The sequence below is a fragment of the Balearica regulorum genome, chromosome 4 (assembly GCF_011004875.1).
Source record: "Balearica regulorum gibbericeps isolate bBalReg1 chromosome 4, bBalReg1.pri, whole genome shotgun sequence".
Taxonomy (NCBI): domain Eukaryota; kingdom Metazoa; phylum Chordata; class Aves; order Gruiformes; family Gruidae; genus Balearica; species Balearica regulorum.
This window is the reverse complement of record NC_046187.1, coordinates 64743816-64870168: the sequence shown is the minus strand read 5'-3', so window position 1 is coordinate 64870168 and position 126353 is coordinate 64743816. Positions and strand designations below refer to the sequence as shown.

General features: G+C 37.2%; 2 protein-coding genes across 2 annotated transcripts; one reads left to right on the top strand and one right to left on the bottom strand.

Moving 5' to 3' along the window:
• Positions 1 to 5229: 5229 nt before the first annotated feature.
• Positions 5230 to 35817, top strand: NCAPG (non-SMC condensin I complex subunit G). Its single transcript, XM_010313509.2, has 21 exons — positions 5230 to 5637; positions 6255 to 6464; positions 7298 to 7526; positions 9099 to 9244; positions 10185 to 10269; positions 13229 to 13421; positions 14625 to 14774; positions 17106 to 17246; positions 18260 to 18383; positions 19686 to 19775; positions 19925 to 20104; positions 20565 to 20675; positions 22845 to 22964; positions 24512 to 24748; positions 25081 to 25262; positions 27911 to 28085; positions 28495 to 28656; positions 29944 to 30085; positions 34136 to 34228; positions 34691 to 34769; positions 35472 to 35817. Exons 1-21 carry the CDS (start codon positions 5527 to 5529, stop codon positions 35596 to 35598), a joined length of 3087 nt encoding a protein of 1028 aa, XP_010311811.1. The 5' UTR covers positions 5230 to 5526; the 3' UTR covers positions 35599 to 35817.
• Positions 35818 to 40524: 4707 nt separating this feature from the next.
• On the bottom strand, positions 40525 to 122428 carry LCORL (ligand dependent nuclear receptor corepressor like). Its single transcript, XM_075752414.1, is given in 9 exon segments — positions 40525 to 40663; positions 56188 to 60271; positions 60274 to 61072; positions 70225 to 70315; positions 79661 to 79915; positions 87952 to 88081; positions 88320 to 88399; positions 95213 to 95278; positions 122198 to 122428. Coding segments are annotated over 9 exon segments (5667 nt in total). The 5' UTR covers positions 122346 to 122428; the 3' UTR covers positions 40525 to 40649.
• Between the last annotated feature and the right edge of the window lie 3925 nt (positions 122429 to 126353).

Here is a 126353-nt window from a genome sequence, read left to right as displayed (position 1 = left end):
TTAACCCTTACATAAGATGTTTTAACAAGAACTAGCGTAAGGAAGGGTCAAGATGACCCTTCATTCTGCTTGCATTTTTGTAACCAATCACAAGATAAGGAGGTAGTAAATCAGAATGGAATGAACACGGAGGATTCTCTGCTAATTAGGAACCGGTCTGAGTAAGTTTTGTGGTGAAGGTGAAAAGTGCACAGTGAGGAAGACATACGGCCTTCATCCCTAAGACCCCGGCCCACGACCACCAAGAGGCACTGCGCGTGAGCAGCTGAGAGGAGTTAAAGGCGGAGACAATGGAAATGAACTCATTGTAATAAGACCGCCTTTCCACGGAAAGATCATGAATATGTATAGGCGCTTTTTGAATATGTAACATTTTGTTGTATAAAATTCAAAGGGAATTGCCGCAAGGTGCGCACGATTTTGGTGGGATGACCCCCCGTGCTGCCCAGCGCTGAATAAACATACCTACTTTACAACTTTCCCAGTTGTGGAGTCCGATTTTCCGCACATCAATTTGTCACTGGTAAAGTATTCTGAGTCCAGACAAGACTTGTTAGTCAATACTGGAAGAGCTTCAATCAGATCTCATGTACCAGAAAATGCAACCACAGAACATAAATTCATAGGTGACTCAAGTTCATTAGTTCCACTACTCAAAACCCGCACTTGATTTCTGTAACGAAATTTCAGTAGATAATACCAGAGTGTTTAAATGAGAATTTGACCTATTTTTTTCTTCTAATTATTCTAAAAATTACAGAATTTTCGTGAAATTGGGGCAGTATATGGCAAAGACAATTTAAAAAAATATTAAAAGTATAAACAGAAAACACACACATACACTCTGCTTGAATTATCTTTGCTATATTAGTTTTAAGTAAATTCTGCCCGTCACTACCGTCTTTATAAGTCTATGAGTAACTGTACACCGGTTTATAGCTTTACCACTCAGATGCATTAACTAATTTCCTTTTTATTATAAAAAACCAAGTCATATATGAGTAAAATACTATAAGCCTTCCATTTTTGGTACCTCCTGCTTGTTGAACATGCAGACTATACAGCTTCTTAAATCTTCAGACTAGGTACTATTAAAAGATCCACACATCCCAAATTCCAAGACATAAAGAAGATATTTCTGCTGCAAATGTTTAATACATAAGTTTGTGCCTTTGTTTAACATATTACAAACAGCTTTTCCAAAACACAATACAGACCCCAATTCTTCCATACTTTGTTTGAATACCAGTACTACTGAAGTCAGTATGATTTATTATTTTTTATTAATACATGGGGACAAAGTTAAACTGATCCCCCACATTACACTCTATTGCTGTTCTGCAGTCCAATAAAATTTGCATTTGAAATTGGTAGAACAATACAGTTAGTCATTAACTATCACATTATGCTTCAAATGACAAAGCTGTATCAATAAGAAAGGATTTAAAACTTCTCAAGTTAGTGTCTCAACAAAGGAAGATGCATCCCTAAGTGAGATTCTAATTTAATTCTTAAGTCAATATCCTCATTATTGATCTCTACTTAAACTCATTTTGGTCCCAGCGTAGCTTTTTGACCCCAGAATACAGAATTCAGGAATTGCTTTTTCCTTCTTACAGGGGTGGGGGGGGAGAAGAAAAGAAATAAGGGTAAAAAAAAAAAGTAGTCAGAAGACTCCTAAGAGCAGCAATCCTGCTCACCTAATTCATTATCCTACTTCCAATGAAGCTTGTTTTGGGATTGAATGCAAGAAAAAGCACAAGTATAAAGTGGTTCTGCCACTGGTACCTCTTGAAGTAATTACATATATATAATATTTTATATATAACTAGTTTATAGTTTTCATTTCTTCCCATCTCATAAAGCAAATAGGATTTGAGAATGTAATTCAAAAACCACCAGAAGTGCTACTGATTTCCTCATTGACTGAAAACACTCAAACTAATAACAAATGTATATACACTTTTATAGCTGACTTACACATACGTAAGTTTTGAAGGAATGTGGTGAACAGAACCTCTGATTACTACTGCATAATGATGGCCTGATTATGGATGAAATATTACCGTGCTTACATTTTTAATACGGAAACTAGAACCAACCAGAAGCATCAGTTATAAAAGCCCTTGAATACCTACTAAATAGGATAGCAATAACTTCCCTTTTTTTACTTGGTTTTAACCCAGTGACCTACATCTAAAATTACCACAAAGTAAGTGGCATGCAGCAGGTTTGGCTTACCCTGTGGCACTGTGTATTTCTCACACAACAGGACTGACAAAGGAAAGAGAAAGGATCTGCAACAGTGGGTCAGAAGTAGAGAGAGACACCAGAAGTAGACCACAGCAGATAAGGTCAAAGTGGCCAGGAAAAAATAGTCTTGAATTATTAGAGCATGCTTCCCTCCAGAACCTGGAGCACCATCCAAGGTTCTGAGTTTCATCATTCCTCTCCTTTTCAGATAGAACTGTGAAACCCACTGGCCATGACCTCTGGGCCTGTGCTGCTGGAGAGGTCCTTGCCCTCCCAGTCAGTCATTGCATCCCTCCCTCGGGAAGCCACTAGCCGTTACTGAGCCCTGAGTTAGCTTAAAAAAGGACTGAAAGCCCAGGGCTGAGCTGCAATGGGGTTCCTGAGCCCATGGGCAAGGGGTGTGGCTGGAGGCCCCCAGTGAGGCTGGTCACGGGCTATTAAAGCTTATTAGTGCAGTCAAGGCCCTGAAACAACCTGTAAAAACTGTGACAGCAAACACCTCTATCAGTTGAACAAAGTCATCTGGTATCCCAGGGAGACCATTATATTCTACACAGAGCAAAGTCTAAACGGCCAACATTTGTGATCCTACTTCAGCATATTATATACCTATACATGAAATACCAATTACAATACTGGAAATCTGTATCCCTGTGGCATATTTACCCTGTATGTCTTACTGGGTTAGACTTCAATTTGTCATAACAGAAGGCTGACTACTATTTCTACCTAGAAATACAAAGCCTACCATAGATATTTAAAGCAACTAGAAGAAATAAATCTCACATCCTGGATGAAATCCATCATAAGGGACTGCAAGGTATTCACCAGGGAAAATCCTCATCTGTAGATCTGAGATGTAGGTAGGCACAAATGGGCTGCCAAACATGTGAATCAAAACTAATTCAGTTTGCATTATTAGTTTCACTTAAAATAAAAGTCCTGGGTTAAAGCCACAAGAATCACAAAGTTTTACCAGCCCTTCTCTTCCTGTTTCCATCTTCTCCTCCACAGACTCCTATAGCAGAAAAAAAGCTAGATGAAGTTAATTGTCCAGTAAAAATATCTTAAATAGAAAGATGGTTACACACTGTATTTGCCCAGAAAATATAACCTTACAAAAAAAACCCAAAACCAACAAACTACAGGATTTGCTGATGATTATAGTGTTTTTGTAGATTGACTATTTCCCCAACATAAAATAAAAACTTTTAGAAAAAAGTTAACATATAAAATTCTATGTTACAACTGTACTTGTGCATACTGAATCCATTTCCTGCTCTCTGGAGCAGAAGGGGATTAGGCCAGATCCATATGTTTTAAAAGTTAATAAAAAATACAAACGACTCACTTTTAAAAAGCAGGTATCTGTTTTAAACATACATAAATGTATGGTAGTACAATACATCAGGAAAAAATGTGTATAAATTATTTTTAATTTTTTAAATCTATAAAATAGAATGCTTTTTCTCCTGCTGCTGCCCTCCATTCTCCACACACATCTCATATACCCCATAATCCTTGACACAATTGTAAAGAGAAAATAATTCCATTATTTTGTTGATAAAAATCTGCTGCTTAAACACTGGGAAGATTCAGATCTGGAACAAGACTGACCCCTAGTGCTTAACTATTTTATTTGTTAGGTGGTGGGTTTGGTTTGGTTTGGTTGGTTGGTTTTTTCCCTCCTTAGCCATAAATGACCCTTCTTCAGGACAGGTTCTGCCTATTTGATGGTGTGTCATCTGTCCTTACTAAATAACTGTCATTACTTCGTAATCAGACACTGTTTTTTAAAGCCCAAATACCTTAAGGTTCTAGTGTCCACAGTTAACTACATCTGTTTACATTTTTGAATGCTGTCTATAACTCTGTAATTAATATATGCCCAGAATGTTTCCCCTCAGCTAATCATCCCTTGCCTTGCTTCTCATTAAATGTCAGTCCCTGTGTCACAATATGTTCTGTAATCTGTCTCTGGAGTTTGAGTTTAGTTGTTTTTCCTGTTTTAAATGAGATACAGAATCTATTACTATTCTCAAGTTAAAGAATTTCTGGGAAAACATTAGGTTCACAACAAATGCTTGAAAATTTAGGTAAAATTTTCCACTAGTAAAAGATACAGTCTGGAAAGAACACAAATAGACATTCCAACAAGTCAGTTATCCATACAGTCCATCTTTTCAACCTCCCTTACAGCTGATAGAAAACAGGAGGATATTTCAGTAAGAAACACAAAATCTGCAAGTTGGATTCAGCTTAGGTAGTTCACCCAGAGAACTAAGTAAACACTTACTTAACCGGTTACCTAGTGCAGTTAATCCCCTTTGTTACTTAGATCTTTAAAATAGGCAAAAGTGAACTTTAAAACAGGCAAACATATCTTGCTCTAGAGTAGCTGAGCATTTTTTTTGTCTCACTGGATGACCATTCTGCAAAAGGCTTTTATTACTTTTAGGCACAGGCTGAGCTTTCTTGGTTTGCCACCCCAATTGCTTCGATGTAAGGCTCCCGCTTACAAAATGCAACTGTACTAATTTCTTCCAGACGATCACGTCCGGAGACGACTTTGGAAGAGTGGCTAAGGGCAGTACCAGAGTCTGTCAAGCTTATTCAACTCTTTTGCGCCAACGTACGTTCTGGAAATCCTCTCGCCCGACGCTTCTCCTCAGCCGCAGCAGGGCTGACACCGAGCCTGCTTTGAAACAGCCGCTCCTGCCGTGAGCGCGCCCCCAGAGGCGGAGGCACAGCGGCCGCAGCCCCAGGCGCTCCCCTCTCCCTCCCAGCCCGCCCCGGAGGAAGATGGCGGCGCGGCGCTTTCCGCGCGCTCCCCAGCTAACGGCCGCTCCGCCCGCCATTGCTCGCCCTGTCAGCAGCGCGACACGGCCCAACCCCCGCCCCGCCTCCAGCGCGCGGGGACGAGCACGCGCACCCCCGCCCCCCCGGGTTTCTCGCGAGACCGGGAGTATTACTCGCGCCGAATTTGAAGCTGGGGGTGCGGGCGCTGCGGCCGTTGCTGGTGTGCGCGCGGCGCCTGGTTTGTGGGCGGCCCCGCGGCTGGAGCAGGAGGCGAGGAGCGGCTTGGCTTGGCTTGGCTGTCGGGCGGGAGCCTCGGTCCGCTTGCGGTGGGCGCTCCTTGCTCTTTGCCACTTGGAAGCGGCCTTGCTGCTGTAGGGCCCGGTGCGGCCGCAACAGCTCTCCGCCTTCCCCCGGCGGCTCTGCGCTACGGGAGTGCGGAGCGGGAGAGTCGCGACGTGACTTTTCTCTGCAGCCATGGGAGCAAAAAAGAAACTTCTGCAAGTCAAAGAAGCCTTTCAGCTGGCCCAGAAGCCTCACCAGAACCAGGCGAAACTTGTAGTGGCTTTGAAGAGCACCTATAATCAGGTATGGAAGAGCATCTATAATCCGGTATGCCCGCCCTCGGGGCGTGCCGGGGCTGGGAGGAGCTGAGGGGAAAATGAGGGCGCTCACGGTCTGCTCTGCCTTTCGTTCAGGGGGCCTCTTCGGCCTTGTTTCCCCTAAAAAAACCTGGTGAGGTCATGACTTAAGAAGAGCCTTGCGACTTTAAATTAAAAAAAAAAAAACGGCAAAAAAGAAAGCTGTACTCTGTTATACGCTGTTTTCTCCGGCGAACGTGGGTGTAATACTGGCCCACGGCAGGTATTAATGATGTTGCTGGGAGGTGTTTGGATACCCGAGAAGTAGGTGTGACACAGGATAATAATGGTGAGGGTGTCGATTGCCCTGTTAGCAGGTAAATGTAAACTCCAGAATGGAGCCCAGCGGTCCAGACAGATGCCTGCTGTGGAGTTAAAATGAAATGTCCAGTGAAGAGTGTGCAACAGCGGGTGTGCCCAAACTGCTGGCTTTAGTGCTTTCAAATTTAAGTGGAAGTTGTCAGTTATAAACCCCTTTGTTTTATTTTTCTATGGTACTGCTTTTGAAAGCTGAACCAGGTAGTTAGCTTCTGTTGTGGTTTGATTTTTACTTTTTTTTTTCAGTTGGAAGATAAGGAAGATTTTCATGAAAAATTTATTCATTTCCTTAAGTATGCTATGATAATCTACAGACGGGAACCAGCAGTGGAACAAGTGATCAATTTTGTGGCTAAATTTGTTACTTCATTTTATCAAATGGAGAAAGAGGATGGTAGCGAGCAGGGAGAAGAAGATAATTTGCTTCTGAATTATGTGTTTAACTTTCTGCTTGAGGTACAGTAACACTTATTATTAAATCTTTAATATAAATGGAAACTTGCATTGGGGAAAACTTGCTGGCACTCAAGATGATACCTACGAACTAGAATTTAAAAAATGAAAGCAAGGCAAAGCTAGTGCTTCACGAGTAACACTGCCGTGCCCCCAACAACTGGATTTCAAAAGTTAGGCCTGTGAGAAAATACGAGTTGTTTTCTTACTTGGCTGTCAGATGTGCTGTTATAGGCTTTATTATAGGTGCGTTTATAAGTGTGAAATTCTGGAAGCGTGGAAATGAATTTATACTGTTTCTTTGATAAGTAAAAATGTTAAAAGATCTTTCATACAAGTATGGTTGGCATATGTATTATTCACTTCTGCTTATTGCAAGTGTTTTATAGAAAGAAGATTGACAGTTCCAATATCATGAAAACACAAGTAGAATTACATTATCTTAAACTAGTGTTTTGACACAGAAAAATTATTGGTCACACCAAGATCACTAGTCATCATTGTTAATATCTTTTTTTTTAACCCTTCTAATGTTTTATGGAGACAAAGGGGTAAGTTAGCTCATGTACCATTGAGTGGTAAGCATGTTTCTTCCTTTGTAAAGACTGCTAATTATGTAAAGTGCTGTAAGTGATGGGCCATAATTGTTTTCTAGTTCTGTGACTATTTAATCTTATTAAAAATAAACTTAAATAGGAAAAGCTTTTGAAATACAGAAGTGCATATTTCATGTACTGTATAGAATATTAACTACTTATATGTGCATATTAATAGCTGTATGTTGAAAATGAGGAATGTGTGATTGTAAGAGTACTTTTGTTTTTTCTTTCCCTAAGTCTCACAATGCAAACAGCCATGCAGTTAGGTTTCGAACATGCCAGCTTGTTAATAAGATTTTGGGAAATATGCCAGAGAATGCCCAGATTGATGATGATTTATTTGATAAAATTAATGAAGCTATGCTGATTAGACTTAAAGATAAATTTTCAAATGTGAGAATTCAAGCTGTCTTGGCCCTGTCAAGACTTCAAGATCCCAAGGATGAAGACTGTCCTGTTGTTAATAGTAAGTAGTACTGGGTTTTTTCTTTTAAGAACAACATATGTTGATTTACATTACTTTAAAACATTTTTAAGCACTGAGTTAACAAATATTAGAGGTTATTCTTGTAATTATTTGTAAACTGTGGAGTTCCTTGCCAGAGGAGGTTGTAGATGCAAGAGTTGTGTATGTTCAAGGGGAAAAAACAACTGAAGGATGATGAGAATAATGGTGTGTTGCGAAGTGGAGATATCATAGGTTTTTTCCAACCAAAACGATTCTTTCAGATCATCAAGTCCAACTGTTAACCTAGCACTGCCAAGTGCACCACTAAACCATGTCCCGAAGCACCACATCTACATGTCTTTTAAACACCTTCAGGGATGGTGACAACCATTTCCCCGGGCAGCCTCTTCCAGTGCTTGACAACCATTTTGGTAAAGAATATATGTGCTTGCTCAGTTCTTACCCTCCAAGGACCCTTTTGTATTATTAATTGAACTTCTACACTAAAAAAAACACTTAGAGGAGTAGAAATTATGATAGAAAAACTTATTTTGCCTCAAATCATGGCTGTCTGCTCCATGAGAGGCAAACTTGTTACTGACATTGTTGACCTATGGGGTTTTTTTTTGTGTGTGTGAATCTCATCTTGTTCATGGATCACCTTCTCTAAGAGATGAGCACCTCAAGAACCCAGGTTTCTCGATGCTGTTTTTGTGTGCTTTGTGGGTTTCTTTGTGTATGGTATGATTCTTGGCCTCAGCCTCTACTTCCATTGCCTCAAGGTAGACGGTCTCTAGGTTTGCACTAGCACAGCTGCTGTTGTGTGAATTGTGCCCTAATTAAACTTTACGTACTGTCTTCTGTGAAGAGAGTAAGTTAGTTGGATTTTCTTTGTTGTTAAGGCACCTTCTTTGAAATTATATTTTCTGAGTGTTTATAAGTTGCTTATTTAGGAGCACGTAAATGTCATAGTCAATCATTGTCTTATAGAGCAAGAAGGTGAACTCAAGTATTCTCTGGTTAAATTATTTTTGTTGTTGCTTTTAAATTTGAGGAAGGGTCAAGAATATAACAACAAGCATTACATGAGAGATTTGCTATTTGATTTTTGGTTGGCTTAATGGAGATTGCAGTTTTTCATTTATAAGAAAATTCGAGGATCTGCCTCAAAGGTAATGAAGATGTATAGCCAGTGAATAGAGGTCTTAAGGGCCCAACATTTGGAAGCATTTTATTTTTTATTTTTATTTTTTTTGTCCAGTAAATGACAACGTGGTTATTTATAGGTGGGTTCTAGAGTAGCAATTTTTAGAGTTATTAACTGAAGATCCTACTTATGATTGCAAATATTATTTTCATAGTTGTATTTCTTTTGGGATCATAGCTCAGCATGTAATTGCCATAAAATCTTGGGTTTGTGACCCTAAGCTGTTCCTTATATTTGTATGAGCTATACAGGGGCAGAGGAAGGGTTTTAATAACAGCTGCTGGTTTTGTTTTTTTGGGGGTTTTTTTGAGCATTGTCTGTCTGTTTTTTCTATAATGTTTCAAACTGTTATGAAAACATTATTATGACTATTTTACTTTCAGTTTACAACACATTGCTTGAAAATGATTCAAATTCAGAAGTGAGGCGTGCAGTGCTGTCATGTATTGCTCCATCAGCAAGGACTTTGCCAAAAATTGTAGGCCGCACTATGGATATAAAGGAAGCTGTCAGGAAGCTAGCATATGAGGTAAATTGGATCAATTAATATTAATTTCAAAGACTGATTTAGGAAAAAGGCTTTAAATCTTTTATTATATTTCATTGGTTAAACACTAAGAATGGTTAAATAATTTATTTTCACTTACCAGAATTTTGAGGGGGAGTGATTTAATACACGTTTTCAAGTTAAAACCCCTGAACTTGCTTGATAAAAATTACTTTTGTGGTAGAACTTGACTTTTCGGGATCAGACAGTGAAAGTATAGATGATGTATAGAGTCTTTTGTTTTCTATCTGTGCATTTTGTGATGTTTGTGAAGCAATTTTTCTTCTCTGTTATTAGATAATACATACAATAAAGTTAAGATCATAGCAATACTAGTGTAAAAAAAAAAAAAAAGGCGTTTTTTGGTATTCCAGTTTTTAGAATTATTAACCATTACTTATGGTTTACATGTAGGGCTAAGGGCAAGAAGGTATGCTAGCACGTATATTTCTTTTGCAAGCATCTTAGGCAAGGTCCTCATAGTACTCAGTTTTTTCACACAGAACCATCTTCTTTCTTAACTTAGATTAAGTTATAGGTTTTTTAACTGAATCTCTGTGTTAGTAGGCTTTAGGAAAAGTACATACTTTAGTCATTTCATTGCAGGTGTTCATTGATCTTGGAGCTTTAAAGAGAGAACAGTTTTTGTATCCAGGTGTTGCATTCAAGTGGAGCTGCCAAACTTTTAAGCTATTTGTTAACTTTATTCTTACTTTATTTTTGGTTTACATTTTCTTCCATGCACAGTAATCTACTTGTTAATGTATTGGTACAATGCTGATGGTATAGGTATTAGAGGCTTTTATTGACTTATGGTTTCTATGGATTGATAAAACTGAGAGTTTAAACCCACAGGTAGTTAATAAATACTGTTGTTATCATTTATATAAATGTATTTTAAAGTCTTAATTTTTTTTTTAAGGTTTTGGCAGAAAAAGTTCACATGAAAGCTCTGTCAATAGCACAAAGAGTGAAATTGTTGCAACAAGGACTTAATGACAGATCTGGTAAGCTATCATATTTCTCAACATCTTAATACAAATGTCTAAGAATACTTTCTGATGTTTTGGGGATGACTTATGTGGAAACTGTGATGACAATAATAATAATGAGCTCAAAGGGAGTCATGAGGTACCAGGAAATGTTTAAGCAGAAGAAATTCTGCTTGCTGCTTTGGTTTTCCAGTCCCCTTATAAGGGACAAACCAGAAAAGGATTGCACTTTCAAGAAACTTGAAAGCGACTGGGCTTTAAAATAGGACCAGATGCTATTAAAATTAAAAACCAACAATGTAATTAAACACAGAAGTAGAAAAATGTAATTAATTCAGTGTATTTTGAAAAATATTTCATTACAGATATTTTTGTAGCTAATAAATATATTAAAGAATTGAAATGCAAACATTAATATTGATTTGATAATTGTTTGAAAATGTTTCCTGTGTGTGTTTGAAAAACTAATCAGCTGAGAAAATTTCTCTCCCTTTAACTAGCTTGAATTTTTTTAATGAATTTTTGATTGACCCTCATTCATTTCATTATGAAGCAGCTTTAATCTTTTTGATGTTTTCTGTACTGCATCATTTTTATATAAAGATCCATTCAGAATGTACCCATAATTGTGTGTGATGTTGTTGCCAAAAGATCAGAAGGTCACATGCATCTGAGTGAGACAATTTTGGCCTGCCTACATAGAATACAGCTTCCCCCCCCCCCCCCCCAACAGCAATTATATACATGAGTTTCATAATAGCTGCCAATTTTATTAGGTGCTATTGTGTTACCCACATACTTTGTCTGGAAAACCTGTACTAAGCCCTGTTGAATTTTAGTCTGAGAATTTTCCTTGCTTAGTGATGCGCTGCTTGTGAACTGTGAGAATATGACCTATGTGGATATTCACTTAGAGAACAAGACAAAAGTACTGTGTTCATTGGTAACTGGAGCTCTTAAAGGTCTGTCATGTATGCATGTCATTTTTTTGGATCTACCTTTCTTTTTGGTTAGTTGGAAATCATGTTAGTATGTTCTTGACAGCAAAGGAAGAGAGGATTAGCTGAGTGCTTTCTTATGCTCTATAGAACTACACTTGTACAGAAGAAGGACTTCTTTTTAATAAATGTTAATTAGCATTTTTCCCCCACCGACCCTGATTTGATCTATAGTAGTCTAATGAAGTTTATCAGACTTTAAGAAAAGTCCAGCACTGAAAAACCTGTGTTCTGAATTACTATTTATTATCAGTTTACTAGTTTGCTGTTTGACCTAACCAGCTGCCTGCCATCCCTACCCTGCCCCAATAATACTTGTTCTTGGCAGATAACCCTCTTGTCTTAGGGTGAATGTGTTTCTGTTTTAGTAATCTTTCAAAATGGAGGGGGAAGCTACCTTCACTGTTTTTTTTTTTCCTGTGATCCTTCATTTGTCAGGAACAAGCATTTGTTGTGTTCCCTTACTGAGAAGGTACAGCCTTTCTACATGGCTTATATTTCAGTGACATTGACAACACAAAGAACTGCCTTCTTTTGTGATCCAGAGCAGATACTTTCTCTGTTGGTGTCTATCTCTTCCTTAGGATGATTCTTCATCCCAGCTATTGAGGACTTGCTCTTTTTCTTGACACCTAGAATCACAAGGGAGAAAGGGAGAATATCTGCCAGGGTATGTAGCCTCACTAATATGATTGATATCATGTGCTCTTTGCTAGGCAAAAGAGGTTTATATTCCAAATTGGCTGTATTTATATATACATCCACCAATATTCCCTCATTTTCATCTGCAAATTCTATAACCTTGAATATCTGTATCTTTATTAAATTTGCTTATCTGAGTAACTCTCAAGCTAACAAGAGAACAACCTGCTCGTTCAAGGTTGCTAGGTTGGAATTTTGGATGTTTTTTCATATCGGCTTCAGAACAAGGTTTTATAATTAAGACCTGGAAGACACAATCCAGATTCTGCTTAGTTCTACTTTTCAGGGTGCATTCAGCTGTCAATTCTCCACTGTCATTCTCTTTCATTCTACTACATTCTACTAGTATGCACTTTTCACCTTTTTGGAGAGGTTTCTCATTCTTAGGACCTTAATTTAGCTCTTTCAAGACATTTTTACAGCTCTTTTTGAACTCTTGACTATATTTAAGTGCAGTTTTTATTATTGTAAGTTACATATGAGAGGAAAGATGAATGTTGTTAGTGTGTGTGGACTTTATTGTTTCCATTATATTGGTTATTGTTTTCTAAAAGGTCCTAAGAGCATTCTTGTATCACTCTCTAGTTAGTATGTTTTTATTTCCACCAAACTATTAGCCTTTCTACTTCCCTGCTTAAATCTATGTGCATGTATTAATGATGTACATAGTCTACATGTTCCCATCAGTACTTTTTTCTTGATTAAATAGTACTCTACTGATCCAGAAACCATTTGTTCATTGCGGCAATGGGGAGCAGGGACTTAAAGTATCTTTATGTAAATTTCATAATCCAGTTGAATAATTGAATTAACAGCCACACAGAATTCTTGTGTTCGGACTAAAGGTCTGTACAGTAGTATTCTGCCTCCAAAAGTGGCCAATTTCTAAATGTCTGAAACAGAGCAAGTATATAACAGTGCTTCCCCAGAATATTTCCTTGCTCCACAAGAGTTCATTGTAGATTTTCTGTGTTGAAGTTCTGTCTTTACATGTAATGGGTTTCGGATGGAGTTGTTTGAAGTTTTTTTTATTCCCTGTAGGGGAGGAAGAAAATATTTTGCCTCAAAAATGTAGTAGTGTTCCATAGGTAATTCTTGTTTAACTGTTGGTTTTTTCTTTCTTTCTTTTTTTTTTTTTTAAGATAATATTATGTTCAACTATATAATAACTTCTTTCCAAAAAGCTTTCTCTAGAAAAATGATTTGTGAAAGTATGTAAAAAACTTGGTATTTTTTGACCTTTAATGTTTTAAACCATTTAAATCCTGTATTAGATGCTGTCAAGGAGGTAATGAAGAAGAAGCTGCTTCAAGCCTGGTTACGATTGACTGAAGGGGATGTTTTAGAATTACTTCATCGACTGGATGTGGAAAACTGCCCAGAAGTGGCCATCCCAGTACTAAATGCTATGTTTTCATTGTCTCCACTTCATGACACTGTTCAGAACTGTAAAAACCTTGACAGCAGGTATGCAAATCAGTTTGCATTTCCAAAAGATGAATATTTTGTATAAGAATATTAAAGTTTATATCTAAATGAGGAGCAGAGTAACTATTACCTGTGATAAGACTGGTATTGTGGTGTAAGCCATGATGTCTCTCTGGTGTTTGTGTACTTAAGTGTTTTGGATATGCTTTTTTTCTTCTTTAAAAGATTTGTGTTTGCCAGCTGAAAACGATTGTGCCAGGTAAGCAAGAGGAAGAAATGAAAAATGTCTTTGACTTCTTGTTTACTGAACACCTCAAAATCAAACTCTTAGAATTTAAGAGAAGGGAGTAAATTAATCAACTAAACAAGCTTTTCTATGAGTAACAACTTAGAGTCTAATTTCCTGTACTGTCAGTACAGCTCACAATAAAATTTACTTTTAAGTAAAGACTTGTCAGATTAGTGGGAAGCCATCAAATGGTCAGTTTTAATCTACATGTTGCTGGGGTTTTTGTTGTTTTCTTTGTGTGTGTGTGACCTAAAAGAAAAACAGAATTGTTATTGATAGTTTGCAAGTAAAATGGGATTCGAGGGAGTGAGAAGTACTACTGACAGTGATACCCTGTCTTTTCTGTTTTGAGACAACTTAAGGTTCTGCTTCTGAAAACAAAGATTATATGCCATACTTAGCGTGGGAAAGACTATAGAAAGGAGTGGGGTCCTATGGCTGGTAATTGGGGATAAGCTTATAGAATGCTGAGAAGCAGTTCTGTTACTTTTTGCATTTGACATACTACAATTGCTACTTGAGTACTGTGTGAAGGTCTTGTATTAAGAACAGAAGAAACAACTCATAAACAGAAGCTGAAAAATAATTTAATGCAGTCATTGCATTTCTGCAGATTAATGGAGTTCAGTTTTCTGGACTTGTACAGTGATAACAATGTTTCATACAGTACTTGGGTGGTTGCTTTATGAGGTCTTGAAGGGTTGAGCAGAATTTTTCTGCAAACTGACTTGAACAGCCTTGATTTAAAATACTGAAAAGTGCAATATAGTGAGAGGCTCTGTGTTCTTGCTTAAGAAAGAGAAAGTTATTTTTGTCAGTCTTTAAGTATTTCTATGGGGAATACCTTTGACAGAATTTTATTTTCATTTTAGGAAATAATCTATTTCTATACATTTGTTGTCTTTGACCTTATTCTACTTATCTCTGTAATTATTGAATTATTTTTTGTTTAGAAAACTGATTCCACTGGAAGACTTAACAGCAGAGAATGTGTTATATTGGAGATGTCTTTGTGAATATCTAAAATCAAAAGGTGAAGAAGGTGAAGATTTACTAGAACAGATGTTGCCAGAACCAGCTATATATGCAGATTATTTATTAAGGTACATTTTATTTAAAAATAAATCTCTTACCACTAAAATAGATTATTTTTTTTAAAGTAGAGAATATTTCTTTTATTCAACTATTCAGGTTTTCTCCAAAGCCAAAGTTATGCTTGATCAGTGAATTTTTTTTTAAAAAAACACTTTTTTAAAAAAGATTTTTAACAGGATTTACTTCTTTAAAAAAAAAAAACAAACTGTAAAAAGCAAATTTATAACTTGAAAACAAATTTTGGAATGTCCTTTATCATGAATTATCAGCAAGATGGACTGCTAGATCAATAGCATATAATTCTTTGCCATTTAAGGTTATAGAATAATTGTTCTGTAATATGCAGCTATCCTTTGTCCATCCGTTACTGTGTAGGTTCCTGTTTGTTTGCAGAGCTTGCAGAAATAGTTTTTTAGAGCTCACACAAGCCAATACTCTTGTTGTAATTTGTGAAAATAAAGTAAAATTGGCTGCTGTCCCTAAGAGAAGTGTTTTTGAAATGGAAAGTTCATTCTCTGTCCTCTGCTCAGGCAGGCATGCTTCCCAAAAAGTTATGTTTGAAGGCAGTGACAGAGCTGCTAAATGAGCCAATTACAGAACATTTAATCGGGTGGGGGAGGGAGGGGGGGAAAGGTTTGTTAAGTCAATCTCTTTTACCAAAGTGAAGAAAGGTAATTTTTTTTGTCTCAGTGGGATACTTTAGTCTTTACATAAAATTTGAACAGAATTTATGTTTGTGAGCACAGAGAATGCTGAGAAATCTTAACTGAGGTATTGTACTTATGGAATGTAGAGTGAAGCTTCCTGAAATTATTATAAATCAGATCTGCTGAAAAATGCATTGTTTTGATAATGTTTCCAATTAAAAATATGCGTATTCTTTTCTCACTTCAGTCGTGTAGTTTAGTAGTGGTACTTACAGAAATCGTTGCTACTTTTCAGTGTGAAATTTGCTAACATGTTTCATAAACTTTTAATAAACGAAGCATCAGTGCTTCCTTAATTTTGAAATGTGGATCCAGACTGGTAGGTGTAAATTTATTCATTCATAATTAATTTAAGAGTCCATAAAACATTTGTTCTTCAAAAAAGGCTTTCTTTTTTCCATCTTATCTTACTCAAAATGCCTTCAATCATCTTCCCCTTCAGGAAGAGGCTGAGTAAGATTAATTAGATTTGCTGGTACTTGTCTGTAGTATCAACTGTTAAACTATTCATTGGTGAGCTGTGTCACCAGTTGTTTCAAGTAAGATTTGCAGTTGTACAATCCAAGCCTTTAGTTGCACTGTGCGAGTATCAGTTAGGAGTAAGAAACTGCAAGTCATTGATACTTAAGAAAAAATGCAGAATTGTAAGCTTCAGTTAGGTATTTCACTACTATGTGGTGCAGGTAATGTTATTGTTGAATGATCAGAAACAGCTGCTTACATTGTTGTAATTTCAGATGTTCTTAAATGGTAGCTACATGCAAAGTTTTTGTCCTAACTTTGAAGACATTTTTAAAATTTGCTAAATTTAATGAGCTGTTGCTGAAAAGTATCTGCAAAGCTGTGGTAGAGATAAGCATCTTTTTCACAGCTCATATCAGTATTTGTATTTTATATATTGCATTATATTCAGTATTGAATTTTGTACATGATATGTTTCACTTCAGATTCTCTGAACATGCATGCTTTCATTGATGGATAAAATTTCTATAAAAGAACAATGATTATAGAAAAAGAAACGGAACAAACTGATTACATTTTCCAAACTATGTGGCTGAGTGTATCTGACAATAGATTGTTGGTTTTCTGTGATGGCATCCTTGATCAGATAAAGAATTTAAAATTCACTGTACACTTTAATGATTTTTCTTGTATTTCGCCTTGTAGGCAATTTATTATTTCTGAACATGTAGAAAAATACATAGTACCTAAATATGCAGAAAAATACTAGGTTTATATATAAAAAATGGTACATGTTTACATTTATTCCGAAGATGCTGCCTTTATGCAGAGATGCAGAACTGAAATCGCATGTATAAGCATAACTTGTCATTTTCTCTTTCTTACTGCTTTGTGTTTCAAACAAGGTTTTTTAATGAAGTGCATTATTTTAAAGCTGTACATTATTAGGCATAAATAACTCGAGCTATTAATCTATGAAAAGAAGAACACACGTTAATTTTTAATGTTTGTAACTAAAGTAACCACTTGTTTACACAGGACAGGAAAGTGGTGGGGTTTTGGGTTTGTGTGCGGGTGCGTTTTTTGTTTGGGTTTTTTTTTGGTTTTGGGGTGTGTGTGTTTTCCAGCAATGATTCTGAATGTAATTATAGCTGTTCTGTTTGGATTCAGTTACCTTCAAAATATGCCAGTTCTTAGTGAAGAACAAAGAGAAGATTTTACTTGTTTTGAAAACCTGATGACAAAAGAATTTATAAGCCAGCAACTGATTCTTATCTTAGGCTGCATGGACACCACGGAAGAGGGAGGAAGGTAAACTTAAATATAAAATCTGTGTTATTAAGCTTATGGCACTTACGCCTCTGGACAAGCATAGAGTCTTTGTTGGAAAAATAACCTCATCAAACAAACAAAATACAGTTCTAATGCTAGCTGGAAAAAAAGACATGGTCTCTCTAATGGAATTGTTCCCACAAGCATGCCAAATACTGCCTGCTTACTTTTATAGAAAAACAAGTTTTAATGCAGATACAACATTGTTTGGGGAGAACAAATTAGTTGTTTTAATAACGTATTCTTGATATTATGAAGTTACAAGACTATTCATTTGGAACTTAGTATATTAAAAAAATCAAAGGAGATAAATGGGTTACTTCTTAGCAAATGACTTGTAGTAAGTAGCCTGTGTGTTTCTTATGTTTTTAAGCCCACTCTGCTAAGGCCTAAAATGTTACAGATGTTTCAGATGCCAAGCTGAATTGGACTGTGTTAACTGAGTGATTCCTATAATTTGAAAAGCCTTTTGATGTGAAGTAATAAGAGTGAATAAATTTGGAAGTTCATACCATCAAAGGCATTTTAGCAAAAATTGCAGTTATGATAGTACAAACACAGCAATAATTTCAAACCCTCAGTTGGAATGCATTATATGTAATACTGGACTTGTAGGACAGTTTAACTTGTAATTTTTTTAATTTTTTTTTTTTTTTTTTTTTTTTTTTAGTTTCTAGCCAGATAGTTTTTATGAAAGCATTCTACAGTATTGATTGACTGTTTTCTGCTAGTATGACCTTTCACTGGACAGCAGTGACACTTAATTAATCATTTTCTAGTCAGGAGAAATGAAGTAAAATCAGGAAAAAACCAACAGAGCTAAGTAAGAAAATGTATTCAGCAGTTAATATAGCTATAGAGAAGTTTCTCTGGGTTATTGTGTTATGAAGACTACAATACATAAAAGTGGGTAAAATATTAACTCTTATGTCTTCCATTTTCTTGAATAAGCAAACAGATTGTTTGATTTTTTTTTTTTCTCTTTAATGCAGAAAGCATCTGTTAGTTACTTTACAAAAGATTCTCATTCTACCTGCAACATCAACAGCCCTTATACCTCTGCTTGCAGAAAAATTACTGAGTATTGTTAAGGATGATGACAGAAGGATTCAAATTGTAAGTAATTCTAAAGGCTCATTGTTTTCTAGACTCTGCTTTCCCTGTATATCAAAGAGCCTTTACAAAGCTTTGTAACAGAAATACCAGGAATTGAAATATTTTTAGTTTGGAAAAACATTTATGTTCCCCCTCTCCTTTTTTTTTTTTTTTTAGCATAGCTACTGTGGTTTTCTAAAGATCTTTAGAATGTTTGGCTGGAGTCGTAAATATAATCCTCCAGTTAGGAAAGTATTACACTTTGACAGCCTGTTTCAAAATCATTTGTCATATTAGATCCAAACAGTTTTGTCTAGAACATTCAAAGTGAAGATAATTTCTCTTCCCTCCTTTTAGCTGAGATGGGTACTAAAAGCTCTTATTAGAAAAGTATTTTATATAATACAGTTGTTATATGCAACGTAATTATGTAAATGTGACTTCTGAAAAATGGACCCTTGGTTTTGCTCAAATATTTTAAATGAACCTGAACTTAAGGACAGACACCACTTTTGGAAAACCTCATTCCAGTGGGTAAAGCTAGGATATAGGTTTGTTACATGATTACAATGGAAGAACTATGGTAATCTTAGCATTATAGTACAATAGTAATAGTAAATGTGTGCATTTCTATTATGCTAGTGAAATACACTGATTCAGTACATTCTGTTGATTTGGGTACAGCTTGAGAGGAAAACTGAGGTGATCTGATACAAGTTAAATCAAATTAAGACTATCCTGTCTCATTCAGTCTTTAGTTTTCCTCATGTTTCATCTCTTTATTTTTTTTTTAATTGGTGTAATGGGTCTGACTTTAAGGAAAAACCCTAACCAACTGAAAAACTCTCATCCTAGTTCTGCTTCTTGTTCTATGCATGTATTTGGCTTGTAATTAAATTACTTACATCCTTCCTATACTACATGTGGTGGTTTAAATGATAGTGTTCTTAGTTGTATTTTGATTGAAGTAGTAACAGATGACCTTACTCTCGTTACCAGTAATTCTTTTTAAAGCATGTGTTCAGCCCTAGAGGAGATGGTGCCTGTGAACTGTTGGCATAGGAACTGCTTAACTTATGGATATACAGTCTTCTATTTTCTTGCTTACCCTAACTAAATGGTAGAAAACACTAGACTTTCATGGTTAGACTATGTATTGTCAAATTGAGGATTTATTTGCAGTGAATTAGCTGTTAAGGAAAACTGCACAGATGTTCAATACTTTTTCGGAAGGATGGTATTATAAATTTTGAAAAGTTAAATGCTTAGTATCTGGCATCTCAGCTGAAATTAATGGCACTAATATACTGTTTGTAACAATAGATTGCAGAAATAATATCAGAAGTTCGTGAGCCAATTGTTACAGTCGACCAGCCTGTTGATGTTGCTGCAATAAGAAAGCAGGAGATTAAGGTAAGCAGATTTTGGTTAACAAGAAAAATATTTTTAAGCATATCTGTCTAATAAGACTTTTATATAGTACTGTATTATTGGCCGGTGTCAGTAGTGTATTGTTGAAGGTTATGGTATTTTATTAATTTTCTTTTTACTTTATATTTCAGTTGGCTGAAATAAAAGTGAAACTTTTTGAAGCAAAAGAAGCTTTGGAAGAATGCATTACTCTGCAGGATTTTAATAAAGCATCAGTATTAAAAGAGAGGATAACTGAGTTGGAACAGGCAAAAAATGATCTCATAAAAAAAGCAGAGCAACCTGAAATTAAAGAAATGCGTGTGGAGAAGGTCTCTCTTCCCTTCCTGTATTCCAAAGTGCTAGTTATGTTTTGAAGTTTATTCGTAGTTTTAAAAGAAAGTGTAGTTTGGCATTGTATCATCTAAATTTTTAAAATTGAAAATGAACATTTATGGTATTAGTGTTCTCCTTCTGCATGTATAGAAGCTGATGATATGCTCTAGCAAAAAATGAATTGCAGTAAAACAACTCTTTTGTCTTTGATTACTGACGAATTCTAAAAAGGTCTTGTTTTTACTGCTTTGACTCTTAATTGAAAACATGAACCTGAATATCTCTTCATCATAGTTTATAGACGGATTTTGATTAATATTCTTGCACAGCACATGTGTAGTGGACAAGAAATGTTTATTTGGGTAGGGGAAAATTATGATTAATGTCCCCATTCTCCTTATCACAGCCAGCATTTGTATTAATAACCTCTTTCTCTTTTCCCTGACCCACTTGAAGAATGATCCTGAAACACTGTTGAAGTGTCTGATGATATGTTACGAGCTTCTGAAGATCATGTCCCTTTCTAAAGGAATTGATCCAACTGTTAATGAAATCATTGAATCTCTGGTATGTAGGAATAAATACTATTTGTATTGTAATAAAAATGGATATATCATAGCTGACCCTCAGGTGCTGGCAGGATGGTTTGTGATTATTTCACAATCACTTTGCTGTATCTGTAGTGCTGTGTCTGGTACTTTTAAGCCTTCCCAGGACCTAGTGTCTTGGAGGGGCAGTCCAGATATGCTGTTCTGAGCTCTGAGCTTTATGCCAGAACTGGTTGTGGCAGACAGATACTAAAATAAAACAGGAATATGGTAAATATTTGACTAGCGTATGACAGTGTTGGACAGTGCTGAGTTATACTGTGCCAAGTGTGGTGCTTAGGCATCTGCTTGCTGCCCCTGCTGGTACTTTAATTACTTGGATTTTCTATCAACCAAAGTTATGAGGTCTCTAATAGAGAACTTTAAGGTTGTTTTTTTTGTTGTTGTTGATTTTTTCTTTTTAAGCTAGTCAAAAGCTTTTCATCTAAGAGAGACTGGAAGTCATATAGACCTTTCTTTCATCCCTTCCATGTACAAGGAAAGATGTTTGGGAGGATTTTTCCCCCCAGCCCCCTCTGTTTTCTTAGCACCTTTGAAGAGCAAAATATTTCTGTATTGAAAAATAAGGCAGTAGTATTGTAGGCTTCTTATTGTCTACAAGATATACTTTCTAGTTTTCATTGTGAAGAGTATAGATTTTAACGTGAATGTTTCTAAACATCTCAGACTTTTAACTGTTACTGAGTTGTGCAAAGAAAATGGAAAAAAGTAATATGCCATTGTGTGAATAAATGGTGCACCCACATCTGAACACTCTGTAATTCTTATCCCATCTATGAAGAAAGTTTATATCTGAATAGGAAGTGGTCAAGAGAAGGCCAACAAGGAAAAGTATGGAATGGGTTCTATATGAAGAATGACTAAATAGGTTACATCTTCGTAATTTGGAGAGAACTTAGGGATCTGAGAGAGGGCAGAAATCATAAGATGTGAGTGTTATGGAGAAAGTAAATTAGGATTGGTTGATCACTCCATAAAGCTACAAACTAGTAAGCTCAAAACAAATTATGTAAAGAATCAACTCATTTGATATGTAATCTGTGGAATTCCTTGTCGCAGGATGGGTGTATGGTGAACACTTGCATAAATTTCAAGGAAGACTGAGCAAGTTTAAGAAAAATAAATATTATGGAATGATTAGGTAGACAGGAACAAGGAACAGCCCACCAACTCTGGTGTCTCTCAGTGGCAAATTGTTGGGACCTGATAAGAATTCTTGGGAAGTATCTGTCTAGTCTGTTTATGTAATACTTCATAGGAATTTGGTTTTGATCATTTTTAATAATGAGACAATGGGCTAGATGACTTGCCTCAGTATGGGCATTCTTAGAATTCAAACTACAAAGAAAATTGCAACACCAATCTAGATTATCTTAAATGTAGTGGAACCACACCTGATTTCTTTGAGATGTATAGAGTATTCTTAGAAATCCTAATTAGTGTTGATGTGTCCCCCAGAAACCTTTTCTTCTTCATTAGGCCTTTCCTTAATTTTCACACTTGTTGATTCCACTTTTCTTTCTGTAAGATCCTGCTTTTGTATTGTTGTTCCTGCTGCATTTTCACATATTACATGATTCAGGATATCTTATTGGTTGTTGTTTAAACTTGAATTCTTTAGTAAATGCAAAAATATAAAATGATCTCATTGTAGCATTCACCTTATATCTAGTCTGGCTTTTCTTTTGTGCGGATTTTTACTATTGTCTTCTCAAAACTATTCGAAGTACGTGAAAGTGGCTTCTGTATTTTGCAACTTGGAACTGGGTGGTGTTTCTCTGCAAGAATGTCTTTTATGAAGAAATGTGTAGTGTTGTTGTTGTTGGGTTTGGTTTCTTTTATTTTTTTCAATTTCACAATGAGGGGTCAACTCAATTTTGTTTGAAAACAAATATTTATTAAAAACAAACATAAAGCAAAACACTCATAATTTTTGCCACTTTTATTGCTGATTTCAAACAACATTCTTAATCTGCTTCTCTTTAAACACAGTATATAGTAGTTACCAATTTCCCATCCTGTATGAACCTAAGTTATTTTTAGTTTTAGGGTAAGCACATTTTAGTAGTCAGGTTTTTATTTTCAATTTATGTATTTCAACTATAAAGTCTAATATTATTGTTTCCAGATACTTCCTGGTGTAACTAATGTCCATCCAGCTGTGAGAAATATGGCAGTTCTGTGTTTGGGTTGCTGTGCCCTTCAGAACAAAGAATTTGCCCGAAAACAGCTTGCATTGCTATTACAGGTAAAACATTTGATGGGAAATGCAACGATGGTCTATGTGACTAAGTAAATAAAACTATTCTTGTATCTATAACAAGCTATTCTACATAATTACATTATCTGAGCAACAGTGTTTCCTGATTTCCTAAAGCTCTAGATCTGAAGAGCGCGGTTTTATTTAGATTTTTCTGATGTCTAATAATATTCAAGCTTATATTGTATCTTGGTAGTAGCATGCCTTTCTTTTGTAAGATCACCTGTTGTCTTGAAAGTCTGTGGGAATCCTTTATCCGTAAGGTCTCACTTTCTTTTCCGGATCTGGATGAAATTGGTCATGTACTCATGTTATTAATGTAGAAAAGAGAAACTGTAGGATTCTCTAAGCCTGCTTTCCTTGGGAAACCAAACTAAAAATGTAACTATTTTTACATTTCTGTTACATATTTACCAGTGATCTTGGGTGTCCAATTTAATTTCTGAATTATTAATTTTGTATGGATTAAGTAAGAGTTCTTAATTAGAGGGTAAAGCAATATTCAAACAAACAAATGATAGCATGGCCAAACATCTATGAATAAGGAACATGTTGGGTGCCATAATACCCACATCTCCCACCTTTCTGGTAAATGTTCTGATGTTGAGCTAATTATATAAAAGATAAAACTGTTGTTAACTTTTTCAGACCCGACTTTGCAAGAAGTGTAAGTGGCCATTGTGCTTTATTATGAGTGCGTTCATGTACACACTCAAGAGAACTGTCAGCGGGCATTGACGTGATACGGTCGGTGCAGACATGATGACAGAGCTGTCAGTCATCACAGCAGGAGAACTTCGGGTTTCTAAAAAGTTAGCAAACCGTATTGTTTTTAATCTGCCTTTGAGTGTGTCTCATTATAAGTCAGTCAGTTTGTTTAGGGAGGATTTCAGTTGTTTTAGCAGCTTAGAGTTTTGACTTAAGTAATTAATTTCTGTAGGTACTAAACCCCATATTCTTTGTGTAGGCCCTGTAAGCAGGGCATCAGGCTAAACACATCTAGGATTTCTAGGCTAGCCCACTTTCTATGGTTTTGTTTGAATGTTAATTTGAACTATAATACATATAGTAACCTATGCAACTTTGACTTTTATTATTATCTTGCTCCCTGCTATCTGTTTTATTTAAGCTATACAGTATTTCAGAGCAGGGATTGTCTTAAGTATTTTTTTCTGTAGCGCCTAGCACTATGGAGCCACTATAGTCAAATACACTTTCTGTTCGTCCAATGTCTGTTCAGAAGTTGAACAATAAGATTACATCTCACACATGCATGCTAGCTCTGTGAGTGAAATTCAGTTGGTTTTATGTGATGGAAATTGCACAGATGACTTGATAAATCCTTTCCCAGACTGTATTATAAATTCAGGTTTAAATTCGTATCACACCTTCCTAAAGTCTGAAGTTTGTCCCAAGTATTATAAAAAGTTTCCCAAATTAAACAATCTTATTAAAGCAAAAAATCTTATTATGCTTAATGTTAACAATGATGGTCTACAGTTAGATGATGTATGTATTTTCCTTATTAAACCTAGGTTTTACAAATAGATAATTTAAAGGTAAAGCTCAGTGCTTTAAAGGCAATCTTTGATCAACTAATGCTGTTTGGGATTGAGCCATTTAAAGCCAGAAGAGGCAATGACTCTCAAAGTGAAGATGCATATACTAGAACTGAAAATTGTGAGGAAGAAAGTGAAACAGTAGAGGAGGAAGAAGAGACTGCTACAGTTCACAGCCTCCTGCAGCTTCTTTCTAGTTTCTTAGACAGTGAGGTAAGAAATACTATAAAATCTGCCTTAATTTTGTTTTAAAATTATTTTTGTAGAAGGTTTACCGTCCCATTAGGCTGCATGTGAGCATTACATGATGTGTAATTGAAATTAATGATTTAATGTTAAAATAGTTGTCCCAGAAAATGACCACAACTGTGTCACTGGTAGAGACTAACACTATGCTTGAGTGAGCTTTGAATTCTATGCAGGTGCAAGCAAATATGTGAATGCAGAGAACTGATTGTCAAAATAGGACGTAGACTATTATTAGAAAGTATTAGTGACAAACGCTGTGGTTGGTGTGTTGTGTATATGATCGTTTCTTTCTTCAGTTTTCAGAACTTAGGACAGAAGCTGCAGAAGGCATAGCCAAACTGATGTTCTCTGGGAGGCTGATTAGTGCCAAGCTTCTTTCTCGTCTTGTTTTGTTGTGGTATAATCCTGTGACTGAAGAGGATACTCGGCTAAGACACTGTCTGGGAGTTTTCTTCCCTTTATTTGCTTATGCAAATAGGTATGGCCTTTGTAAATTATTATGCGAAAATCTATGTCGGTGTAGCAGCTTTAGGAACCTTTTTTGATCTTGCACAAATAGGTATGGCACAAATGCAAATTAGACCTAAAAGGTGTAGTTCAGCCTCCTATGCATATTACTTTGAGACGTACCTAATCTCAACCTGTGACTATTCTGAAGACTTGCTATTAATTCCCTCTTACCCCTGTGGCCTGCCATTTCTTTTTTCTTTCCTAAGCCTATAATTGAAACTGTTCTTCAAGATACTGAATAAAAGATTAATTTAAAAAGATGTGCTTTACTTATTGTGCTGTTGAGCGAGCACTACAGGTAGACTTTGAAGTGTCACTAAAAAGTAGCTTGCAGGAGTGCTTCAAAAGAAAATAAATGGTGCCCAGCCAATATCAAAGCAGCAGGCTGGTTGATTGTGGTTTGGATTTTGTTTTTGTTTTGTTTTTTAACCAAAGAATAATTGAATCTAAATTCACAGCAGATTCAAAATCTCCTGTTTATTTTGGTAGTGGACAAAGGAGGTAGAGAGCTTATGTAAGGGGATAGGAGCTTAAATAGTAATTCTCATCTCCTTTCACTTGCTCAAACTAAAAAAAGTAAGTTTAACTGACTTCTCAGTTGTTCTTAGTGGTTTTACCAGTCTGAACTAGCTGAATTTTTATCTGCCTTTTTTTTATGGTTAAGATTTAATTTAGGCATATTATGTATTCCCTTACCTATTTTTTCAAAACAAATAGAATTAATTTTTTTGTGGCCTACAAATTAGCACATTAAGAGGAGTAGTTCAAAGGGGAATTCATTTGGAGAGGATAAAACCCCAAACAAATGTATTTTTGCTGTTGTCAAGGGGAAAAAAACCCACCACCCAGTCTCTAGAATGGGGTTTTCCCTACTTAAATTATTTTGAAAATAAGTAACAGGAAAACTAATTTCATATGCTTCTAGTATCTCTGATATTGAGTAATGAATTTAAGCTTTTAACACTGATAATCTTTTACCTGTGAATATCATCTTCTGCCCCTCTGAATCTTTTTTTTTTAATTATTATTATGACTCCTAATGGTTGCCCACCTGAGTAATTCTGTGTATTTCAAAGTCACTTGCAAATGAGGCAACTCCTTCTGGCATCCCATAGATGATCTTTTTCATGAAAAGAAAAATGTGGTGTAAGCTTTAAGCAAAAATCAGAAAAATCAGTGGAGAAAATTCTAAATCTTAGTCTGGCTTATTGATTTGGAATCTCTGTTTAGTTAGGAAACCTCATTAATTTTCTGTCTCAAAACATCTGCATTCTGCAGCACAAACCATTCATTTTAAGATGAATCACGGAATGTCTTCAGTTACCAATCCTGTATTTTCAGAAAAGAATTATTAATTAGCATGTGTAATTCAGAACTGTCTGCAGAGTTTGGCTGAGGTTCATACCTAATTTTGGTACTGATCTCTCACTGAATTTTAAAACTCCATTTGTTTTCTGGGTGTTGCTCTGTTAACCTTTCCATCTGGTCACAGATATAATCAAGAGACTTTTTAGAATTAAATATTTGAACTCTGTGTGAGCAAAATTGTTGATATTGACTTCTATAAATATTCTGTTATGTCGATAGAGTGACATGGCACGCTAATAACAGGGACAGGATCCTGTAATGTTTTCTAAAGAGTAATAAACACTGGCAGCCTAAGAGGAGAAAGTTCTGCTTTGTGCCTATATGGTGCTAGACTTTTTATTGATTTGATTTTATGGGAAGTGATGTGAATGATACTTCAGTTATGCTTGAAGCCAATCTAAAGCCTTAAAGCTGCTGAAGGGGAGAGTTCTTCCTTCCATTCTTTCTTGCCCCAGTTTTAGTGCTCAAAGGGTCTTTTGGTCAGCTGATTTGGCTCAATAATCCAGCAGCAAACAATCTGCTTTTTTAAAACTATTTACTTTCTTGGTTTTCTCCTGTAGTTATTTGGGTTCAAGTAGGAGGTTAGCAAGTATCACAAACAAAAAAGGCTTCACTTTACCAACTAGTACCTTGTACTTTTTCACACCTTACCTTTTTAAATTGTTTTGACCTGTCTTGTGGAACTACGCTTTTGGACAACTTGCTGCAGAACGAAGTGCAACATGATTTTGAGGCTTGCTTGAGCAGGAGTTATTAACTCTTCTGAGAAAAGAAAGCACAAGTAATTCTTCCAAAAATCTTGTTAACCATTGCATTTTTTTGCCAGGCTTCCTTGTGTTCTTACACAATGGGAAATATCCCCAGAGAAAAATGATAGCAGGAAGCAGGAATGAGCAGAAAACAGATTAATCTAAATAAGATTTAGAGAAATCTATTTCTGTCTCTTAAGAGAAAATATGTCTGTACCTATCAGTCAGGTTTTCAGTAGTAAGGATGAACTTTCAAACTACTCAGAGGCAGGAAGTGTTACTTAAAACTTACTTGAAATACTGTGTGCTAAAACTTAAAAGAAATAGGTTCTTTGAAGCAGAAGCTGGCTGTCTCTACCAAGGTGGCTGCTTCCACTTTGCTTTGACTGATGTATTGTAATTGGTCTATGAACTTTCATCACAGAAGAGAAAATTTAGGGGTGAATGAAGGTTTAATTTTGTCTCGTTATGCTACTAATGCTTGACTCAATTGAAACAGGTCTAACCAGGAATGCTTTGAAGAAGCTTATCTTCCAACTCTGCAAACACTGTTAAATGCTCCTGCAACTTCACCTTTGGCTGAAATAGATATTGGTAATGTTTCTGAACTGTTAGTGGACCTGACCAGACCAAGCGGACTGAAAGCTCAGTCTAAAAAGTCTCAGGACTATCAGGTATAGTGTGTTAAACTGGAGGAAAGCAGTATTTGCATCTAGAGTTTACAAACTGACCCCCTTCACTTACTGCTAGCTGTCTGGGCCTTTCTGAGATTCCTAGTGTCAGAAGCTGGATTTAATGTGTGACTGTTCAGGTAATTAAATATTTTAGCTTGACCTCCACCCCACCCCACCCACTCTGGACAATTAAAAAATGCTGGTAGGAACTTGCACTATGCCTGACTGTCTATATTGGGACAACTAAGTATAAAAATCACTTGATGTATGTATTCAAAATACTGTATTTTAGGAAAATGTTTACTATGTAAAACTAGTCATTAGCTGCTTAAATCAGAATGATCTCATTGCTGTCTCTTGTAAATAAATCAGAGCGAAATTTTTGATAGCTGATTTCTTTCCTTTACAGGACTTAACAGTGCATGACAGTTTAGCAATGAAAATTTGCAATGAAATCTTGATGGACCCAACTGCACCAGATGTTCGTATTTATGCAAAAGCTTTAAATTCACTAGAACTCAGTAGTTCTTCCACAGAGAATCTTCTGGTCCTGCTCAATGAGATTCTAGAGGTAGTACATAAATAACATGGTTCTTACTTTTTTTTTCAATTGTTAGCAATCTAATATTGATGTGGTTTAGCCCCAGCCGGTAGCTAAGTGCCACGCGCCGCTCGCTCACCCCTCCTGCGGTGGGATGGGGAGGAGAACGGAAAAACAGCAGCAAAGCCTCGAGGGTTGGGATAAGGGCAGTTTACTGGGACAGCAAGGGAGAGGGAAAACAATCAACAACAGTGCTGATAACAGATAGTAACAATGGGTGATAACAGAGAACGATTTACCAGATGCTCTGCCCATCCAGGAGCCACGCCGAGCCCACCCCTGCCCGACTGGCCCCCTTTTATGGTGAGCATGACGTCACATGGTATGGAATAGCCCGTCACATGGTATGGAATAGCCCCGGCCAGCCCAGCTCACCTGTCCTGGCTCCTTGGGAAATTAACTCTATCCTTGCCAGAACCAGGACAAATATTCTGATATGCTTAAAAATGAAGTGCCTTTTGTTTACTATGACAATGTGATTGGAATTTCTTTTTTAACTAGTCTTTGAAAATTAATTTTTGATGAGTCATTCATAAAAATCTGAGCTGGTATCACTGTATAATTTACATATTTTGGCTATCAGAGAGAGTAAAACCAGTGTGAAACACTGTGCTCAGCTTGATACACTTCAGTACAGTACGTTCTTTTGATAACTGTGGTGTCATTTTGTTTGGGTGGGGTTTATTTTACATTAAAGTAAAATGCAATATTAAGTCTCTTACAGTTTGGATGGCTTACCTTTAATTATTAACAGCTGAAATTTTATGCCTAAACTTATAATGTAACTGTGAGATCATTAGGCAAAATGAAAAGGGTGCTTGATTTAAGATGAAATGGGAAGGGATTACAAGAGTGATATGAAAGTTTTTACATTGATGCTTTTATTAAAATGGAAAAAATAAAGTAAAATTTGGGAGTGTGACAGAGGAAGACAGTGGTATATAGAAATGTTAAAAAGAATGCTGATCCACTGTGGGCATATCATCCAGAGGACTCAGCTGGAAAGCTCCAGTTGCTTTTTAATATGTTTCAGGTTTCCTTCAAAAAAAAAAAAAAAAAAAAAAAAATTGGGGGGTTTCAGTGCCTGGTGTTGATGGAGAAAGTGTTTCTCCTTTCAACTTGACTAATCATCTTCACGTCACACATTGTATCCTTCGTACAGTAAATTTAACTAATCCTATTAGTGGGTAAATTTAATGGATAAAAGAAATAGTTGTAAAATTAAGTAGCATTTAACATTAAATGTCTCTTCCCCAGAAAGTGAAAGATAAACTTTGTCAAAGAGCTATTGAGAAGATGAAGATGAACTTGACCAAAGATTCTAATGTGGGCAAAGACCATTCTGAAAGGACACAGGAAACTGACATCACATCTGAAAATACTATTCAAAATGAAGAAGGTAATTCAGCACAGGTGTGGTTTAGTAGTAGGTATACAACTGACTTGTTTAGATGCGTATGAAAATAAGTTTTCTTTTTCATCCATTAAATTAAACTATTTTTTGGAAAATATGGGAAAAGTTAACAGCTAGTAAATATGCTTACAGTTTAAAATATTTGTACTGAAGTATTTTCCATTTTTATTGCTTTTTTGATCAAATTCTGTGTTCTCTAATTCTCCAGATTACTCTAGTATAACCAGTGCTGTATTTCGAGACCTAAGCTCTGCCCTGCAGCTCTCTTTTTAACAAAGACAGTATTAAAATGGGCTTTTTTTTTAGCTGCTTGGCACACTCATGTACCTGTTAAATCCTAGTGCCAACTAACTCCTCTTTAGAATGTGACTTGCTAACTTAGAGGAAGAAACAAGTACTCTGGAGTTTTTGGACTTTGGAGTTATCACACCTGTGCTTCTTCCAGACTGTATTACAGCAGTATATAGCTGATATCTTTGGTGTTGACACCACTCCGTCCTTGTTACAAGCTCATATGTCACAGCCAGATTTGGTTTTTATTGCTGTTTAAGAGGTTGCAGTGTTAGTAGCTGGAAGACTTTCCATGGCCTGCACAGCTTATGCAGCTGCCTGTGTGTTAGCAGCATACATTGTGCTGGTGGCACAGAAAGTCTAGCATTTTTCAGCAGAAAAGCTTGTTTAGGTTTGCATGCAAAGATATTGACATGCAACTGTTTTAAGCAGATCATATTTTCTTTTAACATTTCTTTTAATTATTTGTTTATATTTATTTTTAGTGGATTATTTCAGGGCTTTAATCTGTTGTTTCTGTAAGTGTCAAATACTTTGATTTTTTTTTTATAATCTTCTATGTTTATCTCTTCAAATATTTATTGGATGGGAAGTTGGAAGTACGTTTTTAAGAAAATAGTTGTACTGTTTTCTGCTAATCTGATAATACTTTTTGGTACAAATTTCTCATGAAAGAGGATTTTTGAGCACTTTTAAAAGCAGGCTGTAGGAGAAAAACATTGTTCCCTTCCCCTCTCCCACCCCTCCCCAAATACATTTGGGATCATTAAAAATAAAGCACCGCTTACTACTTCAAACTTATAAATGATGGCTGTGAGCAAAAAGGGCAACAGACACTGTTTTCGTCCTTCAGTTGCCGCACGGGAGATTGAGATTTGACATTAGGAAAAAAGCTTCCTAGCAATAACAGATTGCTGAAGAAAGATTTCCTACAATTCGTAGAAATTTTAAGACTAGAATAGAATATTTCAGTTGGGAAGGTTCTACAATGATCATCTAGTCCAACTGCCTGACCAATTCAGGGCTGACCAAAAGTTAAAGCACATAATTAAGGGCATTGTTCCAATGCCTCTTAAACACTGACAGGCTTGGGGCATGGACCACCTCTCTAGGAAGCCTGTTTCACTGTTTGACCACCCTCTCAGTAAAGAAATGCTTCCCAAAGTCCCGTCTAAACCTCCCCTGGTGCAGCTTTGAATGATTCCCACGTGTCCTGTCACTGGATCCCAGGAAGAAGAAATCAGCACCTCCTTCTCCACTTCCCCTCCTCAGGAAGCTGTAGAGAGCCATGAGGTCGCCCCACAGCCTCTTTTTCTCCAAACTAGTCAAACCCAGAGTCCTCAGCAACTCCTCACGGGACATTCCTTACAGACCTTTCACCAGCTTTGTTGCCCTGCTCTGGATTCATTCAAGTACCTGAACATCCTCCTTAAATTGTGGGGCCCAGAACTGCATGCAGTACTCAAGGTGAGGGCACACCAATGCTGACTACAGCAGAACAATCACCTCTTTTGATCAGCTGGTCAAATGCATCCCAGCATGAGGGTTGTCCTCTTGGATGCCAGGGCCCACTGCTGACTCATATTGAGCCTGCTGTCAACCAGCACTCCCACATCCCTTTCTGCAGGGCTGCTCTCCAGACACTCCTCTCCCAATTTATACTTGTGCTCAGAGTTACTGCATCCCAGGTGTGGAATCTGGCACTTGGACTTGGTAAATTTCATCCCATTGATGATTACCCAATGCTCCAATCTATCTAGATCCCTCTGCAAGGCATCTTGTCCCTCAAGAGGGTCAACAGCACCTCCTGGTTTGGTATCATCAGCAGAGTTGCTAATGATGCATTCAACTCCTGCATCCAGATCACTGACAGATGTATTGACCAGAACTGGCCCTAGAATTGAACCCTGTGAGGAACACTGCTGGTAACCGGTCACCAGCCAGATGTAGCCCCATTCACTACAACCCTTTGAACTCTGCCCTTCAGCCAGTTCTTCACTCAATGCGCCATGAACCCTGTCATCCCACAGTTGGACACTGTCCAGAAGGATGCTGTGAGGGCCAGTATCAAAAGCCTTACTAAAATCCAGAAAACCTACATCCCCCACCTTCTGTTAATCCACTAGATGGGTGACTTTATCATGGAAGGATATCAAATTGCTTAAACAGGACTTTCCCTTTGTGAACCTGTGTTGACTGTGCCTGATGACTGCATTATTCTTTAAATGCCTTTCAGTAATACTCAGTATGATCTTTTCAATAATTTTCCCGGGAACTGAGGTCTAACAGGTCTGTAGTTTCCTGGCTCTTCCCTCATGCCCTTCTTGTAGATGGGAATAATATTGTCAAGCTTCCAGTCAGCAGGGACCTCCCCAGACTCCTAAGACTTTTGGTAGATGATTGAGAGAGGTCCTGCCATAACATCCACTAGCTCCTTCAGTATTCTGGGATGAATCCTCTCAGGCTGCATGGACTTAGAATCATGGAATCATTTCCATGTCCCTAAGCACCACATCTACCCATCTTTTAAATACTTCCAGAGATAGTCACTCAACCACTTCCCTGGGCAGTCTGTTCCAGTGCTTGATAGCCCTTTTGGTGAAAAAATTTTTCCTAATACCCAATCTAAGCCTCCCTTGGCACAACCTGAGGCCATTTCCTCTCATCCCATCACTTGTTACTTGGGAAGACAGACTGACACCCACCTGGCTACAACCTCCTTTCAGGTAGTTGGAGCGAGAAGGTCTCCCCTCAGCCTCCTTTTCTCCAGGGTAAACAACCCCAGTTCCCTCAGCTGCTCCTCATAAGACTTGTGCTCTAGACCCTCACCAGTTCCCTTGCTCTTCTTTGGACATGCTCCAGCACCTTATCGTCTTTCTTGTAGTGAGGGGCTCAAAACTGAACACAGTACTTGAGATGTGGCCTCACCAGTGCCAAGTACAGGGGGACAATCACTTCCCTAGTCCTGCTGGCCACACTATTTCTGATACAAGCCAGGATGCTGTTGGCTTCATTGGGCACACTGCTGGCTCATATTCAACTTACAGACATTCAGCTGATATAACCCTTAGAATTTCAGTGTCCTCAAATGGAATGTTACTGTTACCACACTTGTGGCCCTCTGACTCGGGGGACCAGGCAGCCTGAGGTCCATCAGTATTATTAAAGACTGAAGCAAAAGAAGCATTGAATGCCTCCGCTTTTTCTTCATCCCTATTAGTCAGGTGACCATCTTCAACAAGTATCAGTCCAATGTTTTCTATAGATCTCCTCTTGCTATTAATGTACTTAAAAAAGCCCTTCTTGCTGTCTGACACAACGCTGGCCAGTTTCAGCTCTGACTGAGCTTTTGCCTTTTGTGTCTTCTCCCTGCAGAGATGAACCACAGCTCTGTAATCTTCCTGCGAAGCCTGACCTTGCTTCCAGAGGTCATACCACTTCTTTTTTCCTCTTGAGCTCCACCAGGAGTTTCCTGTTCAGCCGAGCTAGTCTTCTGCCCCCTTGCTTGACTTCCAATGCAATGGAAGGGGCTAAACAATTATCAGGAATAGTTGACATGTGATTGACCTATGTTAGGGCAGGATTATAGCTGAGTGACATTTTAAGCTTCCATCTAATTTCTAGTTTAGGGACAAAGTGGGGTTAAAATTGCATGGCTTTTTTATGTAACAGTCAAAACTGAAAATATTGGTACTTAAATTAAAAGTTGATTATGACTTCTGCATGTACTATTCTGTTTAACAGAAAATAGTAAAGATGCACTTCATATTCCAGTTAATGAAGTTAAAAATAAATCAACTGCAAAACTGAAATCCACAAGAAACAAAGCTGGCAAAGGTATGCACTATTTTTTTGCTGGCTACAATACTAGTTGTTTGTAGTAAAATAAATTTACACTAACTTTTTGTGAACATATAGATACAAAAAACATTTGGTCTTCATACTCTGTTGTAGTTTTTAAAATTTTATTTGTTAAAGGATTAAAGTAGTCTGTTTTGTGGAATTTTTTTTGTGATGTTAGCCTCTCCCAACAACACAGATTTAAAAAAGAAAAAAAAGTCCTACTACAGTATTTCAAGATAATTTAGTCAGAGTCATTTACAGTAACATACAGGGGTTCATGGGAGAAGTGGTATGCTGTGGGTTTCTTGTTGGTTTTGTTTTGCCACCACGTTCTATCTGTGGTGACTGCATATTTGTATGTTTCAATGCAATATCAAACACTGAAGAAAGATACAAAGCTAGTTTAAGACAAGAGATGCTATCATGATATGAAAAGAGACTTTTGCTTATACTTAGGACAACAGAAAGCAGCAGCAGAAGTGAGGTCTGTGAGCAGAAGAAAAACTGGCACAACTGTAAAAGGCGGTGGTGAAAGGTAAATCCTTTTCTCTCTACCATCAAAACTGTGATGTCTGTTCTAGCAAGGAAATTTAATTGCAATGTTTTTCTTTCCCCAAACCTCCATCTTTAACATCCTCTATTCCTAATACATATTTCCTAATAAATATTTAAGAAAAATAATTTTTTCAAACCGGTACTTTTGAAACAATAGCAGGTTTGACAGCTGCACGTTTGATTATCGTTGCCTAAAAGCCTGTAATATTTTTTTTTAACATCCCTCTTGTGCATAGAGTTAGCATACATTCTAGTCAACAAAAGTTAGATTTTTGGTTTGCATTATTATTCTTTTTCCAGTCACTTTTTCTGCTTTTTTTTTAGTAACTGTTCTATGGAGAATCAGATTTTTTTTATTTTTTAATTTAAATTCTTTTTCCCCTCTCCACATTTTTGGTGCTTGGTTGTCAACAGGTAGTTACCTTTTGCCTGTTTGGCGGGTTTACTTTGATACCGCCTAATCTTTTGGGGTTTTTGCTTATTTTGCAACTGCTAACACTTGGTTGTCTTTACTGATACTGCTTTATCACTTGGAAAACATTAATATATTCTTCTCTAAAAAGTTTACAAATAGTAAGAAATACTTTTGCTCTTTAAGATCATGTTTCAAGTTTGCTAATATAAAAACTCTTCAGTTTCCTTGGTCTTTTTTTGCCTTACTTTAAAATATTTTACATTTCAGTGCTGATGAAATTCCAGAATCAGTACCAATGTCAAGTTCAAGGCCTTCAAGACGAGCAAAAACAGTGGCCCTTGAAAAAACAAGAATGAATCTTTCAAGAGTTTTTAACAGGGAAGCAGATCAATGAAGACAAAAGGAAAGTTTGTTGATGCTGGTAGTTAACCTCAGACTTGAAAAATAAGATCTGTTTTGTTGTTAGTCATATTTAACTCTTTTTATGTTATGATCACTTGTAATTCTATATTTTTCTAGGAACTTTTTTTCTTAAAATAGATGCTTTAGATGATTTTCTTGATATGAAGTCCATCATGTAATGAAAACATATTAAAGTATTACCTGAACAAAACTTGGCTTTTTTTTTTTTTTTTTTTTTTTTTTTTTTACTTTATAGAGAAGAATTCTTTTTAGCTACAAATAAAAATTGCTGTTGGTGGTAAGTACTTAAGAGTTAAAGCTGGTTTGATACTTAACATTATTCAGAGAGAATGTTTGACCTGGAGTGGCTGCTTGTGATGGCAGCAATTTTAAATGTACCTGCCTTTCACACACCTACTTTCTTCATTTATTAGCCTGTGCATTTGCTGACCAGATTTTATTGTTTGTATTAATGTAAACTAGAATTCATCTTAATTGTGAATTCTGCTTCCTGCAGATATGTGTCCATTTTATTTTAAATAATGTCAAAATGCTAAAACTGAGTTACTGATTTTACAAACCTAAGCCTGGAAGTCTGCTACTGATCTTGACCTTGTTATATAAAATCAGTAATGTGCTTTTAGAAAAGCATAAAAATATTTGTGGTACAAAATAAGATCCAATAAGGAAAGGAATACTTCAGTACAGAAGAATGAAATACTTTATAAAGTCTGCGTACTGTCTTGAAAGTGGCATACAACTGTGATTTCTTTGTAGCTTTGAAGTTCACAAACCTTTTTCTAATGACGTATCTAGGAATAGTCTGAGTTTTATAGAGACAGCGGATGATTAAGCTGCATGTAGTCACTGGTGGTTGAGCAGATTCACCCTGGAAATGCTAGTGTTGCGGTTTGGGAAGACTCTTGTCAGTCATGTCTGTCTTGGTTACAATAGCGGTAATTTCCATGGCAGTCGGAGAAAAGTCCTGTCGATTGCTTGACACGTGCATCTCTACTACTGGTGCTGAATGTAGCTTTGTAAGGAACTTGCACTGAAAATAGGTAAATATACTGTAAATGATCTTTGGTAATTCTCAGAAATGGCTTAGGGCCACAAGTGAAAAGCAGCGTTCCCAAAGTGTAATGCCCAAACTATTATGCTGTTTTCAAGCTTGCATATAGAAATCAGACAGGATTGTATTGCTTTTCCTCCCTTTCAGTTTTTGTTGGAAACTTGTCAAACCGCAAAATGCCATGGCACACTTTTCTGCTGATATTTGCTATTCAGAAACTTATGTAACTCTGAATTACTTTTATTCATCGCTTTAAACAGAATTTTGAAGTCCTGAGCTCCCTCTTTTGATAATTCTTTTCTTCAAATCCCCAACTTGTGTTCTAGTGTGAGTTTGTGTATAGGTGACCACTTGAGACCACAGACACTGTCTGGCCCCTTGAATGCTGCCTTGAATGTAGTTTGAAAAGGTGAAGTATAATTTCAGTTTTTCTCAGCTGATTGTCAATCAGAGCTTCCCTTGTGCTTTAAAGTTTAGGGGTTTTTAAAAATTATTTCAGTTACAAGTTCACTCTCGTGAGTGGTTTGCTGTTCTACCACTAATACACTTTCAACAACTGCTGCCTAGTCCACTCTTATTTTTGGAGCAGGAGCAATAGAAATTTATAAAGGCTTCTCTGGGAGCGCCTTCCTGAAAACATCAAAGACCTTCAGTTTTGCCGCCTTGCTGTTCTGTCGTGCCTTGCCTTGCTACACGTGCAGGTTCTGCCTTTGGCATCTCTCTGGGAACACTGTACTGGAAAGATCAGCTTTCCCTGAAGTCACCTCTCGGTCAGTGGTTGTCTCTGCTGTGGGATGGTTTCATGGGTGTGTATGAATAGAAGACACACCCTGACAAATGTGAGTGAGTTCAGTGGAGGCCCCCATGCCGGTCAGGGGGCTGGAGTGCTTGCCCTGTGTGGAGAGGTTGAGGGAAGCTGGACTTGTTCAGCCTGCGTGTGTTGGGAGGACCCCCAGTTACTACAAGGAGTCTGTTGAGGAGATGGGACAGGCTTTTTGTTGTTGCACGTGATGGGAAGATAAAAATCAGTGGGCATAAGTTGAAACTTGGACCAGACTAAGGAGAAAGAGGCAGTGGAACAGGCTGGGAACAGTTGGAACAGATGGCCCCGAGAGGCTGTGCAGGCTCTGTCCTAGGAGGTTTTTAAGACCTGACTAGGTAAAGTCCTGAACCAGCTGCTCTGCCCTCAGAGCTGGCCTGCCTCGGGCTGGGGTGTAGAACTGTGGACCTCCTGAGGTCCTTTGGTACCTCAATTACTCTGTGATTCTCTTTCAGGCTAGAAACTTGACCAGCAACTGGCAGGTAATTTCCAGCCCCTCTGGGCTCTTCCCTTGCCCTGCTCACTGTCAAGGGAAGGGTTTTCTGTGTGATAGAAAATTTGGTATGCTCTTACAAAATTACTTCATCTTTTGAGGAGGGGTGGTTGCTTAGTTGCAGGGTAGGATCATCAATATGTGGTGTATTTTTCAAAGCTGATTGTTAGCAATAATCAAGGTTTAAATGTATGTAGCTTTCTCAGCAAGTCATATATGGTAGCAATAGAGTAGAGCCAAAGGTGATAAGGAGCCAAGTCTGAAAGTATCTTACTACCTGCAGTGACAACTCTTGACTTAGTATGCGTTACTACTTCTGGCTAATATGGTGCTGATTTGTATTTACTTTAATTATAACTTCTTGGCTGCTTAATTAGGGAATAAAATGCGAATCCCTAAAATATTCTAATTGACTTAAAACCAGCCTCTTTGTTGCTTTGAAGCAATTACTGTGCATCCTCTCTCTCTTTTGCTGGCTAAACACAACAAGGTATCCAGAGCACACTAGAAGACCCAATTTCATATTAAATAATGATAAAAGAGCAGGGGTCGTTTTGTTGTCAAACTTAAAATGATCCGATGTTTATTCCTACACTAGTTTTTTGTTTCTTAGAACCAGTTTTGTGATTGTTTTTGTTTGCTTCAGACTACAATCTAAAAGATTTTCTCTTGGTAAGAACCTCCTTTGGCTGGTCGCTATCTCAAGATGAAGAGTGAGTGCTGCACCAAGAACATTTCTTTTTGTAGTTTGGTTTATTGTGTGACTTAGAGAAGTGGTAGTGACGTTGGGTTATGCCTGTATCTGACTCCCATCTGAAAACTTTTGAACACATCAGCGAACTGAAACTCAGTATGAGATAAAAGAAGACATTCTAATTGCTAAAAGTTAATGAAAACAGCTGCTTGGAGGTGAGACATGTCTGCAACAGAAGAGTTCTGGTTGAACTCTGCCTTTGAAATGAGAAAATCCACATGGCATCTCCTCCTCCGGGCACCTGAACAAGATAGCAGCTGTATTAGCTCTACTGTTGGCAGGACTGTTGTGTCCCTTTTTGGATAGCCCTTGACTCCTTACAGTGCTTTGGTGGGGCTCTGCTGAAGCCAACTTCAGCATCTCTTCCCCAGGAAGTTTAATGCTCTCTTTGGCTTTCTTGCCCCATAGAACCCAAATGCATTAAATAGTCTGGCTACCATACTGTCTAGACCGTCTGTGTGTGATAATGAACGTTCATTCTTTAATCATGTTCTGCACTGTCTGACACTTCAGTGACTCGGAATCCTCGTGGGATCTTGTGAGACATACCAGCATTCACAGCAGTGTGTTTATTTTGGTTACGGGATTGCACCTGCAAACCAACAAGCTTCTATAAAGAAGAATTGCATCTTCATTTTGTTAAGTAAGAAAGATGATAATTTTCAGTGAATCCTTAAAACCTTTGTTTTATACAAATACAGTGTCTTTAAGGAAATTTCCTTCTGGAAAATTAGTTCTTGGCAAGTACAGGACAGACAGAGTCTTAAGAAGCTGAATTAAGAAACCTCTATTCTAGCTATTGAATGCATGACCGTAGAAAAGAAAAAGATATTGTTTTATTCTAACTGCTGTTATAGCTGCAGTTGTGATGAATGAAGTACGTGAACCTCGCTAAAGCTGATCTAAGCATGGATCATCTACAATGTGGATCAGCTACAACCATTTACTACTTCATTGAGTAGAGTTTTTAAAATTTTGATGTTTACATTGAGTTTCCAAAGTACATGGGGGAAAAAATGAAATAGGAAGAGCATTTACATCCATTTTAATTGGTGGCAGGCATAAATTCATAAAAACAAAAGGGGAAGAAGGATCATTTAGCAGAAACCTCAAAAAGTGCAGATACAGATGCGTTGAATGACAATCTTTCAAGAGATTCTCCTGCAGGCTTGGCCTTTCTTTTAGACATTACAGTTATTAAACACTGTCACACAAAAGTTCTCAAGATAAATGAAGATGAAAGCATACTGCAGAAACAAACTGGTGCTTCAATACATTTCAATCCACTTGTGAAGGAGATCTCCTCAGGTTATTTCCTTTTTCTTTTTACTGCTTTGCTTCGAGGTAGTCAGTCTCCACCTGTTACAGATCTGTTTGAATTGTCATTACCATAAATCTTTACATGGTGACCTATGCCACAAATTACATAATATATTAACTTTCGTGCACAAAAATAAAATTGGGAAATAATAATTAAACTTAACATAGAAAAATCACAATACGATTAAAGGGGAACATCTGATTCTGATATAAATTTGTACTGCAAGAATTTCATGATGGTCAGATGTGAAACTTTAAAAAAAAGAAAAAGTACATCAAAATGAATAATGCTAGTAGTAATATAAAGCCAAATCACACAAGATCATTTCAAGATCAATGTAATAAATGCTTATTATTCAGCAGAAAAAAAATCAGGAACAATGTACAAAATAATAGTGCAAGAACAGCTGCAATCTATTTGTTCTCATCAGTTTTGAGATTTTGGTTAAAAACTTTACAGCTGGCAAGAGATGTTGCTGAAAAACTCAGATTCCACTCAGTGGGCTGATTAAGGCACATCTTTATGGACTTCAAATGTTCATTTTCTGTGTTCATGTCTATTGAATTCTGCGGCTCCGAGACTTTCACTTGTAGCGTGCTGTGAGAAAAGAAGTGGGGGTGGGAGAGGGGAAAAAAAAAATGAGACAAAGTTTAGTACGCTTTCCTCTTCCTCTGCAAACAAGCAAACTGATAAGAGGCAAGATGAGGTGGTGGCAGATTGCGTACACAGTTGGTTTGGTTGATTGTTTTACTGCACTATGTTCTGAGAGCAGAACTTGACTGTGCTGTGCTCACCATGTTGTAAAAGTAGTTGGGCTTGTTTGTGTTGGAATGGCTGAGTTAATTCACAGGCTCCATCCCTACTATTTTTTTCTTTTTTACTGCCCACCTCCTGCAGAGATCTGTCTCCTACCTGCAATTCATTTTTTCTCACCATCCTCTTCAAAGATTTCAAGAACTCCAAAACTGATGCAAAGGTGGAAATACTTCTAATTACCGAGATTAGTACTAAAATTCTCTATATGGTAATTAAGGGTAGGAGGTAATGATCATGCTATAAGCTACCCCCACACCGTTTCTCCTATCAAAGGAGTGTTTAAGCAACAACAGTATCTCTTCGTGGCTCTTTCTTGCTGTGTTTCAGGAAACCAGGTGCAAATTATCAAGAACTGAATCTCCTGAAGTGTAGTGTGCACACAGGTGAACAGTCTAGCTGAGAACATTCAGTAATTATAAAACTATAACCTAAAACATTAGTCTGTGCTACTGAAATATTATTGACTGATTAAACTTTTTCCTATGTCATTGCATGAGGGAAAGACAGCTTGTGTAACAGCTAAAGTGACAAGTCATTGTTATTTTTCACAGATCATCTGAAACACAATTATTTTTTTTTTCTTTTACAGTTCTACGCATGCTCTCTCAAAGGCTGTGTGCCTGACACAGGAGTGAAACAGGCATTTCTAATTTACTAACCCTAGTTCCTAACCCTCCATAACTGTGGTGCTGCTCCCATGCCCTGCATTTCCTTGTGTCCTTGTTATTCTGCCTGTGTTTTTGTCTTGATTTTGCCTTGTGCCCTTTTCCTTCGTTCTTTCCTGGTTTGCACGCAGTCATGTTGCTCTGATCTTTTGCTTCCCGTAGGAAACCTGGAGTGCAAGGTACGTGACAGAAGACTTTAGTCAGCAAGGTTACTTTCTTGAATTTACCACCTCTTCAGACTTGAACCTTTGACTTTCCTCACAGCAAGTGAGGGCAAAGCCTTTTCTTACGACCATGGGATTAAGTGTGTAGATGAGATGGGGCTAGGGCTGAGTTCTGCCACCTTGCAGCTTTGCTCAGCCCCTGCTGATTATCTGCTTTCCAGGCATAGCCAAGGAGCAAAACTTAAAACTCTTAACAGAAATAATCAACAGCTAAATGAAGAGAGAGGCCTGGCATGTTGTTTTGGAGTTTGTTGGTTGGGTTCGGGTTTTTTTTTTTTTTTGATGGTTTTTGTTATCTGAAAGGAACATAAATGCTTCGGGGATCAAGAAATTGCAAACTAGGAAGTAGTATATACCTGGAAAGTGCTTTAAAGAGCAGTATTGCTACTGTTTTTAAAGCAGTAGATACATAAAACTTATTTAATGCTAGGCAACTGCTAGACAGAAAAAGCTAAAGCCTCAGGCTTCTCCAATGATTTGGCATGTTACTTCTGTAGATAAACTAGTTGTACTAAATTGGTACGGCCTGTTTTCCAACCACCACTGCTAGTGGTAACAGACTGCTGTTATGTGTCCTGCATACTTGGATTTGGTGTCATTGTGACTGTAATTCCTTCCCATGTGCTTGCACTGCAAATCAAAACGTGGAGTGCTGCACTACTACCAACCAGCACTTTCCAAGTAGTTGACTATAATGGTTTCCCTCTTGGAGGGACTGTCCTACTCAGTTTTTGTACAGATTTCTGTACAAGATGTAAAAGGCAGGACTGAATTTGCAAAACTAGAACTGAAGCATATGCTGGTAATTGTCATGCAGGAATTTACCTCTTACAGGAATAGAAAAAAATGAATGTTTTTTTTCAGTTCCCCAGTATGGGTAACATCGACATTAAAAGTATTTTAGGAAATTTTACCTTTGTAAAAATAAAGTGGAAAAGAATACAGTTAGAAATCTGCATGAATGTATTTGTTAACCACCTAGTCTTTCATTTCATTCTTCATTCTTTTACCTATAGTAATTTATTTTCTAGCTGTTGATGTAATAAGGTGTGAAAATAGTGTATTTAAATAGTATTTTTAAAGCAGAGAATATAATTAAGGTGTAAAATTAAATAGAAGCAGTTGAATTTCTCCAGCCAGAGCCATCAACAGATTCTACGCTTAAGTTTTATTCTGCTCTGCTTACAAAAGGTGCACTGTGTGTTAAGCGTGCCTTAAGTGATGTTTCCTACAGAACCCTCCTGGCAGGAAGAGCCACAGGTTACAGACTGAAGTTACCAGAAGGCCATGCAGCCTATTTTGGTAAAGCTTGGAGTTAGGCTGCAGAGTATCTCTACTCTACATCCTCCTGAGTTCTCCACCCCCGGTAAGAGGGTGGAGGTCCCTCTAGCTTCCTGGACAACAGGCAGTTCCTGATCTTACATAATGGTCTCTAAAACGGTTGGCATTTCCAAACCTGAAACCATCTGTTTACTAGTCCAACAACTATCATCCGTTTTGTTTTTATTCATTTGGGATTGATTCAGTCAGCTTTTTGGAAGTCAGCTACAGGTGCTGCTGTAAGATGGAACATGAACTCCAGGCATGGCACATTCAATAGTTCTGCTTTCAGTAGTGAATTCAAAGACAGGCCAACAGTGCTAAAAGCTCAGTCAAAAAGAAGAAAACAGTCTTTATTTTTTTATTAATAATGTATAATAAACTAGTGATATTTCTTGAAAATTCAAATGCTTTTTTTCATCTTTCATTACACTACCCTATACCAACCCTTATCCTCTAACTACTCTTGAAGTGCGGTAACATATTTACTGCTTAATTTGAAAGATTTCATATTTGAGTGTACAATAACTGGATCCTGATCCTTCTTGTCTCTTCTTAGAAGGTAAAAAAACCCTATACCTTTTTGACCTGATACAATAGCAATTTAAAAAAAGAACTCCCTGAGGTGTAAATTGTGTGTTTCTGCAGTCCTTTAGCATGTGTTCTATCACTGCTCTGCGTAAGGACCACGTTCACTCTTACAAAGATCGTTGACTCTTCTCTGTGAGTGAGCATTTGTGAATTAGTGGAATGGCAGGAGGCGCTGGGTGCTGCACAGAGCAGCGAGAATGTGGTCACACGAAGGTCATGCATGTACAGTGACATCACACCCTGTTTTGCCAATGCAAGCTGAGGATGCCCTCACAGGCAACCAACAGGTCAGTTAGTTGGTTGTTAACTGCTGACTCCTAGATATTTTTTTGCAGGTATTGTAACTCCCAGTGCCCAAGTCACCATTACTAAATCACCTCTGATTTCACTAATCTTTCAAACGGTATTGGGAAAACAGAGGTAATTGCCCATGTTACTCTAACAAATCACAGCAACGCCAATGGACTCTGAAGCCCTATCTGGTCTCCCCTGGCTGAGCAGACAACCCTGTACGTGGTTACGTCTCCAGGCCTGCTAGGACCTAAAAGAATTGTCTCTCTCAGAAAAAAAATCTTCCTCCTGTCATTAAAGCAAAAGGAATTAAATAGAAAGGTCTTTGAATTCAACCCTCCACTAAAGCAAACAAGGGGCCTTCCCATGCTCCTAAAAGCTAAAGAAAACCCTGTTCTTTTCTATACTTCCAGTTGAAACTAATTGAATACAAGTATTTCTTTTTGAAATTTTGCTTTTCCTTCTTTAGTTTTACTCAAATTATTGTTATGATAACAGAATAGTGATTTTTTTTAATAGGAGGACGGAGAGCTATGTCAGCTTACTACGTAAGTTGATAGGCTGCCAAGCACAAAAAGAAAATAATATTCTTTGAGCGTCTTGTTTTCAGTTTGGAAACTGCGTTCTTCAGGTAAAAAAGGAATTTGACACCTGTTGTACGAAAATGACAAAGTTAAAAAGAATCTGGCTAGCTCAGATAAACTCAGCTAATCCATAGATTTGCTGAGTTTATCCGTGCCTACGAAAAAGTACGAATAGGGATAAATGTTCCCTATCTGTTAGGTGGCTCCTCAGCATTTCCTCTCAAAGAGATGACCATCACACATGTGTTTGTATGCTCTAAAATGATGATGAAAGTATCATTGTAGGGTTTTGTTTCTCTAAATCTTTTGCAACACTTGCTCAACAGAATGAACACGTCTCCTGCGCAAGTAGCTGAGAGCTGGTCAAACTGTGTTTTTACCCTCCTGTCTGATAAAAATTGTACAAGCTGAACCTGTTAAACTGCACTATCAACAATGTGCAAATTTAGAGCCTGGAAAGCATAAAAGCATTTGTGATATATAGCACGGAGCTGAGGCTTTTAGAGAGAGGTATCAAAAATACTGTAAACAGTAAAACTTTAGCAGCATAGAAATTTTTTCTCTGTACAAACTACTCGAACATTTCCCAGACAAGGAAATAGCGGAATATATTAGGTTAAAATCCACAATGAATACAGCAGCCTCAGCATGCTTTCAAACAGAGATTGATTTGATAATGCAACATACAATTGAAATTAAAAGTAAACCAAGCACACCCAGGCAGATTTATTGTCTCTAAAATCTGAACTCATCTTTCCACAATGGCAAAATGCAACAACAAAGAAATCTACAAAGAAATGTCTCATTTCCATTTATCAGTGCATTCTCATTGCAATAAGAAATATTGTTTTTCAGCTGAGTGGATGGAATCCCATTGGGAATCTGCAAAGAGAAATGTACTGGAAATAGATGGCATACTCAACTAGATCAAAGCAAGCGGGGGAGATAGATAAGCAATATTCAGGGAGTCCTTTTAAAAATGAGATGTAAAAAGCTGGGTTTAACACAGCTGGAACACTAAGACAAATAAAACAGTATGCAAGACAGAACCCAAGACAGGAGGAGAACTGAAATGGAGACAAAAAGATGGGGTGAGAAGTCAGAACCAGGCATAGTCCTAGGCTGAAATTATGGTGGAAACGTTTCTTTTGCTCTTCCCACTAACTCAAAAATGTTTTCTTGGTTTGAAGGGAAAAAAAGTAAAGGGTGGAAAGAAGAACTAGGAATGAAATACATATGAAATGCATGAGAAATATAACTAAGAGAGGCTAGTAGGGATTTGCTGAGCACTTGTGGCACATCAGCGAAAGAGAGTTACTTACTGGTAGCTATTTCCTGAAAGCTATATATTGAAACATCCATACACTGTTCAAGCTTTAAGTTTAACTTGCAGAGAGACAAAATTATATAGCAGGGAATCTTTGTTGCACTTTTACATCAGTAATTTGTCTCCAAAGAACACAGCACAACAGTAAGACACACAGCATACAGTATGCATTCTTGTCATTTTTGACAAGTTTAAGTACAGGCACCATTCCTGTCCTCTTTTAAGTCAGAATTAATTAAAGGAGCCTGACTTAGAAACTTATTTAGAACTGTGATCTTTCTGACAGGAATCACTATGTTTTGTGGTAATACAGATTATTTAGGCAGTCCACAGAAGGCACAGGGTTCTTAAAGAACAAGGAAGCTGTCACTTAAATGGGTATGAAGAAGTGATAAAATTTGAGGGCATATTCACTAGTGATGATAGTATTAGCCCTGTCAAGGGAAAAAAATAGTCCTATGATCTCAAATCGTCTTCAAGATCTTGGAAACAAAACCAAGCTAAAAATCTAACAGTTTGAAAGGAAGCACCACTAATTTTATGATGAACTAATTAATTCTTAGCATCTAGGCACTGCTGTGAAACAAGTCTGCCTCTGATCATCAGTTCCATGAAGGAAAAACTACCTGATTTCTATGCATTATTAGAAGCTAGAAGCATGCAAATAAATGAAAAAAAAACCCTAACGCCTGTTGTGCAGATAAGTACTGTTGCGTGGCCTTAGAAACCTACTATAACAGAAAAAGGTTTTTTATTCTACTTATTCATAATTAAAAATGCTCTTGAACAAGGTACAATAGGCTTGGAGGGTCAGAACAGAGTATGCTGGTTCAGGCTGTTCTGCCACCGTCTCAATACTGTGAATGAATGCAGCTATGTAAATCCTGTCATTTGAGCTGGATTAATCTCAAATCTTTAATTCACAATAATTTTTGACATTACAAATGCTATCATATTATGGAGGGAGATCATCTCAGAAATATGATGAGACAGTCCCAGGGTGTTTATAAGCCACCAGACTTCTGAATTAAGGAAGGTCAAACAATAATTTGCAAATAAGTCATTTCCTTTTCTGAGATTTCTACTACTTAAATATAATTTAAAAACAGCTGGGAGTAGTAAACTGATAAATATGAAATGTCTCAGGAACAAATATACACAAAAGAAGATTTCTTCAAACACGCATGTCTGGAACTTTAAACTAGAAAGGCAGGTAAGAAAACACTGCCACAATTTTAAGAATGGACACCTTAAATATAGCCTTAAATTTATATTGTATTGTAAATAAATTTCTTAAAATTAAAAACAAAAAGATTGTTGCTGAGTATTTTGACATGTATGCTAAGTCCCCCAATAAGAACACTGAAACCTAACTTTAAGTAATCCCCCCCCCCGCCAAATTTGGCCTCCATTCCAAATGGAAAACATGACACAGATAAAAAAGCACCATCTAAGTGAGAATAAGACAATATTTTTTGGGGATTAAGAAAAAATATCATGTTATTCTTACAGCTTCTAGACAAGATTTCAGCTAGACCGCCACTTCATATATAGGAAACAAATTCATTATTTGAAGCAAATAATCAAAATGTCATAGTTTGAAAATAGACAACTTTGAGGGCAAGCTGTGTCAGTAAAATACCAAGTATAATCTCTGCTATTTGTGAAATTCGCACCTTAGATAAAAGGAACCTGTGACAAGATCTGAGAAGACTGATTTCCCCTAAGCATCTTAATTTTTGTGTATGCAAGTATTTTAATATGAAATGTGAAAATCTTATTATTCTGATTCCTAGTAGGACCAGAATTTAGAAATATTCTACCCTGAGCTGCAAAGTGAAAACAATAGGAACACCTGCCTAAGACCTGCTTGGAAAACCATGAAGACTGTAGTCACATACTCACTAATGGCTTGACAACTGATATAAAACATTCAAAACCAAGGAGAAATGCATAGGCTTATACTTTTGAAAGGATTTTAAGTCCTAAGCCAATGTTAAATTAAGGCCATTTCTACTGGCAGAGGCACACAATAAGAAAAGCGGGTCTAAAGTCGATCATCACTGAAGAAAGAAGCTACAGCCAAGTTAAGCTACCTGCCCCACCTATGGATAAACCACAATAAAGCCAGAAGCACAGATTCCTTTACGTATACCTGGAAGCGGAGACAGAAAGGAGCACAGGCCCTGTAAAGAGAGGATGGAGAGGAGGGTGAGCTGGCACAGCCATCGAAAGAGAAGTTTTGAAACTGCTGTCTAAATTTAATTTGTGGTAAGGAACCGATAAAGCTGCATGCAGACATAAGTCAGGTGAATTTCTGCTGCTGAAAGAACAAATCAGACAGTAAAATTGTCAAATTGACAAAAGCAAAGAAAAGAATACAGAAAAAAAGCCTTGGTCTCTGTAAAGCATCAAGTTTCTCACTAAAGATTTACATCCTTTCAATAAAGCAATAGTTAGCTTTATTTGTACTCCAAAGAACACTGAAGAATAAATCTAAGCAGCCTTTACTGATGTCTAGAACATGAGAAATCAGCATCAGGAAAAGGTCCCCTTCCTTCAGTTATGAAAAAATGGAAAGAGAAATAGGAATTGCTAGACCTGTTCCACAAGAACAGAATGTGCAATTTGCCATGCGAATGGGAGCAGAAACAGCAGTTTTTCTAGAATTATAACATGTGTACAGCTTTTGTCGCAAAAGCATGGAGCTAGGAAGACAAGTCTGCGTATACGTCCTGATTTTGGAAAATACATGTATCTTTACACTGTAGGAAAAAAATGAAAAGTTACCTGGTCTTCAGTAAGAAACAGTGGATTAAAAAGTAGGCATGGCTATTTAGAAAAGATTTTCCATACCTGGATTTGAAGAAATCTATGACAAAAGCTGACTGACATCTTGCTTATATGATACTATAAATCTCTTCTCAGGTCTAAGAGACAGTATGGACCAGCGGAAGTACACAATGACAAATACGCAGTAAAAAAACAAAAAAGAGAACAAAATTGGGCTGCAGTCATTCTGCAGTGCTCCTGAGAGTATGCTTTGGCACACACAAACATACAGCTTAGAAAAAAAGAGAGCTGATGCGTGATCTGAGAATCAGTTAAAGTTTGGCACTAAAGGAGGGCAAAGTATGAAGAGCAGATGCAGACGAATGTGGAACAACCAGAGTGTAAGGGTGTGAATGGTCTGAACAGTGGTTCAGACATGGATCTGAATAAAATAAATGAATAAAAGCAATGGTGTGAAATAAACCACAGGTCAGCAGGGAGCACGGCAAAGTACCAACGCAGGTTAGGCAGTTCTTTAACAAAGGTGCAGGCGGCTATAGTGCATCACATATGGAGCACAAGTCAATGCTATATTGCTGTAAAAATACAAGTATATACAAGTACGTACCATGATATATAAAAAAGCAGTGGAATAGCTAACATTGGAAGAGATAGTCAATGAAGGTGGTGTAATTTTCATTATGCAAGCTAAACCGTTATGGGAAGTGGTGAGATATCCTGTCTTGGCTCCTCAGCCTCCTGAAAAGTGTGCACACTTCCTATGCTTCTGTGAGAGAGGAGAAAAGGTAGAATGCTGCAGGGAAAACATAGCTAGTCTGACTTATTAAGCAAGTAATACTAAAAATCATGCTGACAAAAAAATCACACATTGAGAAAAAAGAAATAAAATGAGCATTTAGATGAGAAAACAAGTCAGGCAGCTGAGAGCTGGCAATCCATTAAGGAGGAAAAAGAATAACAGATGGGAGAAGATATGAAAACTGAAGTAATTCAAGGACGACAGAAGAAGATGAGAGAGATGTGTCTCAACAGCAGCATTATTTTGTCAAGGTACACTGCAACCAATCTAAACATTATTTTGAGTCATAACCTAGTTAGGAAACATGATAGAGAGGTGCGGAGTCCATTTTAATTATTGCTCAGTTACAATAACTTTAATATTTTATTTGACTAAGTGAAATAATTTCTATTTTCTTTCTACTTTTTAATAAAGCACTATTAAAAAAAATCTTGCAAACAACAAAGTAATTAAAAATGCCAATTAACTTCTAATTGAGACCTCAATCTAGTTTATTTGCAGTATTTCAAAGAAGTGGATTTTCTACTTAAAATGGTACAATTAGAAATGTTCTCAGTTCACAGGTAGCACATATCCCTATAGAAATATATATAGGTACAGGTCTGTAAATCGTACATTTCTATACACTTGTATGTTAAAAAACATAACTTGGGTTTCCAAACATTTTCTTCTGATTTATTTTAAACTATCTAATAATATCTTTTAAATAACTAGGAAGTAAACTTTGTCAATGAGGCCTCCATAAACTTTCTTTGCTAGATTACACACCCAAAACACCATCATGTTTCATATTACATCGAGACCACAACGCATGGCACTACCTCCATTACCACTCAGGGCAAAACCGTCAAGCTATGACGTCGTAGTGGTGTGTGCATGTGAATGCAAAACGCTGCTCTTAAAATCTTGGGCTTCCCATATAAAACAATTTCCATTCAGATATGTCCATCTAATGAGTTGTTGATAGTTGTAAAAATATCTGGCTTAATTAGAATGTGAAGGCTGCCAAGAGCTTTCAGAAACACTCAGTACGCTGGTAATGCTCAAGATTCAAGGCCGTTTTAAAGGGCAGAGAGTCTGTCTTTTTCGTGTTGACGTAGAAAACACCAGAGAAAAAAAGTCTTACAATAAAAACATGCTGTCCTTAAAATATGGCAAAAATCTCATTTGTATTAAATTAATATGCAGTTACAAAATGAAGACAAGGAAGGAACATAAAAAATGAAATGTAATTTCTAACAGCTACCCAATGTTTCCCTAGAATTGAACAAAATTTCAGGTAAGTTAGTAATATTTAGCATAACTTTGTAAAGCCTGCAAACAAATGTTTAGACTTTCTCCTGGAAAATACTTTAAAATAATGAAAATATTTATATTAGTCTCAAATTTTGTTTAAACAATGTCTTTAAGGCACAGCTGTGTCATTATAGCAAAACGAAAGGACACTGCTAGCAAAAGGATAAACAGTGAATAACTGTGGCATTGTATTTGGCTTGAAAATCTGAAGAAGGTGTCAAATCACCAAAGGACAGACTACAACTATCTTTTGATTGAGTGAAGAGGAATTACGGAAGGAAAATCTACCCAAGAATACATGCAAAGAACAGCCCAGTCATTTCACACCACTGTAAATCTTCGCCTTGAGTCTGGAACCAGAATCAGCACTTGGAATGTAACCAACTGAAGATTCTGGTGTAAGACACTACAAAAATTTGGTGAAAGAAAAAAACCACCACTAGCTTTAGCATATATATATGATAGGGGAATGCAAATGAAGGCACAGTACACATACCTCTATGAATGAAAGCATCTTTCTTGAGCAGGACTAATTTCCCTGAGCTCAATACCAAAATGTGGAATTGTTTCAGTATAATTACCCTCCTTTGTGACGATTTGACTACATAAATACTTCATTTACAAGTAACATTGTCACAAGCTGTGTACTTTTCTATCTAACATCAACCAAAGCTCCACTTTAAGGCAGTAAACTCTTAACAGAAGAGAGGATTTTAAAAATGATACGTACTTGTCATCTTTTCAAAAGTGCTAGGCAAGCCTAGGAAAACTACTATTTTGTCTTCTGGAGAAAGGCTTAAGCAGAAAGACAGAAGCCTATCTATATTTATATAGTATTATCAGTTCCCTAAAGAAAGCTGAAAAATTGTTCTCAGGACTGAGAACAAATAGGAAAGCATGAATATGATATTCTCAGTTTTTGAGGAAATCAAATTACAAAGAGATAACAAAACAATACTGAATAAAATGATGAGAATAACCCCCCACTTAGGTATAAAACTAGGTATATAAATCCTACACAAAAGCTTAATGATTGTGACACTAAACTACAGAAATTTCCTTGCATGTAAAGGAAATGAAAGACTTCAGAGTGGAGTTCTTCAAAAGAAGCCTACTATTCAAATAAGCAAAAATAAAAATCCTTAGCTCAGAACCCTCAAAAGAACATGAGGAACAGCGTACCACAAGGCAGTACGTGAATGACCACAGTTTAAAAGGAAACACCACCCAAAATTTTTACACCTCATACTAGATCATATGATGGGAAAGAAAGACAAGGGAAGGACAGACTACATAGCTGCATTTGGCAAGGGGAATTCCAGAGTGTATTAGAGTGTGGTATCTGAGCTGCTGTTGTTAAGTTCATTAAATGAGTCAGGATTTATTATACCCGTATAGACAACTATATATCAAGTCTACCTTTCTGCTTTTATACTTCTGCATTAAAAATGGCCCACTTACTGAGAATAGTCATTCATTTCAATATTGTTTCTACATTTTCTATTAATTTTCTTACTTTGTTTTATGGCTGGCTGTGGAAAAAGTGACTTCTCGTCTGGCAATTAGCGTGATGAAAATTTCTATCTGCTTACTCTACATCACAGGTGAAACTTATTCTGAAGCCAAGTAACCTTGTGATGAAAAGCCTTTGTGAAAAGAGCTAAGAGATGGCTGTTGAAAAGGATTTCTCAAAATCAACAGACAGAATGGCTGTTACACTGTGTCTCTCTTGCATTTGACCTAAGTCAGTGTTTTAAATTTGTTCCACATTAGGAGTGTAGAATGTGCTCCTTCATGGAAGAGAAAGCTGAAGGGACTTGGTAAAAACAATCTTTTTTGTCACTGGATCACTGGTGTGAGACTAACGTCTTCTGCAGTAGTAAGAAAGCGATTCACATTGTGTAGCCTTATTGCTACTGGACTGCCCTACCATCAGACAAATAAGCAACAACACTGGAGCATTAATGCCATACTAATATAGATGTGTAAAGAGTTCATACAATTTCCCCTTCCAATTTTAAGAAAATTTACGGTAATAGAAAGTTTATGAAAAGTTTGTCTGTTGTCAGATTAATACAGGTATTATTTTACATGCAGGATCAAGAGACCAATTAGACTCATAAAAATACCATTTTCATAGTTATACTCCTAACTCTTGTAGCCAACTTTGAAATGATTACAAAGATTAGCAAATTCTCATTTGAAGTACTACACTAACTTGATCTCATTAAGATAGCATTTAAAAACAGCATTCAAATAAAAGGAAAAATTAAAATGGAAAATTTATATTCTCTGCCAAGAAATACAATAGATTTTCTTCTAAAACTTCCAGACTACTTAAAGAAAAGCCATATTATAAGGGAGAAAATGAGAAAGTTAATTTTAGATGGAGAAAAGATCCTAGGTTCAAGTGATTGGAATTGATTTTTAAAAGCTTTTCTATGTGAACTCCCACCTTGACACAAAGGGTAAGTAGACAGGTACGTCCTGTCATCACAGCATGCAGTACTGCCTGCTACTGTAGTAGGTCCACAGCCTCCTTGGCACCTGTGATAAATCCACATCCTCTAAAGCAGATTTTTAAAATATTCAGTAGATTATAAGTTCCTAAAATGGAGTTTCATATTGTGTCCCATTTTATTGTCAGATAATAGTTTCTCTTATTTTAGCTTGGCTCTCTGAAGCGTTTTTGGATCTAGTTTGGGCCAAGTCCAAAGCATGTGAATGTGGTCTTCAGCATTATGAGGAAACACACTGAACCACCCTCACAGAAAGAAAACATAAATGCTTTCCTGAAAACATGCTTATGTAATTTTCATTGCCACCACAGACAGTAATAATGTTTCAGTATTGCTAAAGAAATTAAAACTGTCCAGCACATAGATTTACAGTAAAATGGGAAACTGCCCCTCAACACATCAAATGCAATTGTTGAAGCAACAGTTCAGAAGTCAAGTAGTAACAAAATAGCATATGGATCAATGTATCTATCACCCACCTTATCTTGAGTAAAAAAGGCAATATGAAAAAGTGATAAACTCTCTTCTGTTACTACAATAAGTACATGGATAGTTCTAGTTGCTCAAGACTACCTTGAACTGTAACAACTCAATTGCTTTATCTTCACTTGCACATTCTAAACAAAAAATTGAGCATACATGAAAATTCAGTACAACATTCTGCCTACCTGCCACAATGCTTCACAATAAAACAGCATCATAACACCTCTCTCTTTCAAGAGTATTTGGTAAGACACCAAGATCAGTAAAACTTGAAGAAAAACTTTAAATATTGACCATAAATGTGTATATAAGAACATTTCAAGCATGACAACAGAACAATGATAAAGTTTAGGATACCACATCAACAAAAATACAGTCGAAAGAACATATGAATGAATAATGATGTTTTCACGTGCATTAAACTTCCAGATGCAGTTTGAAAATACATGCATGCACAGCTAGAAATCATGTTCTTTCTTTTTAGTCAGTAGCTATACTCTAGACTAAAAATGTTTATATGATTTCCTTTGCTAGTGCAGACAGTACATAATGTTGAATCAACATGCTGAAACACATCCTTTTCTGTATCGGACAATCCCCTAATACTGCAACAGTACCCCTAAAAAAGGTTTGAGGTTACAGGTGTGGAGAAAATGCCAGAATCTTTGTCTTTTAACATTTGCTTAATCAATGAATGTTTTGTCATATCCTTTCTAAGGACAACGATTGATATGAGGAACTATGAGTAAAAGGGAAAACAACAAAAACTGTAAATGAAATAATGTAAAATATCAAAACAGTTATCAGATTTCCTAAAGATCCAAAACTAAAGGAGGAAAGTTATCAGGTAAGTAAAACTGAGTCCCAATTAAAACTAACATGAGACCATATCACAGCAATAGCTCTTACATTGCCATAGCAAGAAAATGGTTAAAGATAAATAGAATTTGAATGCAAAATTTTCTCAACTACAGTCAAAATCATGACATAAAAGTATGAGAGAGCTCTTTCTTCATTTGTAAAAAAAAAAAACCCAAAACCAGATAGATGTTACCCTTTCCTTTTCTAGTTCTGGCTTTTTTACAGCAATCTTGTGTGAAGGTTTGAACTTCTTAAAACCAAGTTTTTTATGTTGAGGTTGGTCCCAAATCAGTGAATTAAAATACAAAATAATAATCTAAAGATAGGAAAACCTTGTCTTTAGAAAAGCAGGGTTACACTGAATGAGCCTAATATGAAGAATTTTATATATGACATAAAGCACAAAAGAAATAAAGTATACAAGAGCCATAATATTGTTTATATTACAACTTAAATTAACTGTTCAGTTTATTATCAGGGACAGTTTTCTACAACGTGGAATACAAAGGGGGACATTAGATTTCGCTCTAATATTTTGAATAGTTTTTTTTATTCTTTGGGCAATATAATCAGATTAGCTAATACAATGTTGTTTCTACAAATGAATGCTTCTTGCTTCTGCAGTAATTTAATTCCCATTGTAGAACTTTTTTTTTTTTTAACTTGGTGAGTATTTCACACCTTAGTTATTTTACTGAAATGAGTTGAGACTTCTGTTCAGATCTCTTCACCCAACAGAAGAAATAATTGTCACAAGTGTACCCTCTTTGTAAGTAATATAATGACCTTTCTGAGATCACAGTTGTATTACAATGTATTATAAATATCTAGCTTTAAAAATGGATTTAATTTCACACTAGCCTAAAAAAGATTCCAAGCCAATGCATTTAGCAGAGTAACTGTGTATTGTATTTGTCTAGAATAATTTTGCATTTTAAATTGTTCTCTAAGGATTCAATGCGCAACCCCTTTCGAGTCAGCATTGAATGGATACTAAAACGGATCTCTGAATTAATACTTCTTAGAAGTACATACTACTATTTTTTACTGTATAATTATAAAACCATCACAGATTTACATTAGAAATCATTCAATAACAATTTTTTTAAACAGCTATATGTCAATACACTGAATTTCTGCTTCATTTTAGAATTTACCCTTCCTCACAATATGAGAAACTACACGGTGGAATGAAATTCTATTCCTTTTGAAATTAATAACCAGTTGTGACTGACTTCAGATATGTCAGAATTTGATTTGTTATCTGTCTGAACTGTGTTACCTCTTTCTCTTTTATCTTGGTGTGTTACAGCCATAATAGAATGTAACACACCTACTGTAGCTAAAAGATTTGTGTAAAATATCATATACATTTTAAAATTGCACTTTTGGCATTATTCTGATGCTATACAATGTTTAATTTCATGACCGCTGAAATTAGTGTTTGAGTATCATGCAATAAAAAAAAATAAATCCAAAGTGCTTAGTTGTTTGACTTCTCCAATTCTTTAAGATTGCAAATTTAAGATGAAGGGGGGGAACAGGAACTTACCTACTTGGTACTTTGGGTAAAAAGTTGCCATTTGTCCACTACTGCATGATTGTCTCTTATGCCTTTTTCTTATATTTGTATCAGTGGTATCCCATTGTGGACTTTTTCTTTTGTTTATTCTGATAAGGACTTCAGAACTACCAGCAGGATTATCATCATGGTTTACACCATCACTAAATTTTCTGCTGTGAAATTGGTCATCCAGCCTTTCAGTCACTTTAGAAGAATTAGATCCTTTAGATGTTTCCATTTCGTTTTCTTGTTTCTTTAATGCATTTTGCTTAGTAGAATGGGATCTTAAAAGAGGATGTCTTTTTTCTTCCATATAGGCCTGATTGCTCTTACTTTCAACAGCTTCAGGAGAATAAATGACATTATTTAACTTAAATGAATTGTGCTGCTCAATATGGTTGATTTTTCTCAGAAATATTCTACAATCTTTAAAGGTTTTGGCTTTCCAAGTATTTTGAAACAGTTTATCTTGGCTTTGTTCTTTTCTAATGTTTTGTTGGCAACAAATTGTTCCATTTGTCTCTGCATGTGACTTAAGAATATTTGCTAAACCAGGATGTTGGTTAAAGTCAGAAGATCCCATCATCTGTTGAACATCTCTGGCTTCATTTTCAGTTGGCAAGAGGATACTGTGAGATTCTACCAAAGGCTGAGTGGGCTGGATTTCTACTGTATTTTTTTCCTGGAGCTTGGGCATTTCATCATTGGTTTCCCCACTTGGACTTTTAAACAACTGGCTTTGGCAAAAGAATGGTAAATTTTTCTTTTTTGATTTCCAGCCTCCGGGAGCCTGATTATATAGTTTTTTCGTTTGCCCCCACCTATCACGCTGTAACTTCTTAAATTCATTTCTTTTTAATCTGGCTAACATGAAATTATTTCTCATGCTTAAGACTGGAGACCTCACCATGTTATGTAATATTTGTAATTTCCCTGCTGGTTTTGAAGGAGAGGATAGTGCAAACTTTTTAAAGTGCTTTCTGAAAGGGCAACTACTAAGATCAGATTGTTTAGTTTCCATCTTTATCTCTCTAGTACTAACTACTTCTAAAGGATTGCGAGCATTTGCCTTCCTCACTAGAGAGAGCGACTGTGTTTCTGTAGTTTGCATAAACCAGGTGCAGAGTTCATTCATATTACACTTTTTCTGAAAAAGCATTTTTATAGGTGATGTTTCAAATTCTACAAGGCAGGAGTCTAAATGGTTTGACATTTCAGTATTACAGTCTTGTTCAATGGGATCCCTTTTTTCACATACACATTTATCAAACTCATTTCCCCCCACTCGCAACCAGGTATTAGTTATCTGTTCAAATCTATTATTTAGTTCTTCCAACAAAGTGTCACTTGAAGTGGAAGTAGCCCACCACCTGAGAGAGGGATTCGATGAAAAAATGGGATCTGATGATACTTCATTAATGGGCCCAAATTCACCACCATCCTTAAGATCCTTTTTTGTATTTCCTGAATTTTCTCAGTTCTGAGGTATCTTTGGATGCTGTGCTCTGATTGATTGCCTATGTTTTCCTTTCGATCTTTAAGCTTTTTTCAAATGGAGTTTGTAAGATTTATGTAGTAAGGCACTTCTACAAGTAAATGCACTAGAAGATGCTAATGAATGTAAAAAATGCAGTGAGGGTTTTCTGTCTCTAGCAGAATGTCTCAATGGAATTTCACGTTTTCTTGACACTGTTGCAATGACATTGTTTGATCCATCCTCTCTAGAATCTTTCTGCATGCTCTTTACTTGTCCTGTGTTATTGCACAGCTGATTTTTTCTCTCCTGGGGTATGTTTTTTTCTAACACAGTCTGCTGTTGCAAAGGAGGCAAACAGTTACTAATACTCACTTTTCTTTCCTGAGGTGAAACTCTATTAACAGTCACTGATATGCCGGAGATTTTTACTTTTGCTGGCCTACCAGGTTTTCGAATGGTGGTTAACGGTTTCTTAATTGGCCGTATAATATTGCTGCAAGGATGTGGTGATGCTAGGTTACTCTTGATAGGTCTGACATAGTCATAACCAGACACCTCGTTTTCAGTAGAAGAATTCTGTAAAGCTTTTACTATTTCAGTCAAAGCATTTTCACTTTCTGCATCGTGCCTCGCTTTGCTGTGGTGATTGGCAAAATTAGAATCAATGTGTTGTGTGGGCAGAATACTGATTACATTTAGATTACCTTCAGAAACATGTCTCTTAGTTCTTCTTGACCTTCCAAAAACAACCGTCACAGTAATATTTTTGTTGCTGTTAACTTCTTCTGTTACTGCTGCACCAGATTTGGTACATTTACCATCACTGCTAAGTTCAGGTCTACGTTCTGTGCTTTCAGTCACATCTATTTTTGGTTTTGGGGGCCGTCCAATAGGTCTCTTAACCTGCTTAACAACTTGAGGACCTATTTTCTTTGGTCTACCAGGTTTTCTTTTTAAAACCGATTCACTGCTACTGCTTGATTTCTCCACAACTTCGTCATTTTGGTTTGAGTCATTTAAGTTAGTTTGACCAACTGGACAAGAGCTTGTAATTGCTTCCACATAAACACAACTTGACTCTTCCTTGGTATCATTTTCATTGTAATCACGATCCTTGACGCAGATTGCATGAGAAAGATCTTCTGTGGCCTGTTTGTCTAACAAAGTGTTTACGTGCCCCTGAAACAAACAAATATCTGTGCTTTCTTTAGAAGATGCAGCTGCAGATGTCAATGTATATTTGACTCCTTCACTACTATTAACCTCTGAGACAAACATAAGCTTAACAGGACTAGAGTAGTTTAAGGGAGATGAGATCTCCCCAGCTACAGAAGTTGTATGCATATCCTCATTATTAGAAGTTGAGCTGGATGAATCAAAGGTCAGAGATTTCAAAAGGCCATCATTAATTTCTTGATCTATAACCACTTCTCGTTTGTTTGTTGTCACACTCAGAGTTTTGGTTTTACTGCTGCTTGGCACATGTGAGTGTGGAAGGAAGCTTTGTCCTGTGCATCCCATTTCACTCAGAGCGAAGGGTAAGCCTCTTCTAGCAGCTGGGTTCATAACTTGTTCATAAGCATTATCTTTTAATTTTTGGCTTATTTTGTAACCGTCCAGCAATGAGTTGTTAGTCTTTCTGGCTAAGCTTATTGTATCTTCTAAACGCTCTACAACAACTTGCAGATTTGTGTCTCTCACAATTTTGCTTATATTTATGTCACTGCATCTTTCAGCATGACCATCTTTATTTATTTTCATTTTTTCCAAACTTTCTAAAGACTTTTTTGCATTGGATGACTTTCTAAACACAATATTGTTCGTTACATACACAGAGTACCATCCAGGAGGCACAATGTTACGTTTAGTTCTGCCCAAGATTCCATTACTCTCATCCTTTAGAGGAATCTGATCAGTCTCTCCTAAGGATGCGCAATCTCCTTGTGTTTTTGTGAGTTTCGGCTGGCTGGCTGCAATAGCACTGTTTTCTGAAAGAACTAGAAAGCCGGAGCTGGTTTGAAAATTAGTAAGAGGTAGTTTGAAAGGCTCTGTTTGGTGTACAGGAAAGCACGTCGGTTTGGTTTGGCAATTCATACATGGATTACTTTCAAGATGTTGCAAAGTCTCATCTTCTATCACAGTAAAACTGTGTCTTTTATTTGGATATATTTTATCGATTTTTTTTGTCGATTTCTTTGCATTTCTCTCAGAAATTGACCTTTTTCTTACAAGAGTGCCATCAAGGCTTGCAAGCTCCCTCTTGATTTGCAAAGACTGTCGTCGAATGAATGGTGAATCAGGCGAATTATATGTTGCAAATAAAGTTTCCTGACGCTTGCGAAATCGTGTTTGTATAATTTTATTTTCCATTTGTTTATCATGTTGGTGAAGTAATTCCATAAAGCTGTAATCACTTGCCTTAGCATTATGCAAAAGAGAAGTTATGAAGTCTCCCAATTTGATATCATTTTCTGGTGCCCTGTCACTGCTAGAAAGTTTTACAAGATTTGTTGCAATATCTGTAGTATCTATTGATTTTAACTTTTCATTAATACGGTCTATTAAATCTTGAAAAATGGCAGAATTGTTCAACCTTTCTCAGCCTTCTCAGAATTTACATAAGAATCATTGCTTTCTTGGTCTGTTGATAGCAACGTTCCATCTGAATATTTGGCCTCTTTTCCTCTGCCTGTTTTACCTTCATATTCAAATTCTCCTTTGCTTCCTTCAGCCGGCAAGAGGGATGGAGGCTGGTTGATGGATATTTCAAGCTTGTTATTGTCTAAAGTTGGAAAATCTATAACCAATCCTTCCGATGATTCAAATTCTTTACTCTGTACAGGTGATAGTGGAGGTGGTGATGGGCTGCGAGATCTACTCAAATTTTTAATGCTGTTCAAGAGATCACAATCCTTAGTTGAATATGTACATGCTGCTGCTTTCCCAGAATGCCTGTTATAATTTTGCAATTGTTCAGCACAATACTTATGAGAACTACATGGTTTGTTCACCATTGTCTTAATACATCCAATCGCTACAGCTTGGCATGACAAAGAATGGAAATCTTTAATACAAACAGACAGAGGTGGTAAACAAGTGTTTGGTCTTTGATTTTGTAAACAGCACCTTTTTGTCAGCATACGTCCATTGCAATTGCAAAATGAAACATGAACATCCTCTTCAGCAAGGGAACTGGGAGTGTCAGAGTGGACCAAATGTGTTTGCTTGCAACTGCAAACTATAGGAACATTTTCCTCTTGTATTAAAAATTTTAACATAGCCAAAGTCTGTTGCCAGTGATATGAACAAAAAGACTCCAAAACTTTGTATAATGTTGATTTTCCTTTTTCCAAATTAGCTGTTTCCTCTGAGTTTGCATCAGCTGTTGAGCTTGAACTGAAAATGAAAACAAATCAAAACAAAATATAAATTACAGTAAAACACCATATCTAATGTTTGTTATAATGGTTAAACTCAAACCTAAAAACCTGAAGTTTGCACAACAGTTCTGTTCTATTTGCACTATTCAATCATACTTGCAAGTGTCACTAGCAATGATGTGCATCTTATCTTTAGTAGTGATAGTCCTACCATAAGAAAAATAATCAGGAAGAAATTAAGTGACAAAAAGAATAGTTTGGAACATAGCTTCTCATATCTAAGTGTAATTACAATGATGTTAACATTCTAAGATTTCAAACTACCTTAATTGTTGATGAAGGAAAACCTAACCATGAACCCGGGGAGCTTAGTATTACTCCCATTTCACCAACTGAGGCCCAGAGAGGGGAAGTGACTTGCCTACGGTCACAAATCAAGGTTGCGGCAGAGGCAAGAATGGATCCATCTCTCCTGATCCCCACCCTAAGACATTCATACACCAAAGTGTATTGAATGCTTTTCAGGATACTCTTAAAGATCCTTCTAAAGACATTTTTATTTATATATTTATTTTAAAAGAACGCTTAGTAGGCTAACAGAAAATGGAAAAAATAGCCAATTACTACTGTTACTGTTCTTTGCAGACAGAAGTTTCCCTTCTAGTTTTTAAATAAATTGCAGTGGTGCATCATAGACTCTTCATTGCAATATATTACACACACACACACACACGTGTGTGTGCACACACACACACGGATTCCTTCATTAAACAGAAACAGAGATAATCACCACTGGAATAAATAACTTCTGTGACAAGGGTTAGTATCCTTTAAATCTCCAATATAGGGTAGGCCTATATCTAAATAAGACTTTTGAGCAGTTTTTCTTAAAGATATTAACTCAAAATAAAATCACTTATAAAATACTACCTTAACTATTTAATTAATTTCTTATAAATTATTAAAACTAATGTCACCACTTACCTAATCAATCATTTATATTGAAAAGCTGAAAATTTTCCATGGTAGAAATTAATACAGATACTTCTTCAATTAAATACAAAATCCTTATGCTGGATAGCAACTATCAACAGATAGTTAACACCTAATTCAAATGTTTTACTTAAACCAATTACATGAGCAGAAAATGTTAGAAGAATTCTGTTTTAGAAAAGTATGTATTGTTTAAACATATCACCAAACTCTGAACATGACACTAACTTTTTGCCCTGCTATTACCTCCCGTAATTTTTTGCATTTAGGCCTGTACTTTGGAAAAAAATCATTTTGATTGGGTTTACAACAGTATTGGTCAAGGAACAAGCATATTTAAAATTTAATGTGCTGTATTAATATAAAGCTACATATTCTGTAATTAGCTCATACCCAATGTTATTAACATCATTAATAACTTTAAGCTTCAGGTTTTGTACTGGAAGTTATACATACAAATTTGTACTTTTATTGTGCCACATAGATTTTAAAGTTTAGAGCTTAAAACCAGTCAACTATGCTTAATAATTCCTCATGTTTTTTCCTTCTGTAATATTTAGTATGAAACGGTATATATTCAAAATCAAGCATCTAATGACACTAACTCATAAAAGCGTAAGATAATTGTGATGGTACTAGTTGAAATTGTGATTGTTTAAACTGAAGTCATAAAAAGAAAACAAACTCTCTTTGCACTTCTAAAGTAAACCCAGCATTATTCAAGGTCATGGCATTGTCAGGATGTAACTTTTTGAAATGCCACTACACTGAGAAGAGTCTGAGTGTTATTCAGTCCGACAAATTCAGGAGTCACAAGGTGTTGAAATGTATCACTACACTTGTGAAAACAAAGCTTATTCTAGTAATACAATTCAAGATAAACACTCATGGCCCTCCCCACCACCATTACTTTAATTAAATAATGTTTTGAAAGGCTATATATTAAAAAAATGAACATGGCACTAGGTCTTCAATATTTTGTTTGTAAATCACAGTTAATTTGTTAAGTACCAGTTTGCTAAAAAGCTGGCTACAGTATAGTCTTTAGGCTGCATCTCTATACAGATACCTTTCTGTCTGTCTAGACTTGCAAGGTATGTCTAAAGGAGTTTCACTGGAGAGGACCTGTACCCATAACTGCTATTTAAAATATGCTCACTGGTGGAGGAAAATTCCAGAGCCCTAAAGCCTTCTCAAAGTCAGTAACCAAAATTTCCAAAGGCCTCAAAAACTGCCTGGAATTTGCTATGTGGATATCAACCTGTTGTATAAAGTAATATCCTGGTTATGACAGACATACTAGACATTCTTCTAATTTCCTGGTTATCTACCGTTGTGTAACATCTATAATCTGATTTCCCTTAGCGTGTGTTAGTTTCTAATGTTGATGGACAACTTCATCTATTCTATTGTAATAGTACTGCACTCCAAAGTTGGTGAAGACCCATCACCCCTTACAGTTGCCATTTGGGAACAAAGCTTACTATGCACACAAAGCACTGAAGCAATGCATTTTCTTTCAAGTGTCTGTAGAGATGTCCATATATTTAAAACAAACTAATTTTTTAGTAGCTTTTCAACACAATTATGGAATTGTATTTCAGTTTCCTGTAATTCCTTCCTACAGTCCTTTAAATTTGTGTTGTCACACAATAGATTAGACTATCCTCAAGATAAAAGACTTAATAATTTCATAGAAGGAAGAGCTATAACTTCCCCAATTGCATACTTCCTTCACAGAACAGTCTTACACTTCCTACAAATCACACACAAAAAGATGGCTAAAGAGAGTGGATCAGAAACAGAGGGTTGAGATCAACATGCGCTGCTCCCCCAGCACAATATGTCTGAAGACAAAAGTTAATCATGGAATGACACTATTTCCCTGCTGGAGGGCAGGGACAGTTAATACCATGGAGTGGGGACTGACTGGAGTCCAAAACTGGCACAAAGGCAGAGATGTGATAAGGTTACATACTAGCCTTTCAGTGTGTTATTTTATGTATAAAAAAGTAAACTTTCGCTTCCTCCACCAATCCAAAAAATCTATCAGGAAAGAGCTCTGTCAGAGGACTCCCAAAAGATTTCCTTCCCTAGTGTTCTATCCTCTGTTGTCTCAGCCACAGACAAAATAGATCAATCCAGCAACTTCTTTGCAGACTGGGAACAGGAACAAAACTGGGAACAGAACTTTCAAGTACTCGTATGAACAGCATAGAACTCTTATAGAAATACAAATTTGTCTTATAGAAATGTTTGACTTTACTAAGTAAATAAATCCCTCAAAAAAAGCTATATATTATCTGTAATATATAATAGATAATTTTTAGCTGCAAACTAAAGGATGTAACTGTTATAAAATTAATTTTCTGAATTTCTTCTCATTTTTCAGTAATGCACAATTCTGAGAAATCATCCTTCCTTAAAGCTAGTATTTCTGATATATAAAATTCTTATAGTAAATTAGCCATTATATGCTTAATTTGTACAGTTCTTGATCTTAAGCCACTGCTAATAAACTTGTGCCTCAGGAGTAAGTCAAATGAGTCAGTGTACAGGTTTTTGTTTCTTTCTTTTTTTTTTTTTTACTGAATGAGCAAATCAATCACACATCAGTGTTGTAAATTTATGTGCAAAAGCATTGAAGTGCTTTACTACAAATTACAACGTAGAAACACGTTAACTAAACAATTAAATTCATACAATCAGATTTAGGAATATAACAACACAAAGAAGAAACAGAATTACAGTACATTTACAACACAAGACAAATACATGGAATTCATTAGAAAATATTGTAATAAATAATTCATGAATTATAGTGCAATTGATTTATGCATAAATATAACTAATTGCCTAAAAATCAGTTGTTAACAAAAATCTGTCAAAAATCAAGGCAGCCACAGAGTTTTACTAAATTACTGCGACAATGGAAATACTGCAATTAAAAAACAAATACAAGTATTTGTACTGTAAACAACTAAAAAAATCAGTCTCACTAAAGTTAATATACAATTTAATATAAAATTGTCATTAGCTACCAGAAATGGTTTAAACAGCTTTACTGAGCAGTAGTTCTAAAAACAGAGGCACTGTTTTTTAATATAAAATACTTGAGAAACATTCAAATAAGTAGAAAGCATGTAGGGCTTGCTTTCGCCTTCATTTAAAATTCTGCTGAAACAGGAATTTTCAGAAATCGTCAATTACTAAGTAGTGACTGGTAACTGAATTTATAAAACAGTTCAAAATGTGTAATTTAAATGACATTTAATGAATACACAGGGGTTGGGGAAGGAGAATCTACACATTTCCCTGCTTTTCCTTAGTTGTGTAATCAAAGGTTAGCCTAATAATTAGAAACAAATAATTCTGTTCCTTTAAACACTTACAGGTTGAGTATCATCTATAAACTATCAAAAAATATTTTAATATACTATTTCTGACCAAAAAATAAATACAAGTACTAAAATGTTGAAAATTAATTATAATATTACATACAAAACTACTGAGTACTGTTAAGTCAATAGTAAAATGATCCCTGATTTTATGAATCCTGTTAATTTTTTGGTCAGGTCATCTTTTAAATGATATAAAAAGAGTAACTTGCCTTCAATATAAACTTCTGACCGAAATTTATAACATTGTCTGAGGAGTAGAAAACATCAGTATGGTACAAATATTAGGCAATGTATTGAAGCCCAAAATTTTTGCAAGTATAACTGTATAAAGACAGATCTTGAAACATTTAAGGTTCTTTCAACTTCATTTTTCACTGGGAATATATTCAGAAATTAACCCTTCTGGCCCTCACAAAATATGGCTTAATTCTTTTAAAATGAAAGATGACCCTGACATCTGCTGTTTTGTGACCTCCTTGTTAACAGGTACAGTTCTGCGTAAAAAAAGGATTCATTCTGTAATATGCAAGTAAACCTTAATCACTGAAGAAGATTCAGTATAGATCTGAGAGACCAAAAAACTGAGACATTGGTTGTGCAGTTTCAAAGGATTATTCTGTTTTAAAATGGAAATTGTTATTTTTTAGTAGCATTAATAAATATGGGCTAGATTTTGCCATCAGTATTGCAGTATGCTCTCCACTGAATGCAATGGCAAGTTGATCTATAAATCAGATTATCTGATGTGGCCCATATGTATCTAATGACCCATTTAATTTTATTTTTAGTTTCATAATTAGCCTATACACATGCAAATTTAAGTGGGGGAAAAAGTATGCATGTGCAGCAGATGTATGAAAGTTGGAGAAAAAGTCTTTTTCTATGCCAAATTAGATGCATAAAGAAAAAATTACATTTTGAGAGGAAAAGGGCATTGATGTTCAACATTGAATGTAGGAAGCAAGCCCCCATTCTGCATATGTAGACATATACTTTGTGATATTACACAAAAAAATTAACTATGATATAAAGTCCAATGTGAATACTTTGAAATTCATGTAAAAACTGCAATATGAAGGTAACTGGTCTCCCTTAAATTCTATTAAAAGTTATGTATTTAAAGTGAACTGCCTAACTTCTAACTACCAAATTTATAAAGAATTTATATTACTGAAAGTTCAAAACAGCTTCACTGTTTAATATTTGTATTTCTATCAAGACCCTGAACTGCAAATTTGGTTATTAGCAAAATGATAATGTAACTTGGTATTCATTTTGATAAACTGAAAATGTTTTGAAATGTCACAGCAGCAAATACATTACAGTTACAGTGAGGTTTTTCAATAGGAGTGTGACACAATCCTTAAATAAATTTTAAGTAGTCATAACATCAACTAGCCAGCACGTTTAAACAAAAAACCCAAACAAACCCAAACCGTTCTCAAGCTCATTCTGTGCACATTATGAACATGCTCTAAGTTGCATTCCAACTTTCTTTTTAAACCTTACAAGTTACCTTATTTCTCAAACTAAAAAGGAAAATTATGTTAAAGTTTAAATTATTTTATGCTCTTAGTATTCCATCTTATTTCATATTTAATAATTCTATAACTACAGCAATTTCTCAGGTTTTATAAGTGTACACTTTGTAAACACCAATTTCTTTCTAAACCAACAACAAAATTTCTTAAATGATAAAAAATGCAGTTTATGCCTGCTAAACACACATTTTTAGTAATGAAATGTTTTTCTTACTTGTATTGGATATTTAAGTAATGATGAACTTTTTTTTCTTTCACAGAATGTACTATATCCTACTAATACTTCACAAATCCACTTCCTTGTAAGGAACTAGCTTTTTAAAAAAATCCCTTGATTTGTATAATCTGAGTTACTTACAATTTATTGCAAGTATTCTGTGAAGTATAAAAGTCTGCTAACCCTTGGTCGTGTATCTCCATAATAAGATGGATTATTGAATGGGTAGAGTGGTTCTTCACCAATTAAAAATTATGCTTCACATGACAAATACTTGTTTTCCCAAAACATCTTTATGCTATTGACTACTAAATAAAACCTGAATCTTTTCACCTATTTATACAAGGATTATATTAAATACACACTATCAGAATTAAGTGAGCAACTCTATAATTCTGTCCACAGTGAAAACCCTGAATAAAACTATTTTTCAAAAGGCATGTATGTGGTTTTTGAACTGTATAATTTCACGTCTTCTGTCAGAGTGAGCATATGTATTTCTCACACAGTGTGTGTATACAGACATACATACACACACACAAAACAATTCGCTAACAATTATTCTACACAGGCTTGCTACTATTTTTGCAGCTGCCAGTCCCTGAATCTGTCATATTAAATAAGCCAGTATCTGGTAATCGGAGTTTCTTCTTCGGCGGAGTCTTCAATGTTCCAGATCTTTCTTTTACTTTATATTCTAAAGTGCTGTGAGGTACCCCATAAATTCCTTGTGCTTTGGAAACACTCATTTTCCCACTCATTACCATTGCAATAGCTTCTTCCATTATTTCATGATCATACTGCCGATAGCGGCCACGTTTTTTTCTTGGTTGCTTATTATCTTTACGATCCAAACTATCTTCTGTATTTTCTGAGGTTCCATCTACTGTCCCATTCTTAGCATTAAGACACAAAGGAGAGAGGTCCCCATGCAGAAAGTAGGAGTCAACACTTGAGTGAGTTACAGGTCCAGAACATTCAATTTTGTTCTGTTTAGGGAGTATATTTTTCAATTTTTGAAGAGCTGATCCTTCTAAGACTGAGGAGGTTTTAGAAACGTGGTACATAACATCCAGAAGACCAGCAGTATCAGACTGTGGTTTGGACACAGAACTTATTCTTAGCTGAGGAATTTTTAATTGTACAGTAGGACTTGAAGTTTCATATTGTAGATTTTCACTTTTTTCTTTAAATTGAGTGACCATTCTCTGTAGAGTTAACTGGTGGAGGTAACTGGAAGCTGTTGGGAATTTTAATTCTGAGGTTTCAAGTAGACTGAGTTTACTTTTTTCTGTGCGCTCTGCTTGAGCTCTTGCCCACAAGGCTACTTTTTGTAGGACTGCACAAGTTTCTTTACTGTCTTTAAATGAATAACTATCATTGAAATCTCGAGTTTTGTTTTTAAAAGGTGCAGGCTTTCCTGCTGGTAAGGCTTCTAAGTGGAGAAGTAAAGTTTTTTGAGGTATGCCATAAAGTATGCCTGCTTTATTTATGTCCAGTGCTCCAGACTGAATGTCTTTCAAAGCTTTTGAGAGCAAACCATCTGCAAACTCAGCACTTCTTTCCACATAGTCCTCTCTGTGTCTGTGTAGTCTCCTGGATGGATGGAATGAAACGATGGTAAACTGATGTATGAGAGACTCTCACACAGCTATGGAAGGGAAGGGTCCACTCCTTTATTATACTCCTTGCTTCGGTAACATCACTGCTTCTGATACTTTTAAGCCTTTGGGATGTGGTAGTTAAATGATTATCCTAGCAAAATGTTACAGTTCTGGTAGGACAGTGCATCAAAAATCATACGGTGGCTTCTACAGCAGCCCTTCCAAGAACTTTATATCCTAGCTCAGTATTTGATAATATTCTCATCTGCTTGCTATATTCCCTTGTTCACATGCTTGCAGAGCAACACTGTTATAATTTTAATTATACAATTAACATTCCGTTAAATTCCCAAATCCTGAAGGAGTTTTTGTTAGTAGAAACGTGACGTTACCGCTAAACAAGTAATAAAAGAGTCAACCCCCTCATAGAAAACTTGCAGCAATAATACATAACTACACACAAACGTCCCAGACTTACACAAAACTAGGCTTTCTACAACAATAAGATAAAGTGCTGTAGTTAACAATCAAGTCCATTTTGGCAAAATAGAACACAGTTTTAAAAACTTCTAGCCGGTATTTACAGCTCTCTAATTACAAAGTCATATTCACTTTAAAACTTCTTCATATCAGCAAATTAATAAAATGCAATTTTACATCATTCAACAAATGCTGCTATTGTAGTCCTCTTTGTAATAAGTTATTTGGTAAGACGTACAAGTGACAAAAAGGGTCCTGCTATGGCTAGTGGATGGGAGGATGCCAAGATCATAACAAAATCCAACAAAACAATGCATTTCACTAGTTTTGTGGTAGCTTTCAGCAGATGCAGTAACGTTTTTCTTGCTGAATAAAGAAATTTAACCATTTGCCACCACACACCATAGTCAGAACCATGATGTAAGTATAAGTATGATCATTAAGAGCTCTCTCTCTCACACGCTTGCTCTCTCTCTCATATTAAGGAATATTACAGATAGTAGTCATTTAACTTGTTCATGTTAGTTGAAGAATATTTTAAATCTAAATATTAACATGGTCATTTTTGTCCAAAATTGAAGTTTCCTAAATAAACTCTGAAAGAATATATTTACATTTTTTTCTACTATCCTATTACTTTTCATGTGTTATGTAATCAATTTTCAGTTCATTTTTAGTAACATGAACTAAAGTTTGGTGATTGTTCTGATAACTTTTCTTTAAACAGAAAAAAAGGAAAAAGACAAATGAAACATATGATATATACATAGACACACACTTATGAGTGACAAAAATTCTTCTGAAAGCAAAATAGGAACCACGTGTGTGTGTCAGTATATACAACTATGTTATGAACATAAAACCTGACTTCAGAGAAGAGAAACCTGGATTGTCTTTTACATAAGCCAAAGAGAGTCCTAAACATTGCTTACCCAGACACTGAGTTTTCAGAACACAATGGATCATATTTTGGTTCTTCCAACCTTGCGCTTTTCTTTGTAGAGAGATCTAGCACTCCATCCCCTGCAAAGAACGAGCAGTGATGATAGCAGTTGTTTAAGGACAATCTCAGAAATTTTGTTGGCAAGTGTTTGTACCTATGGCACAATTTTTAAGTAGTTACTTTATCTTATAAAATTTCTGACATCTTATTCCTTTAACAATGTCAGCTGTCAGAAAATGGTTTTATAAATCTGATTTGTAACAAAACTTTTTAAAATCAAGGAAAAAAACCCAAAACCCATTCAGAAATAATAAAATTTAAAAGAATCTGTCTTACACAGAAACACGTGACTGCTTTCGTAAAAACCACATATGCATCTATATTGCACTGTTTACTTTCAAGGCAACCAAAGCAGTGCACTTTTATTCTTCTTCTTCTCCATGTATTCATATTTACATACTCTAAACAAACAAGCCTGAAACACAAGTTAAAATTGACATAACTAAATCATTGGCTTACAGGAGAATTCAGGCTACCAGGGATCTCAGGAGGTCTCTAGACCAACCTCCTGCTTAGAGCAGGGTCAGCTACAAGATCAGACCAGGTTACTGGATGAGAAAGTAGTATCACAGTAACTAGGAAGAGAGCTCGAGCCCAAATACATTTTTAAGCATATAAGACCTATGTCATTAAAGGTTCTAACAGATTGTTTATACGTATTCCCCCCTGCCCTCCCCACGTATATGTAATAATGAAATCAGAGAAATGGAAAGACCTAGACCTAAACTGGGGTCTCCTCTGTTAAGTCACTGGCAAATGTTAAATTCAAGATTTATAGTTGGCTGTTGAAGTCTATGAAGTACTGAAATACAAAATCCTTTTTTAAAAAAAACCCAATATTTAAGCACATTGAAAATAAAATAAACTAATTAGCACCTGAAATACTCCTTTTAGTTTAAGTTTTTGTTTTTAAAAAAAATCACATTTAAATTATAGATAAATCCCCTAAATATATTTAATTTCATACCTTTCTTCCTTGGTTCTCTGTGTCAAACTTGGGCTGTTTTGTGTGCCTGAGCTCTGTGAATCCAATTTTGAGTTTCAACATCTTGCTCAACATTCAACTCTACAAAGCAACCTTATGCTAGCCCCTTTTTACATCAATGTCATTTTCATGTTACTACGTATCATTTCTAAAACATCAATCAACTGTATATGTTTTCACACATACTGAGATGCAGACACAAAGCGTTGGCTGAATAGTCCAAATGCCAACAACACTCGAATAAGAAGTTAGAAAAATTGTTAGGCTAACTCCTTTATACCAATACTGCAAAGAAATAGTCTTGTCCAATAATAAAATCCAGTTATTTGTTTTGGACAGGTTTTAACAGTTTTTGACTGTTTTGCCTCAACTATTTTGTATTATTTGAAGAACGGTAAAGAGATAAAAAGTAGAATCATAAGTCAGCATAAATAGAATAAATATTTAGAATTATTCGGCTTGTCAAAGATGCTCCTTTTTCTCCTGAATGTGTTCCTTTCAAAGTCTTTCTTATCCTAAGAAAGTTAAATGAAGGATGAGTTAATGCTGATCAAACTTTCTGCTGCAGTGATATTCCAGAAGGAAAAGCCAATAAAAAACCACTACAGAAATATTCTACAGGGACTATTTGGCCTACCCAGCTGTAAAGTATCCCAAATACCTAAGCTCACAATGTCCCCAAGTCCTATGCAACAGACAGATTTCATCTGTTGTATTCTGTCAGCCATACAAAGTACACCTCCCTTTCTTAAGTGTTTGTGTGTTCCCTTTCACAACAGTTTTCTCCATCTTCAGTTGATATTCATAGGCACTATGATAAAAAAAGTTTAGAAGAGATCACTGGACAAAGTCACTGGAGAAAAAACTACTTCAAATTTCACAACCCATCAAGTTATGAAGAGCTAAATAATCTCTATTCAATCTACAAAAAACCCTAAAGCTAAATAGAGTTTTCGGAAAAAAAACCCAACCACCCAACAAACAAAACCCAAGGACTCTCACAAGATTTCATAACAAAATGTAACCAAAATAATTTTCATTTCCAATCTTTCAGAATTGGCTTTGACAACACAAGGTCACCAACAACTTGAAAAACGACTAAAAAGAACACAGTACTAAAAATGCAGGCTCCCAAAACAAAAAAGTTATAGACATTTTGGGCTTCTAAAGGGTACACAGAACTGAAGAGTCATTTCAGGTTCAAGACAGTTGGTTCCTTCAACACAGCAAATGTATCATTATCATACTTCCCTGAAGACAATGCTTTAGGGGAAGATGATCCTCAGTAAAAATAGTGAAAGAGAACCATGCAAGAAATTTGATATACATACAAAATATCAGATAAAGTCACAATACACCAGGCTTTTATTCAGTGATTTCACTCAAATTAAAAACAAACAAACAAACAAAAAAACCCACCAAAAAACCCAAACCCCAACAAACCAAACAACATAAAACCCCCAAAATTGATGCAGAAAGGGTTGAGAAGTCAAAAAGATTCATTAAAAAAACCACAATAGCTCCTCATTTTGATAGATCTTCCTGTTTCGTAGTAGTATCAATTATTATAACAAAGTAGAACCTATAATTAGTACGAAAGTGACAGCATTTACTATAAAGCTTTAGGATGTAATGAAATGCTACCTAATGAAATGAACATATGTATATATACACAGTAAAGATGTTCACTTTGGTTCATTAGGTACAAGACCAAAAAGTTTGCAAAGAGGCATCCTACAGGTAGATGGACAATGAACCTTAAAAGCCCGTTACTTGCAAGGCAGGAATAAGTTTTTTTTAAACCAAGCCAGAACTCTCCATTATTTCTATCAAATCACTCAAAACAGGTATTTAGGCAAGAATTCTGGACAGGAACTGAATGACATGAGGAACAGAAAAAAAACTCTGTAACATGGCTTTAACAAAAGACATGGAATTACTTCCACTCTTTAGATGAAGCCATGACTACTAAGACAATAGTCTTCATAAACAATATGTAACACTGGATAACATAGAAAAAATATTATAAGGTTTTCAGGTCTACTGCTCATGGTCTTCTAATGAAGTTATTTCTGTGCAAATTAAATTATTTCGACCTTCAAAGAAATAGCTCGCCCTCTGGCCTTTGCTTCTCAGCACCAGATCATCAGGTACAGCAATACCAAAATGTAACTAAGTGAGATCAAAGGTCATCTTCAAAATAATCAGGACCACAATTACTTGAAACTCCTCCAGACTAGTGACGTTAGAGAAAACAGGGTGGGGGGCAATGCACAGGGAGGGAGAGCAAGTAACAGAAACTGTATGGATCACCCTTGAGTTCCTACAGTTAGTATTTCTGTAGTGATTCTAGCAAACTTCTTTGTTGGTTTTTTTGGGTTTTTTGTCTGGATTGCAGGAAACCTCTCACAAGCTATTATGAGCTGCCTTACTAAGTCAGACAACCTACTCAGTCCTCGGTTTCCAGGCATAGGAGATTCCACTCCTAGCGTGGGAGAGCACATCAGCCTGACCACTACCTGCAGCTCATTTCTCTCCTGCTCCCCCAGTACCTGCTATCATTGCATTACGGATCTCTGATACATCCCCACCTACTCTTGCTTTAGTTTCTGGCCCTGGTTCTGTTAGCTGGGAAGTTGTCCAAGGCCTTTTTTGAAGCCAGCAACACTGTTCATCTCCACAACCTCCTGTCACAGCAGTTCCTGATGATGTTCACAAACTGCTCTGCCCTTTATCTGTTTTTCCCTTATAAGACATCAAGCCCTGTCTAGTTTTAATATTATGAGATTTAGTAAATAACAACTCTCCCTTTCATTATCTAACATGCTGTGGTAAACCTCAGTAAAGTGTTTCATAGCAACAAAATGACACTGTCTTGCCTTCAGTACCTTTCCTGATGACGCCTTGCATTCTGCTGGCTGTTTCCTGTGCTGCAGCATATAGAAACAGTGTTTTCAAAGAACCGTAAGAACGCCAGAGCCTTTTATTAATTCTTCACTACCACTTTGACTAGCCCATTTTTGCTGACCAGATGTGGTGTTTTGTAAAACGAAGACTTGCCAGATGAAGAGTCTATGGCTACATATTGTGTGTCCATGGCAAGGTCTTGGCAGCACCTGTGAGGAAAGACCAGGGGCTGCCCTGTGCCAGACACAGCTGGTTCCAGCTGCTTCCACCAGACCCACTGCAGGGCACCGCTGAGCCCTGCAGCCACTTGTGGGGAGCCTCTGGGAACACATATTTAAGAAGGGGGGTGGGGGGTGGGGGAGGTGGTGGTCACAAGACAACCTGGAGTGAAGCTGAGCCTGGGAAAGGGGGGAGGGAAAGGTGATGTTGTAACATGTCTTTTTGTTTCCCACTACTCACATTTATAATTGTTTATTTTAATAGGCAAAAATTAACTTAAATTTCCTCCAAGAAGAGTCTGGTTTGCCCATGATAGTGAGTGGTAAGCAATGACCATGTCATCAGCTCAATTCATGAGCTTTCGTTCTTGTTCTTCCTGTTTTCTCCCCTCTGCCATTGAGAGGGAAGCAAACAAGTGAGTGTCTGACAAGGATCTTGACTGTTAGCAACTATGACAGTCAAGAAAAAAGAAAGAAACACCTACTCCCTTCAAAAAATGTACCTTTTTAGAGTGACCTTCTCATGCAGAAGTATTAAACAACCATTTCTTGAATATATTTACAACTCATACAATTTGTCTTTAGGAACAGAGCATGCGTACCTTCAGTAAGTGTAGTATTTTCCCCAATACATATGGTAAGAACAGTATATTAAAAAATAAAAGTTATTTTTGTCAGCGTTTGAAGTTCTTTCAATAGCCATGAACATAGCAATCAAGAGATCACATATGCTGTGATCCCAGTTTGCCATACTAACTTCAGTGTGGCTTTTCAGAGATATGAAACCACTTTTCAAAAATTAAGAATTGTTTCCAAATTCTGAACCATTATTCAGAAATCTTTATTTTGCTACAAATTTTGGTGAAATCACATGCACACTGTTAAACTGGATAATAAAATTCTATGTTAAATCTTTTAAACAGAAATTTTGACTTGGGTTATCCTTTTCCCTACTTCAATAATAGCCAACAACAAGAAGAAAGCTACAGGACAGCTGTAAAAAGGTCATGCAGCAAAGTGTCACACATTGGCAGCTACCTTCTGATGTCTTCCAATCTATGATGGATCAATGAAACAAGGAAATTTATGCAAATTCTCTTGCATTTTTCTGCTATGTTTACACACTACCCTTGTTCCTAGAAGATACAGCAACAAGAAGCTAATGTTTAGCTTATGTAGCTAAACTAAGAGTCTTCTCAGATTATTTTATTTGTACGGATTATACTTCTGTCTCTTGTAAGTCACTTTGCTTAGCAGCTTGAAAGCTATCACCTCTCCTGTATCTAACAAGAGAAAGAAGCCTCTGCATTAGTTAGTTCCTGCTGGGAAACACTCCCCAAAGAGCTCAGCATCATAACTGCACAAGAAAATAGTAAGTTCTGCAGAATATTCCAAGACTGTTCCTCACTCAATGTTTTATTCTGGCAAGGATGTTGCTCTTCCCCTGGCTTAGTTTGGAGGACAAGTAATATTGCAAAAATACATAATACCAGCCTACTTTTATTAGATCTAGTGCACACATTTTCTTTCACTATACAGAGTTTTCTTTTCAAGGCCTAGACAGTCTTAGAGTTACACAGATTAGGAAAAAAGAGCAAGTTGACCAGGTATTTCTGGAGGTAGTCCCTTCTAATTGACTGACAGTGAAGTAACTGCCTGATGCACAGGAATTAAAGCATCCTGCTAAGGTACCACACTTCCACATGTAGAAGAAAGCAAAGCATAATTTGGGACTGCTATCAGTCAGGTGCCACCTGGACATACCTAGATGCCAGTGCTTAAATACTCACTACTGAATGATTCAGTACCAGGGGTGCAATGGATTGACCTTGGCCATTAGCTAGACCCCCCACTCAGCCCCTCTCTCACTCCCCCTCCTCAATAGGGGGGTGGGGAGATGATGATGAAAAAGGTCATCAAGATAAATACAGGGAGATCACTTGCCAATTACCATCACAGGCAAAACAGACTTAGGGAAAATTAATTTATTGCAAACTAAAATAGATTTGGATAGTGAGAAAAATACAAAAATTACCTCATCCCCCTTCCCCTGGCTCAACTTCACTCCTAACTCCTCTACCTCTTCCCTCCATTCTCAGGTGGCACAGGCAGGGCTGGGAATGGGGGTTACAGTCAATACAATTCCTCTCTACAGCTCCTTCCTCCTGTCACTTTTCCCCTGCTCCATTGTGGCCTCTCCACAGGCCACAGTTCCTTCAGGAAATATCCAGCTGCTCCAATGTGGGGTCTTCCATGGGGTGCAGTGTGAATATCTGCTCCACTGTGATCCTCTCCATGTCCTGTAGGGAAATACCTGCTGTGGTGCCTGGAGCACCTCTGACCTTGTTGTTTGCCCTGCTGTTTCACACTCCTCGGCCTGTCCAGCATTTTTGCTCTTTCTTAAAAATGGTTTCACAGAGGCACCACAAACCTCACGGACGTGCTCCACTTTGGCCTGTTGTAGGTCTCTTGCAGAGCTGGCTGTGCCTAGCACAGCGCAGTCCCTGACCTCTTCTCACAGAAGCCACCCCTGCAGCCCTCCTCAAGTACCAAAACCTTGCCATGTAAACCCAATACACAGGGCTATCAGATCTGCAAGTGTCAGACATGAGTATCTTGGGAGTACTTCACAGAGATGGCCTGCAGATACTGGAGGAAAATAAGCTTTCTTAAATGAGATAAGATCATCCAGACATCTTCAGTGGCAGAATCTTTTTTCAGTATTGAGGTAGCACTTTGCTTGGATCTGCTCAGTGCAAAAAAATGCTTCTAGTGATCTGGAAAATAAAGCTCAGTCCTTCCTCTCAAGTCCAAGAATCATTCCATAGTAAACGAACAAGGCTGTTTTATTATTTAGATAATGTACAGGCCAATGTACAAATTTGAACTTCCTACTCTGTTACTGCCACTTCGTTTGGAAATTGTAAAAGGAATTACAAAAAGCAAAGAGTTGCACAACAATTAAAAGACGCTACTAAGAAGGGAACCGTGGTATAGCTTTTACAAGTCTCCAGACTGAAGTAGTATATTATGTTAGATACAGAATAATATATTTTAAAAAAATAATCCAATTTAAAAATGTCACAATTCCCTACTGCAAGCATGTGACACTCCAATATATACAAACTTTCTTCAGGAAAAGGACAGAGGTGAGGGGTAGGTAGAATAATAATACATAGTCCGTGACAATAGCTAATTGAAAGAACTTTTAATGAATCATTGTACCTAGAACACAATGCAAATAAAAAGAGCAGGCTGACTTTTTCCATCTTGATTGTATTTGCTTGTGTTGCTACCACTATGGTGGAAAGCTAAGATAGCTCAAAATTTGTATGTTCATGGGAAATGAAGTGCAAGGCAACTTCCCTGGTAGATAAGATAAAATAGCTTGAAACCTCTCTCAAGCTACAGTCTTGTTTCAATACTTCCTGTCACTTCAGTAGCTTTAAACTTCACAGCAGGATTGGTATCTTTAACATCTGCAAAGCACTCCAGCAAACATGGAAGTGCAAGTTCTGAGAACTGACAATATCTTACACAGTATAAAAGTTTTACATAGTAAACTATGTACGCTGAGCAACTGTTTTAGCTGCAGATGTCAAAACGATTTGAACCTCTAAGGGTTTTTTTTTTTTTGACAAAAGATCAATGAATTATCAAATATTTGAGGGTGGCAGAACTTTCTTCGTGTCCCTGCCTCATTCACCCTCTGCCTTCCCATTCACTCCTTAAAAATTTACTTGGATTCAGTAAGGACCAGAACCTGTTTTTAAGGACTTTGCTCCCTCATGGACATTTTGAGCTAGTTATTCTTTATAACCAGCTGTTGAAGTAAGCAACAGGCTATAGTTTTGATATCAGGAAAGTACTTTTTATTACCCTTGCAAAAGAAACCTGCTTCAACCTGGCCAATTGTAAATCTCTAAAATCTGTAATTCATCCATAGCAGAGGTATGTCAAAGCACAACAGACATTTTCTCAGGATTTAATCTCCACAAGGTATTCACTAAACCAAAGCATGAACTGGTTTCTGCTAACCACACAGAATAAAAGCAGGAATTCCACAATTTCTTAATGTTTCAGTTGTCGAAGAGAAGGGATGCTTAAAATTTAATCTAGAATAGGTATGTTTAGCAAGGTAAATCCATGTCAGAATCCCCCCCCTGCGCCCCATCCCAGGACGCATCATTTAATTAAAGACTTCATTAAGTACACACATACAAAACTTGCATTCGTTCTGACCATTGTACATTTAAAAAAAGAGAACAACTTAATTCTGCAATTCTACCTTCTTTTAACTTTTTTAACGTGATACGTGACATACAGGTAAACTTTTCCCCTTGGTCAGCAGTATTATAGGATTAACATGGACCCTTGTGTCTGTAAAAAACAAAAGCTACTTTTGCCACTGCTTTCAGTTACTCATGACAGTCACAACCCTTCCCGAAAATTGCTGCTAATCCAAATCAAGTTCAAAGTCCAAAACACTCTTGTGATTATATTGTTATCAGTTTTGGATAGCAATATTGCTCAAGGCAAAGAAATAATTTCCTTTTTGTAAATGATAGTGAGACAGACTTTATTTTTCTTTTTCTAGCTTTATTCTCAATTAAGAAAGTTGCACTGATCTATAATGATTAAGACATGAAGTATGGAAATTTCCTCCCAAATTAATCTTCTCATTCCATCATTCTAACCAGTCTGTATTTAAAGAATCAAAGTGTCCAAGGGCTGACATAGACAGAATTACCTTTGCTTTCCAAAATTCTGGTATCTTTCCCTTTTTTTCTCAAAAGGCTTAACAGTCATTTCTTTAACAAAATCTTGGAACCACTGTTACCTCTGACAGCCACAGGTGAGCTGACTTAGATTCAGTATTCTGAAGCTGAGAAATTCCAATGCCACTTATTTAATGGAGGCACTCAGAAATGAGAATATTTATCTACTAACACACAATATGAAAAATGTTTTCAGAAAGAATATGGTTTTTAACAGTTATCTTATAACAATTTTCCTGGCATTTAAAGAAAAATGTATTCGTTTTCTTTAAGTGATAAGTTGATGCAATGCCAATTTTCTTTCAACTGTATTTTAATCACATAGGATAATTTTTTTTTTCCCCCTATATACTGATTACTACTTTGGAAAGAAAGCATATATATATTTGACAGACGCATATTTATTTTTTAAGGGAATAAGATATAATAAAGTAATAAGTGACAGCAAAACACAGATAAGCAGATAGAGAAATTTACCTTGCTGAGTATTCTGTTCTTGAGTTCGATTCACAGTGAGGTCTAGAGGGCTATCCTGTTCTTCCTGAAGGGAGTTTTCCGTTTGGTTCATTTGGATACTTTTACATATCAGACTTGGTTCAAACGATGAACCATTTCTGTTCTCTTGAATTTTGCTACTTTTTGAAATGTACTCAATCGCAAACTGACGGATCATTTTTTTCATTAATTCCTGAGCAACTAGGGGAATGTTAGGATCACAGTTCTGAGGAAGATCTAGGAATAAAAACCAACAACACAGGCAACAGATGTATTAAAAAACCAAAATGACTTTTCTTTAAATACTTCCTATAAGCACATAAATGTGTGTAATAGGTACATGTATAATTAACACATTAATTCAGATGTCTAGTCAGTTTTTCTTGAGCATTCTTAACTGGAGGTCACACTTGGAAGTACATGTTTAGCACACTGCAGTAATTTTTACCTTATTCCTCTGTCATAGCATGCAAGTCAAACTAGGTGGGTAGAGAAATAATGCAAGTCTGGGGAGTCAGAATCTGTATTTATTGCTGTTAAATGAGTTGAATTTTCATTTGCAGATTGTTAATTTTCAGTTTTGAAAATAAAGAATTTTGAATAAAAACAATGAAGTTAAATAAAGCTATGAATTAATACATGAAGAAGTTACTTTCAAAGAATAACTGTGACAAAAATAATTAATTGTAAAGTGCAGTTCTATAGGTTAGTCCTTTTCATAACATAGAACAGTTGGACTTTCAAGGAGTTGATCTTAAAAAGAGAAAAAAATTGTTGCATCTACACATTAGATTATAATCCTCATCGTTGATTCAGGATTGCAATGTCAAAACTGATATGATGCTACTTGCAATGTCCCACACAAACTGTAGTAATACAAGCAATTGAATTTTTACAATAAAGTTGTAAATTTTTATTGTAAAATCTTACAGAATTTTCAGGACATTTTCAAAGTGCTACCAATGAAAACATTTAGGGGAAAACTTTGTTTCTTAATCTAAACTGCATATACCCTATTTTTTGTTTGTGTATGTAACAGTCCCATGGAAGTGTTTTATTTTAAAAATACAAAAATAAAAAAGGATTAAACATGAGAGACTTATGATTTTATTTTAATATTATCTGTCTGCTAGAAAAAAGTTAAACCTCTTATTAACAAGCATAGTTGAAATCACATTTGTGAATCACTGAAAAATAATCCTAATATAAACAGAAGTATGCAAAAGATCAATAAAGATATGTAACTTAGCATAAATAACAATGTAATTAAGAAACTCACTTAAAGCTGTGTTACTCATCAATGCAATACTGCATTGATGACTGCAATACTTCATTTCACAAGACAAGCACCATTGACCAAGATCTACGTTCTTCCTTAAAGTGGCAGTACTAGTAATAATTTCACTATCCCACTGGTCTTTCTTTCCTTCAATTCTACATACACACAAAGCAAAAATAACCTTTTCAATGTTTTAACCACTGTCCATCCTTGAATTTATAGATAATGAGTGAAACAGATTTCATCAAGAAGGGACAGGGATTTAAAGGTTTAAAGCAAGTGTGAATGTGATACAGGAGAATTAGCTTTTAGGTCAGCCTTGATTCCCTGAAAGAAATGCAAAGGACATGTTGGCAGTTACTGGGATACTTAAACTCTTCTGAAACAGAGAAGACAGACAATATAAATTGAGTTTTGTTTTCATGCAAGTGGAGAAACCAAGATGACTGGATCAGGAAGGCATCTGCATGCAAAGTGTAAATTTCCTAATAGGTAGTCTGGAGGATCACACAGCATATACGCTCAAGTATTTTGTGCCAATGAAGCTTTATCCATCTACTAGGAAGAGAGTGACCACTGAGACAGATCAAAGAATGCTGCTCGAGTTTAGGATGAATGTGTAGAAGATTTTTTTCCCTTTCAGGTTTATTCAAAACATATTCCATTTTGAGAATTCATTTTCACCAACAGAGCATCACAAGGAATTACAAACATGCATGTATGTGATCGGCTGTCTAAAGTATATGAGAGAGCAGCTGACTGTTCAGATGCTTGTTGTCAGTACCTTTTGGTTTGCCTTTCAGCAATGCTTTATGAGATAAGGTAAAGCTCCACCATTTTCAAAGACTGAGTATATGCTAGACATCTTGGCTTCAAGAGACTTTATGCGAGGCATGACAAAACAAGTCTGCTTATGGTTGGAGCTCTATTTTCTGACCATCTTTCAACCAGATCTCTACGAAAAATGTCTAAAATTGATAGGAGTTTGTGGAGGAGAGGTATAGGGTGAAATTCTAAATGATGGAGGATACCTACAAAAGAAAAAGATCTCTCCATGATGTAACACCCAGGCACAGGTATTCTTTGTTTATTGGTATTTCCTGATTCCTAAAAATGAATCCAATAAATGTTCAACTGAAATTTTACCATCTTAGAGACACACTTAAAAGGAAAGAAAAAATTCAACAAAAGATATGGAAGCAGTAAGACAACAGGTGTAAAAATGCTAACATATATGCAGAAATAACAAAATAACAATGGAAGTTCAGAGATGGAATTGAAAAACTGAATTATTTAGGAACAAAAGGAAGTTTCTGCATGAGAGGTGAACTGTAGCTCTAGACAATGAAAACTACTAGCTTAGTATCACTAGCAAATATTTCTTAATTATTATCAGCAGATGGCACCAGATATACTTTGTATGACCTAAAAAGCTTTTATTGTAAGATGTTTTATTCTAAGATGTTTTACTAGGAGTCACGGTTATAGCTACTTACAAAGTTTTAAATCTACATGCGTATATCTGTTTAAACTTCTATTTTTCACATAGCTGACTTACAACACAAGGGAGCTGTATTTACTCCATGGATCATGTATGTACATACATACTACTTCAAACCCAGCAGAACAGTCTCTAAGGATTTGGTTTAAAAGGTACCTCCAGTTTCTCTCAGATCACTTTAGATCTCCTGATATTATTAGAATAAGCGAAGGCTAAATGACACATTTGTATGATACAATCCGATATTTTCTGCTTGGGATTGTCGAAATTACAGTCAGAATGCAAGAGAAGGCAGTAATAAAGATGATTTGTGATTATGACTAATTACAATGATTTATTTAATTCAAAGCTCACATTTAGGTTTCAGACTTCCTTGGTTTATGTACTGTACTACCTTGTAACTGTTCAAATCCATACTCTTAACTATTCTGTACATTAATACTATGTGCAACCACTAGACTGCAACACACCAAGTAATGACCAATTTAACTGATAGTTCAGACTTACATGTGTATTTAGCAGGACAATGGACAAGGAGTTAAAAGCTCCCAAAGTAGTGCTCCACAATAGTATTCTAGTTCTTGAAAAAACAGTATTTTTTCATTAAAAAGTCAGAATAGTGACTTAATTTCTCCTCTAATACAATACCAAAAAGCAGTGGACATCAGCAGGTAATCACAGGCCCCCTTGTACCTTACAATCCTGTTGTGTGAGTAGCTGGACTAAGAACACCTGGTTGCTTATCAGCATGTTTCCTGTATTCATTCCTGCTCTCCCCTTTTCAGAAAAAATGCCATGTTTTCTAGAAATACCCCACCTCAACAGCCACCAAACTGTCCCAGCAATATTTTTAGCTCTACCTGTGAACTTGTCCAGCTGTTAGATCACCAGCAAGTTTAAAAGAGAATACAGCAATTTATTCTGAGCCATGTATCATTAGTTTAGTTAAATTGACTGATCAAACAGAAGGAATAAGGGTCAAGCTCACTCTAGTTTTCTATTCTTGTAAACATTCAATGTTTTTCCTTCCTCTACTCAGGTGGTAATTTTCATTATTCTATATATGGTCATATAGCTAAGAATTTTCTTAAACGTAGTTGAAAGTGATCAAGAAATTCAGAAGTCAGTGAAGGTAGCAACACTGGTAGTCAGTCAGTCAATGCAATCAGTATGTTTTACTTCCTTAAGGAAATAGCTGACACCCTGCTCAGCACTCTTTCCTGATGAACTTGAGGAAGAGGGATAGCAAGGACGTCGCATAAGTTTACTGCACACGCTGTGACAGAGTTCTTAGTTCTTACAGAAAACCTTTCAGATTTAGAAAGGACAAATCAGATTTCATAAAATTCTTAATAATAAGGAACTGCAGATATTGGATCAAGTAGCATGTACATCTCAAAACTACACCTCAGAAAGAAACACTTTTTTCTGTAGTCTGAGATTATGCATGCAAGATGACATTTCATAGGTTTGCCAAATTATATATGCACTGTCCAAGACACATAAATCAGCTTGTGACATCTATGTATCTCTGAGATATAACTAAGCAAAGAATGGGAGAACACAGAGTTAAATGCAGGTATAGGGTATGGTCTAAGAAAGCCATAGTTATGACTGAAATTATTTTAGGAAGAGACATATCCCTAGGAACAAGGAAGAACTTCAAAAAGCTTACAAGGAAATTATTTTGGTATGGAAAACAGCACTGAAGATGCTTGACAGAGCTGCCTACAGAATCTGGCAAGATTCAAGACATCCTGACCATTTTACTCCCTCTAATTTTGTACTTCCATTTCTTAATTTCTGCAAAAGCTTTTCAGGTGTCTACCTTTTCATGGTGGATTGTGTACTGAAGATAGAACCTGATTCACAACTATGAATGCATTTAAATGACCTTTTCTTTTTTAAAATGACTTGTTTGTTTGTATATTCTTGGAAGGTTTTTTCCCCACATGGAATATTAATGTGGATCAATAGAAACCCAGAAAGTTAATAAGCCATGATCAAAATATCTGATCAACCTCTTAAACTATGGTTCTGCCACGAATGTTGATCACATATGCCACATTCTATAATATTAATAGTAAAAAGCCCCCCAAAACCTAATATGGAGTTCTTAGAGCACATCATGTTTTTTCCTTGTAACTGCTTCTCTGACAAAAGAAAATGGATGTATTTTAATGTTATCTAAGTGGAAAAGTATCACAGTCTACTCTACTTACAACACTAAATGGGTAAAGAGAGATGTCATACCTAGGAAGAAAACATCTAGTTTTCAGATATATTGTTTAATGGAAACAATCAATGTTTGATGACAAAAATTACTTTAGCTCTACCGAGGTGTCTGCCAAGGATAGGCCTTTCCTACAGATAACCACCTACCAAACTGGTCTTTCACTAACAGATAGCGAAGATAGGTTCCTAATAAGACAACTTTGTTACTTATAGCCTTTCAAGAGTTCACCCATCTTGGCAATAATTCTATCATCCTCTTAAAAGAAAAGGAGGAATCATCTTTGTCTGGGATTCTACAGACAAATCTTCATCTATGAATGCCTGAAGGTTGTATGCTGTAGACAATGATACAGCATGGCTGCATGTTTCAAGATCTTCTGAACTAGTTTCCCCCCCGCCCCCCCAACCAAACCCAAAAACCAGACTGCAAATTAAAAAACCCAGCCGTATACTAACTTGTTCTAAAATAAAAGGATGAGACCAATAAACACAACTCTCAAATTTGCTCACTAGTCTCAGAAGTTGTTCACAGAGGCCCTAAATGAAACACTACGATAGTAAGAGACAGTATATGATCTTGAGGAGTCTGCAATCCAAACAAATGAAACAAGCATTACTTCCATTTTAAAGACAGTCAACCAAGTCTCTTTTTTTTTTTTTTTGACATTGAAAGGGCATCTGTTTCAGTACCAGGTATAAGAACTGTTCCTTAGCTAAACAATTACTTGAAATTGATTCTTTTTTTTTTTTCCTTAAGTTGATAACTGATCTCAAAAATCTACAGAAGTTCAGAAAGCAGACTTGGAATTTCCCTAGTAAAAGTCTTCACCTTCCTCCTACAAAACCAAGACAATTACTTAAATAACTAAGATTGGTTTCACATGTCCTTTGCAAATACAAAATTTTGTTTCAACTTCCTATAATTTGAACAACTTAAGAGATTTTGTTGGAACCTGAACTGAAGCAATATTCTTAAAAAAAAAAAAAAACTCTTCAGCAAAGTACCACTTACCCAAGAATACACAAGTCCTTCAGCGAATCACAAAAAACAATCAGAAAATACTTTCGTTTTGTTTTTTCAATAGACAAAACCTTTTTAACCTAGCATTATTGATCTGACAGATTAGAAAAACACAAGGAAGATGCTAAAAGCCAAATGCTCTTTGTGAAAAACTTCACAAAAGTCCCTCTGTCCAGTAAGGTGAGGTCATGCCAAGTTTCACTTCTCCCATGATAAAAGTTCCTCTAAAGCAGAATCAAGAGACAGCATCTCCAGCAGAAGCATAAAGCAAGTGAATGCTGAAAAACACTGTACATCAAGACCACAAAAAACTATCTGAGAAAGTAGAAATTTGAAGGAATAAAAATACCTGCATAAGGAGATGCCATGCAACTGGGCCCGTGATGAAAATATAAGAATTTCAGAAGTAAGGAGGTGGCAACTTCACTGGACATTTTATTTCAAATGGAAAATAATTGGTTTTAAAGAAAGTCAAGGAACAAAGATGGACTCAAAATACTATTGCACTCCATTCAAAGTTCTTTAAAGCCCTAAGACTTTAAAGCCCATAGGCTGAAAAGACAGATGACCTGTACAGAAAATAGTTCCACCCACACCATGTTCAAGGGCACAGTAATCTCTTCCTGCTACACTAAGGTAAAAGTGGGAAAATTAACTTTTTTTCTCCCACCTACGTGAAGAAAGAGAATGTGTCTGACTAATTCATTGTTAGAACAAGAGAGGGCTGTCTCTAGTCATGCTCAGCTATTTTGACATCCAAGTACACCTACTAAACCCAGGAAAAACCTGTGAAAGTTGAAGTTACTGAGTAGAGCTGCATTCACATTCCTTAGACATTTAAGGCAGAAAATGAGTATTTTTGCTGCTGTTGACAGTGACTAGCTAAGTAACTTACACGAACCAAGCTGACTTATCAGTCACTCATGTACTGCTATAATTTGCTGAGTGCCAAAGAGCAAGGATAGTCAGAGAATTAATGAGTTACTACTAAATACTATATTTTGACAAGAAGTTTCAACCTCTGACTTGGATGTATTTGAAGTAGCAGCTTTTGTGCAAGAAGATCTCAAATACCATTGTGTAATCGGTAAGGCACAGTCTCTCACCTAAAATAGTCTTCTGCTGAAAACTAGAAGTGAAAGTTTAGGAACAGAAGTGAAAGTTTAGGAACAGAAGTGAAAGTTTAGGAACAGAAGTGAAAGTTTAGGAACAGAAGTGAAAGTTTAGGAACAGAAGTGAAAGTTTAGGAACAGAAGTGAAAGTTTAGGAACAGAAGTGAAAGTTTAGGAACAGAAGTGAAAGTTTAGGAACAGAAGTGAAAGTTTAGGAACAGAAGTGAAAGTTTAGGAACAGAAGTGAAAGTTTAGGAACAGAAGTGAAAGTTTAGGAACAGAAGTGAAAGTTTAGGAACAGAAGTGAAAGTTTAGGAACAGAAGTGAAAGTTTAGGAACAGAAGTGAAAGTTTAGGAACAGAAGTGAAAGTTTAGGAACAGAAGTGAAAGTTTAGGAACAGAAGTGAAAGTTTAGGAACAGAAGTGAAAGTTTAGGAACAGAAGTGAAAGTTTAGGAACAGAAGTGAAAGTTTAGGAACAGAAGTGAAAGTTTAGGAACAGAAGTGAAAGTTTAGGAACAGAAGTGAAAGTTTAGGAACAGAAGTGAAAGTTTAGGAACAGAAGTGAAAGTTTAGGAACAGAAGTGAAAGTTTAGGAACAGAAGTGAAAGTTTAGGAACAGAAGTGAAAGTTTAGGAACAGAAGTGAAAGTTTAGGAACAGAAGTGAAAGTTTAGGAACAGAAGTGAAAGTTTAGGAACAGAAGTGAAAGTTTAGGAACAGAAGTGAAAGTTTAGGAACAGAAGTGAAAGTTTAGGAACAGAAGTGAAAGTTTAGGAACAGAAAATGTTTAAATGCTTAAATTTCCAGAGAACGACACCTGAGGCTGGCATGAAAACAAAGTAGCAGCTCATGGTAAAAACCCAAACAGACATAATGAACAGGGATTCAAGAGAATAACACACAATGCAATAGGATTAAGAGCAATGGCAGCTAAGAAGAGTTGTGCTTCATTTCGTGATTCACGTAAGCAAAGAAAAAGATTAAGGAAAACCAAAGGAATAAAGAAGAGAAACAGCATTCAGTAAATAAATAAAGACTACTTAAGAATCAAAACCAAACCTAAATAATTTGATTCTTCTAGATTTGTGTCATATCTCTTAATGTAGAAGACAGGCTTTTATTACCTTTCTTTCGAAAGAGTGCATTTAGATAGTTTTCTGCTTGGCATTCAATCTTATCAGTGTTGGACTGGCCCTGAGATGACAGTTCCTCTGTAGGCGTTGACTGTGAAGAACCGATAACTGATGCACGATCCTAGAAGAATATGAAGATTATATCTTTTAGAAGTTAGTCTACTGGTAGTACAATATACAATTAAATTGAGCTATTGAGTGAAAAAAACCCTACTAAAAAGATATTTACCATGAAGCCAAACCACCTCACTCCCTCTATTAGCCAAACTGTCTTTTGCAAAATTCAATTCTCTGATTCTTACTTTCATACCAAAAACTGGGTGTTGGGGAGTCATGCTTGATGTCATGTTCATACTTACACTGACTGTTTCTTTGTGTAAATTACAAAAGGAACATTTCTCATCCATAGACCAGTCAGTCAGCTCTTCTGGCTCACAGTCTTAAAAGAAGGAAAAAAGCTAGATGTTTTAAACAAGTAAAAATAGATTTTGAGAATAAAATACACATCCTACAATTCTCAAATAAATTCCATCATAATATAACATGCATTTATTGGTACAATGTAATCAGTAGTATTCAATTCTTCAGACCTTTCCAAAGTCTCATCTGACTTACATGGCTCAACTTTCAAATAGCAGAGGACATCTTTCTTAAAAAGGAAAGGTAAACTCATACATTTCAGTTGATTACCTAAGTTACTGGAGGCATCTGAATACTGTAATAAAGTTCTGAATTCCAGTCATCATTCCTTTTAACAAAAGTGTGCAAACTTGTAGCAAACTAAGCTAGGAATTAGGATATGAACTCCTCATCATTTGAGCTACATGTGTTGTACTTGCAATATTTTAATTTATTTTATACTATCGCTACAACTAAACCCCTATACTCACTTGTAGCACTTGATTTATTCAGAAGGCTTTAAAATAACTTTATAAGTTTTATCAGAAAACATACTTTGGTCTTGAGGGAATATAGGACTTAAATAGATTGCCTATATCAAGTCCAGTCTTCTCCTACTGAACACAGACATGCCATGTATTTTCTTTAAACAAGTTTTTAAGCTCCATTTCAAAAGTTAAGAGTTTTCCACCACATACTCTTCTGTTCCTGAACCACCAAATGCTTTAAAGCTTTCCCCAAACTGACTGTGCTAATAGTTAAAATTACCTTCTAATTTCTTGTTTAAATTCAGTCATGGAAAGTTATTCCAGTTTGCTTTTGTGGCAACATTGTTCTTATACCTAAACAGTTATTGTTCATGGGTATTGAGCACCTTGATGTATTTACAGAATATCATTATGCCCTTTACACTTCATTTTGCTAGGCTAATCTAGTCTACCCAGTTTTCTCTCATGAGATTCAACCCCATCTTTTCTGCACCACTCTCACTTGAGCACCTGTTCCCTGAACACAGGTGACCAAGATCTCAAGATGGTGCCTTTCTTTTACATTTACATCAGACTTCCTTAAACTGTAGATGGTACTTTTCCTACAGTATCCTAGCTGTGCATGCGTCTATCACAGCTGCAGCATTTTGGCAGGCAAATATGAACCTGATTCACTACAACATCAAGGTCCTCTCCATCCCATTCATTTCCAGTTCATGCGCTTGCAACCTAAACAACTCTCCCTCCACACCACCTCCTTATGAATTACCAAATACGTTTCCTCCTTTTCTCTGTACCACTAAGTTACAATCACAGTTCTGTTAGGAAGCTTCTTGAGGTTATCAACTTTCAATAACACACTGTGGTGGGTTGACCTTGGCTTGTTGCTGACCCTCACCCAGCCTCAACAGGCAGGGGTAGAAAATAAAATGGAAAAACTTGCCTGTCAAGAGAAGGACAGGGAGATCACTTACCAGTTACTGTCACAGGCAAGCCAGACTCGACTTGGGGAAAATTTATTTCCTTTATTGCCAATAAAAAAATATTTGCATAATGAGAAAGGCAGAACTAAAACCACTTTACCACCCTCCTTCTTCCCAGGCTTCAACTTCACCCCTTCATTCCCAACTCTTCTACCTCCTCCCCAACCCCAAACAGCACAAGGAGGATGGGGAACAGGGGCTGTCCTCAGCCCATAACAGTTCCTCTCTGCCACTCCTTCCTCCTCACATTTTTCCCCTGCTCCAGCATGGGGGCCTTCCCACTGGCTACAGGCCTTCACAAACTGCTCCAGCATGTGTCTTTTCCACAGGGTGCAGTCCTTCAGGAAGGGCCTGTTCCACAGGCCCACAGTTCCTGCCAGAAAACCTGCTCCTGTGTGGACTCCTCTCTACAGGCTGCAGTTTCTGCCAGGAGCCTGCTCCAGCATGGGCTGTCCACGGGCTGTAGCTTCCTTCAGGACATCTCCACCTGCTCCAGTGGGGGGGTCCTCCATCAGCTGCAGTGCAGATATCTGTTCTGACATGGTCCTCCATGGGCTGCAGGTTCTACCTGCTTGACCATGGTCCTCTCCATGGACTGCAGTGGAATCTCTGCTCTGGTGCCCAGCACACTTCCTCTTCCCTCTTCCTTCTCTGACCTTGCTGTCTGCAGGGTTGTTTTCCACTCCCCCTTGCAACTACTAAGCTTTTACTCTTTCTTAAATATATTATCACAGAGGCACCATCAGAAATAAAATGAATCTGAAAAAATGAGGTTCTTGAATGCGAACATAACACAAGTAACTCTGTATTATTATTTAAATCTCATTTACTCAGCTTTAAAATGCTAATTTAGGATAGCATTCTGTATTAATGTGTCATATGCTTCCAGGGATGCAAACCAGCAGTTTTGACAGGCTGGACAGCTGATGATCAAAAACACACATGGGATTTTTCTTGACTGGCCAGTAACAAAAGAAAATGAGTTATTTTTGCTGAATTAATCTAGCTGTCCCAGCCTGTTAGCGTTAAGATGTCCACAGATGAAAAAAACCCGCACTATTCTTTCATAACAAGTTCATGTTTTCATAGTTTTCCATGCAACCACAATAGATCTACTTATGAATGTTGGAATTGTGTGCATAACTCCAAGACAGGTTTTATATTTTCAGAGAAATTCTTCTGCCTTGGAATCCTGAAGTTCCACTGCTAAAATTCTAACTAGAGAGCAATCCTTGTGTGTTGCTGAAAAAGCAAACCTTGAGAAACCTCAGCTTTACCTAACACTAAATTTATTCAAAGTATAAACCATGTACAACATGACACATTAAAGTATGCCAGTGAACTAAACAAAACTGCCAACAGATAGCAGATATATACCAGATATATCAAATGCCCAGCATCCAACTGTCTCAGGTCACTACCACAGGAACATACTGATACCAGTGTTAGTTTTTAACTACAGATAGAAAACCATACTCTCAGAAGGATCAGCGGCAGAGATGACACTTTAAGCAGAGCAAACTTTCTCTTAGCTGCACTCAATTTAGCATCATGATCACCTCCCCTCCCCATTTTATCTTGCTTGGGATCAGCTGATAAAAGATTTGCTGACAACCTGCACTAGCCAGCCCAGGAGAAAAAGTTGCTAAGATAGTATTAAAATGCTCCTGCACAATGTATGGTACAGATTATTACTTGAAACCTAAGTAATTTACTACAACACTGTTAAACCTGCTTCTATTTAAGAATAAAAGGTGAACTTTGACAAAAAAGTACTACCTTTTTAATTTCTTAACCCATTCAAATCTTTGTTTCCCCAAACCATTTTTCCTAAGGACCCATGCTGAAATAAACAAATTAATAGACATCTGTAGTACTGAACAGATTCCATGTTTACCTCTTAAAATGTGAAATAATTGTCTAGTAAATCTAAATGAGACAGCTTAAAAAATTCAGCCCTTACTTTCCAGTATTTTCCACATTATTATAATAACATTCCAATAAGTCTTCCAGCTATTTGTCACAATTCTGAACAAATCATTTCCTTCCTTTTTATATGGCACTACTACTTCCTAATAAGTACTTTAGAATATCTGAGGTGTTTATCATGTTCTTTCATCTTTTTCATTTCATAAAAACTTGAATGATAGCAGAGATTCATGTTCCTAATATAATTTTTCACCCTACTACTGTATAGATGAATAAACATTTCAGAACAACCCAAGGAAAAAACAACACACCCTCAAATAAACCTTTCATCCAGTATAAAGAGTTTTTTTCCTGGCAGAGAAAGAATGATGAGAGCTGCTGTTCTCCCACAAGGCACTGTTTTTCCTCTGTCCATAAGAGAACAGAACCCCAGCAAATAATCCCAAAAAAGAAAATACACACATACCAGACAATTAGAGGAAAAGCTTCCTAACAGTTTAACTAAATATCCATGAGTAGAATGTAAAGAATAACAATTTCCATGTGAATCTACTTAGCTGAAAATGGGTATAAACAAGGGATTAGAAAGCCCTAAGGATTCAATGACACAAGAAGTCTCGAGCTTGTTCAGAACATGACCAAGGTCAGATGCCAAGATACAGAACTTGACACCTTTGCTATCTGAGGCTGCACTATTAAAGCAGTCAGGAAAAAAACCTGACTTGTCACAAAGGTGATGAAAACCATTTAAGCAAGCCCAAGGTAAATCCTACATATACAAGAATTTCAAGATAATGAAAAAAATCTTGCCATCTTCATGTAACTATCTGTTGTTACAGGTGGCTATTTCAATTTAATTAGTTTGGCTTCTCAGCAAGATAATTTCTGAGGCTTACAAGATATTTTCTTTGAAAAACTTATTAAAATGGAAGCATACCTTCTACCATTTAAATTTGTCATTGGAATTTATTATTCTCTCAAGCAACTTTGAGCTAATGCAATACAGTAATTTAATCTATAGATTAAATACTATTTCAAGACAGAACTAAGGAGGAAATATATGAATTGACACACTCATGTTACATTTTATGCACGTTATTAACTTTTTTCTATGTTACAAACAATACATAAACCCAACAATGTAAAAAGAAAAAAAAATGTTTTTGTAGCTAAGCAGCATGTATTTCAGCAGATTCCCACACATTTCTGGATAAGAATGCCATGTAATTTCTTGAGGTTTGTTCAAAGAAACATACACTTTTGCTAATGAGGCATAATGCTGCATGTTGACAGTACTGGTTCAGTGGTTATGATGACAAAAATGGACATCTTACAAGATGCAGTGATTTAGGCATGTTATTAAGAGTCTAAAAACTTGTGTTCTGATTCTACCAACTGTGTATTTTATTAACTAAGGCAAATTATTTACTTTGTATCTTAGTTTCATTATCTGTAAAGTGAAAAGTGGCACTTAAATTATGATGGTGGAAAGATTTATCACAAATTTTAGTCAGGAGTTCTGTATTAATCTTTATAATGCAATTCAGGCCTCAAAACAGAAATAGCCTTGCATCCTATACTGTAAGGTCTACCTCTACTATGTTTGTATCAAACATGGCAATTTCAAAATGGGATTATTGAAGTTACAGATACTATGTCCATAAAAATGAACCAAAGATAGTAAGATAAGGTGGGCATCCCGACCTAACACTCCTTCATCTCTTCTGCAGTTCCTCCAGAAGTAAAATCAATTTTACAGATGTGTCAAACATGGAAACAGGTTTTAACCACTGAAAAATTCAGGCATGTTACTGACAGACATTCTTGCATATTGGAAAAAAATTAGTTTTAAAACTTTACATTTTAGATAAACATGAATTTAATTTGCAGGACAAAGTCACTGGGACATCAAATATCAAAGGTCCTCTGCAAGCAATGGAAATAGCAGATCTGAAATAATTTAAAAGAAGTCTTCAACAGCATAGGCAAATAACCTAAAACTCTTCCCATACGACAGCTCAAATATATACATGCAGGAACTCTAAAGGAGCAATATAATACCTTACTGTGTACTATCAGGCTCCTTTAACTGTAACACTTATAATTCTGGTCATTACCTCAGTACTTCTGCCTTCTTACACAAAAGAAAAAAAGTGTCCTGAGTTTTCTTTCAAAACATAAACCCTTTGATGCAGAAGAATAATAAAGCTTTAATCACTAATCAGTGTAAAGCCCAATACACAGCAACCCATTGGAAATACAACCAGAAAAAAAAAAAAACCAGAAGAAAAACAATACTGTACACTACTGTACTGCTTTGAAAAGGGAACAGGGCATTATTAATGTGCTTGCTTATTACAGCAGATAGAATCATAGAATCATTTTGGTTGGAAAAGACCTAGATGAAGGTACTACTCATGAAAATAAGCTTTAACCCAAATTCACACATTTCTTAAATGGTTTTAAGTCTAACTAGTGGCATTCTTAGCTTTGTAAGTCGCAAAAATATTTTTAAAACATCAGTAAAGTAGTATTTCAAGTTCTTCCCCTTTCCTTTGAAAATATTGTTATGCATATGATACAGGCCCAGAAACTTGCACAACATGAAGAGGACAAAACCATAACCAATTAACACAATCATTCCAAACCTATTCTAAGCGAAGTAAATACTATATGCCACTCTGCCTTATGTACTAGCACTATATATGTTACATGGTTTACAAATTACACTATCAGATAATAAATTGTAAAGAAGTGAAATGACACATTTTGAAGGCTCAATAACAAATAATATTTTTTAAAGCCATGAAAATGAACTTGACAGACACTTCTTTCAACACTTTAAAGCAGTTTTATGCTGGATTTTCCTCCTCTGCTTTTGTTAAAGACAAATAATTTCATACTGAACTAACTAAAGACTCAAGTGTTATTGACAGCTATTCCAGCAAAAACAAACCCATTTGGAATAGTGGTAGGTCTTTTAGTGGTAATGGAAAAAAATATTTATATGTATATATTTATATACATACACTTAAATATTAAAAAAAGTGTAAGTTTTCTTGATCACTACAAGAAAACCAAACTAGCATTCATTACCTTCCTTTTCCCAATTAAGGTCAATAGGAAGCTGAGCAGCTTGTCTTCCCTTTCTAAAAGCTGTCCAAAAAATGAAGTAGGAGATGCAGTATTCCAAAAAAAGTAAATCTTTCTCACAAAAGCTTCTCTGGAAAGCTTAGCTAACCCAAAATTTCCCTGCATAGGAACAAAACCTAGGTACCACTTTAAATACGTTTTGCCTATGCACAGTATTGACAAGAATGTGATGAAATAAACATTAGAAAGAAAAACAATTGAAGATTTCCTTTTTAGAATTCAATATATACTTTAAACTATCTTTAACTGAAAGAAAATCTAATAAATTAAGGTCATTGCACTAAAATCTGTCTCATTTACCTTCAAATAAACTGAGGTCTCTTCGTAGCCTTGGTCCATAAAGCCCTTCTAAAATACTTTCAAAACCTGGAGACAAAAGAAACATTTAAAACAGTAAATAAAAAGTTTCTTAAAAGAAAGCAAATTCCAGAACACCAGCAGCAAGTATTCTCAAATTCTGAGAGCAATTCCAAAAATTGTTATGTTTATCACACAAATATTTACTCCTTCCACTCTAGTACTATTCAACAGAGTTAGAAGATAAAAATAAGGCAACTGCCATCTGCACACAATCAGCCTATTAAGCCATGCCCCAACAACCTCATTAGACTTAAAATAAACTACCACAGAATCTTAAAGGTGGGAGGATTAGTTAGCCTCATAGCTCTACACAAGTGAAGTAGTCTCTCTCTCACACTGAGAATTAGAATCATGTATGAAGGGAGGGAAAATAGAAGAAAAATGGAGGAAATCTTCAAAATCAGAAACTTCTCATTTATGATCACCTGAAATTACATAATCTGAGCATGCTAGTATTTCTACAAATATAAAAAAGAAAGCTTATTTTGCCTGGTAACAGTTCTCTCTAGTCCTCTGTATATGTACAAAAACATTTTAAAATTAAGGATTAGATAAATCCAGTTATTTTCCAGATTTAACAGCTAGTCCGTTCAGGTATTTGGTAAAACAACATACTGTAACAAGGGAGAAGAGACACAGAGCAAACCAAATGATTAAAAAAACAACCAAAAAAACCCCAACAAAAAAATCAGAAGGGGACATGCATGACAACTGATGAAGTATGGTGAGAATTTACCTCATCATCAATGTAACAGAAGTTTTGGTCAATATAGAAACAGTTTCCAAGTGCCCCCTCTTTTCTCCTTCCAAATAATAAGCTTATTTTCAACTAAGAGGATAATTCAAAGCAGCATTTGAAGGTTCTCATTCTCCATACTCAAGACCTGTCTATATTAAAGATGTAGCTATTTTCCAGTACTTTGCAAGACTATTTTATCAGCACACCACATAAAATATACTAATATCTTCAGGAAACAACTAACTACCATCAATAAAGAGCATTTAGAATTATAAAAATTGCTCATCAGCTGTGATGTCTTCTAAGACAACACAACATACTGTTCTCATAAAAAAAATGACATTTACTTTTTGGTTTAGATTGTATGTACGCTGGTATAAGGTAGAATAAATATGTATCATATCTTAGGTAGCACATTAAATAATATATTAAAATCCTAACATAGATAAGAGAAGCTATCTTAACACATAGGAGCTGATCAGCTTGACAGGTCACATTGTTAAAATTTACCTTCCAATTTTTTATTATTTTTATAATTTTATTATATGTATATTATTAAATTAAATTGATTATAATTATACTTTCTATAAATCTATGATTTGAGCTATAAATGTATTTATTTCTATTTTAATTTTCCACTTTTCTTTGTAATAGTCCTATGTGAGAACATATATTGACAAACCCACTGTCCTCTCACAAATACATATACACACACATTTTGAACACAATCTACAAAAACTAGAAAGCAAAAATCCAAGTCCCAAACAGACACTAAAAATTACCTTAAAGCATTATCTACCGACTCTTAGATTCAATGTAATATAAAGCCACACATTAGCATTGCATAAATTCCCAGTTCTTCTGGCTTCAAAGGGTTATGGACAAAAAAAAGCAAGAGAGATGAAGTCTGAAGTTAAGAGCAATTCCCCAAGCACAACAGTCTGGAAATATAAAACACACTGTGTATTATTGTGATCATTCATGTTATAAACTGCAAGCCACTTTAGCTCAGCAGCTAGCCAATACTTCGGTTCTTGCAAGTTATTGTCACTGGATAAAGACATGAATGGAGTGAATATCTCTTGGAGACAGCTGTACTTATTCCAAAAGAACAAACACTAACTCCCATTCCTTAGCACTTTGTAAATCAAACAGGAAGCTTGTTTACCATTCCAGTCAGCACCCAAAACCTCCCTGTTTTTTGGACACCTACTTTCTCCACGCACCTCCCCACCACCATCGCCACTGTGGAGGGTGTTACTTGTTTCTGCCTTTACTGTTGTACTTAAACATATTTGCTTGCCCTATTGCCTGCCCCTGCCTATGCAAAAACATAAGCACAGAAAATCCAGCTCTGTGAAACAGCAGTTTGTTTCAGAAGAATGCAATTTCCAAACAGACTTCCATACAGCTTGTATTAAAGATAGCAATTAGCACACTGTGGGTTTTTTCCCCCTGAACAAAGGGCACACCAACCCCCTTCTCTGCTAGTTCACCAAGCTTAGTTCTTTCCCACCCAAGGCAACGCTTCTCTTCCAAGTCCTTCCAGAATTTCCCCATGGAGCCACAATTTAGACTTACTCAGTGTGATCATTTGCTTCCTCATTTTTAGATCTTTTAAAAGAAAGTTTACTTGTACAACCTAACAACATAGATAGAATCTTTTTCCAGCCCATGTAGTAAAGTTTTCCCACAGAAGCTGTGCACTACTTCCACTTTGTGCAGTTTCCTACAAAGTTGTTGTTCTGCTTTTCAGCAGGATTGGTACAATTTTAATTTAGCCTAAACAGAAAATACATTTTATTTTCTTGTACAACTACTGATGAACATGTGTTGGCACTGGTCCATTCAATGTAACCCCCTGAACCCAGGATTTCAGTAAACCTTTGTTTTACTTCATGAGACAGTATGCATAACAAAATAACAGTAGCAGCTTTGGAACTCTTCAGAACCTGAGGAGCCTACAGATGCCAGTCAGAAATATACTTTCCTTATACCTCTTGTGATTCACCAATTAAAAAAAATCTGCTCTAAACTAATTTTACATAATTTTTCATGTCTGTTGGTGGCCAATTACCTCCTTGATTCCAAGCTACCTTTCAAAACTACTGTTACTTGAGCCCTGACACTTTCTAGCTCCAAACTGAAAAGAAACATCATTGGCTCTACTAACTTCTTCCAGTGCCTCCATCTGTCAAACTCCCTTTACATCTAATAAATTCCTTCTAGTTATTTGTCTGTCTTCTTGCATCTTCAATGTAAAAAGATTATTGGCTTTCTTTATTTCCTGACAACCTGTATGATCCAAGTCAGGTTCCTCCAACAGTCTTCATAAGCAGAAATTTAAGATACAGCTAAGTCTCTAAACCCAGTTAAAAGTTTCCACAGTTTGCTTTCCTGAATAAAGTTGTGAACAGCTCTTTTCCTCACATTTGCTCTCCCCCCATCCCATGACCACTCTCTACCAAAGCCATTGTTTTTGACACTCAGGGCTAGGATGAAGACTCCCAGGACCAAGGAGGCTGGAAGTTGTAACCTCCAACAAGTGGAAAGGGGCTGTCTTTTTCCATCAGTAGCTATTCAGGTGCTGAAAAAGCCCAGGAAAGAGGAGAGATGGAACAAGTTCTGTCAGGTTTGGGATCTAAGGCTGATCCATGGGTCACAGCAGTGTCACTAAAAGGAAGCAGTGGGTGACTGACAGTAATTGCAGACTCCCGGGGGATGAAAGCTCCTGCTCAGCAGCCAGATAGGCTGTCTTAAAAGCTTTGCTGCTTGCCCATGGTCCAAATCTGGGATGTTGCACAGAAACTCTTACAGCTCATCTGGCCATTGCAGTATTATCATTTGTTGTCCATCTACATGGCTGTCATGATACTGCCAAAGGAGATCTTCAGCAGATCAAAGCTAGTTACAGGAGTCCAGGGACAACAGTGAATAACACCAGAGCCCAGGTGTTAAGCCAGGGGAAAGGAGCAAATGTTGATCCTGTAGATCAACATCTGACTACATGACTGCAGGCAGGACTTCAGCTCTTAAGACATTAAGATCCTCTGAGAAACAAAGGGTGCTTGAGAGAGACAGGATCCATTTGATAACACAAATCATCATTGCCAACAGGCTTGCCTCATAAGGAAGGCTTCAAACTAGGTTTGCCAGGGAAGCAGAGATTGAAGCTCAAAAAATGGGAGAATAGCAGACAGGGTAACTGTACAGAACAACACAACAGCGAGGATCTTACAGTCCCCCTGAAGGAGTGGCACAAGCAGGGACACATCTTAAGTAGCTGCACATGAATGCATTCAGCACAGGAAGCAAGCACAAGGGATTAGAAACCATAGCACGTAACACTCACTGGGAGTACACAGTATGGTGAGAGTTCAGACAACTGGAAAACTGCAGTGGATGGATACTAGCTTTTAAGAAAGGAGAAGTGAGAAAGTCAAGGACAACAGTGCTTACACTTTATGCAGAGAACTTGAACAAATGGAGCTTTAGCGTGCAATACAGTTGAAAATCCATGGGTCAGGATTCAACAAGGGGAACATAATGGTGAACATGTTACAGTCTGCCCAATCAAGGGTAAGTAGAAGAAGTCTTCAAAAAACACAAGAAAAAAAACGCTGCACAATCACAGGCCTTAGCTCTCATGAAAATCATCCTATCACCGTGACATCTGCTGGGTATACAACATGGTAGCGCACAAACAACACAGGAGATCTCTATGGTGCTTGGAGGACAAGCCTGATTCAGGTGGTGAACAAGCCCAACAAGGGAGGCACTCTGCTAGACTTGCTAGTCATTATTAAGCAAGAACTGATGAGTGATGTGACAGTTAACAGCGGCCTTGGCCACAGCAGCCATGCAATAGAATTTAAGATCCCAAGGAAAGCAAAGAATTTGAGTAGCTGGATAATGGCCCTGGGCTTAAGCAGTCACTGATTTACACCCCTTCCCCAGAAGAGGGATGAAGTGCAATGAAGCTAGAAGCAGGACTGCTGTATTGTCTTGTCTGGTTCAGACAAGTCTTAAGTGGGCCAAGAGCCTACGGCAAGGTTTTTAGTGAGCTATCCTACTAACTCTTTATAAAAAGTCAAAGAAATTGCAAAGGTAAGAGCAATTACCACTATAGACATCTTAATTGAACAACTCTACAATACAAATTGAGGTCAAGCAGATTTAGTCATACATTGGTTGTTGTTTTTCCAAAAGCTGCACCTCTATAATGTTTCTGAGAGGAAATAGTTATTTTAGCCTCACAGCTGATCCCAGTTCAATACCTTCTCAAACCACCCCTCTCCTCTTTCCCTCCCCACATCCTCTAGGTGTTCACAACTGAGACTACAAGTATGTTTTCATCAAATTTGTTTGAATGACTTATCTGTTAGGAGAACAGCCCAAAAAGAATAAATATCATGTAATAAATGGAAGCTGACATTTGAGTACTGCTTTCAAATGTGCCACTTGGTGGGTGGATAGGAGAGGTAATTACTATACAGTTGGGAAAGAAAACAGTAGTATATGCACAGGGTATGTTAAAATGTTTTTGATAGGTTTGGTACATTCTACATCATACTAATTTCTTGATTCCCCTAGTCTTGTTTATGGCCATATTAACTCCAGTATTTGTATCTTCTTTTCAAAAGAAAGTCCATTTCACAAAAGCAGATATATTTCCATTCACCCATGACTCTTCATTCCTTCACAAGTAGCCTTTTTTTTTTAATTCCATTTACGTGTTTCTGTTTCACAAGTAATCCAATTGTAGGGCTTCAGCTACAGGGCTTTTTTTTTTTAAGTCACTATTTGGGATTTTTACAAATATTTAATCCTTTTAGTAAAAAAAAAAAAAAACAACCAAAAAAAACCCCCAAAACCCCAAACAAAACCTTTTTATTGAGTGCTAGAACACAATAATACTAAATCTCAAGGAGGGGCCTTCACAAGACTTAAGCAAACTGCAATAACTACAATTGATGCAGGGGCATATCGAGGTACCTGCCCAGTCATCCTCTAATTCAAATTCTCATCACACCAATGACTTCATCATAAGCCACCTAGAAAACCCCTTAACTTATACCTGCTTCCCCCTCCCTGATCCGCTGCAGCTTTTTCCAGCTTAGGAAAGTACAAGCAGATGAACTGATAAAAAGTTTTCAGTGAAGATATTTCTAAATAAATTCACCTTTTTGGTTTGATATTTTTCCAAGCCATAACAACTGTTTTATTCATATCTCTGGATGCATATCAGAAATGGTAGATGAATTCTCCTTACATAGATAGAAAAAATTCAAATGGAAGAGGGAGATGTTTAACAATACTGCTCATCTGATTCCTATTTACTGCTCTATTTTTCATCTTAATGCAGAAAGATTACCCACTAGAAGAGATCATATGGTTCTCTCTAACTGTGTGTTAAGGAATTTGGAAAATACTGGGTGCGTACAAATTAAGTTCTGCTTTTTCCCTTCTCCAGCATATTCGTCATTAGGCATAGGGTAAGACTGCTGCTGCACACTGCTTTGAAGGACAGAACATACACGTGTATTTTTACTACAATGAAATGAGACTTACAGCTTAAAGCACTACAGCCTCTGGAGGCACCACAGGAAAAAGGATCTTGAGGCTCTGTAAAATACATCTTTGTTAACCCACCTAACAAAGTCAGCAGAATCATATGTTGGAATCTTCACAACTTCTGCGTGTCTAAAAATTAACTTATCACAGGAACTTCCATCACCCTGCACTTTGTGGCTTACTATACCAAGAATCACATTTGAATTATGGTTGTTCAAGCTGTTCTACTAAATTCCAAACCACTTGCTATTTAGCTTCTTAAGTAAAATCAGACCTCACCCCTCCCCCTATTAAAGAAAAATATGCTGTTAAGTAACATGCATCAGCAAGAAAGATTCATCTCCTCCTTAAGGAAAGATTCAAGTTTCCTCCTTATTTTTTGCCTTTATTCAATTTTCTAAGCAGAGTAAATAGAATGAAAAGCAGGAAAAAAAAAAAGCACATTCTAAGCAGTATGGAGTTTACCCCATTAATGCTGCTTTTAAAATAAAAACTAATGTGAAAGTAGGTTCAGAATTGCTTATTTCAATTCTTAGAGGATTGTAAAATTTAACAAATGGTCCTTAAAATGTAATTAGTAAAATCCAAAGAATAGGATTACATTTAATGAGATTGGGCACAGTACTGCCAGACACAGCATTAAAGTGAAACTTACTTCTTTCATTTTTTGGTGTTCTGTCATAGTGGTTAGTGTTACTTCACCTAGTTGTTAAAGAGACTTGATTAGAACTAAGAGTTCAATTTCTGCTTCTGCATTTTCCATTGACCACAGGAACATTGTTATCTAGTTCTCATATAGATTCTGTTACCATTCTGAAGTCATACAACCCATATTTTGAGGTGGTATTTCTTATCCTATGATGACTATTACATAAATTGTATGAGGAGTCTCAGAAACTAAAATCACATTGGAAATAAATTATAGACAAGGACCAAAAGACAGATCCTGCACACCCCAGTTTATTGCCCTAACCAACAGGCTAACCTCCTCAACTACTAGCCTCCTTTGCACCATACACTTTTATTTAAATAGTAGTAAGTTCATGGCAAAGTACAACACAAAGACATGGAGTTCTGAGCTAAAACTCACTGACGTAGCCAGGAGAAGTAAAACTTTCCCTTTGTATGTGGAAAATATATAAGCAGTTAAAAATATTAAACTTGGTTCTTCCACACCAGAGCAATGACTTAAAAGATTTTTTTTCCTTTCGCTCTTTCACTCAACTAAAAAGTGATCCCTTCTGAAAACTACATGTAATTTGAAGTATTATGTATCAATGACAAACTTCTCCCCATTCCACACAGTTTCATGACTGCATTATTTAGTTTGGCTCAGTACAGGACTATATATGAAGGAAGTTTTGTGGTTTACATTACTAAGTTAGCTATCTTGGATTTAAACAATCGTACCACAGGCAGAACTCAGCTTCATTAGTTTCATCCAGCATTAGAACCATTTATTTATTTATTTATTTTTACATGTAACTCAAACAGACAAAGCACCAAGTTTCTCAGTTTCTCTGAAAGAAAAAAACCTTCTGCTTCTCTTCAAATTCTGTCTCAATAGTGCTTCAATATTTATTTTAAAATACAGGTGCAAGAGCAGGAAGTAGTATTTTGTTTTGGCTTAAAGGCAAAGATGACTTCTTAGTCATCAGCCTTTCTTACAAGTTGTCCCTTTCTTATGAAAGGGATTTGGAGCTCATGTTCAGTCATCTTTTTGTTTCTAATCCTATAAACTTACAGGCTTCTGAAGTACATGTCCCCATTTTAGAGGTGCTGCTTGCACTCTGTGTTCCACCATATTTGACATTGCAGAAGGTCACTGGTTCCCCTGAAAAATGGTTATCTGCTTGTAAGTTTTGCATTTTTTTGTTTTCTGTAGCACTAATTCAAAATTTTGAAAACCATTAAATAGTTATCGTAATCTTTTTCTTTATTACAAACTAACCACCTTTACCCCACCATTAGGATACAAGCAGCAGCTCCCTTACAACTTGTTAAAGGAGAATAGTCTGTAGAGAAGACAGTTATGTTCATAAGAGTAGAGTGTTTAACAGAGTAACTTAAATTAGATGCTAACATCCCATCTGTTTCTCCTGCCTCTCCCTTCCTTCCACAGGTCAGCAGCTGTCCTCTGTCCCCCACTCCTCCCCCAGCCATAGATGGATCCATAATCTTAGTCTTGTTTATATATTTACATCAAAGTCACAGGTTGTTTTTTTTGTTGTTGTTGTTAAGTCTACTATAACAATTTGGAAGGATCAACCAGATCATGAAACCACTGAAACATTGATTTAAAACCCAAACAAACAAAACAAAACCACCAAAAATCCTCAACAACAAGGAAATACTCAAACAATCACCTTTTTGCCATTTATACAAGTGGTAAGGAAAAATAAACTAGCTTGCTGGGCAGAATATTCAAGATATAGAGCATGACAAAAGCAAAAATTAATAAATCTATATTCAAATGTTATCTTTTTCCTGTTTGTAGTGTCAGTATAGAATATCTATTCAGTAAAATCCACTATTTGATGAAATGCTGGCCAGATTCTCAGGTAAAAACCAGCTCATTTTTCTCACAGAAAAGTTTTTGGGACATAATTTAGGACAGATTTCACATAGGGATGGGACAGGGAGGGGGCTTCTGTTGAATACCTTGTCAGCTTGAATCCACTTTTTTTGCTTATAACACTTAAAGTATTCTTACAATAGAAAATTCTAAACATTTAAGTTAATACACTATTTTCTTTACCATATTGATTCAGATCCCTGAGCAAACAGGAACCAACATACCAGAAATTCCAATGTGAAAGGGAGGAAATCCTCTATTTAGACTCCAATACAAATTCCCAACCATAGCTAAAAAAGATACTTGTCCTTCTCTAATGCAAATCTTGACTCCAAGAATTAATGTAGTTGAGGACACTGCTGCTGCCACTCAGAAGACCGAGGGTAACCAAAAGTTGAAATGAGACTACAGAACAGCTTCAGTTCTAACAGGCCACTTTTCACTTCAGATAAAAATCCTTGTTTTCAACTCTCTATGCTATGCTTTATTGAAGAGATGCAGACAATGATGGAATATAGTTTCCAGAAACAGTATATACGTCAAAAGAACTAGCAATAACATTAAGCAGTTCAACAGAATACAAAGAGGGAGTAATATTTCAGTGCTAGGGAGACCGACATTGGCCATACCTCAGAGGCAAAACAAGAGGAGGAAATGTCCTGCCTCCCCCTCAATTGTTCAACAATATTAAAGAAAAGGGTGGCAGCCAACAGAAAAAAAAATAAATTTGTAGGTTAAGTGAAGACCGAGATTAGCATCAGTTCTGAGTACAGGTCTATTTTTCAGGTTCTTATAAGTCGCAGTAAGAAAAATTAGGTTCCATAAAATAGGAAACATCTCCACGCTCCAAAGTAATCTCCTATGCCAGTAAGATTGTGTCTTTGTGTCCACATAAGACCTTTTATACTGTAGTTTCCAAACACTTGCAAAATTAAAATTAGATTTAGTTTCTAATGTAGTAGCGAGATATTGAGAGATTTATGTTATTTATAATTGAATATTATAAAGGAATAAGGAAAAGAGTTCAGAAGTGATGGTGCTGTTCTGTGGATGGGGGGAGAGAAAAATGCTTCTAAGTGACAGTTACTAGAACTTAATTTCTGTTCTAAAAACGCCTTCTTTGAACAATGATGTAATCCCAGCTGTCACACAGGGACATTTAGATATGGACTTGGTGCAAATATCGGTGTTCTTCAGACACTGAAGCTAACCCTACTACCTTTCTTTGTTCAAGACACTCCATCAAAAAGTTATCTAGATACCAACTGTTACTCAGAACTGTGTTAGTGTAATTTGGGCTCGTTAAAAGTTTATACTTTGTATACTTAGGAAAGAAAATTCAGAGGGAATAAGCCACTGTAAAAGAAGATAACATCCAGCTTGGAAAAATGCTTGCAGCTCATTTGGTATCAATTTAACCATTTTACAACATGAGGACAATAATGCCCAAGACTAAAACATAGAAACAACTGTTACTTTCAGAAGACTATGTGCCTAAAGTATGTTCTTGTTTCTTAACCATGATTTTAAGATGTACAAGAGGACTGAAAAGCTTGGCTATTTCACCCAAAAAGTTTAGGATTACCAGACAAAGGCTTCTTTTCCAGGTGAAGGCTTAGTCAGATGTTCACTAAATCATCACAGAAAAGCGAAGTCCACAGCAAAACCGTAACAATGAATAGGTCACAACATCACTTTACTACTATGCAGTATCACCCATCTGACCAGCATCTCGGGGAAAGTCTAGCAGTCAATTAATGAATAAATAGGTCTGGCACACTTCCTGGATTATCAGAACCAAAGAACATGAAGCTTTTTGCTAAGAAGGGAGAGCTAGCTGAAAGCTGTTAGAGAAAAAACACAGTTATTGGAAAATACCAGTTCACTGAGCCAAAAAAATGTTTAACTCGAAACATTGCTAGTCTGATAGGCTTTTGAGAAAGTGAAGCTTAAGATTCTGTATTACATTGTGGATCTACTGCAAGCTAATGAAGTTGCGAGTCTTCACGAGCGTTCCATGGAACTGATGCCTGACAGTAAGTTTAACAAGCACACTTATCTCTTATCTGCTGAAGCAACAATAGTCTATTCTACAAAATGAAAGGCACCTTGTATCTAGATGCCAAATTATAACACAGTAAGTGAACTATCAACCCTATAAATCTCAGTGCTGCATTCTTCAAAGTATTTATTTCCAAATGTTATTAACACATACAAACACTGAAACCAGTTTATTAAAAAGTATTTTTAATAATCCGATACATACCAGTTTACCAAGAAATGAGTGCAACATCAATTAACTGCTAGTTTAAAGGTTTGTCATAAGTTTACTTTTCTGTATTTTATAATATCTATGCCATGTATTTTCACCCTTCACTTACAGCTTATTTTTCCAATATCTAGTTTTAAAAAAATAAACCAACAAGAAACAAACAAAAAACCAAGGAACTCACAGCCAGCCATCATTGTTGTATCCAGCCAAAACTTGCTCTGGCAAATTAGACAAAGTTTAGAGCTGTCAATATGTCAACAAGAATTCGACACTTATCTATGTAAAAAGTTCACTTGAAATAAAGAGTAGTAACCGTGCCTCCTTTCTCTAAGGGATTTTCTGGAATTCAAGGTTAAAATTGCAAGTGTCTCAGATGCTCCAGGTGGATTAGAAGAACTGTGATTTCAAATCAGTTTTTAAACATGCTTAGTGCATAAAAGAAAAGATGACATTGTTCAGAGTAGATAGGTAACATACCTCAACTTACATGTCATGGACAACCAACCTGTAACCCCACATCATCTAAGCGTACTTCTGTAGAACTTGCATAACATACCAAAAAGAATACACACAAGTTTCTAATTGTTTAACATTTGATTAAGAGGGCCAGATTCCCTCATTTCCCACTGGTGATTGAAGAAAGTAGAAATACAAAAATGGAGACTTCATATACAAATTTTAGCTTCACATTAGGCACTCTCATCAGATAAAAGATGTCAGATATAAGAAGAGAACAGGAAAAAGTTAATTATTCTCTTGGTTTTGCTTGTAGCATTTGACACAATTCAAAGATTAAGCAGGCATGTTTAGGTGGGGATTTTTTTGTTTGTTTGTTGGTTTTTTTTAAAGCAATTAGCACACATCTGTACAAACTTTTGATAAACTTCCTCCCAATCATTAAATGGCACAATAACAAGCATGAAAAGGTAAGATTCAAAGTGTGGAACTCCGACTCTCATCTACTGTGGAACAGAATTGATATAGTACTCAAATGAAACCATATAGCAGCTCTGAAGATTTATTGCAACATCACCAATTTTTTAACAATTCTGTAATCAGAAATTAATTACACATTAATAACAATTGTCCAACCTGACTTGGGGAGAGGGTGTGGAACGTCACAAAGGAAAGACAGAGATATATATTTCAAGTACCTAGTGGCAAGATTCTGAATACCTTACTGATGTGGAGAACAGACAAGAGCTCTTACAGAAGGCGGATGCATTTAAACAGCGGACTATCCTGTCGTAGAAACACTCTGTTCCTTCTGTATTCCAGCCCTGGCTCTTCCTTAGCAGAAGCAAACATTCATTATTTCCAGACAGACATTGATTTTCAGTTCTAAATTTGTTACTCTGCTTGAAAAAATAATGAGAAGAGATAAACCTTCATTTTATACTGTGCAAAAAAGGAAAGAAGTTATGTCCAAACAAAAACTCAACACAAATTCTGTACTAAGTTTAAGCAGCTAAAAAAATGCATTTGAATCAGAAGCTTTAAGCAAAACAGCTACTAGTTTCATGATTTGGGGTTTTTGTTTGTTTGGTTTTGTTTTTTTTTTCCAGAAGGACCATGAATTTTAAGATAAATAGAAAAGGCAGAACCTTTACTAGATATTACTGTTCCATTCACAATCTAGTGAGTTTCTTGGACCCAAGACAGCCATATCCCACAAGTCTCAAGCAAGGGAAAACAGGAAACTTCAGCACTTTGAGCTGATCTGTAAGTAGAGTACTTTTCCCTCTTAATGAAACAATTTAGAAAGACAACAGCAGCCACTTAGGGAAGCCAACTGAACTGTAAGGTCACGAATACAGGAATAGGATTTCTTAAAATAAAGGTGTGATTACAGTCTGTACTTCCAGCAAGAGGGAAACTCCTGCAGGAACCAGATAAATCTCAGTTCCAGCATTCTGGAAAACTTCATATGAAGTTACTTAGCTGGTACCAAACTTCTTAATCAGTCTCATAGGTCAAGGTCACTTATACCCCACACAAAGAGCAAAACAGCCTTTATTACTAATCAGCAAGGTTGAGAATGAAGGAAGAGAAAATTCCAGAGTACAATAGAGATGTACAACTGACAAAGCTGTTGAGTATCCACTTTGTAATTGTTCTGTATGCCACATAATCAGGTCAGCTGGTTGTTACAGGGCAGGTGAAGTACAGCACCACAGAGAATCAACGACAGTTAACTTTTCTAGTACACCATCCAAATCACTATCAAGTAGCTACTCTTGCAGACTAGGCTGCTCTGACTCTAAGTTTGTGATACTAGTGGTTGAATGAGGCAGCAAGGTGAGCAGAAGGTGTGCAATCCACTGTTCCTAGCTAGGATATTAATAAGAAGGCCTTGAGAAAACAAGTAGTCACTCGACTGCCTTTAAGATGCTCTGTTAATATCAGTTTCCTCAAAAAGTCATTTGATTCCTCATTCTGAAAAGATGCCAAGATCTCCTCAGACAATATGAGTGCCAGAAATGACTTCAAGTTACATCAAGTACCAGCTCTCAAAATGCTACTATATGTGATAACCTGAAGGAAAGACCTTACAAAGTTGGGCTTGGGCCAGCAAAACCACTTCCTGAACCCCTGGACAAGCATTCTTAAAGTCACCAATTAAGAGGCATATTCAGCTAAATACATTTTACTGACAATCAAGAGAAGTGTACAACTGTACCTGAAGTTCTGACTTACTGCATCAGCACAGAATACGATGTAGGCCTTAAAGATAAAGACCTATGACATTTCATTTCACATCTGATTATTCAAAGTACAGAAACATACACCTGGAAACAAGTAAAGAACCCTCGAAGAGTTGCACAGTTGAAATTAATATGACTAAAGGATCTTGTTTCCTGATAGATCACAGGACAACTATAAGCCATTAACCGAACAATTCCTCAGATTTAGGCATCAACAGAAAAAGGTGTGGCAAGAGCTCAGTCAGGAGAGGTTTGAAACAAAGCCTCCTGAACATCTGCCTTATGGCAAAACTTTTTAACATCACCAGAAGGTCTCTGGCCTCAAAGGCCAGGTGCCACAACAGCGTGGAACACAACAGGTGGCACAATTCCAAAGTAAATAGGGAAGATAGTAAAAGTGAGTTCATAAACCCTATTTCCCCAACAACCATTGTACTATATCACTTCCAAGCTTGTTTTTAGTCAGCTAAATACTACCTGTGAGTTCTGTACAGCCTGATCTGCAGATCATTTTCAAGTCCTCAGGTGAAGCAGCTAACCCTTCTTTCTCTCCATCCCTTTTTCCACCCTCCCCATTTTAACTCACAGCTTAAGCTGCAAGCTCCCAGCTTGTTGCCATGATGGTCTGTTACATCCTATAGTCTCTCGGACTTTCCCTCTGCCAAGCAAGCTCAGTTGATGCCAGGGAAGGAGCGGCCTCTCCTGCTCCTCAGAGGGCCTACCTGACCTAGTCATACTATGACTGTCTAAGGGGTAAATAAAATATGCTTCTTGTACTAGCAGCTCTCGTTGACAGGAAAAGAAAGTAACAACAACAAGAAAAATTGAGAGGAACTTGAGGATGATACACCTGAACTAGTACTTACTATGAAGAAATCAGCAAGCTAATTACCTCAACATCAGAGGACAGGAAAGGGGCAAAACACCAATTAACAAAAACCAACCAGCAACTGTGTGTGCTTAACTTGTACTGGCCTGTATACTTCTACCAGACAGACACCTGCTTAGGCTATATGCCAGCAACAGGATGCACAGAATCATAGAATCATTTAGGTTGGAAAAGACCATGGGACATCATTGAGTCCAACTGTAAATCTAACACTGCCAAGTCCACCACTATCTGTGTCCCTAAGCACCACATCTACATGTCTTTTAAATACCTCCAGGGATAGCAACTCAATGATTTCCCTGGGCAGCCTGTTCCAGTGCTTGACAACCCATTTGGTGAAGAAATTTTTCCTAATATCCAGTCTAAACTTCCCTTGGTGCAACTTGAGGCCATTTCATAAACCAGCAAGTCAAATGTTCATAACTGGGCAAATAATATCCAAAGAACAGAATTATCAGATGCATAAAGAATTATAATGTATTGCTGAAGACTCAGTACAACTTCTGTGAAGGGAAGTCATAGTTCAAACATGACTGAGTTATTTGAAGATGTCAGTAGGCATGTAGACATGGGACACCAAGAGTAAATCAAGATTTCAAAAAGACATCTATTGATACCCTTCTCCAAAAGCTTTAAAAACTTCACAAGCAACAGAGGTGAAGTCCTTGCATAGATAAGTACCCGGTTAAAAGACAGAAAGTCAAACAAGGCTGTCACAGGGTTGCCTTTGCTCTTCCACCCAAATAGATGATCTAATAAAAAGTGACAATCCACTGAATAGTACAGTCTAGTATTAGCAGCAAAAAAAAATAATTAAGAGAACATCATGGGAACTTCAAAATATTGAGGTATCGAGGTGGTAAGATTGAAGATGATTACCAAAACCAAGTATGTATTAAGCTAAATAGCGGAGAAAGCAAATCTTTCATATTACATAGACAGTAATGGGCTCTGAAATGACTTAACACTCAAGTTTTATCTTGGGGTTCAAATACACAGTTCTGTGAAAGGATGAACTCTGTAAAGGGCACATCATCAAATGCTTGATTCTTAAAGGAAGATCTTCTGCAGTGTTCCCTGGTTTGTTACCACATAAATTCACACTGATGTGAACTTGAATACATGTAGTTCTAGTTTCCCAATCTCAAAAGAGAGCAGAAAAAAAAAAACAAGAAAGGAGAGAAGAACAATCACATTTAATAAACAGCTTCTCTGTAAGGAACATGTAAGAATTCTTCAGCTTGGGGGATATAAGAGATGGCCAAGGGAAGATGGGTCAGGCCTTCAGAAAAAAAGAAAATTGGAAAAAACCCCAAACTGCATGAATAGGAAACACCTTTGTCATCCCTTGCTTTTTTTAATTAATAGTTTCATATGGTGCTTCCATTTCTTGTTTAGGACAAACAGAAGAGTCACTTAACACAATATAACCAGGGGCACCAGTGATCCACTGAAGTTTTGTGTTGCTTCGAAATCACACACCCACACAAAATCAATAATAACTTATGGTAGAAAAATCTAGTAAATCAGTTATAAAAACAAAACCCCTGTTTTTCTTCTAAGGATCAAGACAAGTGTCCTTGAAGGCTGGAAGATATTTCAGAAATTTCATCATATATTAATAATTTTTTTCCCTAACAGTCCACCACAGGCTGCAGACAATAGATACTAAACTACACAGATTTGCTCTGATCTAGTAGAGCTGTTCTTATCTGATGATGCAGAGACAGATTATGACAACCCACATTCAGCATGGTCTGGACTATGCTTTGTTTGAAATACTGTTTAGCATGACTCTGTAGAACCCATTCAAACTGGAACAGGAGGAAAGGAAAATACTCAAACAGATCACAAGAACAGAGAGCTCATTATAGCAAATGGGATTGTACCACAGTGCAGACAGTAAACTTCAGACAATATCCGCTATTAACAGTTTGCACTAGCTTGTACATTTGTAGCTACATTTTTCACTTGTCTGTTAACTACTTGTTAAAATTCAAATCCACTACAGCTGCTTTTGAGTCATTAGTGCTCATTATCCATTAACACTCAGTTTTTACTAGGTTAAATAAGTGACATCATCTGAATTGGAATAAATACAGAAGGGGAAAGGGGAAAAATAGAAGGGGAAAAACTTAAGGGAAAACTCTAAACTAAGGCTAGAAGTGTCCTAACTTCTAGCCAGAAGAAGTCTGGGATCCATTTAAAAAAAAAAAAATAAAAAAAAGAACAATTAAGTCCTTCCAAACAACTATTGACTAGTATGTGGAAGTCTGATAACAAGGTAGCAGACTTCTTGACCTGGCAAGATTGCCAGAGATTGACATTTCCTGAGTAAGGTGGTAGGAAGAAACATACGCCCCTTTTCCTAAAGCACCATCAGATGGGATATCTAGCAGCAATATATATAGAAGGAAAGAAATGGAATTAAGACACTTAGAAGACAACATAAGTCTCCTGGACCAAAATATGGAAAGTATAATTTGTCTTGGTAAGCATGTTTGTGCTGTAGCGCAAGTCAACTGTGAAGATACTCCATACAAAAACACATAAAAATCAGAAGCTGAGAGAAAACTACTGCAGAAACAGATAAAGCTGTCAAAATTGCTTTAACGTCACTGACAGTAAATAAAAGGAAAGGTTTGGAAGCAAAGACAAATGGGTGGTTTTAAGGAGAAGTCAAAGATAGGAAGTGACTGCTTATGAAAGTTGAAGGAGACATAGGGTGGTCTAGGAAGAATAAGAAAATTGAAGGAGCATGAACCAGAATCACAGGTAAGTCTACAGTCACTGCAAACTTTTGAGACAGTTTGGCACAGTGAGCACTACAGCCCTTATACAGAGCAGTCTAAGGCAGCAGTGGATCCTAAGTAGATCCTATTTTCTTCCCCTTCATCAGATGGCTAACACCAGGATGACCTTCATCTGAACTATGGGTCACGAAGCAGTAACCATTTGATAATCCTCCCCCCATACTCAGATTAGGAAGCTTAATAGCTACACTTCGGTGAATTCAAATCTTCACATTTAACTGGGCCTTGCTCTCTGTTCTGTGAGCCAAACTGACAGGTGCAATCACAAGGTGGAGTCCTTTGATGCAGTCTTCTGTAATCTACATCATATATGGCAGCAGTATTAGTTCACTGTTAATCAAAAGATGTCCACTAGTTTTGCACCAGTAGTATTTTAACCTGGCATTATAAAATGGTGTAGTGCTTTTAGACTGGAAAATAAAGCTTTTAAATAAGATGTGCAAGCTTTTTGACAGTAGTTACATGAAGCAGCAGCTTATTTAACCCTAGATTAATTACACTGCCCTCTGACCTATTAGTGGCTCAGCAGACTAGAAATGCACTAAAGCTAGTTTATAAAACAGTGGAATTATGATGGTGAGAACTACACTATTCATATGTAAAATTTTAACTAGCCTTTAATTAAGATGATTTGAAGAAGCTGGGAACTGTGGAATGAGGAAGAGAAACATTTATAATCTGAAAATTAAGCATTTTTAAAAGCTGTCAGCAACATTTTAGAATAAAACACATTGCAAAACAACATTTTTTTCCACTGAACAACTCTTTAAACACAAGTAATCAATTCCCAGGTGCCACAAAAGCTAAGATGTCTCATAACTGGAAAGCAGGACCCTACCAAGTTATACAGAAACTAAAAAGCTGAGGAACATAGTTAAAGAGGTCACAAATTCAGTGAGCTTTCATCTACCAACAGACTTAAAAAAATTATTTCCCCGTCTAGTGACATTTACCCAACTCTCACTCCTACCTACAATACAGCACATGCTGCTATAGAGATGCAAGCCTGGATGGATGTTAACCAAACACAATTAAAAGTGGTAGCTGAGACTCCAGAAGAATTTTGCAAAGAATAAAATGTTTGCCTAAGAAAGGGTTAATCCAGCTTCTCAAGATACTACACAGGAACCTGGTCTGTGCCAGAAGTAGAGACAAAAAGAAAGATGATGGCCTGACACACAGGTCTTTGATCTGCAGAGTCACATGCTGCTGACACGCCCCATAAAAAGGGATTCAACCTCTACTGCTCGATGCATTTCTGCAGAATTAGAGTCCCCTACTCTTTGTAATACATCTTCTACCCCCTTACAGGCTCAAACAGATGAGCCACTACCATCCATCTTCCCTTCTCTACTCTCTCCTTCCTTCTTCCTGGCTTTTTCTATGCCTTTAGTGGATGGAAGGATAAAGTGGTAGATTAGCAGTCGGGAAAAAAAGATATATGACATAATAATTTTACACCCTCAAACAAGGTGTGCTTTTTTGTTCTTTTTTTTTTTTTTTTTTTTAAATGTATGGTAGCTAGATTTTAATGCCATCCTCTTTTTTCAGAAGTTGATACATGTGAATCACATAAATTCAGTTTTGTTCCAACCTCTATCAGCATTTCAACCTATCTTATCAAAGTTCCCTCTAAGCACATGGAAGAGAGCAAGGTTCAAGAATAACATAAGAGACAGTGGTCCTAACTGGAATGAAGAATTTTTAGTAAAGTCTATAAATCTCTGGCTGACCTCTACACTTTACATAAAACACACTGAACTCTAAAGGTTAGAACAACAACCTTGTTTGAGGTCCTGCTACTTGAGTAATATTCAAGAAGAAGGGATCCATTGTAACTGTCTATTCAAAACACCCATATAATACAGTTGAAAAATAAAAAAAGGCAAGGGCGGATAAGGGGAAGAGGTACTAATTTTTCCCATTTTAGCTGTAGGCAGTACAAGCCCTGGCTACTTGCCAGTAGCTGGAATACAGCTCCTCAACAGCATACACTGATCTGATAATAATAGGAATGTGTCCTGCTGATCAATTTATTTCTCTTACACAACTACTAGTACTTATTACCATAGCAAGACAGTTCAGGAGACTCAATTAACAGAAAACTAATCCAGAGCACAAGAGGGGGAAAAAAAAAAAAAAAAAAATCACAGTAGGCTCCTTAGACTAACTTAAAACAGAAGGGCAGTTCACTGTTACATTAGACAAGTTCCACTACAAAGGGAGAACAAGTGGAAAGATGTTATTGTTGGTAGTACTGTATTCTTGGACTTGTCAACAATCTTGTTTATTAGGATGCTGTTCAGCCAACTTAGTTTCCAGTTCACTTTAAACCCCCAAAAAGCTGTTGCTAAAATAGGCAGTTACTAAAGTCAGAAGCCTTGTTCTTTCCAGTAAAGCTACTTATACTTGACTCAGGAGAGAAAAGCAGGTATGTGGTAAACCTGATTAGGAAACTGATCTGACCTTTTCTTTCCTATTCTTCCTCCTGCCACTTTTCCCCTTCCTGTTATCTAGGTTGGTGTTAAGCTAGATTAGCTTTACAGTCCAGTTTGTTGTACTCTTTAATAAATGATATGCTCATACCAGTTGATATAAATCATGAAGGTAGGTACAGTGAGTCCAGAAAGAAAAACAATAAAATTGTGTTATGCATCAAAGAAACCCAGAAAATTACCAACCTCGAGCGTTAGTACACAGTTACCAAATGCCAATTCAAGGGAAGAACTGAGACTGAGTTGCAGTGACAATCTGTACTCCACGTTTTTGGCTTACACAGTTCCAGCTTAAGAAACTCTTAGTGCCTACAATGCATAAGGTTATCAGAGTTTAAATTTCTCAGCTCACTATCTGCCACATAAAAAGTAAACAGCTACTATACAAGAACATACAATAAGAAAGTTCAAGCTATGCCTAAAAACATTGACAAAGATTACAGTAGTTCCTGAAACACTGAAAAATTGAACTGGCTTCCATATACCAGACATAAGGAGCACCAAAACCACCACCACATGTTTTCTCAACACTACTGAAGATATGTGTATCTATTTGTATGCTCTGCAACACGACTCTGTTCTGAGTGCAAAGAATTAAAACTAAGTATCACCACTTGCACCGTGCCATGGTCCATGGATTAGTCTGTGCAGCAGACACAGTTTGTCTTTCACAAAAAATTATGCTCCATACACCCTTACAATTGCAGGTTCACAAGGGATCAGTGAACTAGTACTGTGTCTACTGATAGACACACAAAACTTCCTCTTCCTGCCTTTTAAACTAACCCTCTGGGTGTCATTACTCTAACTTTCCCTTGTACTATGTTCCCAAGTAAAAATTTCTCTCAGGAGTCAAACATAAGATATCCCTCGAAAAACATATAATCACAGCAGTAGGCAATACTTTTTTCTGAAGAAAAGCTGATGAGTTGAAACAGATTGTGAGAGGACACGGAAAAGAAGCCAATTTAACACTACATTTTTGAAACAAAGATAGTCCAACACAAGCAAAACAAATCCATTTGTTTGCTCTTATTTCAATCTAAAGACATGATACATACACCACAGCAACTTTCTATGACATACATATACACACTGACCATTTTTCTCCTCTTTTGTTAACCTGCACAGTTCAGGGAAAATGGGGATGGTACATTCAGGGCTGCGTTCCATTCCTGGCAGCTGACAGTGCCATAGGCAGCTAAACCAATCCACTGGCTGATTTCTGCTATTACCCATCCTGCTTCTGTCGCACAGTCCCACCCCTGTCCTTGTGCTAGCACCAGCATCCATCAGATTGTATTTTGTTTGTTTTTTCCTGCAAGACCTTAACTCCTCTCAACAGATGACCTGACCAGCTACTGAGTTAAAGCAGATCAGGCAGGGGTCAGAGTGCTGATGCAAGCATACAAGCAGCAGGAGCACAAGGCTGCAATTCTCCATTCAGGGAATAGTTCCGTGAGACTTGATGATGCAAGATTGCACTTTACTGTGTTCTTAGATTGTGGTTTCATAATAAGTGTTCAACACTAATGCTGACTTGAACACCTGCCTCTGTAATACTAATTTGAGCCATTCCCTTACATGATACCATCTTCCCCCATTGCATCAAAAACTCCCTGTGAACCTGTGCTATGATTCTGATCTAGATTTAATTCCTGTTGTTCTTCTAACATTTGCAAGTAACACTGAGATTACTTCCCTGATCTGTTTACACTGGGATCACACCAAGAGTTTCAAATCACAGCTCAGAGCATGACAGATCCACAAGAATACCTTACACCAGTATTACTGCCCATCATACTGGATGATGACACTAAGGCCATAGCAAGTTTGTTTGCCATTCAAAGAAGCTGGAGTGCCAAGGAAGCAAAAGAGTTCAAAGCAGGCATCATTTTGAAATCATTTGCGCGTACAGTCTGTTAGTGGCTTGACAGGTAATAGAGCATCCAGCCATCAAACAATCACTGGCAGATAGACAAGGACACTATAGATATATAGTAAATAGTTAGTTCTGCCACTACTGCTGTGGCAACTACAGAAAATCACCTACAACTGCAGCAGTATTACAAAAAAGTGACACTTAACCTGCTGCAAAGTGCTTGCAGCCACAGTGAAAGTGAAAACACTTCTGTGTATTTTGGGAATAAAGATACAAAGTAGTTAATGCGGGAGTGTTGCAAGAATGGGGATAATATCAAATGCAGTAGCTACAAATCTTTTCTTTGGGGGGGGAATTCCTCTTCCTAGAAAGTACACTTGAGAGATAGCTTGTTCAAAAATAGTAAGCTGGAGCAGAAGTTCAAATATTAAAAAAAAAGTCTAGATCCATCAGAACAGAATTAGATGCACCAATGTATCCTAGTTTAGAGGGGAAAAAAGTCTAAAAAATATAACAAGAGTAAAGAGTATTTGTATGCTAGATTTCACAAGCATACAAAAATGGATTTTCACTTTGATCAAATTTCAGTTTTCATAAGAAAGCAATACCAAGGCTATTTCTGGTCACATGTGTGCCCTTGAGCTGAAGCAGAGGAACAGTAAAACTTCTACCCTTCCCCTCCCTCCAATACCAATGTATTTTTTTAAGTAGTGAGATAATATTTTAAACTTTCATTTTCACAATAAAAGATCACTCAGAGTCTTTTATAGTTTCACAATACAATAAGGCCCTAGCAAGATGATTTCAACTTCCACAACTGGAGTTATCTGGCACTTTCCATTAAAAAGCCTCAAGTTACTGCTCCAAACTTTACCCACAGGATACGGTGATAACATAGTAAAAAGCACCACCTCACGTCAAAGCTTTTTCTTGCCACCCTGGCAATTACTAGGACTGTCCTCTGTGCCTGTCATGAAAGTTATGGGGACTCAATGTACTTGCCAAGACTCTACCTGTCAAGTTCAAATGAAATTGGTCAGTGGGGTCAATGACTCCTTGGAAAAAACTGCATAGATCCTGTTTCTTAAGGCTGACCACAGTATGAATCTACGCTTTTATAGCTCCATACTACAAAGCCTCTCAATCCAATGGAATGCATTTAACCAAGTCACATTACAAAGTTTGATCAAAGAGCACCAAAGAGCAAGTTTTAACCATTCCAGTATTCACCTCTACATTTTGCAATTTAAACCACCATGGAACTCAGTTGCTGGCTTAAGCTAGGTACTTCAACTCTGAGCTTTCCAGCTGTTTTCCTTAAACACAGAATTTAGAATTAGGATATTTTCTTTGTTAGTTATGTCACAAAGACTGTACCTAGGACAAAACATACCAGTGAGTGCTGCTGTAAACAGTACTTCTTCACACTGCATGCTGTAAGAACACTAACAGAATCAAGATCTTCAGGTGCCTTCTAAGAGCATTAGTTTTGTACTCTGCTAGAATCATGCAAGAGTTAGGTACATCCATAAGCACAAGTCTAGGCATCTTAGGAATGTTAGTGCCCAACATAACGCACACAAAGATTACCATCTGAACAGCCATTTTGTACTGAACATCTACTTAGAATTTCTGTGAATATATTCCATTCATTTAGAGTGTGAAGTCTTTTGTACCTTCAAATATGTTTAGATACCAAATAAAAGAATTCTTAGTAATGTCAGTGAAATTTTATCACTGTTTTTCTTCTCAAATTCTTTAAATGCTTGAACATTTTTGACCCGAGACTTTAAATCATATTCCGCAGGTCACGAATTAACATAATAGGCAGGCAAAACTCAAGTTTTTAATTCTAAAGCCCATGCAAATATTCAAGTCCGCAGCCAGGTTTTGACAAACAATTCAGCAATCGAGCCCTTGGAACAGAGGTCCCTAACCATCACTGACCCTCAGGCAAACAGTACACTGCAGGCAACTATTATTTCTGTCTCACTGTTGCAGACATGAACAATCTGTTGACTATGAGCCTCAAGCTGGGCAATCACAATCTTGGAGGTATCCATAAAGTAAGTGGATGAGGAATCCTTTACAGATAAGGATTTCAAAGTGATTATACTACAGAAATGCAAATATCAAATCTAGTATCAATATGGTAAGTGATATAAGACATCAAAATAAAGTTAATCATCCAAAAGGTTTAGCAGAAACAATATGACATGTTGAAGGACTCTGTACTTTCTTGCTGCATTCTCTGAACATAATGCTTGATAAGTGATAGTCCGTAGAACCATATCATCTTTCAACATTTTTTTTTAAATTAAGAAAATAGGACAGGTAGAATGATCTGAGTTTTCTGTTGGTGATGGTTTTTTTGTTTGTTTTAGGATTGACAGTAAGCTTGTTCAAGAACTGGGGGAGGGCTACTACTTTACCACATCATTTTCCTCACTTTGCTACAAACGTATGATTCTTGAGAAAGGTGGAAAAAGAAAAAATAAATTATGCCAAATCCATCATGTTTACCACTCCTCCCCCCACCATGCTGTTATTTCAGCCATCAGCCCAACAATTGTTCAGATCTTCCAGTTAATACTAACTTTGTTAGGCTCTTCAAATCCTTAGGAATACTTTGCTGAGTAAGAACAATCAGCCATTTTTACTTTGGAAGTTAATTTGAGCTAATGTAGGAGGTTACTTTACAGAAGTTAATGCTACAAAATTTCAAGAGTAAAGAAAAAAACCCACCCCAACAACCCAAACCTGTTAAGTGTACTTTACTGCCATTATCCTGACTACTCACTCTCTTGCCACCTTGTTTACACTTTCTCTCAGATAAGGGCTGCCCAACAGGCACACTAAGTAACAGTTCTTAACAGAGGTAGCTCTTGACTAACTACTAAACCATAACCAATATCCTTCCTCCTTAGCAGTTGCTAATAATTTTGGGGCTCCCTTCTATTAACGGAATTTTGCATCATGAACATACGGAGAAATCGCATCCTAAATAACTTTTATTCCAAGGAAAAGAAAACTGAGCATGAAGCAACACCACAGTGCATTCAGTGTAAAAATCTAAAGTAATTATGTTATGGTTTTATACTTTGTAAATCTCAGTGAAAAAGCAATCAAAAAAACAAATTTGAGGAAGTTGCCCAAACACAGCACATCTGCCCAGCACAGGATCCAACCTATGGTAAAATTTTGTCTTACACAGCATTCATTACATTTCTTTGCAGTTCTTGTCAGTGTTGGTCATGCTGTGCAATTGCGTTCCCTGAACACATCTGGAGGCAAACCATTACCACCTGTACATCACTTCAGTCATTAATTGTCAAACAGACTTTTACGATTTTAGTTTAAATTTAAAACCAAAATGCCATTAAATAACAGCTGACCAGAGGAGCAGCCACTTTTATATTGTGGGAGATCTCAGTCCATCAGATTGAACAGTTTATCACAGCATCTATGCCAACGAACTAGCTCTCCTGATATATTCTAATTAAACTGCATTCCTTCCACAAGAAGCATTATTAAAGTACTCATGTATGGAAATACATAAATATTGTTTTCCTAAAGAATATTGTAACCTGAAGGATTAAAAACACAGTGCAAGCATACACAGGTATCATAATATGTACACAGGTGTTTTAACAGGTGTTTAAAAGTGTTATTGGGACAACATGGCAAGAACAAGAAGCCTGAAGAAGCTACCATGTTACTGAAAATATGTAAATACCTCACAAATCCGGACAAAGCTAATCGCCTTGCAATTATAAGTGTACCTACTTGTTAGATATTTACTTCTTTCTTTGATCTTGTCTCAAGCACACACAGAAACACTGAACGAATTGCTGCTTACCCTCCCAGTTACATCTAGATGCGTTTCCACCGCTCAGCCATCAGGGAGGATCAGTACTGACACTAGCATACTACTTGAAGATCAAGGATCTTATCTATTTCCCTAAGAAGGGAAACGTCTGTTGAAACGACACAAATAAGCAGTTCCTGGCATCAAAGTGTTCACACAGCCCACCCCCCCCCCGTAACCCGGAGCGTCCCCCGCCTTGAGGCGGCAGCGGCACACGTAACAGATGCCAGCACTCAAAGCGGGCAGCCCGCCCGCAGGAAAGGGGCAGGGAAGCGAGGGCAGAGCGCGAGCCGTTAGCCCGGCAGGCAGCCGCGGCTCAGGTACCCGCCCGGGCGGAGCGGTTCCGTCCGTCCGTCCGTCCGTCCCCTCGGCAGGGCTCTCCCCGCGCGGGAACGCCGCCGAGGCGGCCGCCAGGGACCGCGCTCCCCCGCCCAGACACGCGGGGAAGTCACGTGACCCGGGGGAACCTCACGGCACGAGAGCCACCGGGGCAGCCCCGGAGACGGGGGGCGGGGGGGGGAAGAGCGAGGGGAGAACTGCCGTCGCCATGACAACTTCCAGGGGGGAGGGAAAACTTCAAATCCCAACCGTCAGTGCAGGAGCGGCTCCCTCTTAAAGGCGCACACACACGCATACACAGGCGGGCTCCCTTCCCCCCCACCCCCCTCCGCCCCCCAGGCACTGGCGATGGAGGAGGAGAGGAGGGGGGCAGCCACCGGCACTCACCGCGCGAACGACGAGAAGCCGAGACAAAAGGACCCGAGCCGAGGAAGGGTCTCGGTCGGCGGCGAAGGGAGGGACCGAGCGGCCCCAAACGAAGCCGTACCACCCACCCTCCGCTGCCCGGAGGCGGCTTAGAACCTTCGCTCTCCCCCACAGACCCCGTCTCCGCTTCCGCCCTCCAAGAAAGCCGCTGGAGCCGCTCCTCCATCCCCGCTCCCCTCCTCCGCCCACCCGAGAGACCCAGGTTCAGGGCGCCTCGCCCGCTCCCCCCACAGAGCCCCCGCTCGCCGACCCGCCACCCCGTTCTCCTCAAGGACCCCGCTGCCCCCTCTCCCGCCCCCCGGTCCCCCCACCACGGCCGGGATGCGCCGCCGTCCCCCCCTCTCTTACCCACACAGTGCATGAGCCGGTGCCGCCAGGAGTCGAGTTCTCGGCGGACTCCCCTGCGCTCCGCCGTGCAGCGGGGGCTCCGGCACTGGGAGGCGGCGGCAGGAGGAGCGGGAGCCGCGGCGGCCATTCTGTCTGTTCCCTTTTCCATCTGCCTCTGACCTCACGCCCGCTCATTTACATACGAGCGCGCGCGCCACCCAGAAGAGCCGCGCGCTCCCCCGGCTCCTCTCCCTTCCCCCCTCCCTTGCCTTGTCGAGCGCGTGCCCGCGCGCCCCCCTCCCCCGCCCCCCCCCCCCCCCCCCCCCCCCCCCCCCCCCCCCCCCCCCCCCCCCCCCCCCCCCCCCGCGCTCAGCATCCGGGGCGGGGAGCGCGCGCCGCCTGGCGGGGTGATTGACACGTGTCCCCGCCGCGGGCCCCCCGAGCTGCAGCCTTCCCCCGCAGGCAGCGGGCCGGTTCGGTAACCGGGCCGAAAACGGACAACCCCCCCGCCTGCCCGCCCTCTGTCCCCACCACCGCCCCGTTTCCCATCCATGTCCCCTGGCCTACAAATCCCGCAGGGCAGCGCGCCACCTGCTCCAGCCCAGCCAGGGCAGGCAGCAGCAGCAATGCACGCCGGGAGTCGTAGTTCGTGGAAGGAGGGGGAATGGCACCCACCCCCGAAGCCAACCCCACCGGGAAGGCACCCCGAACGGTCCTCCCAACGGCTCCGCGCTGCCTGAGCCCCAGCACCGCCGGGCGACCCTCGCTCCACGCCTCCCAGCACCGCAGCTCGGTCGAAGGCGGCTCTGGGTTAAGAGGATTTCAAACACCAGCGCAGGTCTCGCCCTCATCCCACGGTCTGCCTGGGGTGCTGCGTGGAGCAGGGCTCGCTCACGGCCCACGGTCCCCCCGCAGCCGCTTCCACCTCCGTGCTCACACCCGACCCTCCGGGGCTGCTGCCCATCATGGCAGCCTGTTCCCCCTTCCGTCCCTTATTCTACCACGGGCTCGGACGTGGCTGTCACGCAAGGGAAGGCACAACGCTGTACCTTCCTAATTAGCTTGCCAAATTCACTCCGTAGGGAGATTTTCAAAGTTTTCTAAACTACTGCTCGGTTCACCAGACTGTTTTTAACAGCTTTGCTTTCAGCCTACTTTTTATAAGGGTGTTGATCACACGGAGTCGGACAGGGAGGTGAGCTGGGAGCCGGCATCACACAAAACCACATCATTATCTCCCACCCCCCCTTCGGAACAGGCTGGCGTGGAAACTAGAAGCAAGTCAGTTTAGTTCAGTATCTAGGAGCACGCCTGAGAAAGCTTACTATCAGCCTAGGAATGACTTCAGAACTAAACTCGTATTAAGATAACGGCAAGAAAGTTAACACACAAACGTCAGATTGGATTACTTGGAGCATTTGACAGGCACTGGGACAGCCAGTTTCGCTGCTCTGCACGCACAGTCACCCTCATGCTGTACCTCCGGACCCCAGCACAAGACACATCCCTCAGCACCAGCCTAACGTGACAATTGCTACCCGTGCCTTGCAAGAGAGCAATTAGCAGTCTCGAATTCCCCAGACAGAAAAATCAAGATCTCGCTGTTTTCTCAGATCCTGGTGCATCTTTGAGTGCCTCCTCCTCCCCCACGCTCCCCTCCTCTCAACAGTCTTTGTATGCAGCGTTACTTCAGCAAGAAATGGCATTTTCTGTGCCTATTTGCAGGTTGTGATAGAAAACAGCATTTAATAAGGCCATAGAGAAGACACCCTTGTTTCTCCCCTTCCTCCCCCACAAGGGTTGAATGAGCAATACTGAAAAGAATCATGTTAGCCCTATCTAGACACTTATTTTTTTCTTGTGCTAGAGGATGAGCAGAGTTAATACCAGCGATACTGCATCAAAAGCTGCAGAGGGGCTTCAACTTGGAACAAAGAACGGGAAGCCGTTCCCTACTCATTGATCCCTCTACCTATCTGCGTGGAGTGTCAGTGCAACCAAAAGCAGGGCTATTTGGGGACAGAGCCCTTACCGCCTTTCAGTGGAACATTTCAGGAGAATGACAAGCCTGGAAGTGCAGGCGAAAAGGCAACCTTTTGCTTCCTCTAGCTTTTCATCACAGCAGGCAGCATTACATAGCAAGCAGCAGCTTTGCAGTCTCCTGGCTTCCTCCTCCTTCACCTCAGATCTGTTGCGAGTACCTTGGCTCTCTTATTTGCACTGGACTTCCAACAAGCGACAAAAATTACCAGCCGTGTCTCAGAGAAACAGCAAAAACCGAGGCAACTCCAGTAAGGTGTTGTCAAAGCCCACACAAACTAAAATGGAACCTTATTCGGATAGAATGCATCTGTTTTGAACTAGTAATAGCCTCCATTAAAAATATTTTTTTTGCCACAAAATAAGCTTTAAAAAAACCCCTGTTGTGCATTTGCTTCTCCTGAAAACCTTCCATGGTGGATATTTCCTTCTGAACTTCTTAAAGGTGTTCTTTTTTGTCGGTAAAGGACATATTCAGGGATTGTCTGTAGAGCACAGCCCTGAATATCAGTTCTGCTTCCACTGGAATGAACAAAACTTTGGTAACAGATGACAGGTCACATCTTTTTTTGTAAAGAATTTTCATAAAAATAAAGTTTGTCTCTTCTGTAAAACAGCTAATTGAGCTTAATAAATTCAACACACAGGAATTTTAAACACTATTCATTTAACTGAATCCCTGAGGTTATCTGGCATGAATCGGTTTCATAGAGACAAAAATGCCTCCTCGCATCTGAAGAGTTTTAAGTTGTCCGTGATTATATAAAGAATAGAGAAGAAACTACACCGCCCCCCACACACACACCCTGTTTGTTCATTTGACATGCTTTTTGTTGTAGTTTCAAGGTTCCTCCCATTTGAAAGACTTCTCCATGCATGAAAGAAAAAAGAAGTAAATGTGGCTAATGAAGTTGGTGGGCAGATTTCAGGGAGCAGGAGGAGGGAAGGGGAAAGAAAGAATTTCAAACTGAATTTTTATAGTTGCCTGGATTTTGAACTCCTAAGGCTTTTGAAAATACTGCCTAGACATCAGAAATGCTGTAGAGATCAGGTTTTGAACCATTCCCTCCCTTTGAGATTTTTTTATTCTCCCAGACTTAAAACTGAACCAGGAAACCCAAGGATACTGCTTTGTCAAACCGTCAGGGGTGTTAGTTTTATATTAGCTGTACTGGTTTCTCTTCTCTATGAAAATGACTTTCCAGCCAAGAGGTCACTTCTAACGTGGATTTGTACTTGATTTTACAGAAGTGATTTCACTTTTCTGAGCAAAGGTTGGATCAAAACTCCAAGGCTGATCGAGAGCAGAAGATGGAGCAGTGAGGGATAACTTCGATTTAGTTAATTTTAGCTGCCTATCCTAGCTAATTTTTATGGGATCAGAATCAGTTACTTTGAAATGGCTCTGGAGGCAAAGTCCAGTACAATTTTGTTTGAAGCTACAGGAATTATTACTGCAGCTCTTTCATACTAATTTTGGGGTAAAGAGAAATTAAAATAGTCACAGATGCTTACGGTTTGATACCACAACCCCATCAAAATCTGACATTTTGAATTAATTTTTTTTGAACAGACATTGGGGAGATTTAACTATCTTATTGAAACATCACGAAATTGTTCATCACCAAAACCTCTTTATAATTAATCCCCAAAGGTGAAATTCACTCCTGTGCAGACAGCTTTGCATGGCTCTTTGTCACATAAGCACTGCTTTGTGGAAACTGGGGGTAAGGATGAAGTGTAATTAAAACAGTCTAACTCGAACAGCCTGTAGTAAGCCTTTTGCAGATGCTCCCTTGAAGTGAATACATCCTGAAGTGGTGAGCTCCCTGTCTCACATGAATGCAATTTGTAAACCTGGAAATTGTCAGTGTTCTTGGTAAAACAGAAAGAGTTAAATGATGGCTTGTGTGATAGCTTTATGAATGAGTATTGCAGAAAATCATTCATACTTGAAAGATATACCACAGCAGAAAATAGAAGGGTAAAAAAACCCCAACAAAACAACAGACTAAAGGAGATTTCACCATAAACTCTAACATGATCATTTTGGTACAGGATCTAGCCAAACTGAATAAGAGTTATTTAGTAATCAATGTGAATATTAGATTGCCAATACATGACTACTTAAACCTAT

What these genes read in the sequence shown, in the direction of transcription:
- NCAPG (XM_010313509.2), top strand. Translation starts at nt 5,527, where the DNA reads ATGGGAGCAAAAAAGAAACTTCTGCAAGTCAAAGAAGCCTTTCAGCTG. An exon ending in TGAAGAGCACCTATAATCAG is followed by an intron (nt 5,638 to 6,254) that starts GTATGGAAGAGC and finishes TTTTTTTTTCAG; the next exon opens with TTGGAAGATAAGGAAGATTT. An exon ending in TGTAAAAACCTTGACAGCAG is followed by an intron (nt 13,422 to 14,624) that starts GTATGCAAATCA and finishes TTTTTTGTTTAG; the next exon opens with AAAACTGATTCCACTGGAAG.